Source organism: Cupressus sempervirens, chromosome 7 (assembly GCF_028749045.1).
Source record: "Cupressus sempervirens isolate cs-2001-9-10 chromosome 7, ASM2874904v1, whole genome shotgun sequence".
Classification (NCBI taxonomy): Eukaryota; Viridiplantae; Streptophyta; class Pinopsida; order Cupressales; family Cupressaceae; genus Cupressus; species Cupressus sempervirens.
The window spans coordinates 312,088,813-312,232,991 of record NC_143124.1 but is presented as its reverse complement, the minus strand read 5'-3'; the positions used below and the strand labels follow the sequence as shown (position 1 = coordinate 312,232,991).

At 33.1% G+C, this 144,179-nt stretch overlaps 2 pseudogenes across 1 annotated transcript; both read right to left on the bottom strand.

Annotated features, from left to right (window-relative positions):
* Positions 1-68,344: 68,344 nt before the first annotated feature.
* LOC149546661 (CRAL-TRIO domain-containing protein C23B6.04c-like) lies at positions 68,345-68,869 on the bottom strand (annotated as a pseudogene).
* Positions 68,870-92,439: 23,570 nt separating this feature from the next.
* LOC149546660 (putative disease resistance protein At5g47280) lies at positions 92,440-107,042 on the bottom strand (annotated as a pseudogene). Its single transcript, XR_016353760.1, has 8 exons — positions 106,235-107,042; positions 105,743-105,825; positions 105,297-105,624; positions 104,845-105,201; positions 104,555-104,763; positions 103,028-104,389; positions 101,621-102,856; positions 92,440-92,888 (listed from the first exon to the last, which is right to left on the bottom strand). The product of XR_016353760.1 is annotated as a putative disease resistance protein At5g47280 (transcript).
* Between the last annotated feature and the right edge of the window lie 37,137 nt (positions 107,043-144,179).

Sequence of the window (144,179 nt, the reverse complement as noted above, 5' to 3'; positions counted from 1 at the left end):
TGAGTCCTCAAGATGCAACCATCTCCACACACCATGAAGAAAACCATCTCCACATACCAGGAAGAACCATCTCCACACACCATGAAGATAACCAAGAACTCCATGAGTTCTCAAGATCTAACCATCTTCAAACACCATGAAGATAACAAGTGCACCATGCAAATGTCAAAGACGCTTCTGCAGCAACAGGATCTAAGACAAACCTCCAACATCTGCAAACACTCAATAAATATATCAATGCCAACAAAACTCCCACTCAACCATGGTACCAAGTCACCTATGGCATCATAAAATCCATCCTCTCCAAACCAAGAAGATATAAACCAAACCAGGAACTAATCCTGCACTGTCACCCCATCACTGTCACAAGCTCCCACTAAACCGTGTATCCAAGCTATCCATGACATTATGATGAAAACCCATCCTCTAACCATGAGAATCAACCAAGGCATCAAACCATCAAAGAACTCAAAGTGCACATCATGAGCTCCTCAAAAGAAACCAAATAACCATGATCCTCAACCAAGAAGATATACCACCATAACCAAATCAGAAATCCAAGCTAAAGAACATCAAGGATGTACCTGTATAATCAATCATGTCGTGCCAAAATCCATGACACCATGATCACATCCATGAACTGAGCATCTGGCTCTCAAAGTGTCCAACCTGTCAGCATAGTCAACCACAATCCTCCACCATGACTGTACTTGGTAACAACATCTCATCCCTTCTACATGAAGAAAATAGTAAATCATGTGACTTAGGGCATAGACAACCCAAATCCAAGCCACCAATCTGAATATGCATCAATAATGAAAGATCAATGGGCAAAGACAACCCATAACCAAGCTATAAATGCAACTTGTAAGTATAGACCGCTTACAACACTGCACAACTTGTAGACCCAACAAGTCATCATGCATATCCAAATCAAACACTGATAACCATATCATCATGAGACCAAACTTGAGTATACAATGACATCAAAACTTAAATCTCCAATGCCATAAACTCACAATGTTACCATAGTCAAAATATACCTATAAACTGTTCAGATCAATATATCAACAAATAAATCATGCCAAACCTGCACCAAATCTAAACTAATGTGTAGAGCTCTCCAAGAGCTTTCCGTTGACTACTCGAAGTCCAAAATCCGACTCCGTATGCCCAAGTTATGCCCTAATCCGTGCTCAAAATAAATAACATCTGACTTTAGGGCTCTCAAAACCTGACAAAATCTCAAAATCATAGAACCAAACCTACACCATCTTGTAGTGCTCTAAATTAGCTTTCCAACGCCTATAAGAACTCTAAAATTCGATATTCTGAAAGAAAGTTATGGCCATTTTACTAAGACAGTCTTTTTACCATTTTCAGTACGATTTTTCATTTTTAATTTTTTTCAGTGACGAAAATTCCGACGGGATTAAATTTGACGGCCATCACGGGCTGAAACTAAAAAACTCTTTCATTTCCTCTGAACATGGCCAAACTAGGGCATATTATATATCAAATTTTATGGAAATGTCGACCCGGATCCAATGGTGAGGTCTATTTTTACCCAGGAGGTCATTTCTGCAAGCTACCCCCCAAAAACCCTCATTTAAATGAAACATCCGAAAAAATCTTTTTGTCCAACAATTTTCCATGCCCAAATATTTTAACATCCCATCATAACAGCAAATCCAAAGCCCTCAGATCTGCAATAATTTTTCATATATCTTGCCATTTCTTTTATCCTCTCATGCATTCCCATGGATTCAATCTAGGGTTACAATAATAAAACCATAGCTCTGATACCACTTGTAAGGAAACTTGGCAACAAAGAATGTAACCGTTTCCACATAACCCATAATAGATCTAAAATAAACACAGAATTAATATCCACATGCAAGAGAATAGAAAAACATACCCACAAAATGTGACACAAGATATACCCTGGGAAACCCTCATTGAGGGAAAAACCTAGCCTCCAAAAGCATCCATCATCATGTATTATTCAGCAAAAAAAAAATACCATTGCCATACAACCATGGAAGCCTTCATGGCCATAGCCACAACCGAGCAAACTATGTGAACAAGCATGAATCCACACATCCCATGCCATGCTTCCAACCTTCACAAATGCTCCCTTGGCTAACCTGTCAAGCCTTGTCCCGCTCGACTCTTGCCTTTTGTCTTCTCCTTGTCACTCTCTCTCTCTCTCTCTACAACAACTACCTTTGTGGCTGCTTATATAGTAGCAAGTCCCACAAAACCACCAAGTGGTATTACATAAACCATGTGCTAAAACCATGTGCTACCTAACCCACTAACCCCACATTTAATATTGGGCATTTAATTCTTTTCCCCCAATATTAAATAATTACATAAAATATTTTCACAATGTTACAATACAACTCATCAAGTATATTCCATGGGAATCTTTACATGTTGCACGTCCATCTAGGTACAACATTACATAATAAAAAATAATAATCAAATAACAATATTATGCAATGTGTGCAACACCCATTATCTCAACACCTATGGCACCAATTTTTTAGGTATAGCATTTTCTTACATCTTGCACCATGACAACTTTAGGTGGGATGATGGATAATGCGCCAGCTAGGTCATTTTTGTAGGCAACTTTAGGGATTAGCCTAAATTCAAGTTGTTTTACCTCATTGCTAACTTATTGGACCTCATGACTCTCTTTTCCTTTGGGTTATATGATTTAAATGTATTAAAACTTTAACTTCTATGTAGCTTGGCACTTGATAAATACCTTTGAATCAATGAATTTGCATTGAATTGCTATTGAGATCCATGAAAATGGTTGTTAGGTTGCTGCTTGATCACTTTTTCACTCTTCTCATCTTTGCTCTATGTTTGAATGGTGTGAAAATGAGCAAAATTCAACCTTATACCTATCAAAACCTAGCATTAAATGCTTAGTGCATATAGTTGTAAACTAAACACTTGAAGGCTTAATCATGACTTAGCTCCCATATATTTCATTTACTCGACTTCCACTAGTTCACCACCTCACTTAACTTCCATTAGAAACTCAGCATCCATTGGAGCTTTAGTCGGCATCTGAGGATAGTTTGACAGTATTTGCAAAAACTTTAAATTTTGACCTCGCATCTTTGCTCATGCAAATTTCTTCCTTGTAGTACTTCTTTGTTTTGGAGTTGATGTATGATATAACTTTGTATATTAGTCCCATACACCTTTCTTTTTCTTAGTTGGATGAAGTTTGATCACTTGACCTCATGGGTGAAGTGATCTCTCCATTTATGTGCTACACTCATATTTCTTCTTCCAAGTCTTGATCATTTTCCCTCTTATTTGTTCAACATCAACCTTCTCTTTTCCTTTGTTGACTTTTGTCTTGGGTGCTTTTGACTTTGTTGGGCAATTCCTGTTGATATGACCAGTTTTCAAGCAACTAAAACATGTGGTTTGACTTAACCATCTACTATAATTCCCTCTAAAATGTGTCCTTATGCAATTTTCAGGAATGTGTCCATACTCCTGACAATAGTGGCAGCTATACTTGGCGTTGTAGTCCCAGTTGTAGTGATGTGCATGGTTGGTTCCTCTTGTAGGCTGATTAGGTATCCACATAGGATTTGATCTACACTCAAATGCCCTATGTCCATATTTTTTGTAGTTGTAGCAGTGACCTTCAAATCTTGGTGTCCACATAGTCTTGATTCTACATTAATGTTCTTGATGTTCTTGCTTTTTGTACTTATGAAAAAAGTTTGCATTTGTAGGCTTATCATGCTAATGACTATTCTTGCTCCTGCATACATTAGAGGTATGTCCCTTTTTACCACATAAATGACAAGTAGATTTAGTGTTCTTACCTTTGTTACTCCTTTCTTCTACAGTCTTGGATGATTCTCCTTGCTCAGTGCTAGTGTAACCAAGTCCTCAAGTATGATTACTAGCCCTTGGTGATTTCAATAATTTCTCAAAGTACTTGATACCCTCATTGGATTTTTTGAAGCTTTCTACTATCTCCTTCTCTCTTTTCAATTCATTCTACATCTTCAAGGTGGAAATCTCAATGTCCTTCATGTTTAGCTCATGATGAGCATTCATCATTTGGCTTAAGGTGTCTAGCTGCATGTTTGAGATCCTTTAAAACTCAATTTCCTTCTCCTCCAATCTATTGGTAAGATTTCTCTTGTCATCTTCTATCATGGCCTTGTCTTTAATTGATCTCTTTTTTCATTCAGTCACTTCACAAAGCATTATAGCTTGTGATTCTTGTTCAAGCTTGAGTAATCTAATTTCTTTAGCTTGTGCTCTATTTTTCTCCATCAGTTATACTATTGCTACATCAAATTCCTTAGAATCTCCACTGTAGAACACTTGTGTGGTATCAATCTCCTTGTAGTGTATGTCATTTTTAGCTATGGCTATATCTTTCCTTCTTTCTAAGGATTTTCTCAATTCTTCTCTATCTTCTTCCAATTTGTGTAGAGCAAGGTGCACATCAATCACCTAATTGTCTATGATCTTCCCAAGATTAAAGACTTCCATCTTTAGACCTTTTCTCTAAGCTATTAGGCTTCTCCTTTTGAGAACTTTTGGCTCTGATACCAATTGTTGGAATGTTCGAGGGGGGGTGGCGGGGGGGGGGGGGGGGGGAGGATGGGTGGGTGAATTAGAAGTATCACACTTTTAACCTTTTCTAATTCTTTAAATCAAATAAATAAATAGTAAACTACATTGATGTAAATATATAAATGAACATAAAGTAAACACATGCAATTAAACACATAACACTAGATTTGGTAACCTAGAAACCTTTCAGGACTAAGAAGGTAAAACTGGGGTGGGGATGATATGCAAAAAAAACATTATAGCAATAAATGTTTGACCAGTTCTAATGGTCTACCTTGTTAAAGGCTTTACACTCTGTCAATAGTGACCTAGCTAGAGGATTTACAAACACTTTACATGAAGTTTCATCTAGTTAAAGGATTTAATCACCTCTTCAAAGGATCTACAAAATAGTTGCTAAGCTAACCTATCAACATAGGATTTTCACTATCTAATACAATGGTTACAAAGTATTAGGAATCTTTGATCTGATTTCTTACAATCTTCAATTTCTAATTTTAAGCAATTGATCAATTTGATATGTAATTGTTGCTCTGTTCCTCTAAGTCTTTCTCCCTTCACACTGAATTTTTCTATAGTTTACCCATACACTACTCTCTTTCACATATGCAATGGGGTTTTCAACCTCCTTTTAAAGATTGTGAAATCTTAAGTTCCCACTCATTCCTTGCATTTTTCTCATTGGTTGCATGCCTTCTCCATTTTCTGATTGGCTACATGTTGATTGCATAGGAAATGTAAAAGATTCATCCTTATCCTTTTTCTCCTTCAAAATCTCTCTATGTCAGCTCCAAAAATGGTTTACATTTGAGTTTTTGAGGGCTATTACATTTTTTCTTGCTCAGCACATGTAAGATCCTGGATTGCTCAGCACATGTATAGTTCTGGATTTCTTGGCACATGTATAGTTCGAGATTGCTTGACACATGTATAGTTTTGGATTCCTTGGCACTAATTATGACTCAACAACTATATATCACTGATCACTTATATACTGCTTAGCACCTAAAGTCACTCGGCACCTGTTGGAAATCTAACTCAGCACATGTTGTGGCTCAGCATACATAATGTACTCAGCTTCAATATAAAAAGTGGTTTAAGTGTGTTGACACTCAAATGTCCAAACTATATTAAGACCAACAATAAAATTTAAACTTACAAGGACTGTTGAGGCTTGTATGGTTTAAAAAAATAGCTATTATCTGCAATTCCATGTATATTATCTAAAGAATAGCTATGAACTACAAATCCATGTATTATGTTAATTTCAAAAAATAGAAAAGAATATAAAAAGACATCATTACTTCATACTAAATGTCAATTAGGATAATCATTAAAAATAAGCTATGAGTCATTACTAACACATTAGTTTAGCAACTATAATTTAATTAACCCATTGGAATAATTTGGTATTTCTCCTTATTTTACATTTAGTTGTTGAATGTAAAATTATTTTTTGATTAGTTTATCAAAATCAAGGATGGTAAAAAATATTTATTATAACTTATGATTAACCCCTTTTCCTATTAGAATTTTGCATGAGTTCTATTACTCTTTTGACAGGTTTCTTGTTCCTCCCAAAGGAAAGTCCATTTTTTGGTGCTCATTGATCCTCTCTTTTTAAAGCTTCTCACTACTCTACTTGTCACTTGAGCTTTAAGATATCTTTTGAACTTATATTCTCATTGGGGTATGCCGCTTTTATTATTTGTATTATATTGGACCTCAATCCTGGGCTAGACTAGAGGTTTTCTTTCTTTGCTCTTTCCTACCAGTGCCCATCAGAATGAAAATTTTTGTAATATTTCTTTATCTAATATAATATAAGCTTTAACTATTTACTGATAAAAAAAAATGTATATATATTATGACATGTCTTGAATTTTTCAATTTAATGCCTTAGCCAAATCTTGAGAGGTCAAGACCTATTTTTTAAAATAAAAAATGGGTGCCCAATTTTTCAAAAAATGGGTGCGCATTTTCTAAAATTCGGATTAGGTATCCAAGCCTAATAAAGGTGCCCATTTCTAGAAGAGCATGATCTCAATTTGTGGACTTTTGTGGAATTGAGAAATATATTTATGCACTTACCCATTAGTTAACCAACACCATCAACTTAAGCCATTTCTAAAAATTAGCAACCTAAAACTATTTCCAACATCTCCTACAATAGATTTATCATTGCTACTAGATCCTTCCATCATTTATCTCTTAATTAGAATTATCAATAGTGGTTTAAAATTGATTTCCTTAATATAATAAATTTATAGACATAGAAAATATAACTTAAATAAAACTTTCTATCCATCCTTATCCTTCAATTTCCTTCATTAGATCCTTCTTAATTTTTCTCAGTAATAGATGTTGCAGAAAAAATTGACTCTTACATTAAAATTTCTTGAAATTTCTAAATTTTAATCAAAACTTGGCCTTAGATTCCAATTTCTCAAAATTTTCATCTAAATATCACTTAGTAGATATAATATTTACTTGGGCAAGGTATGACTAAGTTAATACTAACTTTCTTGGGAAATAGTATATTCTTCTTTTTTCTTACCAATTCATTTGAAAAAGTTACTATGGTCACTCATTGAATATGGTCTCCCTTTATTAACCTTGTGTCTTGGTTAAGGTTGTAATATTTAATTTATTACAACAATACAGAATTGTAAAACAATAAAACCAATATTACATAATCATTGTCCAATCATTCAAAAACACATTGAATACCGTACACATCAATCCTATATGAATATCACACTTTCTTCAACTCCTCTTAATCAATCAAATCATCTTCCTTAATGTAATGATATGTTACTTCCCTAAGTTATCATAATGTTTAGCCAGGTGTGACTTTGACATCAATAAAAAAAAAACAACTAATATGACTCTTTTACATAAACTCATAGCATCATCACCTAAAAATTTCCCACTATCATTTACAATAGCAGTTTGGGCTAATAGTTTATCACCTATAAATGTACTTTATAAAGCATTTCAAATTTCGTTAGCAAGTCTTAAACACTTTACCCGACCAAATTTAGTTTCTGGAAGAGTTAATAATAGTCATTCTCGAGCAAGCATTTGTACATAAATGTATCTTTCTCTATTTCTTCACAACACTCAAGATCCTTTTCTTCAATCATAGGCTTTCTATTTTTAGTAGTCAACAATATCCTAGACTCATGCATAGAAGATGTGTCTTCATCGTTTGTTTTAAACTCTCATAGTTAACCCCATAAAAATTTGGACTATCTTTCTTGAACTCACTTTCCATAGATCTCCTTAACTTGTTTTTCTTTACCTTCAAGGACTTGAGTGTGTGATACTAATTGTTAGAAAGTAAATTCCACAAGATACCTAAAATACCCTTATTAATTCTTAAATATGTGAATAGTATATGCAACAACCATACCAAGGTAACCATACATAATAACACTATATTTCTTAACTAACGAAAACCTTGATAGGAATGATGCCCATAAGATGATGTACTAATATAGAATTTCCTTGTGGAAGGATGGGCCCTTTTAGGAGTAAATAAAATAAAATTAGTACATTAGAGTCCCTATTAGGAAACTTTGAATCATTGTTAGGACATTTCAACCTAGTTACAAGTTGTTTGATCCCTCTTAGGAGTTGAATGGTAGACAAATGGACCTACTATCAAAATAGATTTAGTACTATCCTCTCTTAGTGATATAAGTGTACATAGACAATTATCCAACAACTAGTTATCTTTCTAAATAGGGTTCCTTGTAATCTCGCTATGCCTTAGCTACACCAATCTCTTCACTAATTCAAAATATATTTACATTTAGGCTCACATGATTGTATATCATACTAATGACCACATTGATCTACACAATCACACTCTTCCTCTAGAAAACAATCTTTCCTTTATACCACATTCTCAAATAGATTATTGAGTTGACCTTGAGGCTTTCCCAATTTACAATAATCATATAGGATATCCTTAAGATATTACATTACATGTTACATTATAATAATACATCTTTTCATAGATAAAAGAAATTTGTTTTCTCACAATCTTTGAAAAATTCACGTTAATGACCATACAAAATTAACCAATTCATCATCAAAAAGTATTTAACCTCTACCTTAGCTAGCTCAACCAAATTGCATCTTTGTTAGGAGATAAAATCAAAACAACAATGCTCACTTCATAGAAATATTGTCGAAAAGTTTCCTTCACCAAATTCTTCATAACTCTACCTAGTCTTCATATTTATATACATGCTTATAGCTTCAACATCTAGACATACTCAAATAAATCTTTGCAAGCAAACACAAGCTTATCTTCAATCCTAAAACCACATAATGCCAATCTATTTTTGTTGTTCTTCCAGTCTTCATAGATAAACAAGTATGTTGACATCAATGACCAATTTTATCATAAATGTAATACATAGATACTGAATCATGTATCCATAACTTCTAGCATACTCCTAATTGGATTACCATCAGCTTTCACACTGAAATTTTAATTTTCATATTATTTTCTTAGTATTCCCAAACACAAGTCTTTTTATTCTCATCAGCTCCTATGAGGGTTTTAAATCTTCTAGTAAGGGTTTAAGGTCTTGAAATAGGATTTTATCCTCTAATAGGAGAAATTGTACTAACTACATAATATTTTACTCCTAATAGAGTTGCATTATTTAACCAAGAAATTATAAATTAGTAAAATATCTAGTATGTACTTTTTTTTTTTTTTTTTTTAAATCTGTAAGAGGTCAAAGCCAAGATTTGAACCCAAGACCTCTTCAATAAGAGGCTCACAATTTACCATTGTGTTGTAGGCTCTTGCCTATGTAGTATGTACTTGTTGGTTCCCAAAACCAAAAATTTATTAAACCCTAAAGAACTACCAATTCTTATGACAAGGTCAAATAAGGGCTCTTGCAAATGAACATGAGTGATCACTATGATCAAATTCCTATGCTCCTTTTCCTTTGGTACACCAAGCTAGATATACCTCTTCTTCTAATTCTATTTCTAAAAAAAATTAACAATTGACAATTTATATATAGTGTTGGCCGAGGGACAATATTTGACAATTTATGAAGAAATGATGATTTCTAGCTGACATGATTAAATTCTTGCAATATGTAAAGTGTGTGGAAGATAAGGATAGGTGGCTTGGAGCATTTAAATCAAGTGAAACTATGTTCACACATTTCTATGCAAGGATTCAAGGAGAATTTTGGATAAGTTTGTAGAAAAGAAGAGGATGAACAAGAAGATGGATAGATTCATTGTATGTATTGAATATGATCAAGACCCTAAGATATATGGTATTTTTTAAGTGGAAAAAGATTAGAATAACCTATTTAAGGATGTATAAGGGCTAACCCAACTAAGTTGTTGCATTTCTAATGCTATTGATTAGTGAACTTGAATAGGAGGTTGAGAAGAGTTCTGAAGAGGTGAAGAGTGACTATCTAAAGGGTTTCCAAGTGAATTAGATACATAGAGCACAATGAAGGCCAATTGGTGGATCAACATTTGAGTTGAACTATGATCCATATTTTCAAAGTGAGTTGTATTAGTCAAATAAAATAATTTAACAAGGTCACATTTAAAAGCATTTTTTGTATCCTTTAATAGGGGTGGCTCCTAACAAAGCTCACTTTAAAAGAGTTGAAAGATTAGTGGCATATTACCAATAGTTTTTCCTAAATTGGGTCACCATGTTAAATCCTAGTGTCAAACTTGTGTTGACATTATTTCTTATGATTTATTGTTAGTGTTCTACATTATGCAAGTCTACTATTATAATTAACACACTAGATTGCTACTTGATGTTATTAATAATCTACTATAGAGGCCAAGATAACAAATGTTTATATCTGAAAAAGTTTAAGTATTATTTTGTTCCATTGGTACATCTAAACCTTGGATAACTAATTCACCCCCTCCTTCCCCCTTCCTCTTAGTTGATCTAAATATTCTAACACTTAATTTATATTTTATTCAGAATAATTCATTTTAATTTATATTTTATTCACAATAATGCATTTCTCTATACTTTATTTTATCCTTGATTTCTATGTAAATTTTGATATTCATAGTGGATTTCCCAAGATGTCACCCATGCCAATACTTCAACTTGAGCATAATTAACTATAGAGTTTCCTCCATGGTTAAACACACTTTGTTTTCAACCCCATTGATGGGTGAATAGAGAAAGAGGAAGGAAGTACAATTCATTCTATTATTCTACAAGGAATAATATAGAGATCATTTGGATAGTGAGCTCATTGGTCTTTCCCTTGAATCTCTTTGGATAGTGGGTTTATTTGCCTTCCACGATTCCTAACAGGATTGGCGCAACTCCTAATAGGGTTGGAATATCCTAATAGGGATTCAAAGTCTAACAACAAGGACTAATATGTACTAAATATATTTCATAGACTATTAATAGGTTCTATCCTCTAACGAGGAAATTTTATATTACTTCATCATTTTGTGGGTACCATCCCCATTAGGGTTTTGCCTTTGATCAAGGGTTTCCCTAGTTAACATATTTGGTATTATTGTGTATGAGTATCTTGTTGTAGTTTTTTATTACATTTCTTGTATGGTTAAGATTGTAAAAGTTTGATTAATTGTTATATTAGTTTGTTAATTGATTCAGCCCACCCCACCCCACCCCCCCCCCAATTTAAAAAACAATAAAGTTCCTTCCTAATGTTGATAACTTGTTATAAAATTGAAAAATTCTAAAAACAAAATTATTTATAAATAAATAAATAAATTGAATTATATTAATAATTAATATTTTTGGGTAGGTCATGCATTAGTAGTAGGTTTGTTCTTGTAGTCTCAACTTCTGAAAAAAATGAATTCATGGAAAATTATGATGCTCTCCAAAAATCTTTTAAAAACTAGAGCCCTTGATTCATGAAATCAACCTTGCAAGTTACTATGAGGGCTTTGGATTTTCAACTTGTAGAGTGGATAAAGTATACAGGGTTTTCATTTCTAGACCTTTTGGAGCTTCCAAACAAACATTTATCTTTGTTTCCCAACCACTAGCTTTCATTTCATTCAGTCTTTGGTTCGCAAGATGGGTCATATGGTTGTCTAGTTGTGGGTACAATAGCTTTATAGAGCCAGCACATTGAGACCTTGGGTGTGCATGTTGGAAGCTCTCTGAGTGATGTTTAGTGTTTAGAATGGTTGTAGTTATTACTTGGTGATTAAGAGTATGGATGGAACATGGTAACTGTTGTTGTTTCTAATTTTACATGAGGTGTGATTCATGGGTTAGGATGAGATTACTAGAATCTGGTTAGCATAGTAATGTTCAAACTTTAGATACTTTAGTTTTGTGTGATAGACCTGAATGTGTAAAAATGAAGGAGTGATATTTCATGACTTCTAAAATGAGAAATCATCAAAAAAAAAAAAAAAATCTGTTCAAAACCTTCTATATATTTTTAGTTTTAACTTTTTTTACTTGAGGGTTTTACCTTCTTAAGGAAGTTAGATAAAGGAGATATAAGTAGTGCTAAAGTAGAAAAAATTGTTGAACATTTTAAAAATAACAATGAGGAGGTAAGGAAGCACATTATAAAGCTAAAGACATAGTAAAATATTGAGCCAAACCTAACCCTTATATATACGTTTCTAGAATAATACGTACAAGAAAAAATTGTGTTACCTTTTGTTGTTCTAACTTGAAATTCTTGATTAGATGTATCTTATTAGTGAAAATATTTCAAATCATTGAAAATGTTGCTCTAGATTAAAAAATAGTAATTATGTTACTAAAGGCTTTAAGAAATTTATTTCCTTAAGAAAACTTCAAATATTTAATTGAAAAAGACAAAGTGAAATGAATCTCAACAAATATAGGCATCAAGCTCCTTGAAACTTGCTACAAATATAACTCTATTTATTCTATCTTAAGGTTTTAACTTCTTTTATTTGATGGGTTAGATAATATTTTTCAAAAAGAGTGGATGAGATCATACATTATTTAAATTACTTACACTACTTGTAAAGTGGTAGAGGTAAAATATACTCCACTTTACAATGACTCTACTAGTAGCTACTTAAGATAAAATTTTAGCCTGTAAGAATAATGAAAAAGAATGTATGCAATTATTGGTGCTTTATATAAAATGAAGTTGACCAATGTTATTTCATTAAAATAATCCACTTAACTTTGTAAAAATTTGAAATAAATATACAAATAAAATAATAAACATAATTATCGAAGAGGCTAATATTAAAGAACTTCAAAAATGGAATAAATTGAAAATATTACAAGTTACTTTAAGCTCGTTGATAATGCTCTTATTGAAATCAAGGAGCACAAGTTACTACTACTAAGAAATATTTTATGGAGAAAATATGAATGGCCTTAATAGAGAGATAAAGTCTTAAGATCTCAACTATTAAAGAAGATTATAATTTAAATAAGCTTACTAGAGAATAGGCTTTGAACATTTCCACATTTCTATTGAAAAAATTCATATAATATAGGAGTAGGTATGAAATATCCTTCAAAGGCACAAAGAAAAAAGAATATCTATATGATGATACTTAAAATCAGATAGAAGTGAATTTTGCAAGGAAGCTAAAGAAATTTATTAGTGGATACAACGGTATGTTACTATTGGAAATGTATATGATAGGCTAAGTTACTAAGAGGGCAGGGGTAAATCAGTAAGCAATAAAACTTTACCTTTATTTACCAATTAATTCTTTATGTTTATTTTAATCTATTTTCATGAATGAAAAATTGAAAGCATTAAAACATTCATAACAATTTGACACACAATATGGTGACCTAGAAACCTTCCAAATAGAATGTAAATTTGGGGTGGGGATGATACCCACAAGCTTTAGTACTATAGTATAAAGTTGGCTTGTTAAAGCTTACAATGATCACTTTTGATGATTTTCCTTGTTAGGAGCAATAAGGACCACCAGGTCTACCTCAATAAAGAATTTACAAACATACAATGAAGTATGCACTCAGTAAAGAGACTTACAAAAGACTGTTAAATCTACCTTGTGAAAGGATTTAACTAATTTACCTATTAGGATGAAATAGTGGTTGATCTTTGATCTAAAACTTGGTTTGTTGAATGAGATTTCCTTAAGTGTAATGATCACCTTGCTATGATAGATAAATCTTTGTTGCTCCTTATACTTCTTGTAGCCTTTTAGTCTACACTTTTGCTTCTTACTGCTTGTTTTATATATTCTCTTTCTAGATGTGTTATAATACATTACATATATACCATTCCAAATTATAATTCAAAAAAGTTGTCTACAATACAAGTTTACTCAAAATACACAAATTTAGCCCAACTATAGGAACTCAAGTTCTAAAGACTAACTCAGTGAGGTTTTGACACTTGGCATCTACTATGAATACTCATCATCTTCATGCACTTGGTAGACATGGAATCTCAGTCCATACTGATCACTTTCAAGTAGTTTGAGCTTAGTCTGCACTAGTGACTTTATGAATATTGTGAAACTTGACATATAAACTAAATCACTTGATTCATACTACATAGCTTGGTCAATGCTATTACTATGAGCTTGGTATAAAATGAATCACCATGTTCACACTAAGTAGCTTGGACAACAGTGGATTTACATCACTAAAACTATGAACTTAGTAACCATTGTAGAACTTAGCTTGTCTTGAGAAACTTACTAAACACTAAGAGGCTTGATTTACACTGATAATCACCAACCTGGTAGAAATTGCTTGGTGTAAACTGAATATTGTTGCTAAAAATTCATAGTAACTATAGAACTCGGTAGAGATTGAATTACTTGGCTAACACTGTTAACTGTCCAATATTATTAGTAGATACTAACCATTTGAATAGGTGTGTGTGTCACTAATAAATAAACTTGACTAAAATTTCAATAGTTACCTCTTAACTGATTTAGGTATTGCAAGATTGGTAATTGAGCTACTAGGCATATAAACAGAAATACATATATGTGTGTGTGTGTGTGTGTGTGTGTGTATGTACATATATGTATATATATATTATACATATATATACATATATATATATATACATATACATACATATATATATACATACATATATATATATATATATATGTATATATATATGTATGTATATATATATGTATGTATATGTATATATGTGTATATATATATATATATATGTATATATATGTATAATACATATATACACACATATACATTTATAGATATATATATACATATATATACATATATACACACACATATGTATGTGTATAGATAGATGTATATGTATATATATGTGTATATATGTATATGTATATATATGTATATGTATATATGTATATTTATATATATGTATATATATGTATATATATTTATACATGTATATATATCTATACATATATATACATAGATATATGTGTATATATATATATACATATCTATAGATATATATAGCTATACATATATATACATATAGATGTATGTATATACATATATATATATATACATACATATATATATATATATGTATGTATGTATATATATATATATGTATGTATATATATATATATATATATATATATGTATATATACATACATCTATATATATATACATACATCTATGTATATATATGTATAGATACACACACACACACACACACACACACACAAAAGATTGTTTTAAATAGTTTTAACACTTACTTGGAATTTCATGATGATAAAGAGTACATTTCTTATTACAAGAGAAAAAAAATTTAAAAATATTGACATTTTATGGGCAAAAGCACAAACCCATGTCACATTTTATAAAGGAAAAGGATATCTAAACTTAAAGTGTTCAACTTTATTGATAGAAAAGGGACATTTGTGTTTAGAATTTGAAGGTAATGTAAACTAATAAAATATTTTAAATTGGATGAGATTTATCCTTATAATTTCTTTTGAAAATGTTGAGAGAAAATTTTATCATTTAAATTTCGTTTTTAAAGTTTATTTTCTAATTTTAAAAAAATACTAAAAATATAGAGTTTTGTTCCCACCAAACAAATATATGCAAATGATCATACATTGGACTAATTTTGGAATATGTTGTAGCTGACATGTATACCTAGTGGAAAGGAAATAAATTGCTTGTGGACTTATATTTTTCATGTTATAAGTGGTCAAAGACAAACTTATCAAAAACCAACAATTTTTTATTGTCCTACCAAACTTATCCTATGAAATTTAAATATTTTTTTAAACAAGTTAAATTTTCTTGGAAATGACTCTGTACTCTAGAGGTACACATAAACTTTTTATTTTTTGAACATGATTTGCTATGTATTTTTTCTATTTTTTGAACACACATAATCTTGAATCTCAAAATACCTACTTGTAAAATTTTAAAATTATAACATATTATAACTACTCAAAATACTAGAAAATTTATGTGACCATAATCTTGACTCCAAGATCTAGAAAGGGTATTTTTTGGTTTTGAAAAAACTTCATTTTGTATGGAGAAATTAGCCTTCAAATTGAAAAGTTTGGGGAAATTACATTTTTTTCTTGTGTAGTTTCCACTTAGGACACCACATAGATAGTACAATGAATTTGTTCGTAACCCTTATTGGCCTAAAAAAATTGTCAGTGGTTACATTGGTTGTTTCATATTATTATTATTTTGTTTTATAATAAACATAGTACAAATCGTGAAATATAAAGGAGCATATTCAAAAAATAAATAACTTTTGAAGTCATTATTTATTAATTGTTTCATGGATTTCAATGACAGCTACATGTAAGAATTCCATGTAAGAATTTTTCTTAGGGAAAAATCACCCAAGACCAAGAAGCACAATAACTAGCATGGATAGAGTATGATCAGAATAACAATATGATATTCAATGGAATTATATGGTACACTAGAGGTGCATGGATATAAAGGCCTCTATGATGCATCTAGAATGTCTAGGAGTTAACAATATCATAAGCTTCACAACTAAGCACATGTCCACTAGGAATGGGTTATCCTCCATTAAGCATGAGAGTTAGTGCAATGATGAGAGGATAAGCCTACAAACATGTGTCATGTCAAATTATGTTGTAGACACCATGTGCTAAATTGAGAGTGCAAACAATTGTGCTGTCTATTGAATAGTTTATGGTGCTTACCATGCAATTTAGTAGCCACCAAGCTTCACAGTTCTTACCGAAGCACTCCAGTGGCTACCAAGTAAACTCAAGTAGTGTAAAGTCCTATAGTTCTGGATGAGTAGTTAAGTGTTTACCAAGTTTTGTAATTCCTACCTAGCCATCAGTTCATGTGAAACAAAGTTAGTGTTAATCGAGTGATGAGATGATTAGTGTTTACTAAGTTCGAGTATGGTAAATGTTGAATTTAGTTTCTACCAAGTTACACAGTATATACTAAGTTTCCAATATAGATTGAGTTTGAGACTACTCTAAGATGTTTAGTATGGACTAAGCTTCCACTTCTACTGAATGTATGATGATGCCAAGTAATGATAGTGGATATCATGTATCAAAACTTCACCAAGTTAGTCTTTGAAACCTGAGTATCTTCATTTGAGCTAACTCTATAATATTGGTGTTAACTTGTATATTGGCCAACTTTGTTATTTTTTAAATTGAATTGATATGTATGTAATGTATTGTATCATATCCAAGTGTGTAATGCAATAATGTGAAATAATGTGAATGAAATGCAAGCATGCAAAACTGAATTAGTAGTAGAGAAAAGTGTATTGTAAGGCCATATCAGGAGCAGTAGAATTATATCTATCACATAGAGGTGATCAGTACTTCAAAGAATATCTATCAAAAAATTAGTTGTAAGTCAGAGATCTACTATTTCATCCTAATATGTGAATCAGCTCCAAAATCCTCTAATAAGGTAGACTTAACAATCTTTTGTCAAATCTCTTTACTGAGTGCATACTTCATTGAATGTTTGTAAATCCTCTAACAAGGTGTACCTAGCAACTCTAATTGCTCCTAATAGGGTAGATCATTAGAAGTGATCATTGTAAGCCTTAACAGGCCAACTTCATGCTATAGTATTGAACCTTTGTGGGTATCATCCCCACCCCAGAGGTTTTTGGGTCAGTAAATCATTGTGTTCATGTGTCATGAATGTTTATGATTTTAGCTTCTTATGCATGCAATTAGATCTAAGTTAATGATTATTGGGTTATTGCAATTAAGGTTTGAATTTGTTAAAAGATTTTAAGGTTACTAATTCACCCCTCCTCTCTCAGTAACCTAGCATAGTCTTGAATATTTCCAACAATTGGTAATAAAGCTTTGTGGTTCTTAGGATAAAGCTTGATAGCTTGAGAAAAGATCAAGGACAATGGAAATTTTTAGATTTGATAAAGTAATTGACAATGAAAAGCTAGATCTAGAAATCACCATTACACAACTCAACAAAGCTAAGGAGCAACTTTTGCAATCCCTAAAAAGAAGAAAGGAACTTGCAAATTAGATGAATGATCATCAATTGATCATTGATACATTGAAGAAAAGATTAAAGATTTTTTTCCCTTCAAGTAGCTCAGATGAAGCAAATGATATAATCAAAGAACTCCTAAAAAATAATGGTTCACTGCAAGAAGAAGTAAGAATATTGAAAAGAGAACAAGAAATTTAGTCAATAAGGTTGTGTGAAATCTTAGAACAAAGAAATAAGGAAAAGGAAGACTTGGATGCAAGGTACAATGAAATTCAAAATCAATCAAAAAATCTTATTGATCAACTCTCCAATGCAAATGAAGGAATCATGAGTCTGAGATCTGAAAATGAAAGGTTAAGAAATGACTTAAACACTGAAAGGAAAATCAATGAAAGGATGAAAATTGATCTAAATTTTGAAAAGAAAATCAATGAAAGAATAATGAAACCCCAAGCAGAGATGGATCAATTGAATCAGCAAAGTGAGCAAAATATTTACAGACAAAAGGGTAAGCCACGACTTGGATACAAAGAAGTAGGTGAAACCTCCAAACAAGGTGCTCAAAAGAATCAAAGACCTACTTGCAATCACTATATGGTAAGATAGGTCATACATCAAATAAATGTTGGAGTAATGGAAAAGAAAAATTCAATGGTAAATATTACAATTGCAATCAACATGGTCATAAGACTAGTGAATGCAAAGAGAAACCAAAATTTGAAGGAAAATGTCACAAATGCAAGAAACAAGATCACAAGGCATCAAACTATAGAACCAAGTCATTCAATCTAATAGAGAAAATTGTGAAGGCATTATTTGGTTGGGACTATAATACCTAGTGCAAATGTCATTACTATGGAGAGTATGGACACATTGGCATGAACTATGTTAAACATCACACAAGAAAGAGAGATACCACCATAATATGTTACACTTGCACAAAACTCGATCATTTAGCCAAAAATTGGATGAATATAGGTAGAATTGAAGATGAAAAGAAGGAAAAAGAAAATAACATTAGAAATAAAATGAGGCAGCAATAGATTCCTGAATTAACTGAGGAAGCTAGTCCAAGCAATGATGGTCATGTCACTCAAGAAGTGGGTGACTCCATCATTTCCAACTAAGTTCTTAAGGACTAGAACTGCATTATCATGGTCACATCTAAAATAGTTTTAAAATTGAAAAGGAAATAGAGATCCAAATTAGTGTTCAAGATACAAGAGGATCACAAAAAAGTTAGTATCAGTAATCACCAAGTAAGGTTGGGTCATGGACTCTACCGAGCAAGGTTGGGAGTAACTAGTCACACATGTTTAGTTGCCAAGTTATGAATTATTCATCAAGCAATCTGAGTAGTTAGTGGATGAGAGCCTATCGCACATAATGATGTCATCATAGCTACTTTTTTATCAAGCATTAATCAAAATTTTTTATCAAAAGTGCAAGAAATTGAAATCATTTTCCAAGAAAATCTTAAAGTGTTATTGAGATCAATCAAATTGTAGAGGGATTAAGTGATTTTGATTAGAATTTGTAGTAAAATTTCTTGAAGTTTTATGTGTCCCATCGAGTAACCATGGTAGCATCAAGTAGTAGCAGCAAGGCAAAGAAAGGGTAAAAAATGTTGGTCTAAGAAGTTGAATGGAAACTACCAAATTTCAAACTTGTACCAACAATTGTAGAAACCATCAAAATGGACAATACCCTAGGTGAATTATGTGTAAATGGTGTTCTTAAACCTGAGCATAAGCACTTGGAAGATAAGTGTTTAACCCACATTCCCTAACTACCCCAGAGTTTGCAAATCAAATGGATCAGATATATCCTAAGTTGAGTTCATAGTGGTCAGTTATGGCTTGAGCAACAAATTTTGATTACTAAGAAGATGATTTATTGCATGAAGACCAAGCTTGACGATGATTGAGACTATTATTAACTTAAAAAATACTACACTGGTAGTATAATTTGTATATTGTATGCATCTCAAGCTGGGGAGGCCTTTTGGAGTATTTTTTAAAATTTTGCTCTCCAAAGCCAAAGCTAGTAAAACCCTAGGTCAGGTGGAGTGAGAGAAGAAAACTCTAGCTAAGTGGGATGGTAGAATTATGAAGATTAGTAGTGTAACTGATGCAGAACTAAAATTTGGCATACATGTGATAGCACACAAGATTTATAGTTTGAGCCATCTCAATAGTGTGTCATGTGAAGTAGTAGACTTGGCATTCAAAGTCATGAAAAAAAAATCTGTCATATGATCTTGCAAACTTATTATTGAAATAGTTCAACAAACACATGGAAAGTATAAGGACATCCAAGAACAATCCTTGTAAATTCTGTTCATTGTTGACATGTCTATTTTTCTATGTTCAAAATTTTTTCCCTTCAAAAGGTATAGTCGTATGGAGAAAGGATGTGCCAATTTTGTATCAAATTAATGAGTACATAGTAGAAATGGGTGAGAATTTTGACAGCATAATGGATAACTACTTTGATTTTTCAAGGAGAAAATGAATAATAGATTTAGGATTCTCGTGAAATTGGTTGAAGATTACAAAGATGATCTTTGTTTCATGGTAAATAGTGACAAAGTCTACATTCAGGCAGTGATTCCAAGAGTTGTATGGGTAAAACCTCTTCCCTATGAGGTGAACATTGATGAAGCAAAAGATATAATTGAAGCCTTATTAAATGAACCTATTGATCCAAAGGCACCATACTTTGGAACCTATGATGAGGCCAAGTCAAGAATAGAGATTGAAATCAAGCTTACACAAGCGATTAACAAAGGCAAGAGGAGAATAGCAAAACTCAAAACCAGCACACCTCTTTTTTTGATTGAAGGTAAAGAAGATGATGATGATGATGATGTAGAGGATGAAGAGGAGTCAAAAAAGGAAGAAGAGCCAGTGAAGAAGAAAGGTAAGGTAATCATCACCAAGCCATCAAAGCCATCCACTACAGTGTTTACTAGAAGATCCAGGAAGAAAGGTAGTGAAGTCATGTTTAGAAAGCCTCCTCTCACCTTCCAGGAAAGACTAAAACAAATGAAACAAGGTGCAAGCATAACCAAATTCAAATCATTGAAATATGAGACCAAGACATAGGTTGAAAAGAAGTAGATTAAGGAATTGGTGTTAACCAAGATGGGTAAATGGAAGTATTCCCCTGATTAGATAGCTTCTTAGATTTGTAAAGATCTATTAGAGAGATTGAAGCCAAGATGGGACTCAGCCATGTAGATAGCAAGAGATATCTATGAAGAAAACCTATGGCAATTGTATTCGAACACTACAGATGCTGAGGTAAAAGAGTTTATGGAGAAATATAAAGATAGGAAGACTCTTAGATTCAATACTTGTTTAATTTTGTCAAAGGATATAGAACATGTAGTCAAGAATTATATAGGCATGTGGAAGAATATCAATCACTTGTAGAAACCAAATGACTCTCCAATAGAAGTCAAGGATGATGACAGTGATGACGAGGAAAAAGAAACAAATTTTGAAACAATTCAATTTGACAGCGAAGGAGTTGAAGAAGATAAAGAAGAAGAAGATATTGAGGAAGTCAAAGAAGATAATGAGGAGACTAATCCTATGAAGATAGCTATAGTAGTCATTACCTCACTTCCTCATTCTCCAAGAAAATCAACAGCCACATCAAATTCAGAGTCAATTTCAGCAAGTTTGATTGTGACCATAGAAGAAACATCAAATGTCAAATCACTCTCTTCTCCCTCTTAGTTCAACATATCACTAATGGAAGTGTCTACCACTTCATCTACCAATTTTTAGCCTCCCTCTTCTTTAGTTCTTGATTCAAGTTCTTTAGCTGTATGTACAACATGTTCTACAATTTTGTGTTCTTCGGTAGTAAGTATAGTTTTTGAGTTCTATAATTTTTGATTCTATAGTTTTGTTTTCTATAGCTTTAGATACTTTTGTAACTATATTAGTTTTAGATTTAGTAAGCATTCCAGTCACTATTCCATCTGTTAGTGCTATATCAATTTTCACTGCTAGTCCTACTATCTCTACTATTGTTTCCATTCTAGATTCTAAGGCAGTTAGTACTAAGGTAGTTGAACTCAAGGCTCAACCTTGTACAATAATTTTGAGTTTAAAGGAGATACAATAATATATTGATTTAGTTGAGGAAATTGAAATTCCAAAGTGGGATTTTGATAATTCCACTGTAGATCAAATATAGTTAGCTAGTCAACTAATCCAAAAGAAAACCAGGTAGAAGAAATTAAGAGAAGAAAGAGACAGAGAATATAAAATCATAGAGAGTGCAAAGGATGCATTGACTAAGGTAATAGGTATTGAAGTTTATACTTCTCAACACATTCTATTTCAATTAGAAGAAGCAGTCTAAAAGTTTAATGAAAACTCTAGTGGTCAAGAGAAATTGATTGAGAAAGTAGAGAAGACATTTGATAAGAACATTGCTCAACAAATTGCTATTCAGCAAATGGAGCTTTCCTCAATTTGACCAATCTTGAAAATTCTTGCACAAATGTTACATCACTTTTTACAAAGTTATGTGATATCACCAAGCATACTAAGGAGATAAAGAGAAAATTGAATAAGATTGATGAAGATCTGAAGGCTAGTGCATAGTAGTTGCAACTTGACCCTAGTTCAAGCTCTACACATCACATGAGAATCAAATTCTTGTTAGATATTGAGGTAGAATTGTTGAGAGAGGAAGCAAGGATCCAGTCTTCACTAATAGATATCCAAAATATGATCCTTCCCATCATGGATACAATGCAAAAGCACATTGCCTATTCCAAAACATTGATCCATGACAATAATTTCTCAATTATAGATCACATGATCGAGCTTTCTACAGAAGTGCAAGTTGCTCTACAAATGTGCAAATTTTTGCAAGACAACTAGGATAAGACTTTAGCTCTCATACTTAAGTTACATTATGAGTTTCTTTCTTATATTGGTGTATTTTTGTAAATAAGTTTTGAGTAAATCTTTGGCATTATTGTCAAAAAGGGGGAGAAACAGAATATATCTATGTGAGTCTATATGTACATATGAGGAGAAACACATAGTATGTATATTGTATGGGGGAGAATCATTCAAAGAAAGTGAAAGTAAATACTCACAAAGAATTTTTTTGAAAAATATTAAAAATTTATTATTTTAGTATCGAGCTAGTATCACACTATAATGTATATAAGTTTTAGCTAATAAGTGTTTTTGTCACTAATGCCAAAGGGGGAGATTGTTGACATTAAGTCAAGTCTATTATTAGTGGAAACACTTATTCAAATTTTGTATGGTTACCAAGCTCATTAAATAGTCTATAGTGTTTGACATGCAATTCAATAGCTACCATGCTTCATAGTTGTTACCATACCAAGTAAATTCAGGCAGTGTGAAGTCCTACAGTTCCTACCAAGCAATTCAGTGGTTACCAAGCTTTGTAATTTCTACCAAGCCATCAGTTCATGTGAAATAAAGTTAGTGTTAACTGAGTGATGAAATGATTAATTTTTACCAAGTTTTGGTATGGTAAATGTGGAATTTAGTTTCAACCAAGTTGCACATTATCTATCAAGTTGCCAATGTAGACTGAGTTTGAGACTACTCTGAAATGTTTAGTATGGACAAAGCTTCCACTTCTTTTGAATGCATGATGATTTCGAGTAATGATAGTGGACACCATGTATCAAAACTTCACAAAGCCAATCTTTAGGACCCGAGTGTCTTCATTTGAGCTGACTCTGTAATATTGGTGTTAACTTGTATATTGGCTGACTTTGTTATTTTGTAAATTGGATTGATATGTAGTTCATATATTGTATCATATCCAAGTGTGTAATATAATGATGTGAAATGATGTGAATGAAATGCAAGCATGTGAAACTAAATCAATAGCAAAGCAAAGTGTATTGTAATACCATATTAGGTGCAACAGAGTTATATTTATCACATAGAGTTTATCAGTACTTCAAAGAATCTCTACCAACAAATTAGTTGTAAGTTAGAGATCTACTATTTCATCCTAACAGGTGAATCAACTCCAAAATCCTCTAACAAGGTAGACTTAATAATCTTTTGTTAAATCTCTTTACTGAGTACATACTTCATTGTATGTTTGCAAATCCTCCAACAAGGTGGACCTAGTAGTTTTGATTTCTCCTAACAAGGCAGATATTCATAAGTGATTATTGTAAGCCTTAATACGCCAACTTTATGCCATAGTATTGAAGTTTTGTGGGTATCATCCAAACCCTAGTTTTACTTTCTATTTGGAAGGTTTCTGGGTCACCAAATCATTGTGTTCATGTGTCATGAATGTTTATATTTTTAGTTTCCTATGCATTTACTTAGATCTAAGTTAATTATTATTTGATTATTACAATTAAAGTCTGAATTTGTTATAAGATTTTAAGGTTACTAATTCATCCCTCCCCTCTTAGTAACCTAGCATAGTTTTGAATATTTTAAAATTATGTTGTAGACACCATTTGCTAAATTGAAAGTGCAAACAATTGTGTTGTCTACATGACAACTCAGTTGATTATTCGTACTCTATGTTGTAGACACCATGTGTTGAATTAGAGTTGCTTAATCTTGTGTTTTCAACAAGACAACTCATATAAGTAAGCAAAATCCTAGGTGTCTAACCTAATAAATAATAAAATAATGCATTTATCCTAAGTAAAGTTAATCAAAGTGCAAAAAATAATTATTTACACTAACACTACAAATGACCATCAATAAGGTATCTTTTTTTTTTCACTTAGTTATTTTTATACTCTATATTGAAGCATTGAATTATATTTCTAGTACAATCTAAATTAAAATATTTTTCTATAGATCAAAGTAATCAATGGATAATAAAAAGGCTAGATCAAGGAAATACGATAGAATAAGAGATGCCAAAATGAAAGGTCATACAAAATGTAATAAAAAATAACCTATTGAAGTTCATGAACAAGATGCAATTCATGAAGAGGACCAGATTTGTGAAGAGTCTGATATTCAAGAAGATGAATAAATTGGTAGTTCTAATTATAGAAACAACATAGGAAATTTGATGGATTTGGATGAGAACCTACTTTTTAGTCAAATTTCATCTAATCATATTGTAAAAGAGAGCACTAATAAAAAGCATTCCCAATACAAGGTGGGGATGAATATTTCAAAAATAAAAGTATATTTGGAAAGCCATTATTATTTGTCATATTATTTAGGAGAAAATATATGAGTCCTATTTTGAATTTTTTGGGTGTTGATAATAGGAAAAAGCATGCACATAATGTTAATGAAACAATAGTTGAAAATTTGCAAACTTCTTATAACAAAATTGACAACACAACTTGAGGAGGCAACTAGAACACTGCACATAGAGCATTGATGACTACTATCTCTAGTAGAAAGTTGACACATAGAAACCAAGTATGTAAAATTTCTCATTTACTACATATATCTAGAAGAACTATTCAAAGATATATTAGGAGGAGAAATATGCTACAGGTAAAGGCACAAACCTATGTCACCCTTTTGTAAAGAAAAAGGCTAACAAAAGTATAACTTTTCACCTTCAATGACATAAAATTGATATTATTATTTTGAATTTGGAAATGAAGTAAACTAATGAAATGTGTAGAAATGGATGAAGTTTAGGATTATAATTTTTAATAATTATTTAGAATAAGAATTGATATATTTTTTGGAAATATTCAAGATATGACAAGTTACTAAAAGGGGAGGGGTGAATTAGTAACTTTAAAACTTTCATTTAAATTTACCACACATCCATCTATGTTATTCAATACATTAGTTATGAAAGATAAAATATTTATCACAGAAAAGAACACAATGTTTTGGTGACCCAGAAACCTTCCAAATAGAAAGTAAAATTGGGGTGGGGATCATACCTGCAAAACTTCAATACTACAACATAAAGTTGGCCTATTGAGGCTTACATTGACAACTTCTAGTGATCTACCCTATTAGGAGCACAAAGGACTACTAGGTCCACCTTGTTAGAGGATTTACAAACATACAATGAAGTATGAACTCGGTTAAGAGATTTATAGAAAGACTATTAAGTCTGCCCTATTAAAAGATTTAGAAGCTAATTCACTTGTTAAGATGAAGCAGTGGATCTACGTACAACTGACTTCTGATAAGATCCTTTATGCACTGATCACCTCATGTGATGAATATAACTTTTCTGCCTCTGTATTGACCTTGCTATATTCCTTGAACTGCTACTGAAAATCCTTCATAGATACTTTTCAAAATTACTTCACATTACTTTGCTATTCCTTGATATATTTGATATCTTATAATACATCTTACATATATACCTTTCAAATTTACAAAATTGCAAGGTCGGCCAAAACACAAGTGAACAAATACATTACAAAGTTAGCCCAATAGTAAATAACTCGGGTTCACTGAACTGACTTGGTGACCTTCTGATACACGAAATCCATTGCATTACTTGGCATCATCATGCACTTGATAGAAGTGATGGCTCAGTCCATACTAATCACTCAAAGTAGTTCTAAACTCGGCAACCATTGGTGACTTGATAGATGTAGTGTCACTTGATAGTTACTGCACACTGAGTTTACCTTGCTTTAGTCAGTAAATACTGCTTCTTCCAATGCTTGGTTTACACTAAATCTCCATGACACAAACTTACTTCTCGATAGAAACTGTGAAGCATAATAGACACTAAGAAACTCAGTAGCTTCAGGAATGCTTGGTGTAAACTACTTAACTACTAAGCTTACAAGGTAACCACTAAATCCTTTATATAAATTGAAGACTAAGTGATAAGCTCGATAATCATTAAGAATTGAATAAGTGTTGTCATTAATGAAAAATACAACATAATTCCAACAATCTTCCCCTTTGGTATTAGTGACCAAAACACTTATGAACCAAAACTTATGTTAACTAACATTCTGATTTTGATTTACCAAAATTGATCTTTGTAAAGCTGTTGTATATACATATCTTACATGTCTCCCCCATACATATGGCATGCATAGCTTTTATCTGTACATATCTCTGTTTTATCTCATACTCCCCCTTTTTGACAATAATTCCAAAGAGTATATATAATAAATTCAAATAGAGAAACTAAAATGGGAGAGAAATTCAGAGTGTACCTTGAGAATAAGAGACAATGTCTTATCCCAATTATCTTGCAAAATTTTGCAAGTGGAGAGTGCCACTTGAACTTGTGCAGAAAGTTCAATCATGGGATCTATTATAGAAAAATTGTTGTTTTGGATCAATGTTTTTGAATAAGCAATATGTTTTCGCATTTGGTCCATGACTAGATGTCAATCAGTGTAGACTTGATCCTAGCTTCTTCTCTATGTAGCTTTGCCTACATTTTTGACAAAAAATTCACCTTCATGTGATGTGATGAGCTTGAACTATGGTCAAGCTGTAACTTTTGAGCACTAGCCTTTATGTCCACATCTATCATATTTAACTTTTCTTTAAAATCCTTGGTGTACTTGGTAACATCACAAAGTTTGCCAAAAAGTAATGTTATATTTGTAAAAGAATGCTCAAGGTTGCTCAAAATTACAGATAATTCTACCTATTTTATTGTAATGTGCTGAGCAATGTGCTTAAGCACCTTACTGTCAAATTTTTTCTCTGCCTTTTCAATGAGCTTCTCTTGACTAGAAGTGTCCTCATTGAACTTATTTGCAACCTCTTCTAATTGTAACAAAATATGTTGAGATGGATCAACATCAGCACCTATGGCTTCAGTAATTATGTTTTTGGCATTATCAATTATTGTGAATGCTTTGTCCCTCTCTTCTCTTAGCTGCTTCTTGTTGGAAATATTCAGGACTAACAAGGTTACTGAGAGGGGAGGGGTAAATCAGTAAGCTTTAAAATTTAAACCAATTCAACATAATAACAAATTCATCATTCATTCATCTACTTTACTGTATGCATGAAAAACATTAACACACTGATTTGGTGACCCAAAAACCTTTCAAATTGAAAGTAAAACTGGGGTGGGGATGATGCCCACAAAACTTCAATACTGTAGTGTAAAGTTGGCCGGTTAAGGCTTACAGTGATCACTTCTGGTGATCTGCCCTATTAGGAGCAAGTAGGACTGCTAGATCCACCTTGTTAGAGGATTTACAAACATACAATGAAGTATGCACTCTGTTAGGAGATTTACAAAAGACTGTTAAGTCTACCTTGTTAAAGGATTTACAAAACTGATTCACCTGTTAGGATGAAGCAGTCGATCTGGTTGCAACTGGTTTTCTGATTAGATCTTATGTACTGATCACTTGATGTTATGGATATATCTTTGCTGCTCCTTGATAACCTTGTTGAATACTCCGCTGCTGATTCTTTTTCAATTCGCTCTTACTTGCAATTCGCTCTTCATCATCTTGTTTGCAAATGGCATAATACATTACATATATACCATTCCAATATTTACAGCAACAAGGTTGGCCAAACACAAGTGGACAAAACATTACTGAGTCAGCCAGATAGTAGAAAAATTAGGTTCCTCAAACTCACTCAGTGACCTTCTGACACTCGGCATCCACTACATTACTCGGCATCGTCATGCACTCGGTAGAGGTAGGGGCTCAGTCCATACTAATCACTCTGAGTAGCTTGGAACTTGGTAACCACTGGTGACTCAATAAACATTGTGTCACTTGGTAGAAACTAACCCCTTCGATTTACTTGGTAAGCACTAATACTTCTTTTACCTTTCTATCTTGGTAATCACTGAAACCTTCATTTACCTTCCTGACTCGGTAAATACTAAATCCTTTGTTTACCTTTCTGACTCAGTAAACATTAAAACCTTCATTTACCTTCTTGACTCGGTAAACACCAAAAACCTTCATTTACCTTACTGACTCGATAAACACTAAAAACCTTCATTTACCTTACTGACTCGGTAAACACTAAAAACCTTCGTTTACCTTTCTGACTTGGTAAACACTGCTGAACATACTTGGTAACCAATGAATGCTCGGTATAAACTGTAAACTGAGTGATGAACTCGGTAAGCATTCAGAATCAAATAAGTGTTGTAACTAATGACAAGTGTTGTAACTAATGACAAATGTATCATTATCCCAACAATCTCCCCCTTTGGCATTAGTGACAAAAACACTTATGAGCCAAAATTTATATACAAGATCTGACAAAACTGATTTGATTTTGTTGTGCTGAATATACATGGGCTACCTTACATATAACTCCCCCATACAATATACACAAGGTTTTTACATGAGTTATATGACTTTATTCTTTATTACTTTATTACCTTCTCCCCTTTTGTGTTTGATTTTCTTCTAAATATAACTTTCTCCCCCTTTTTTGACAATAATGCCAAAGAATAAAGAATGTATTTACATGGAGACACCAAAATGTGTGATAAACTCAGAATGTACCTAAATAATTAGTTGCAGAGTTTTATCCCAATTATCTTGCAGGATTTTGCATGTGGAGAGAGCGACTTGAACTTCTGCAGAAAGTTCAATCACATGGTTTGCAACAGAGAAATTATTGTCATGGATCAATGTTTTTGAATATGCAATGTGCTTCTGCATTGTGTTCATGACAGGAAGGATCATATTCTGGATGTCAATCAGCGTACACCTGATCCTTGCTTCCTCTCTCAGTAATTCTACCTATTTCTCTGAAAAAAATTTGATTCTCAGATGATGGGATGAACTTGCACTGTGGTCAGATTGTAGCATTTGGACACTGACTTTCATATCCGCATCAATTTTATTCAACTTTTCTTTTACTTCCTTTGTATACTCGGTAACATCACAAAGTTTTGCAAAAAGTGAGGTTACATTATTAAAAGAATTTTCAATGTCAGACAAAATTGAGGTTAATTCAACCTATTTTAATGCAATATGCTGAGCAATGTGCTCAAGCACCTTATTGTCAAATTTCTTCTCTGCCTTTTCAATCAATTTTTCTTGGCTGGAGGTATCCTCATTGAATTTATTCACCACTTCTTCTAGTTGTAACAAAATGTGTTGAGATGAATCCACATCAACACCTATAGCCTCTGTTATTATATTTTTAGCAATTTCAATAATGCTATACTCCTGGTCTCTTTCATGCCTGAGCTATTTTTTCCTGGCCTTCTGCTCTAATAGCTGACTAATCATTCTCATTTCATCAACTGATGCAGTATCTAGATCTATCTTAGGAATGACAATGTCCTTATCTGAATCTATTTCTTCATCTACTACCTTACTGGAAAACATGTATCTCTTTGGTTTTTCTGCAGTGACTGCACCTTTGCCCTTTGAAATTGAAAGAATAGTTGATGATACTGGACTAGCTGTTAAAACTGGAATGGGACCAACTAAAGGTAAACTAAGAGAAGTGTTGGCTGTATCAAAACTTGATGTACTTCCCAAAAATGATGTACATACTGGTATATTTACAGTTGGAGAACTGACTAGAGCAAAAATTGGGGCCAATGTGGCTGAGGAAGATAAAATTGGTAAGGAACTGTAAAGACTTACTGTACAAGCTACAGGTGGAAGAGATATACTCGGTGAACTAGCTACTGCAGTGGATGACTCGGTGGCTGATGATGTGCTTGGAAGCTTGGTAACTAAAGAAGTGACCGCCAGCTCGGTAGATGAAGTGCTTGGCACTTGTATTGCAGAAACCTGGAGCTGAGAGGAGACAGGTGGAGATTGATCAATTGATGAGGCTATTGAGCTCACAATCTCACCAGTAGAGGTGGCGTCTTCCTCCATTTCTCTTTCAACTTCTTCTTCCTCAATTTCTTTTCTAGCTTCTTCTTCAACTTCTAACATTATTGATTGTAGGTCTTCTGGTATTTCTTCAATGTCCTCACCCTCATCATCATCATCATTATCATCACTGTTGTCATTGTCTGTGATTTCAACAGTATCCTCACTGGGTTTGTGTAGATGATAGATGTTTTTCCACATGTTTGTAGCATCATTTACCACATGTTCAATATCTTTGACAAGTATCAAACAAGTGTGGAATCTAATCATCATATTGCCTTCATGATCTTTCAGTGATTTCTTCACTTCAGCATTAGAGAGATTTGGCAGGAGATTCCTCAGGGTCTGCTCATAAATGTCTTTAACAGTTTTGGTTGCAGCTTCCCATCTTGGTTGCAATCTTTCCAATAGCTCTTTGGAGATCTGAGAGGCTATCTAGTCTGGGGAGTATTTCCATTTTCCCATTTTGTTTAGTACTAGATCCTCAATCTGCATTTTCTCTTGTTCTATTCTGGTTTCAAACTTTAATGCTTTGAATTTTGTGAAGATACCTCCTTCATCTAATTTCTTTAGTCTTGCTTCAAAGGTGAGTGGAGGCTTAACAAATACAGGTTCCTTCTTTCCCTGTCTTGTTCTCCTGGAGAATACTGCAGTGGTTTTCTTTGTAGGTTTGGTGATAGTCACCTTACCTTTCTTTTGTTGAGGCTCTTCTTCTTCCTTTTCTTCATCTTCTCCTCTCCCTTTTGTTATCATGAGAGGTCCAATATCAGCTTTTATCTTTTCTATCTTTCTCCTACCTTTAGAGATTGCTTGAGGAAGCTTGATTTCAAGTTCTATTCTAACCTTTGCCTCTTCATAGGTTCCAAATGCAGGCAACTTGGGATCCATTGGTTCATTTACCAGTGCCTCAATGATATCTCTGGCATCATCAATATTTAGCTCATAGGGTAATGGTTTTACCCATGCCACTCGGGGTTTGACTGCCTAGATGTAGACTCTGTCACAGTCAACCATGAAATAGAAATCATCCTTATACTCTTCAACAAGTTTTGGAGGTATCCTAAACCTGTTTTTCATCCTTTCCTTGAAATCTTCAAAATAATTATCCATTACCTTATCAAAATTCATACCCATTTCTGCTATGAATTCATTTATTTGATACAAAATTGGAGTATCTTTCCTCCATACAACTGCACCCTTAGATGGAAAGAATTTATGTACATAGAAAAATAAACAAACTAGCAAAGAACCAAATTTACAAGGGTTTGTCTTTGCAGTCCTTATGCTATCCATATTTTTGTTGAATTGTTTTAATAGCACATCAGCTAGGTCAAACTCCATATTTTTCTTTACAATCTTATATGCCAAATCTACAGCCTCACAGGGTACACTATTCAGCCTACTGGAACTGTACAGTTTGTATGCAATAACACATATACCAAATTTCAGTTCTATATCTGAAACATTGTTGAGCTTTAAACCTCTGCCATCCCATTTAGCTTGGGTTAATTTCTGGAGGTCATCTCGACCTAGGGTTTTGGTGGTTTTGGCTTTGGTCAACATTGGTAAGCCCGTGATCTTGTGGATCATCTTCTTTGTTATGAGGATGGGTTGTTCTAACCACAATTGTCTATTATGCACACGGCTTAAGATATACCTCACCCATTTCACTTGGGAACTCCTTGGTAGATGTGGGATATGGGTTAAGCCTTTGGTTTCCAAATGTTTGAACTCAGGTTTAAGGGTTCCATCCACGCATAACTCAGCTAGGGTACTATCCATATCTAGTGTCCCTATTTCTTGCACAGTATACTTGAAATGAGTACAAATATCATTGATAAGAAGTACCTTTGGAGGGATCTGCGATTGAGCTCCATGCGGGTCGAGTGATTCAGCGATGGTAGGAACAATTTTGAAATTGGGCGCCTTCCATTTGACTCCCTTCACAAGCATTTCAGAACCTTTCTTTGCCTTGCTGGCACTGGTTCTTGCGGATGCCATTGCTACTCGGTGAGAGAACAATTTTGTAACACAATTTCTTTGCTGGAAAATCACTTCAAATCACTTGAACTTGCTTGGGTGCACTTGAAAATATATTTTCTCTGTGAACTCTGAATTCGCGGTGAAAAATGAGATCAAATTCTGCCCTTTTGATCGAAATCCTGTCATTAATGCTCGGGTATGAAGGTAGCTGAGAATTAGGGTTTTATAAATGGTCACCGACTTACTCAGTAAACCTTGCAACTCGGTGAACATACAAAACTTTCTTATCTTCCCGACCAAGCTCGGTAAAGTCTGAAAATCAACCTTACTCGGTAGATGCAACACTGTGAATTATGACTTGTATCTGCAATACTAATTTATCATTTCCACTCCTTCTTTCTGGAACTACTTAGGATATGACTTGAAGATGTAGTCCCTTATCCTTCTTGATAAGTCTAATTAGGAATGGTGGAGTCACCCATTCTTAGAGTGACATTTCCATCATTTGAATTTTCTTGCTCGGTAGACTTAGGAATCCACTGTTGTTTTATTTGCTTTCGAATATTATCAGCTCTAGTTTTCTTTTCATCTTCAACCTTTCCTATATTCATGAAATTCTTGGCTATATGACCAAGTTCAGTACAAGTATAGCATCTTATGGTTGTATCTTTCTTCCTTAGGTGATGCCTTCTACAGTTTGTTCCTATGTGTCCATATTCTCCACAATAGTGACATCTACACCAAGTATTGTAATCCCAACCAAATATTTCTTTGACAATTTGTTCTACTGGATTGAGTTATTTTGATCTACATTTAGATGCCTTATGTCCTTGTTTCTTGCATTTGTGACACTTGCCTTCAAACTTTGGTTTCTTCTTGCATTCATTGGCTTTGTGACCATGCTGATTGCAATTGAAACATTTGCCATTGAATTTACCTTTACCATTACTCCAACATTTGTTAGATGTATGACCTATCTTGCCACAATGATTACAAGTGGGTCTTTGATTCCTTTGGGTACCTTGTTCAGAAGATTCACCTTCTTCCTTGTATCCAAGACCAGCTTTACCCTTTTGCTTATAAAAATTCTGCTCATTTTGTTGATTCAATTGACTCATGTCTACTTGAGATTTCATCATCCTTTTATTGACTTGCTTTTCAATATTTAGATTATTTTCCAAGCTTTCATTGATTTGTCTCTTAGTTCTTAAGTCATTCTATAGACTTTCATTTTGCGCTCTGAGAATCCTGATTTCTTCATTTGCATTGGATAGTTGGTCTGCTAGATCTTCATGTTCAAGGGATTGATTTTGAGTTTCATGACTTCTATCTTCCAATTCTTCTTGTGCTTTGTTTCTTTGTTCCAAAACTTCACATAGCCTGATTGACTATATTTCTTGCTCTCTTTTAAGCTTTCTTACCTCTTCTTGCAGTGATCCATTCTTTTCTAGAAGTTCTTTGATAGCTTTGTCAGCTTCTTCTGTATTATTTGATGGTAACAAATCTTCAATCCTTTCTTCAACATAAAAATGGTCATTTATTTGTCTTGCAAGTTCCTTTCTTTTTTTTAGGGATTGAGAAAGATGTTCCTTTGCTTCTTTGAGTTGAACCATGGCCATCTCCAAATCTAGCTTCTCATTCTCAATAGTTTTGTCAAGTCTGAATATCTCCATTGTCCTTGATCTTTGCTCAAGCTGTCAAGCTCTATCCTGAGAACCACAAAGCTCTAATACCAATTGTTGGAAATATTCAGGACTAACAAGGTTACTGAGAGGGGAGGGGTGAATCAATAAGCTTTAAAATTTAAACCAATTTAGCATAATAACAAATTCATCATTCATTCATCTACTTTACTGTATGCATAAAAAAGATTAACACACTGATTTGGTGACCTAGAAACCTTTCAAATTGAAAGTAAAACTGGGGTGGGGATGATGCCCACGAAACTTCAATACTGCAGTATAAAGTTGGCTGGTTAAGGCTTACAGTGATCACTTCTGGTGATCTGCCCTGTTAGGAGCAAGTAGGACTACTAGATCCACCTTGTTAGAGGATTTACAAACATACAATGAAGTATGCACTCTGTTAGGAGATTTACAAAAGACTATTAAGTCTACCCTGTTAAAGGATTTACAAAACTAATTCACCTGTTAGGATGAAGCAGTGGATCTGGTTGCAACGGGTTTGCTGATTAGATCTTATGTACTGATCACTTGATGTGATGGATATATCTTTTTTGCTCCTTGATAACCTTGTTGAATGCTCTGCTTCTAATTCTTTTTCAATTCGCTCTTCATCATCTTGTTTGCAAATGGCATAATACATTACATATATACCATTCCAATATTTACAGCAACAAGGTCGACCAAACACAAGTGGACAAAACATTACTGAGTCGGCCAGATAGTAGAAAACTTAGGTTCCTCAAACTCACTCGGTGACCTTCTGACACTCGGCATCCACTACATTACTCGGCATCGTCATGCACTCGGTAGAGGTAGGGGCTTGGTCCATACTAATCACTCTGAGTAGCTTGGAACTTGGTAACCACTGGTGACTCGGTAAACATTGTGTCACTTGCTAGAAACTAACTCCTTCAATTTACTTGGTAAGCACTGAATACTTCTTTTACCTTTCTGTCTTGGTAATCACTAAAACCTTCATTTACCTTCCTGACTTGGTAAATACTAAATCCTTTGTTTACCTTTCTGACTCGGTAAACATTAAAACCTTCATTTACCTTCTTGACTCGGTAAACACCAAAAACCTTCATTTACCTTACTGACTCAGTAAATACTAAAAACCTTCATTTACCTTACTGACTCGGTAAACACTAAAAACCTTCGTTTACCTTTCTGACTTGGTAAACACTGCTGAACATACTTGGTAACCAACGAATGCTTGGTATGAACTGTAAACTGAGTGATGAACTCAGTAAGCATTCAGAATCAAATAAGTTTTGCAACTAATGACAAGTGTTGTAACTAATGACAAATGTATCATTATTCCAACACTTCTACCTTACCTTTTTCTCTAAAAGCTAATTGGCCAATCTCATTTTGTTGGCTGAGGTAGTATCCAAATCTATCTTGGGAATAATAACTTCTTTATCCAAGTCTAAATATTCATCAATTTCCTTACCAATAAGCAGAATTTTTAGAGCATTCTTTGGGTTTACTTTAGTGCTTACTTCCTTCAATTTAGAAACATAAACAATAGTTGATATAGATGGACTAGTAGAAAAAACTTGAATTGGTCCAACTGGAGGAAAACCAAGAGAAGTACTAGCTATATCCAAAATTGATGTGCTTCCCAAAAATGATGTACCAATAGGTAATGTATAGGCTAGAATATTTATAATTGAAGTTCTAATAGAGATTGGTGTAGTTAGAGCTGTGGTAGACAAAATTGTAGAATGGGTTGGAAAACTTATTGTAGATGGAGCATAAGAAGTTGGCACAGTTGATGATGTTGTGATTAATTATTGGGGTGTTAATGAAGAGGGTTGTAGCTTGGTAGATGAAGTAACTAATACTTCCATAGGAGATGCTTGGAGCTGTGGGGTGGCAGGAGTAGATGATATTTCTAATGTAGATGCAATCAGTCCTACTAAAGTTGTCTCCAACCCTAATGATTTTTCCGGCTTAGGTGGAGAGTGAGGAAGGGAAGCAATGACTTCTACTATAGTCTTCATTGGGTCATCTTCTTCATCCACTTCTTCCTTTTCTTCCTCTTCAACTTCTTTCCTTTCTCTTCATCATCAAACCTTAGTGCTTGATAATCTTAAATATCAACAATAGCACATGGAGTGTTTTCATCTTCTTCATCATCACTATCACCATCATCATCCTTGATCACAACTAGATCATCACTAGGCTTATGCAAATGATAGATATTCTTCCACATTTTTGTTGAATCTCTTACATCATGCTCAATGTCCTTAATTAGAATCAAAGATGTGTGAAATCTACTCATCATTTTAGCTTCATTATTCTTCATAGCTACCTTTACTTATTTCATAGTGAGATTTGGTAATAGATTCATCAAGGATTGTTTATAGATGTCCTTTGTTGTCTATGTGGCTGACTCCCACCTCAGTTGTAGTCTTACTAATAATTCTTTTGAGATGTAAGGATAAATCTGGTCTAGGGAATACTTCCACTTTCCCATTTTGGTGAGTACCATCTCCTCAATCTACATTAGTTCTAGTTTCAAACTTTAAAGCCCTAAAGTTTGTGATGCCAGCTCCTTCTTCCATATGTCCTTTATTGGAAGGTGAGTTGGGGCTTGTTGGATACTACTTCACCTTTATTTTTGCCTTTGCCTCTCCTGGTGAAAATAGTTGTGGAGGCCTTTGGAGGTTTAGTAATTATAACCATCCCTTTCTTCTTTGCTAGCTCTATCTCTTTTGTTGATTCTTGCTCTTTATCTTCTTGTTCCTGATCCTCTTCTTTGTCCTCTCCTTTTCCCTCAGTAAGCATTAAGGGACCAGTGGTAGTTTTCCTCTTAGCAATCTTCCTCTTACCTTTGCTTATTACTTGAGGTAGCTTAATTTCTAAGACTAGTTTCGTGGGATCACTTGAAATTGCTTGAATGCACTTGGAAATCTCTTTTCTCTGAGGATATGGTGAAAAATAAAGTTGAATTTTGCCCATTTGAATGAAAAATTTTCCATTAATGCTAGGTACAATACTATTGTAGTGCATGATAGACTATCATCCACTAACCTAACCTGGCAAGAGTATTAACTCAACAGATGAACCAAATTCCTTTTACTCCTGACCTCACTCGGTAATGTCTTTAACCAACTTTCCTTGGTTGAGTCTAATGCAACTCAGTGAAAGATAACCTTTCTATGATCCTAGTGTATTTGGAATACTGATTGGATCATTTGCATTCCTCATATTTCTTGAAATTGCTTATGATTTTCTTGCTGAGTACAGCTCCAACACATTCTTAGGAATTTAATTTGAGGGAATGGAGTCACCCACTTCTTGAGTGACTTCACTTCCATGATTTGAGCTTGTACCTTCAGTAGATTTAGTAATCCATTACTACCTCATTTGTTTCCTTATGTTGTCAGTGCTTTCTTTCTTTTCATCTTCAACTTTGCTTATATTCATGCAGTTTTTAGCTATATGACCGAGTTCACTGCATGTGTAACACCTTATAGTAGTGTCCTTCTTTCTTAGGTGATGCCTTGCACAATTTATACCAGTGTATCCATATTCTCCACAATAATGACATCTACACCAAGTATTGTAGTCCCATCCAAATATTACCTTTACAAGTTGTTTAGCAGGATTGAATGATTTGGATCTTCATTGAGATGCCTTGTGACCATGCTTTTTGCATTTGTGACATTTACCTTCAAATTTTGGTTTCTCCTTGAATTCATTAGCTTTGTGACCATGCTAACTACAATTATAGCACTTCCCATTGAGTTTTTCTTTTCCATTACTCTAGCATTTGTTTTATGTTTGACCAATTTTTCCACAATGATTGCATGAGGGTTTTTTATTCCTTTTTGCACCTTTCTTGCAAGATTCACCTTGTTCTTCATTGTACCCAAGTCTTGCTTTACCTTTTTGCTTATGAAGATTCTACTCATTTTGTTGAATCATTTGATTCATGTCTTCTTGTGATTTCAACATTCTCTCATTGATTTGTTTTTTAGTATTCAGGCAATTCTTCAATTTTTCAAGAATTTTCTCTTCACATCTGAGTTCTCTCAATATTCTTTCATTAATTTCCCTTTCATAATTTAGATCACTTCTTATTCTTTCATTCTGTGCTTTGATAATCCTGATTTCTTCATTTACTCCAGTGATTTGATCAATGAGGTCTTCATGCTGATTGGATTGATTTTGTTCTTCATTGTTTCTTGCCTCCGAGTCTTCATTTTCCTTATTCTTTTGTTCCAAAATTTCACATAGCTTGATTGATTTGATTTCTTGTTCTCTTTTGAGTTTTTTTACTTCTTCTTGCAAAGAGCCATTCTTTGTTGGGAGTTCCTTGATTGCCTCATTAGCTTCATTTGAGTTGCTTGATGGTAAAAGGTCTTCAATCTTTTCTTCAACATACTGATGGTCATCCATTTGTCTTGCAAGTTCCTTTCTTCTTTTTAGGGATTGGGAAAGATGCTTCTTTTCTTCTTTCAGTTGAGCTATGGCCATCTCTAGATCTAGCTTTTCATTTTTAATTTCCTTTTCAAGTCTAAATATGTCCATTTGTCTTTAGATCTTTGCTCAAGGTGCCAAACTTTTATCTTGAGAACCATAATGCTTTGATACAAATTTTTGGAAATATTAAAGATATGACAATTTACTAAGAGGGGAGGGGTGAATCATTAACTTAAAAAATTTCCTTTAAATTTACCATGCATCCATCTATGCTACTGCATACATTAGTTTTGAAAGATAAAACATTCATCACACAAAAGAACACAATATTTTGGTGACCCAGAAACCTTCCAAATAGAAAGTAAAACTAGGGTGGGGAGGATACCCACAAAACTTCAATACTACAGCATAAAGTTGGCCTATTGAGGCTTACATTGATGAGTTCTGGTGATTTTCCCTATTAGGAGCACAAAGGACTGCTAGGCCCACCTTGTTAGAGGATTTACAAACATACAATGAAGTATGCACTCAGTTAAGAGATTTATATAAATACTATTAAGTCTACCCTATTAAAGGATTTAGAAGCTAATTCACCTATTAAGATGAAGTGGTGGATCTACTTACAACTGATTGCTGATAAGATCCTTTATGGACTAATCACCTCGTGTGATGAATATAACTTTTCTGCCTCTGTATTGACCTTGTTGTATTCCTTGAACTAATGCTGAAAATCCTTCGTTGATACATTTCAAAATTACTTCACATTACTTCACTATTCCTTGATATATTTGATATCTTACAATACATCTTATATATATACTCTTCAAATTTACAAAATTGCAAAGTCGGCCAAAACATAAGTGAACAAATACATTACAAAGTCAGCCCAACAGTAAATAACTTGGGTTCACTGAACTGACTTGGTGACCTTCTGATACACAACATCCACTACATTACTCAACATCATCATGCACTCGATAGAAGTGAAGGCTCAGTCCATACTAATCACTTGAAGTAGTTCTGAGCTTGGCAACCAATGGTGACTCAGTAGATGTAGTGTCACTCGGTAGATACTACACACTGAGTTTACCTTGCTTTACTCAATAAACACTGCTTCTTCCAACACTTGGTTTACACTGAATCATCATGAAACAAACTTACTACTCGGTAGACACTGAGAAACTTGGTAGCTTCTGGAATGCTCATTGTAAACTGCTTAACTGCTAACCTTACAAGGTAACCATTGAATGCTCGATATAAACTAAAGGTTGAGTGGTAAGCTCGATAAGCATTAAGAATCAAATAAGTGTTGTCACTAATGAAAAATACATCATAATTCCAACAATATTTTCCTAATATTTATAAATGATTTTTTAGGTCCTAAAAATTGCTGAAAATTAGGGGTCTAGTTCCCACCACAAAACTATATAGAAATAAATTTATTTCTCTTTGATTTCAGAATATGTTATAGATAATATATATATCTAGAACAATCAAAAAAAAAAATTGGCTTTAGGCTTATATTTTCTCTTTTATAAGGATTGAAATCTCAGCTCACCTAAAATTGATAGTTTTCATCTCCCACCACATTTTTCAAAACAAATCTATTCTAACTAGGAGAAAATTATACATTATAGAAGAGGACTCTATTTCTAGAATGTCATATAATTTTTTAGATTTTTTTGATATGATATAATATTTTTTTTCTTTCTCAAATTTAACATCTTTTTAACTATGAAAATATGTGGTTGTAGAATTTTTTAATTATGATACACTATATCAAATTAAAACACTATAAAATATATACGAGAATATTCTTGACTCCAAGCTCTATAAAATTTTGTTTACATATTATGAAAAATATATCACAAAAAATAGTAAGAGTTATTGAAATGCCACTTTTCTAAAATAATTTTATTTCTTTAGTAATCAAAAATAAAATAGTATAAAATATTCATTTAATAAGAATTTCTAATTAGAAAAGAGTGAGACCATATATAACTTAACTATAATGAATTGATCTATATCATATTTTTTTTTAAATAGATTTTTAGATAGAAATACTCAATTTTTGTTGTTCTGATAAGTCAGCTAGAAAGGTGACACATCTTTGTACTTTTACCCATACAAAATGTAATAAAAAATAACCTATTGAATTTCATGAAGAGGATGCAATTCATGAAGAGGACGAGATTCATGAAGAGGTTGATATTCAAGAAGATGATTAAATTGGTAGTTCTAATTATAGAAACAATTTATTAGGCATAGAAAATTTGATGGATTTGAATGAGGACCTACTTTTTAGTCAGATTCCATCTAATCATATTGTAAAAGAGAGTACTATTAAAAAGAATTTCTAATACAAGGTGAGGATGAATATTTCAAAAATAAAAGTATATTTGGAAAGCCACTATTATTTGTCATATTATTTAGGAGAAAATATATGAGTCCTATTTTAAATTTTTTGGGTGTTGATAATAGGAAAAAGCATCCACATAATGTTAATAAAACAATAGTTGAAAATTTTCAAACTTCTTATAACAAAATTGACAACACAACTTGAGGAGGCAACTGTAGCACTGCACATAGAGCATTGATGACTACTATCTCTAGTAGAAAGTTGACACATAGAAAACAAGTATGTAAAATTTCTCATTTACTACATATATCTAGAAGAACTGTTCAAAGATATATTAGGAGGAGAAATATGCTACGGGTAAAGGCACAAACCTATGTCATCCTTTTGTAAAGGAAAAGGCTAACAAAAGTATAACTGTTCACCTTCAATGACATAAAATTGATATTATTATTTTGAATTTGTAAATGAAGTAAACTAATGAAATGTGTAGAAATGGATGAAGTTGAGGATTATAATTTTTAATAAATATTTGGAATAAGAATTGATATATTTTCTTAATTTTTATAAATGATTTTTTAGGTCCTAAAAAATGTTGAAAATTAGGGGTCTAGTTCCCACCACAAAACTATATAGAAATAAATTTATTTCTCTTTGATCTTAGAATATGTTATAGATAATATATATATCTAGAGCAATCAAAAATAAAAATTGGCTTTAGGTTTATATTTTCTCTTTTATAAGGATTGAAATCTCAACTCTCCTAAAATCAATAGTTTTCGTCTCCCACCACATTTTTCAAAGCAAATCTATTCTAACTAGGAGAAAATTATACATTATAGAAGAGGACTCTCTTTCTAGAATGTCATATAATTTTTAAGATTTTTTTGATATGATATAATATTTTTTTCTTTCTCAAATTCAACATCTTTTTAACTATTAAAATATGTGGTTTTAGAATTTCTTAATTACGATGAACTGTATCAAATTAAAAAACTATAAAATATATATGAGAATATTCTTGACTCCAAGCTTTCCATTGTAGTTCTCATGATAGAAATAAATTATTAGACATAGGAAATTTGATGGATTTGGATGAGGACCTACTTTTTAGTCAAATTCTATCAAATCATACATGGTAAAAGGGAATAATATTAAAAAGCATATCCAAAACAAGTGCGATGAATATTTCAAAAATAAAAGTATATTTGGAAAGACACAATTATTTGCCAAATTATTTAGGAGAAAATATATGAGGCTTATTTTGAAGTTTTTGAGTGTTGATAACAAAAAGAACCATGCACATAATGTTAATAGAACAATAGTTGAAAATTTGCAAGCTACTTATAAAAAAATTGACAACACAACTCGAGGAGGCAATTAGAGCACTGCACATAGAGCACTGATGATTACTATCTCTAGTAGAAAGTTGACACATGGAAAACAAGTATGTGAAATTTTTTATTTACTACACATATCTAGAAGAATTATTAAAAGATATATTAGGAGAAGAAATATGCTACATTAAAACATTCAGAATAATCAGATGAATATTTGAAGAGTTCCTCAAAAAGAAAGAACTTTTGAAGATTTAAAATGATAGGTTATTGAAATTTGGACCACATCCTCTTATGTTTCTAACAATAGACATGATACTATTCAAATTAAAGATCAAGAGATAGGGGGGAAAATTGAACATCCAAAACATTTTATAGATATAACACAGTAAATTATGTCAAACATTCAAGAAAGAATTTTCAATGTGAAAATATGTTAGAGAATTTTTGAGAGCCCATGTCCTTCCTTCGTATGCATACAAAAGATATGTGAAACTTGTTGTTGTCAAAACCATGTTGAATTTTGTATACACTTGCGATCATATAAAAAGGTCATCATAGTACTTGATTAAAATTTGGTCATCCCTAGCAATATGACACAAATTTTGAACTCTATATTATGTGATAAATTAGAAGATTTAGATGAGTTCAAAGTATAAAGCATCAAAATCAATGTGCAGATTGTGGAGATTTATGTAAATTTCCACTAAAAATTGAGAATTTTAATGAATTGACACCTATTTCATGGATGAGATATGAATATGAGAAATGCAAAAATAAGACATGAGTCAAATCCAAAATAAAATGTATTGAAGGAGAGTGAATTGTAGTATTATGATTTTATGACCAAGTTTCATCCATTGATATATCCACATACCCAACATTATCATGGTGCATGATGGCAAAGCTAAACAATTTCATGATTCAAAAAATCATTTTCCACCTAGTTGTATTCTTTTAGTTGTAGATTTCTTTGAGAACTATATGTTTTCATGTCAAATAAAGCTTCAAAGGCACTATTATTATTGAAAAAAAATTCAATATTAGTGTAAGTGACTTATAAACATGCACAATTTGGTATGGATGAGATAGAAAGTTCAAACATAATTGAACACATTATCATCAAGAAGGTTCATTTCTATATTAGTGATGATAGAGTTCATGATAGTAGTAATGTCACTCATTGTTTTGCAATATTCTCTAAAGATCTTAGAAACCATGGAATAAATGTTTCAAAGGACTAGATCTGATCTGATGGTTGTGTAGGTTAGTGTACACATGTGTACATTTTTATTTCACTTTAAATTTAAAACTTATATTGATTTTTGTACATGTATTTCAATTTAATATATATAATTATTTTTAATCTCATTTCATGTTCACGGGATAATTTAAATCTGTAAAAGAATTTAATTGGTTAGACACGCAACATGCTAGAAGAAATATTAGTTTTTTTGTGGAACTTCTTTTAGAGTGAACATGGAAAATGGAAGCATGATGGAGATGGAGCATCTATAAAGCATATATCTTGACAACATGAACTTGCAGGTATATATATATTGAATAGTGCAAATAAAATTATTGAATAGTGCAAAGATCATTTTGCTACTCAAGATACTGAATACATCAAGTGTTATATATATATATATATATATATATATATATATATATATATATATATATATATATATATATATATATATATATATATATATATATATATATATATATATATATATATATATATATATATATATATATATATATATATATATATATATATATATATAATTAGTTATCTTACACATTGACTAGTGTGGTCCTAATAGGATAAGATCCTTATAAGGTGAGAGATGTTGTATAATTTTCATTCTTAAACATTCAAAATTATCTTTAGTTTCATTTTTCAAAAAAAATAAATGGCTTTGATAAATTCATGATTTTTAAAGCAAGAGTTGAATGAAGTTATTAGAAACATTATATATTTGATATATGAAAAAGGGGAGATTTAACTTCTAATAATTTTAATAACTTCTAGGAGAAACATGGCATTTAAAGGAAATTATAAGTCCATAGGACCCCATAGTAGAATGCAATAGTAGAAAGAATGAATAGGACAATGTAAAAAGCAACAAGAAAAATGATACAAGTAGTATTTTTATCAAAATTTTAGTTGAAAGAAGAAATTTCAGCATATAATAGTACACTCTCTTATCAAACTTGTACAATATTAGAATTGTGGGAACAAATAATATCAATTATTTGACAAAAGAGAACCTAAAGTACAAGTTTTAAAGTAGATTTTATTATACTATGGGAGATGTGTCAAATACCTTTGTATGTTATCATTTTTTTAAAATAGTTTACCACTAGTATTAAGGTTTTATTATTAAAACCTTGTTGAAATTTAGTTTGGAGTCTCATTCAAAGACCATTTCTTTTAGGAATCTAACCTCTCAAGGAAGTAGGTTCTTATTTTCATTAAATAAGGGAGGAAAAGGGTCATGAACCTAGATAATAGAAAAATAAAAGACCTCTTCTCTAGGTCATTACAACCAAGAAATAGAGAAAAAAACTCTGACATTGATGGTCAAAGTCCCATTCAGAACTTAAAGAATCATAAAATATTCGAAACACACCATGTTCTTCGAATAGTTTAAACCAAAAAAATCTAAAAATAACATATGTCTAAATTGTAAACTACTAAACTTGCTAAGCAAAACAAAAGATTTTATACCCCAACAATAGTGTGAATTAATATAGTTAATAGTGATGAGAGACCATCTTGACAACATCGAGGAGATAGTAAAAAAGTTTAAAAAGCCACAAATAAAAGCTATAACCATCAAAGAAAAAACAAGTGCCTAGTTGATGTGCTCCTCATCTTCATTAAGGTACTTCATCTCCTCCATCTATTTCTCTATTTGGGTGGCACTCTTTATCTTGTCCCACTTTTCCTCCTTGGTTTTTATTTTCTTTCTCACTTTACTCTTCCCATTTATCACCCCAAACATGACCTTTCTCACCATTTCCTTCTACACCTTGCAAATCATGGAAATAATCACACCTAGATCAAGTCTAGTGATGGTCATATTTAACTTATTGTTTAGCACATCAATTTTTTCATTAATTCTAGCTAAACATTTTTTACAGTCCTTGATCCTTGTTAATGATTTCTAAAAGTCTTATATCATAGTGATTTTATCCATACTCACCTTTTGGGTATCTCACTATTTATGAGTTCCTCCATTTTATTATCTTTTATATTGAGGCTTTTATATATATATATATATATATATATATATATATATATATATATATATATATATATATATATATATATATATATATAGAGAGAGAGAGAGAGAGAGAGAGTCTAACTCAATTCAAATTTAATCAAATAAATTAAATAGTAAATGAGTACAAATGAAGAAACTCAAAATGAGAAGATATTGTTGGTTATTTAGCTAGGCTAGTCATGCTTATGTTTTCATTTATGGAAATTTATAAGTCATGTGAAGTTGGCATATTATAAGGATGAAGTGTTGGGATGCATACCTAGATAATTGCCTAACTATTATGCAGTTCATCTAATAGAAAAATTAGAGTCTTGATCAACATATTTCATAGAGGAAGAATTAGCATGTGTGCACTTACCTAGAGATACTATAGTATGTGATGATGATGTGTGCAAAAGCATTATTTTTTAGAGATAGTACAGATGTATTTATAATAATTATACTAGTTGTAGTACTTACAAGAAAAATATAACATGATAAGAAAGTTAGTATTTTGGGTTAAAAAGAATTATTTTGTTTACCCAAATGATTACTTAAATAACATGGAAAACATCCTAGATGTTAACCCTAAGATAGAAAAAAATAATTTTATATTTGATGAGTTTCATAAAGGTACAAAGGCTGATAGAGAAGATATTTGTGAAATAGAAAGGTATAAAGGAAAGATTGCACATGAAAAATTAAATGTAATGTTTATGTAATAGATTGAAATTGTGTATGATGCAAATTTTGATATATGATTAAAAGAATATAATTTATATTAAAAAAAATTTGAAGAGAATTAAAGGCAATATCTAATATTGAATATATCATTAGTAGTGCAAAGGTTTTTGTATCTATCTTTTCTATTGAAGAAATTTATTGTATATTGCGTGTCTAGAAAGTGGGCTCATCTTCCATACATTTGTAATTTTTGTATAAAAACTCCTCATATGGTTGAGGATTCTAACAATTCTTAAGCCCTCTAACAAGGACCTGGATGCTATATAGATGTAATTGAATCCTAATAGGGTCAATATCTTTAACAATGTTCTTTTGATTAGTGGATCATTTTGTTGATACCATCCCCATCAAGGTTTTCCCTTGGCTAGGGTTTCCCTAGTTAAAAAATCATGGTGTTATGTGTTAATTTATTTTATGGTTATCCTTACAATTTAGCATAGTTAGCTTACTTTCTTATGCAAGTTATAAAGTTGTTAAAGATATCTAGTTTTGAGAAAAAAATTGTGAAATACTTATTCACCCCCCACCTCACTTTGAGTATATTTAATCTCTAACAATTTCTTTGAGAGGATAGTTACTTAAAGAAGGATTAATAGCTTGAGTTAGATCCCTATGGATATGGAATAGTTATAAAAGAACCTAAAAGAAGCTCTTGATGAGATTGATACTCTTACTGAAGAAAGAGATGCTTTGAAAGAATGATACAAACATGAAAAATACTACATTGGAAAGCTAAAGATAAGATAGATTATCTTAAGTCCAAGAAAAATCCTGAAGATTAGATCTAGGATAGTGATGAAGTTTCAATACTAAAGAAAGAAAATGAGATCTTAAAGCATGAACTTAAGATTACAGGTCTAAAGTTGTGCTTGAAGAAAGATACTAGTAAGTTGAATTAGATTTGAAGTGTCAAAATTTAAATATGAGATCTAACCTTACCAAACTAACATGTGAGCTTGAATCTACAAAGTTGCAGTATGTAGAAATTGAGAAATAAAATTCTATTGTAAAAGGAAATCTAACTCAATTTAAGCTATAACATTTAAAGTTATATTCTAGTACTGAAAAGATTAATGAGAAGATATTTATACAAAGACTCTCCTATGATAGAAAAGTCTTGGATACCTTGGAGAAAAGTCAACTTAGAATTCTAAAGATAGAAAAGAGCTAGATCTTGTTATTTATCACCCTATTTATAGAAGAAATATAATTAGAAAAAGATGGAGGCAACTCAGTCTGGAGTTATATCTATGCAATCTGATGAACCTAAGAAACTTGAGCAAGTTGAATCACCTAAAGAAGTAAGGAATCAATTCAAAGGAAGATGTTATGCTTGTAATTAATTTGGTCATATGAAAAGGGAATACATAGGTATGTCATTTAAACCTATTACTAATTTTTATTGTTATAACCTGTTGGAAATATTCAGTATAAGATAGGTTACTGAGAGGGGAGGGGTAAATCAGTAACTTATAAAACTTTCAAATACTTCAGCATAAAAGCCATTCACCATTCATTCATCTAATCTACTGCATAACTAAAATAACAAACATTCATTGTACATGTACACAGAGATTTGGTGACCCAGAAACCTTCCAAATAGAAAGTAAAACTGGGGTGGGGATGCTACCCACTAAACTTCAATACTGTAGTATAAATTTGGCTGGTTCAGGCTTACAATGATCACTTCTGATGATCTGCCCTATTAGGAGCAAGTAGGACTACTAGATCCACCTTGTTAGAGGATTTACAAACATACACTGAAGTATGCACTCTGTTAGGAGATTTACAGAAGACTATTAAGTCTACCCTATTAAAGGATTTACAAACAGATTCACCTGTTAGGATGAAGCAGTGGATCTGCTTGTAACTATTGATAAGATCCCTTTTGCATTGATCACTTGATGTGATAGATATATCTTTTTTGGTCCTGTGTTGACCTTGTTGAATCCCTTTCTCTCTACTGCTAATTCGCTTTCACTTTTCTCAAAATATAGCAATACCTTTTTACATGTGAACCTTACTCTCATATAATTTTTTTTACACCATATATCTTACAAAGTGATATCATACATTACATATATACCATTCATTATTTACAACTGCAAGGTCGGCCAAAATATAAGTGAAGAAAACATTACTGAGTCAGCCAGATAGTAGAAAACTTGGGTTTACTGAACTGACTTGGTGACCTTCTGATACTCGGCATCCACTACATTACTCGGCATCGTCATGCACTTGGTAGAAGTGAAGGCTCAGTCCATACTAATCACTTGACATAGTTCTGAACTCAGTAACCATAGATGTATTGTTACTTGGTAGAAACTATCTTCTTCATTTACCTTGGTTCATTCGGTAAACACTGCTTTCTTTCGTTTACCTTTTTCACTCGGTAAACACTGCTTTGTTTCATTTACCTTCTTCACTCGGTAAACATTACTTTCTTTTGTTTACCTTCTTCACTCGGTAAACACTACTTTCTTTCATTTACCCTCTTCACTCGGTAAACACTACTTTATTTCATTTACCTTCTTCACCTGGTAAACACTGCTGAATTGCCCATTCACTTAGTATCCTCTGGAATGCTCGGTGTGAACTGTTTACTTGCTAAACTTATAAGGTAACCATTGAATGCTCAGTGTGAACTGTAGACTAAGTGATGAGCTTGGTTAGCATTCAAAATTGAATAAGTGTTTGCACTAATGACAAATATATCATAATTCCAACAATCTCCCCCTTTGGTATTAGTGACAAAAACACTAATGAGTCAAAACTTATGTGCAAAATTTGATGTACTAATTTACATATATCTCCCCCATACAATATGCACATAGTATTTACAAATATCTCTATCCTTACATATGGCTTTCTTTATTGACATCTATCTCTTCTTTGGTACTCTGTCTCCCCCTTTTTGACAATAATGCCAAAGTAAAAAATATGTATTTACACAGAAACACTAAAATGAGAGATAAACTTAGAATGTACCTTGAGAATAAGAGCCAAAGTCTTATCCCAATTATCTTACAAAATTTTGCAGGTGGAGAGTGCTATTTGAACTTCTGCTGAAAGTTCAATCAAATGATCTGCAACTGAAAAATTGTTTTCATGGATTAATGTTTTGGACTAGATAATGTGTTTCTACATTGTGTCCATGATAGGAAGAATCATATTCTGAATTTCAATCAAGGTTGATCTAATTCTTACTTCCTCTCTCAACAATTCTGCCTACTTTTCTGACAAAAATTTGATTTTGAGATGATGGGATGAACTTGAACTAGGGTCAAGTTGCAGCTTTTGGGCATGGACCTTCATATCCTCATCAATTTTATTTAATTTTTCTTTGATCTCCTTGGTATACTCGGTAACATCACAAAGTTTTGCAAAAAGTGAAGTTAGATTATTAAAAGAATTTTCAAGATTGACCAAAATTGTGGTCAAATCTACCTATTTTATTGCAATATGCTGAGCAATGTGCTCAAACACCTTATTATCAAATTTCTTTTCTAGCTTTTCAATTAGTTTGTCCTGACCAGAGGTGTCCTCATTGAATTTATTTACAGCCTCTTCTAACTGAATCAAAATGTGTTGAGTAGAATCTACTTCAACACCTATAGCTCCTGTAATTATATTCTGAGCATTCTCAATTATTCTATATTCCTTTTCCCTTTCAGACCTTAGTTGCTTCTGCGTAGCCTTCATCTCAATTAGTTGAATAGCATACCTCATTTCTTCAATGGTAGCATTTTCATAGTCAATCTTTGGAATTGCTATCTCTGTGTCTAAGTCAATATCTTCAGGAATTTCTTTTCCAGTGATCATAAGTCTTAATGGTTGCTTTTGTTTGACTTCTATGATGAATGGTTTGACCTTAGGAATAGACACAATAGTAGAGATGGAAGGACTAGTAGTGAAAACTGGGATGCTTGAAGATTGACTGCCAATAGGAGTATATACCAGATCAAAAATTGGAGTACTTGCCAAAAAATGGTGATACACTCGGTAATGTAGTATCTGAACTAATTGGGTCTGAAGTAGATGCAAATAATGCTGACCAAATTGTAGAACAAATTGGAATGGACAAAATTGTGGAACTTATTGCTATACCGATTGATGATGATGGAGCTAGCTCGATAGCTAAAGAAGAGGGATGCAGCTTGGTAGATGAAGTGGTAGACACTTCCATTGATGATACATAGAGCTGAGATGTGGCAGGTGCAGATGATAAATCTAATGTAGATGTTATCAAATGTGTTGAAGCTGATTCCAACCTTGATGATGTCACAGTTTTAGGTGGAGAGTGAGGAAGGGATGCAATAACTACTGCTGCAATTTTCACCAAATCATCTTCCACCTTAATTTCCTCTTCAACTTCTTCCTCCTTGTCCTCTTCCTCTTTATCTTCCATCAGTACATGCAGCTCTCCTAGTGAGACTGTGATGGATGGAGTGCTATCAAACTCATCATCGTTTTTGTTGTCATCATCCTTGATTTCCACTGGGTCTTCACTGGGATTATGTAGATGATAGATGTTTTTCCACATATTTGTAGCATCATTTACAATATGCTCAACGTCTTTGATCAAAATCGAACAGGTGTGGTATCTGATCATCATTTTACCTTCATGGCTTTTCATTTCAATTTTTACTTCTACTCCAATGAGACTTGGTCAAAGATTCTTCAGGGATTGCTCATAAATATCTTTTACCATTTGGGTGGCTAACTCCCATCTCAGTTGCAATCTCTCCAGTAGTTCTTTTGAGATTTGAGGGGCAATCTAGTCTAGGGAGTATTTCCATTTACCCATCTTACTAAGTACCAGTTCCTCAATCTACATTTTTTCAACATCTGTTCTAGTTTCAAATTTCAATGCCTTGAAATTTGTGATGTCGGCTCCTTCTTCCAATTGTTTGAGCCTTTGCTCAAATGTGGGTGCAGGCCTGACTAGTATAGGTTCCTGCTTACCTTTTCTTGTTCTTCTGGTAAATACTATAGTAGGCTTCTTCTTAGGTTTGGTAATGATTACCCTACCTTTCTTCTTTGGTTGTTCTTCTGTAGATTCTTCTTCTCCTTCTTGTTCTCCTCCTCCTTCTTCTTCACCTTCTTCACCTTCACCTTTTTCATCTTCACCTTTTCCCTCGGTGAGCATAAGAGGACCGGTTGTAGTTTTCAATTTGGCTATTTTCCTCTTGACCTTGCTTATGGCCTTTGGTAGCTTGATTTCAAGCTGAATTCTAAAAAATTTGTTGCCTTGGGTCTACTAGCTCATTTACCAGTACTTCTATGATATCTCTGGCTTCATCAATATTTACCTCATAGGGAAGAGGTTTCACCCATGCAACTCGGGGTCTAATTGCTTGAATGTATACCTTGTCACAGTCAACCATGAAGCATACATCATCCTTATAATCTTCAACAAGCTTGTGAGGAATTCTCAATCTATTATTCATCCTTTCCTTGAAGTCTTCAAAATAATTATCCATAATACTATCAAAATTTTCACCCATCTCTACTACAAACTCATTTATTTGATACAAAATTGGAATGTCTTTTCTCCATTCTACTGTTCCTTTTGATGGAAAGAATTTTTGTACATAGAAAAATAAACATATTAATAGAGAACCAAATTTATAGGGGTTATTCTTTGAAGTCGTTATGCTATCCATATTTTTATTTAGCTGTCTCAGCATTACTTCCGATAGATCAAATTCAAGCTTTTTCTTTACAATCTTGAGGGCCAAATCCACAACTTCACAAGGTACACTATTTAATCTGCTGGAACTCTATAATTTATATGAAATTATATGAATGCCAAATCTTAATTCCACATCAAGTACAGTGTTGACCTTTAAACCTCTACCATCCCACTCGGCTAGGGTTTATTTCTGTAGCTCTTCCCGACCTAGGGTTTTGGTGGTTTTGGTTTTGCTGAGCATAGGGAGACCCATGATTTTTTGAATCATCTTCTTTGTTATCACTACATGTTGCTTCAACCACAACTGACCATTATGCACCTGACTTAGGATATACCTAATCCATTTGGTTTGAAAGTTTCTAGGCATATGCGAGATATGAGTCAAGCCCTTGGTTTCCAGATGCTTGAATTCGAGTTTCAGAGAGCCATCTATACTCATTTCACCTAGGGCATTATCCATCTCTAGGTTTCTAATTTCTTGAATAGAACATTTGAAATGAGTACAAATATCATTGATAAGAAGTACCTTGGGTGGTATTTGTGATTGAGCTCCATTTGGGTCGAGTGATTTTGCAATGGCAGGAACAATCTTGAAGTTAGGCGCTTTCCATTTTGTATTCTTTACCAACATTTATGAACCTCTTTTCACCTTGTTGCTGGTGCTTGTAGATGCCATTGCTACTCGATAAATATAAGAAAAATCTTGAACAAATTCTTTGTAGGAAATTCGCTTGGAATCGCTTGGGATTTTCTCTAGATTCATTGGAAATATTTTAGCTATGAGTATTCTTAAGTCGCGGTGAAAAATGAAATCAAATTTTTCCCTTTTGATGGAAATACTATCATTAATTCTTGGTACGAAGGTAGATGAGATGACATAGTGCTTGCCAGTCTATCATCGATCTACTCGATAGAACCTTGCAACTAGGTGGTCGAACAAAACTTTAGTTACTCCTGACCTAGTGGGTCTTTGATTCCTTTGAGCACCTTGTTTGGAGGTTTCACCTTCTTCCTTGTATCCAAGACCAACTTTACCTTTTTTTTTATGAAAGTTTTTCTCACTTTACTGATTTAATTGAGTCATGTTTATTTGAGATTTCATCATTCTTTCATTGACTTGCCTTTCAGTGATCAAGTCATTTTCCAAGCTTTCATTGATTTTTCTTTCATATCTTAGATCACTTTGTAAGCTTGTATTGATTTGTCTTTTAGTAATTAAAACATTCCTCAAACTTTCATTCTCAGATCTTAGATTCATAATTTCTTCATTTGCATTAGATAGTTGACCTACAAGATCTTCATGCTGAAGGGATTGATTATTTCTTACCTCTAAGTCTTCATTTGCCTTGTTTCTCTGTTCCAAAACTTCACATAGCCTGATGGATTGGATTTCTTGTTCTATTTTGAACTTTCTTACTTCTTCCTGCAGAGAACCATTCATTGTTGGGAGTTCCTTGATTGCTTCATTAGCTTCATTTGAACTGCTTGATGGTAAAAGATCTTCAATCTTTTCTTCAATATACTGATGATCATTCATTTGTCTTACAAGTTGCTTTCTTCTTTTCAAAGATTGAGAAAGATGCTCCTTTGCTTCTTTGAGTTGAGCCATGGCCATTTCTAGATCTATCTTTTCATTCTCAATAGATTTGTCAAGTCTAAATATCTCAATTGTCCTTGATCTTTGCTCAAGATGTCAACCTTTATCTTGAGAAACACAATGCTCTGATACTAATTGTTGGAAATATTCAATATAAGATAGGTTACTGAGAGGGGAGGGGTGAATCAGTAACTTATAAAACTTTCAAATACTTCAGCATAAAAGCCATTCACCATTCATTCATCTAATCTACTGCATAACTAAAAGAACAAACATTCATTTTACATGTACATAGAGATTTGGTGACCCATAAACCTTCCAAATAGAAAGTAAAATTGGGGTGGGGATGATACCCACTAAACTTCAATACTGCAGTATAAAGTTGGCTGGTTAAGGCTTACAATGATCACTTCTAATGATCTGCCCTATTAGGAGCAAGTATGACTGCTAGATCCACCTAGTTAGAGGATTTACAAACATACACTAAAGTATGCACTCTATTAGGAGATTTACAAAAGACTGTTAAGTCTACCCTGTTAAAGGATTTACAAACTGATTCACCTGTTAGGATGAGGTAGTGGATCTACTTGTAACTGTTAATAAGATCCCTTTTGCATTGATCACCTGATGTGATAGATATATCTTTTCTGCTCCTGTGTTGACCTTGCTGAATCCCTTTCTCTCTGTTACTGATTCACTTTCACTTTTCTCAAAATATAGCACTACCTTTTTACATGTGAACCTTACTCTCATATTTTTTTTTTTACACCATATATCTTAAAAAATGATATCATACATTACATATATACCATTCATTATTTACAAGTACAAGGTCGGCCAAAATATAAGTGAAAAAAATATTATTGAGTCGGCCAGATAGTAGAAAACTTGGGTTCACTGAACTGACTCGGTGACCTTCTGACACTCGGCATCCACTTCATTACTCGGCATCCACTTCATTACTCAGCATCATCATGCACTTGGTAGAATTGAAGGCTCGGTCCATACTAATCACTTGATGTAGTTCTAAACTTGGTAATCATAGGTGACTCGGTAGATGTATTGTTACTTGGTAGAAACTATCTTCTTGATTTACCTTGGTTCATTCGGTAACCACTGCTTTCTTTCGTTTACCTTTTTCACTCAGTAAACATTGCTTTGTTTCATTTACCTTCTTCACTCGGTAAACATTACTTTCTTTTGTTTACCTTCTTCACTCGGTAAACACTACTTTCTTTCATTTACCCTCTTCACTCGGTAAACACTACTTTATTTCATTTACCTTCTTCACCTGGTAAACACTGCTGAATTGCCCATTCACTCGGTATCCTCTAGAATGCTTGGTGTGAACTGTTTACCTGCTGAACTTATAAGGTAACCGTTGAATTCTCAATGTGAACTATAGACTAAGTGATGAGCTCAGTAAGCATTCATAATTGAATAAGTGTTTGCACTAATGACAAATATATCATAATTCCAACAATAACCATCATGGTTTTGGTCATAAAGTAGTTAATTCTAAGAAGCCTAAATTTGATAATAGTAAGAGGAATAGTGTAATGTTTAGAGGTACTAATCCTACAAGTAGAAGATCTAATGAAGGGAAAAATGGAATGATAAGTAACATTGTGTTTTATAAGTACAACAACTTTGGACATATTGCTAGAATTTGAAGAGCACCAGTTAATCATTTTGGACCTAGATTTGTGAACAATGTGATAGTATGTCAGTTATGTAATAATATGCATCACATAGAAAGATTCTATAGAATAGACATGATGGACAACATGATAAATCCTTACCAAAGGAACATGAATAGAAATGTTAGGAGGAATGACAACAACAGTAATAACCAAAATGGCAATATAAGAAAACATATAGAAGAATATAATGAAGTATTTTTCAACACCAAAGATCCAACAAGTTCATAAGTGGTATAGGAAGGCCAGTCAAGTGAAGCACATAGAAGTAGATTGAAATTAGTTGTATTATTAAACTCATCTCAATCAAGTTAAACACATTAATAAAAAATTAGCATCAATAGAGTAAAAATACTATTAAACAATAAGTTGAGACTTACATAATTGATATAAGGTAGATAATAATATGGAGAAGCTATGATTAAGTGCATGGAAGAGGGTGAACCCACAATACTAGATAGCACTTTTGTGACATGAAGGAAATCATGAAATGATGCAAAATTCCTATATTCAATTTTATGTATGTTCACACGAACTTATTAATGATGTTCATGCAAATACAAAAGAATTACATGTTCGCATGAACATATTTAGTTTAAATAAGGGATGTTCGCATGAACATCCCTTAATAATATGTTTGCACAAATGTATTTTTACAATAATTTTTAGATGAAAACCCCATCTTTTCATTTTTCCATTGGGCTTGTATGTTAATGGGAATATATAAAACATGTTCACACGAACATGTTAATTTATAAAAATTTGGTGCTCTTTTTTAAAACTAAATGAAATTGGCTCTTTTGACCCTCAAAATTGAGATTGAATGATCTCCTACTATAAAATAAAAAATACCAATTTGTGTCACTCGGAAAAAGATTTCTAATGACTATAATTGTAATACAAATTATATTCATTAAGACTTTAAAATATGAGTTTAACTCATTATAGGTTCATTACTGATTGAACATCAACTAACCTTAACAATTTGGGAAAATTTGTAAATTAGGTCGATCTTTTTTTGAAAAATATCCAGGAAATAGGCTGTTGAGATAGCTTTCTACTAAAAAAAGAAAATTAGATTTATGATAAATTGAGTTCAAGTTATCAGTGTCAAAATGAATGTATGTCTAGATTATGATTCATGTCACTTCATAAACTATACAATATTCAACCAAATTGAATCAAAACAAATGCATCCTCTAGATATTGATGTTACAAATCCAACACCAAAAGAAAGAACTCATTATAATTTCTAGAAAAAAAGTTATGTGTGTCACGCAGACTGTCACTCTTTAAAAATATTGATTTTTCATATGTACCACTTTTCAAAGGAGAAGAAAAAATTAACTTAAATAAAAAAAATTAAAAATTAAAAAATCTGGTTACAAAGTAGAAATAGAGTACTAGAAATCACTAGTTTATTTCATCTTGAAATTATTTATAATTTTAGAGATGTCACTCAAATGTGAGGTTTTTTTTTCAAAAATATTGATTTAAGTGTTAAAATTGGTCAAAAAGTGGAACCCATTATTGTCGGATCACTAAAGATTTAAATTTCACATGAGAGTGTGCAAATGAAAACAAGTTTTTTGAGACCCAAAAACATTTTTTGTTGACTGTGTGCTTGCATAATTAATGCATACTTAAATTAGATATAATTTAAGAATTGAAATCTAGTAAATGCTAACCATTCAATCATGCAAGAGTTAAAGGAAATCTTTGGAGTGAATTTAAAGTAAATTTGTAGTGTTCTAAGAAACAAATTGGAGCAAGCCCTAGTTCTACAAAATTAAGGTATTTATCATTTGTGTGGTTGTAATTTCAAGTTTCAATTTGGAAAAATGGAAAATCCTACTATATTTGATATCAGTGAGAAGCGTAGGTATAAATTTTAGCACCACTATTGTTCAATGGATGATGATCCGCTAGGAGCATTTTCACAAGTTCCCAACAATGTTTTACATGTAGGGGATTTAAAGACATACATACATTGTAAGTTTTAAAGTTTTGGTGACAATGACATTCAAAAGGGCCCAAGCATAGCTCACAATAATGACCTATCTCTTAAGTAAGGGATTGAGTATTTGGGTGAGCTAAAGACCATTAAGTATATATTCTACTCGTATTTGACAACCACGAATGGACAAGAATCATTCTGAGAATAATTCATGAAGATATGATTTGGGTAGGTGACATACCTATAATGATAGACAATGACATGATTCAAACATTCACTAGACTTAGTAATGAAGGAAACAATCCATTGAATGAGAAAAATGTAAAGAAGATAGCTGAAACAACTCTACAAACTAAGTCTAATGGCAGAAATTTGAAGTTGGACATGCTAAATGAGATTGATGTCAGGTTGATTAGTAAGATAATAGGTTATAAGTTTAAATATAACTCAAGGATTAACTCAATATTTGCTGGAATCATCCTTGTAGCATACCTAATGCCTATAAAGAAGGAGAAAGTTAATATGTGTGAAATATTGAAGTAGTAATTATTGGAGAACATTGAGATAATTAAGAGGACAAAGAATGCAACATTAAGATTTGAATCATTGATAAAAACATATATTCTTCCAAGTTATGAGGAAATTCCCTAGCATGCAAGGTTATGAGAAAAATAAGGGTATGAGAAAATTACAAATAAATAAACTACGAACCTAATAACTCACTACTACAAGAATAATTTAGAGGATAAGATAACACCAAATATCAATAGGATGATGAACACTTCCCAAAAAAAATGAAGAAAATATACTAAATTCATCCATCCCTCATAGAGAAGTATAAAGATGATATATGTTTCATGGCTGAAATTAATGTAACATGCATGGAAACAATGGAACCAGGGGTCAAGTTCATTGATCCTAAAAGATATAGAATGATAGAAGAAATCATTGAAGTTTTATGTAAAGATCATTCTTGACTCGAGGAAAGATATGGAATGTCCTAGATGAGGCACTTATTAGGAGAGAGAAAGGAATTTCACAATGAACTTTATAGAAAAAAAAGAAAAAAAAGTAGATAAGAAAATATATACTATATTGAAAGAAACATACATGAGGTAAGAAGAGTACAAGGAAGCTAAGGGAATTACTTTTGCAATTAGAGCAAGTGGAAAATCAAGGTGTAACAATAGCAAGTCCATCAACACAAATACCTTGTACATCTTATGCAATAGTATCTCAAGTGCAACTACAATTTGTACCACCTATTCAAAAAGATGAAGATATCAATATTGTGAAGGTACAATCAGCCACCCCTCCAAGCACAAGGAAGCCTACATGGTTGACATAAGTTAATTAGGATAAATTGAGCCTCTTAAATTGAAAAGAGTGAAGCAGATGGCTACATGACCGGAGAAGAAGAGAAAGACTCTTCTTTACTATAAAGGCATTCAGAGAAGAATAACTCAAATAGTTTAGTCTAAATCATAAGAATGAGATGAAGAAGAAGCACAGCTAAAGGAGGCCATGAAAAAAGATAGACGTAAAAGTGTTATCATGCGAACCAAAGATTGAAACACTAAATGATGTTATCATAAATAAAGGAAATTTTTGTACATTCAAATAAGTTATATGATTTGTATAGTAGTTTTGAGAAATTTGAAATAGAAAATGTTGTGATTGTTGTAAATGTACAATGGGTTAGTTGACTTTGAGGGGTGGAGGTGTGAATTAGGAACTAATAAAACTTTCACCTTAATTCACCAATTAATCCTTCATAAGCTTTTCTTATCTAATTGCATGCATGAAAGATTGAAATCATTAAAACACTCATAACACTGGATACAATATTTGGTAAACCAAAAACTTTACAAATAGAAAGTAAAACTAGGGTATGGATGATACCCACAAGCTTTATTGAAGTAGTGTAAAGTTAGCCTATTAAATTTTATGCTTGATCACTTCTAGTGATATGCCTCATTAGGAGCAATAAGGACTGTTAGGTCCACCTTATGAAAGGATTTAAACCATACAATGAAGTATGCACTCAGTTAGGGGATTCCACATAAAACTATTAAGTCCACCTTGTTAGAGGATTTGACTAATGCACCTATCAAGATGAGTAGTTGATCTCTCCTCTACAACTTGGTTTGTTGTAAGCAATTCCTTTGATGTAAAAGATCACCTTTATGTGATGGACAAGAATCTAATTTTTCTTCTACTACATGTAGCCTTTTTCTTCTAATTCACATTCATACTTATGTGTCTTCATTACACTCTTTTTATTTGGATCACACAAGATATATTACATATATGTCAATGCAAATAATTATCTTCTAGACTCATCTACAATACCATATTTAACAATCTTCATGAAGTCATCTTACTACTAGTATTCAAGTTTTGAAGACCACTCAGGTGATATTATTACACTCAAAAACATAATGAACTCATAAAGCTCTAGCACTCCATTGACACTAGTGCTTAGTCCACATTGATCACTTGGGAGCAAGCATCAAATCGATTAGCACTAATGACTCAGTAAACACTGCAGAACTCACTTAACACTGATAGGCTCAAGTGACACGACTTCTTGATCAATACTACCATTCTTCTTCTTGGTTAACATGGGTAGCTAAATAGATATTGTAACTCAGTTAACACTACTTTCTGCTTGATTTCTACTGTAAAGCTTGGTTGACTTTGTAAAGCTTGTCTTATTGTACATTCCTTCTTGGTAAATACACTATGAAGCTTAGTAGTAATGTAACCAGTGAAATGATTAAGTGTTTGGTCACTAATTGACAAATGATTTGACAATAAGGTCAACAATCTCTCACTTTGTCATTAGTGAAAAAAAATTATCATACCAAAATTCTAATTCCTCAAAAATATAAGTTAAAACTCCCCCCTATCAACATACTTAGGTCTGTAGCTCATTTTGACTATAGTGTTGATACTTGGCTAACACTGAATCATTTTTTTTATTTTTTAAAATTTCTTATGTAGCTTTGCTATACATATATCTCTTCTTCCTTCTTATAGATATATTCCCCCTTGTGTATGATAATAAATATCTCCATATTTTTATGCAGATTTAGAATGTAACTCTAAAATATGAAAAGAAAGCACTATGTAGCTTCAAAATTTTGGATATTGTTTTATCCCAGTTATCATGTAAAACTTCACAGGTATGCAAAGTTATTTATACTTCAGCTGATAATTCCATCATATTATCAACAATTGAAAAGTTTTTGTCACAGATTAATGTTTTAGCATGAGCAATGTATTTCTACATTACATCCATGTTAGGAATTATCAAACTCTATATATCTACCAGTGTAGCTCAAATTCTAGCTTCTTCTCTAAACAGTTTTGCTTGTAAGTCTATCAAATACCCTATCTTTACAAAATGTGTAGAGCTAGTGCTTGAGTCAAGTGACAACTGAGGTGCACTTGCCTTTAGATTAGTATCATTTTTGACAAATTGTCCTTTATTTTCTTGGTGAAATTTTCAGTATCATTTAACTTTACAAATAAAGAGACAACTTTATTTATAAAAAATTCAAAAGTAACAAGAATAGTGGACAGTTCCACTTGATCTATGGAAATTTTTTGTGCCACATTCTCTAAAACTTTGTTCTCAAATTTCATTTCTACTCTCTATAGAAGTTTCTCTTGACCATTTCAATTTTCATTGAATGTCTATACTATGTCAACAAGTTGGTTCAAAATAGATTTCTTTTCATCAATTTCTATACTAAGTGCATCAAAAATATAGCTTTGATATCTAAGCACTTGATTTCTCTTTTTTCTATCTACTCTCAACTTATATTATTTTTTCCTTTACTTCCAAAGCTCTCCAACGGTATTCATCTCTTTAGGAGCAAGATTTGAGATATCCCAATTTAGAATTACTATATCCTCATCCAGGTTAATTTCATCAATGGAGGCTTCTACCTCTTTACCCTTTTCCTTTGGAATAGTAGAAGGAATAATTTCCTTTTCTTCACTCAAATACTTAGTACTTGGTTGAGGATTAACCTCAAATGTCATTGCTCTCACTATTGAAACACTAGTAGAAGAAACCATATTACTTAATGGAGAAATATAAACAATAGAATGAGTAATTAAAATACCTTATTGTGACTGAGTCTTGCTTGATGTGATGAAGAGTGGAGCTTGTTGCTCAGTTGATACAATGGTGGAAATAGTATTCATCATTGCACTCAGTAAGATAGCTCTAATTGTCAATTGAGTGCTTAGTGGAATAGCATTTAACTCAATCATCTATGACTCAGTATCATCACTCTTTGAGATAGACATGTCTAAGGTTTTTCTTAGAGAATTAGGGAGGGAGGCCATTACCTTTACTCCAGCCTTCTTAGGATCAAAATTTTTAATATTTCAAATCTCAAGTAGGTCCTCATGTCCTTCATGATAATCCAAGTACTCTTAATTATCTTTCTTATCATCAACTTGAAAAACTTCCTCTAAAGGCTTTATCTCATGAAATCCATAAATTGTATTCCATTTAATTGTATTCAATTATGCAATAGATTTAATATCATTTTACAAAATCAAGAATGCATTGAACTTAGGAGTAAACTTTTGTTCATGCTTTTTCAATGCTTTCTTTACTTCAATATCTAAAAGATCTGGTATAACCTTCCTTAAGGTTTGTTCACCAATAACCTTGACAATATTTACTGTATTTTCCCATCTAGGTTCAACTAACTTAAGTATTATATCTAGAACTTGAGAAGTTAATTCACTCAAAGAGTATTTCAATTTAGCCATCTTTTCTACTAGGTATTTTTCTATATGTTTTTTCTCTTCCCTACTTCTTGTTTCTTACTTAAGATATTTGAAATATATCATACATGCACCTTGTATGAGTCTTCTTAGTCTTTCTTCCAAGGTTCAGGTAGACCTTTTGAAAGATATTTGTTGCTCTTATTCATCTTCATCTTCTTCTTGAAGTTTGAGCTTCTTCCTTGACTTTGTGGGTCTTCTACTAAAAAAGGTAGGTGAGGACCTTGCAGGTTTACTTATTATTAATTTCCCCTTTTTCTTGTGAGGTTCTTCTTCTTCTATATCCTCTTCTTCTTCTTCATGTTCATCTTCTCCTTCTTTATCTTCAATATCATCACCCTTAACTTTTGTGAGAAAAAGAAGGGAACCAGATTTCTTTCATTCATTTTTTATCTTCCCAACCTTCTTTCTTCGTCACTTCATGGCTTGAGGAAGCTTTATTTCAAGTATTCCAAAATATTTATTCCAAAATATGGTTCCTTTGGATCCACAGGCTCATTGACAAGAGCCTCAATGATATCTCTAGTGTCATGAATGTTTACTTCATAAGCAAGGTGTTTTATCCATCCAACTCTTGGCCTAAATACCTAAATATGCAGCTTGTCACAATCCGCAATGAAAAATGTGTCTTGTTCATAATCTTTAACTAGTTTCTTTTGAATTTTGAGCCTACTCTAAATTTTCTTATTAGATGCTTCAAAATATGCATCCATCATGACCTCAAAATTATCTCCCATATCAGATATAAAGCCATTGATCTGGTATACAATAGGTATCTCCTTTTTCCATACTATAGTGTCCTTGAAAGGAAAAAAATTTCAAACATAAAAGAATAAGAATGTCAAGAGTGAGCCAAACTTAAATGGATTTGTCTTGGATGCTTGGATTCTCCATATTATTGCTTGGCTAGTTCAGCTGCAACTCAACAAGGTCAAGTGATAGATTGTTTGTTACTATTTTGTATGCTAAGTATACAACTTCACACAAAACACTATTAAGTTTTCTGTAATTGTATATCTTATGCATAGTTACATGCATTCCAAACATAATCTCCATGTCAATGACTCCATTAATCTTCATTCCTCTACCATCCCACTTGGCAAGAGTCTTCTTCGCTAGTTCAAGCCAACAAAGGTCTTTTATTGTCTTTACTTTGCTAGTCATAGGCAACCTAGTAACCCTATGAATCATTTTCTTGATAATATTTATGGGTTGATCAATCCTAAATTTCATGTCATCAACATGAATTAGGATAAACCTTATCCACTTAATTTTGAAATCCTTCGACATATGTAGAATGTGGCTTAAACCCTTTATTTTTAGATGTTCATGGGTGATTTTCAAGTTCCCATCTACACATAACACCTCATATGCTTGATTCAACTCTAGGGTTCCAAATTCTTAAATCAAATAGTTTTAAAATGACCTAATGTCATGAATCAAGAGTACCTTTGGTTGAATTTGAGAATGTACACCAACTGGGTCTAGTTCCTCTATGATTGCATGACAAGGTTTGAACATTGATGTTTTCTGCTCAATGTCTCTAACCAAAATCTTAGATACTTTCTTGACTTTTTTGCTAGATGAAGATGCCATAATTCTTAGTAACTGATGGATAAAAATTTAACTAAATAACTCTAAATTTCTTGTGCGCTCAATAATTCTCTTCCCTTTTCGCCCCAACATTAGTGATGAAAAAGAAAAATCTTTGAATCTTCCTTTTTAATCTAAAATTTTCTTCAAGTTTCCATTAATATATCATATGAAATAAATCTTGGTGAAAATATATTAAATTTGGTAGACATAAGATTCTTGATTAAGTCATCAACTTGGTAGATACCACATCAATACACAGTTAGAACTCCAAATTCACCATCTGCATTCAAGCTTAGTTAGTTCATACAACTTGACCTTTCTTGATAAGGTCTAAGACATTACTTCAATTATCATCCAACTTAGTGATCCCAATGCATCTCAAATGTTGATTTAGATCTTCTTGCTTTCTAACTAGAACTGGTATGAAATGATTCCTTTGAGCCATAGTTCCAGTGATCTCCATGGATAACTAATTGTTAATGGTTGAGTAACCTAACTCATTGACTTTAGTGTCAATACTTTCATCACTTTTACTTACATTATTTCATTGCCCATTGCTACCTCATTTGACTTCTAATATTATTAGCATTTGCTTCCTTTTCATCTTCAACTGTAGCTCAATTTATATATTTCTTGGCTAGATGTCCAAGTTCCTTGCATACAAAACATCTCAAACTTGTAGTGTCTCTTTTCCTCATGTGATTACTTATGTAATTTAGTCCAAAATTTCCATGCTCACCACACAAGTAACATCTACACTATGTGTTATAATCCCAATCAGAGATAGCTTTCACAATCTAGACTACTAGGTTAAATTTCTTGGTCTTGCATTCTAAATATTTTTGCCCTTGGTTGTTGTAATTGAAATATTTTCCTTCAAACTTGGTTTTCTCTATACATCCACTAAATTTTGATTTATCATTACTCCAAAACTTTATTGGTGTATGCCCCATCTTTCCATAATGATTACAAGTAGGCCTTTTCTTCTTCTATTCTCCTTGTTGTAATGATTCACCTTCATATGTACAGCCTAATCTAGATTTTCCTTTGTGTCTAAAATGAGTTTCCTTGTCCAACTAATTCATGATTTGTTGACAATTTTCATCATTTCATTGGTCTACCTTTCTATGTTGAGATCATTCAACGATCTTTCATTTTCTATTCTCAAGTTGATAAGCTCTTGATTTTCTCAACTAAGTTGACTTATAAAATCTTCTTACTAAATAAATAGGTGTTGAATTTCATTGTGTTTTTATTTTATCCTTTTAGTGAGCAATATTTTCTCTTCTTTATATTTTTCCTTTCGTTCCATGTCTTCACACATTCTTACTAACTAAATTTCTTGTTCTCTTTTCATCTTTCTAACTTCTTCATGAAGAGTAAGATTCTTTTCAAGTAGGTTTTGATTGTTTCATTAGCTTCATCTAAAATTTTGTCTTGGAAAATGTCTTAAATTATTTCTTCAATGTAGAAAGTGCCATTCAATTATGTTTCGAGTTCTTCCTTCTTTTCAAGGATTGAGAGAGTTGCTCCTTCATTTTCTTGAATTTTTGTATGGCCATAAGTAGATCTAAATTTTCATTTTCAATGGCTTTATCTAGTTTGTGCACTTCCATTTCCCCTGATCTTTTCTCAAGCTAATAAACTTCTGATGTCACAACTAAACCTCTAATACCAATTATTAGAAATATATAGTGGGCTAGGTGAGGTGGAGGGTGGGGGGGCAAGGGGAAGTGGCTGAACCAAGGACTAATTAAACTTTAAATTTAATTCACTAATTAATTCTTCATAAGATATTCTTAGCTAATTATATTCATGAAAGATTGAATGAAATAAAACACTCACAAAAATTGACACAATATTTGGTAACCCAAAATCCTTCCAAATAGAAAGTAAAACTAGATTGGGGATGATAGCCACAAGATTTATTATTGTAATATAATGCTGGCCTGTTAAGGCTTACAATTGAAAACTTACAGTGATCTATTTAGTTAGGAGCAATAAGGATTGTTAGGTCCACCTTGTGAAAGGATTTAAACTATAAAATGAAGTATGCACATGATTAGGATATTTTGCATAAGACTATTAAGCCCACCTTGTTAGAGGATTTGACTGATGCACATGTAAGGATGAACAAGTAGTTGATCTCCACTCTACAACATAGTTTTTTGTATAAAATTCCTCTGATGTAAAAGATCGCCTTTATGTAATGGATGAGATTCTACTTTTCCTTATACTACTTGTAGACTTTGTCTTCTAATTTACATTCATACTTATGTTTATGCATTACACTCCTTTTATTTGAATCACAAAAGATATATTACATTTATACTAGTCAAAATAATTACCTTCTAAAGGTGCATACAATATCATATTTAATAATCTTTACCAAGTTGGCTTATTATTGATACTTGGGTTCTCAAGATCACATGGGTGATATTCTAACACTCTACAACATAGTAAACTTAGTGAGCTCTGGCACTCAGTTGACACTGGTGGTCTATCAATATTGTTGACTTAGGAGTAGACATGAACTCAATTAGCACTAATGACTCAGTGAACACTATAGAACTTAGTTGACATTGAAGGTCTTAGTTGACACTACAATTCGGTCAACACTACCTTCCTTCTGCTTGGTTAACATGGTTAGCTTAGTAGACATTGTAGCTTGGTTAACACTACTTTCTTCTTAGTTTGTACTATGAAGCTCATTTGACTTTATGAAGCTTGGCTTATACTACTTTCCTTCTTGGTTTATATTATGAAGCTTAGTAGTAATTTAACTGACCAAATGATTAAGTGTTTAGTCACTAATTGACAAATGATATGACCATAATGTCAAAAGTAATAAGACATTTGATACCTGATAATAAGAAATATTCTGAAATACAAGGTTTTATCTCAAAAGACTTGTATGGAAGACTTGTAAATAGAAAGAAGAGGGTAGTAGAGGAGGACAAAAAGATCAAAGAGATTCACATAAGGAAACTTTGCAAAGTGACTAGTATTGAACATTTGCATAGCATATAGAGAAGTCTTGCACCCTACCTTCAAAATAGAATAAGAACCATCCTAATTATGTGTTGGTAAATAGATTGTTCTTCTTATGATTCTCCTCTTAATTTTCCCAATTTGTAATGAAGAACAACTTTATGCAACAGTTGTGAAACTGTTTCTAAGAATATCTAGTTTCCCTCTGAATTGAGGTACAGCTCCCTATGTAAATGGTATTCAATGAATTATGTTTTATCTCTAATTCCTACTGCGAATTATGTTCTTAACTAGATAACAGCTGAGGAAAAACCAAGCTAATCCTATCTAGGACTAACTCAAGTAGATTTAGATTCTAATCCTATCCAATTTCAGGAACTCACACATCCTATGACTTCCCAACATTGGTGATGCAAGAATGCTATTTGTTATGCAAATGCAATGACACAAGATGAAAAATGAAAATGAACATTCAAACCTTTGCAATAGGATCAGTTGACAGTACTCTGATCTATCTCCCAATCACCATTTGACTAAGAATACAAGAAAGTGCTCAAAACTGATCATAACAATACTCCAATTGAAAGTAATTGGAAAAGTGTTGCCCAAATACTCTGATTCATAACAAAACATTTCCTTGTTTTAAACACACAGATATAATACTCTAATCATATTTTCTTGTAGACTCTAGCCAAACCTATTACAAAAACTGAACATTAATCTCAATACATGAATGAAATTAGAGAAATTAAATGTGCTCTCTCCTCCATTCCAGCTCTCTGACTATATGTAAAGTAAAAAGGGAAGCACCTGGACAATAAAGAATTGACAACAAGCATGATTGTCTTTGCAATCTCCCTTCATACCAACAATTTTTTGACCACTTGTTACATCTTTTACAACAACTTATATAGAAAACACCAGCATAAGCCTTCATGAGAATATGAAGTGCTTCAAATTCAGAGACTTGGAAAGACGTTGAATAACATTTTTGAAATTACACATAAGGAGAAGCCCAAAAGACTCTATCTCATCCTTTGATCTGCCTCCAAGAATATGAAATGAAAAGACTCCATCAGTCAACTTGATGCTGGTATATTGAATGACAATTGCATAATGGAGTCAACAAAGAAGCATTGGCACTGCCAACATTCCTACTTCTGCACCTTTGAACATTATAATGTCAATCAAAATTGGATCATCATCCTTGGACATTCGCATCAACTTTGATATCTTCTTGTGAAGTTTGATTACCATTCAAGTCATTGGGCTTGCTATCTGACATCTAATGCTGGGCAGTTTTTATGTCATCTTGTCTCACAAGCTTTGAGAATTCTTCATGGTCATATTGAGAGTTGCTATTTCCTCCAAATTCCTTGTGAAGCTTATCCAGATCAAACTTTTACTGCACAATTCTAGCACTTTCATCGTTCTTTGGGTAAATGAACTTAACTTTCTCAAATGTCTTTGGATCAAGGAAATATTTGACAATCTTCCAAAAGGCTTCAAAAACTCTTGGAGGATTGTATAGAACTGCCAACGCCAGCCTTTCAGGATAATGCTTTTGTAGAATATTTGTAGTTTCTCAAGCTGTTCTAATTGGCATAGAATTTGGCAAGGACCAACCAGTGAAGTCTATGAGCCAAACCATCTGCTCCTAATCAGGAGGTAAATTGATGATGGCATTTTCAATGAGATACATGAGGTGATGCAATTGATTATCTTGAGATGTAGTGTTCTATTTTGCAAGGGTCATCACAACAATAGTTCTTCCATTTTTGTCAAGAAAATTTTCTCTAACTTTCATCATATTGGAAGAAGTCTATGCTACCAGCATCATTGGTGAATGATCAAGCAATACAACTTCGGACTTGTTACTCCACTGGTGTGTAGAATTTGCACCAGCCTATTAAGATTTGACCTAAAAGTCTTTTGCGAGAGGAAGATTGAAGAAATTAACTCCCTCCTTCACTTTTCTTTAAGTGCCAATGACCATATGGTATGTTCATCATATGTGGCAGTGGATCCAAAATGGTGACATTTTATGAAATCGTCATTTATCACCTTTTGAGCTTCCATGCTTAGAATGAAGTCTTTGAACTTGGTGAGAAGATGCACCAACACCATGGGTCGATGATTATGGCTTCAAATTTTCAATGCTTGAAAACATCAGATAACTGAAATTACATTACATGTTTGACATATGTCTAAATGGTCCACATGTTATTCTTTGGCATCAACAGTCTTATTTCATAAACTCGATGATCAATTTCAAGCCATATCTGTCTATTTATCGGGCTCGAGTTCTTCACATCAAATGTAGTTCTATGTTTAACTTAAGTTGGAGTGTGATATACCCATTACCATAGCTCACATACGCACACAATCCAAACTTCTTAGTAATGTATATTGTACCCGAGACATTTTGTTGAACAATTTGGATTTATTCCCAGTTGATATGCACTCAATATTGTCATATATCCAGGTGACTGTGGGTTTTCTCTGCTATTTCTTGATCATCTAAATATTTAGATTGTACTCAAAGTGATATTATATGAGATCTTTGCATATAAACCAAAATGGTTATTGCGAGGGAATTGTTCCTTCATACTAATTTTTCCAATGTCACCATATCTCCATGAAATTGTCATTATGAGCAACATAGAGAAGAGTTATCCCTCGTGAGAGGTTGCAACATTCAAATTTGTTTGCATCAGTCTGATATATTAAAGTTATCCATTTGGCACACAATCTACACAGATTTCCATCACAAAATTCCATTGGAGGCCCATAACATGCCACAATATCGACTACAGTAATAGAAGAAACCTATGGGATAATGAATAATGAATTCATGACTTCAAATCACATCACCCTTGCATACTAGGAGAGTATCCTTGAGTTGTCCTTTCTCATTGTTAACACCTGGACATATAATGTGACTATTAAGCTACTAGCATCATTCTTTAGAATGGTTTCTCCTCACAAGAGATATCACTTTCATTCTTTAAGCATTGGGGTTTATGCACTTTGGACTAGGAGCCCTGTCATTGAATTTAAAGCCTTTATAGTCATAGCTCTAGATTCCTTAAGAAGCACTGAAGCAATAATTCTTTCCATTAGATCTGTGCTTGATTGATCTAGCATAGTTATAAACAATATGAAAATTCCATCATAAAGAGTCCTCTGAAAACCATACAATGGCGTTGTTGTCCTTTCACATTCTAAAGCACGTGCCAGACCTTAAGCTGTATTGAGGCTTCTGATTCGCCCCATCAAGCAGTCTTGACTTTGATTCTTTTCTGGCTTCTTTATAAAACTTAACAATATCAATAATAGGAAGAGATGGCAGCATACTCTCAAGATACTAATTAACAAAAAGACTAAAATCTTTTGTGTTTAGCAATTCATCAACAAAGAATTTAGTAAATCTATTTTTTATAGAAAATGGAAAATTACGCTTGCCAACATCTGTCACTGGATTCATGCAAGCAAATATTTGAAAGTCTAGATGACGAGTAACATACTTAACACCTCCCTTTTCAGTCAGACAAAAAGAACTTTTGTCTCCTTCCAACACACCACTAAGCCTCTGAAGCATCTCAGGAGGAGCTAAATTTACTTCATCCAATAAAATCCAATGACCATTTCTCATGGCCCTCACCAATTCTCCTTCCACAAAAGAAAATGCAAAAGAAGTTTTCGAAGCTTCAACTTGTCTTTGGGCTTTATGCTTTATGAAGAATAAAAGAAAACTCACACCATTTTTCCAAAACTTCCCTATCAATTGACTTCTTCCTTTTTCGGGTAGTCTTTTCTCCGTCACTTCCACTTGTTCCATTAGTAATTCTGATATTGCATGCTTGGATCCAGTTTGAAATTTTTGTTATAGTTGCAAATAACTAAAATCCCTCTGCAGCAGGTATAGCCTTGAAAAGCCACGACTCCTTCATAACCAGAGTTAATTCTTTTGTGACTTGATGAGACTTCAACATAGGACAAAGCACCATTATTTGAGCTTTTCCCAAAGCTATAAACTTGGATGTGATCTAGTCTATGAATGTCCATACTCTACTGTTTAAAATTGAGACATATGCATTTCTTTACAAGGAATAGAATCTAAATCTTCCAATACCACCTTTGTCAATGTGCCATATGAAGAACTTCATAATCTTTGCCAGATTAGGTACTAAAACTTACCGAAACAATGAGACCGTCAAAACATCCCACTCAACTTAGAACAAAAAGGCAAATGAACGGAAATCTGGCAAAGATTGCCTGCCTATAATGACTCAAGACTGACTAGACTGACTTGATATTGAAAAATTATGGGTGACCGATAGTTAGGCAACATTATGGGAAGTAATTATGAAGAAGAAAATAGACATATAGAATCAGAAATTGTGCAAAAGGTTTCAAAAGAAGAGAAGAAAGTCATTGAAATAGAGCTAATGATTTCTACTGATACTATGAAAATAGAAAATACAAAAATTACCTTGGACACTATAGAGGATCCTTTTAGGGATTATGGACCATCTATTATTGGCAATTTTTTGAGCTACACTAGCTCTCAAAATGAGATAAAAAAAGAAGAAGAGAAAAAGAAAGAGGTTGAGGATAGATAGAAGAACAAAGAATAAAACAAGAAAGAAGAAGAAGAAAAGAAGAAAAATGAGATAAAAAAAGAAGAAGAGAAAAAGAAAGAGGTTGAGGATAGATAGAAGAACAAAGAATAAAACAAGAAAGAAGAAGAAGAAAAGAAGAAAAGGAGGAGGGAAAAAGAAGGAAAAAAGAGGAAGAATAAAAGAAGAAGTTGGAAGAAGAAAATAAGAGAAAAGAAGAAGGAAGATGAAGAAAAGAGGATGGAAAAAGAGAAGAAGAATAAAGAGGAAGAAGAAAGGGAGAACAAGAGAAAAGAAGAAAGGGCAAGCAAGAAAGCAAGTGAAGCTAGTTCTAGGTTACCACTTTCATTGAAAGCTTTCATAGGAAATAGATATGATGATGATGATGATGATGATGATGATGATGATGATGACGACGACGACTAAGGATTAATATCATTAATAAGAAAATTACCTGAAAGTTACAAGAAGGTGAGGAATCTAGAGTAATCACTAGAGGATGTATCAAAAAGACACATAGTGTAATCATAGCCAAGGTAATAGAGGTAGATCCATGGCTAAGAGAAAAAGAATTGGTGAAAGAGTTTTGACAAATAATTTACTCAATTATCTTAAGTGGTATTGACACAAGCATACTTACAACATGGCATTCAACTATTTGATACAGTGTTCCTAAATATCAGAAATGATTTGATAATAATTGACTCATACATAAAAGAGTTGAGAAGATGTGAGATAGATGGAAAGACATTATATGGATAATGTTCCTTGTCCTATAAATTCATAAAAGATATAAATGAGAGCTAAGTAAAAAGGAGAAAGAGTTACAAAACTATGTGAATGAACTCTAGCAGCCTTAAAACAAGATTGAAGACCCAAAGTCAATAATTGCAAAGACTTATGATGATATAATTCTAATTGAGATGAAGAGAGAGAAGTAATCATCAAGAGATTGTATTTATTTAGATAATATTTTACATTGAATATTAGCAATGTGCAGAATTAGTTAGGAGAATGCCTTAAGAAAAAGACATCATTTGAGAAGTTTGTGTACTCATATTTGAATGTAGTTGAATTGGCATCCTATGGACTATGCTCCCTGATTTGTGTATTCAATGTAGTCAAGGATACATGGTACAATTAGTTTAAGAATTTAATGGTAAACTTTGTAGATTATATTTCCATAATTTCAACCTAAATATAGAGGTATAATAGTTTTGACATGTATATAGACTTTGACACCTTTGTCATTGATGTCAAAAGGGGATTGTATAGGAAAGTTATATGTATAATGTATATGAAAGGGGAGTACTAGTAAAGTGTATGATTATAACCAAATGGGGAGTAATATTGTAATAAGGAGTTATAAGGAAAAGATGGTATAAAGATTGATCATCCATAGTTTTCTAATTTTGTAAAGGCCACAAATATTGAGGTTTTGTTTTGGGAATTAGCCAATTTTCCCCCATGTTGCCATCAATACCAAAGGTAAAGATTGTTAGAAATTTGAATTTTTAATTCATTAAGATATTTTTATTTAGGGAAATGTATAACTAATGTGAAGTCATCATATTATAAGGATAAAGTTTTGGGATACATACCTTGAAAAAAGAGTAAGTGTTATGGAGTTCATTTGATAGAATAGTTTTAGTTTTGATCAATGAAGTTCACAAAAAAAGAATTTTCATGCGTACACTTACCTTGAGATACTACAATATTTCATGATAATGTGTGCAAGAGTACATATTTTTACAAATAATACACACATAGTTATAATGATTTTACTAGTTGTAGTATTGTACATGCAAAATAGTATATGATCAAAAAATAAGTATTTTGGTTTAAGGAATTATTTCTTTTACTAAAATAATTTCTTAACTAATTAAGGTTAACATCCTAGATGTAAAACCTATGATAGAAAAAAGTAATTTTATATTTTGATAATTGTAAAAAAGGTATGAAGGATGACAAAGAAGATATTTTTGAAAGAACAAGGTATAAAATAAATATTGTGAATGTAAAGTTAAGTGTAATATTTATCTGATCGAATGAAATTGTGTATGATGAAAATTATGATGTATGATCAAAGGAACTTTATCTATGATTAAATTTTGTGAAGAGAGCTAAGGAAATATTAGATATTGAAGATATTAGCAATAGTGCAAATTTTTGTGTATCTATCTTTTGTACTGAAGAACTTTATTGTATATTGCATGTTTGGGCAATGTGTTCATCTTGCATACATTGTGAATTTTAATATAACAATCTTAATACTTTTTAGGATTTTGATAAGGCCTAATTCCTCTAACAATGATCAAGACATTACACAAATATAATGCACTCCTAATAGGGTCAATCTCTTTAACTATATACTTTTGATTAGTCGATCATTTTGTTGGTACCATCCTAACCAGGGCTTTCCCTTAGCCATTGTTTTTCTAGTTAACAAAATATGGTTTTATGAGATACTTTATTACATGGTTATGCTTACTTTTCAACATAGTTATTATAATTTGTTATGTAAGTTATAAAGTTGTTAAAGATATCCAGTTTTGGGAAAAAGTTTATGAAATATTGATTCACCCGCCCTCTCTATATTTCCTATTTCTAAAAAATATATTCATAAATAAATATTATAGAGAAAAAAATAAGGGATTCTTAGAAAATCCAATTTAACAAAAAATTAAAATAAAGTGAAGGATAATATTTTTATCTCCATGAGGAGATAATGAACCCTTTCCTACCTCAAAATTTTGAAGCACTGGCATCATACATTCACCCAAAAAAATTTACCTCTTTAAGTATGGTATTATTTGCAAGATTTAGTGTCATTTTTTGATTATTTCAATATATTCTAAATTGATCAAGCAGATATTACTTTACAAAATTACAACTTTAAATCACAGTTTCTTCAAAAATACAAGAAAACAACATCATACTATCTCTTGGGAGTTTAATGATGATGTGAATTGTTATAAATTTGGTATTTTGTAGTTTAATACCCCATAACATGCTTTATCATTTTGAAAATAGGAACATTATTTTTGTACAGTATAGGGTTTGATCATAGCTACACTGAAGTAAAAAGAGAATTCTCGATTCATGAAAAGCTACTCAAGTATTGTTAATATTCAATTTGATGTGTCAATGTGAGTTTGATATCATAATTTTAACATTGGTTTATGGGTAATGGAATTCTTCTATGATTAGGAACATTAAAAAATCCATTTTAATGGTTATCAATGAATACTTCTTTTTATTTTGACATTGAGTAAAATTTCTTATTGACTATAATTATAGCTATTTTGTCAAGGCCACTAAATAGAATTTATTCTTTATCTAAAAGGATGTTTGTTTTTAAAAAGTCATTCTAATATTACTCTACCTTTAGTTTGTTTATATTCTATTTCTGATGAGGTTAGTAACATAGTAGAATTAAACATTGAAATCATGGCTATTAAATGTGTTTTCTTTTCATTTTAAGATTTTATTGCCTTGATGTAAAATTTCATGGTATGAGTATTTGTTGGAGATTTAGACTATTGATTGTCATTAGGGTTCCTATATTCTAAGGTTGAATAATGAAATTTTATAGTACATGACCACACATGGTTGAATCTGTAAAAAAGAAAACCCCTTTCAAAATATTTGATCAATTTGAATACCTTCCTTCCCAACACAACATATAGAATAGGGGAAGTGAATGGGAAATATTTAAGAGACCTACCAAAATAGTCCAAGAGCTAGTTTACAAATTAGATTTTTATATTGTGGAAGTAAGTTTAGTGTTTTTTTTAGAAGTAACTTTATAATTATTTCTAGGGGGAGGTGACATTTCAATAATGTAGAAATATTTTTTTATTGGAGATAATGTTTGGTTTGAAAAATAAAACTAATTGAAACTAGGAGAGCCCACATGTAAGAGGCCTTTAATAGAAGAGTCATTAAAACCATTTTCCAATACCAAGAGACATGCATTTTCAAATGGAGGATGATTAGAAAAGAAAGAGTCCAAAATAGAATATTTTTCAATATATATTTGTATACCTTAATTACTATATAGGTTTATACTTTTTGAAAATGACTTGTGATATTTTCTATTTGTATAATCTAGAATAGATTTATCATGTACTAAATACCACAAATATATATATATATATATATACCCTACCCTGAAAATATTGGACTTTATAAGAACAAACCACGGTATTACCCATGTATGGTCCACATTTATTTTATACGTAATCATGGTAATAGTTGATTATATAAAGAAGCAATCTCCTATTGAAGTCTTACTATGAAGCTTAACTTTTTTGGTGCTCCTTGTTTTAAGCCTTTTGGTTGAATAAATTGATGAACTTGAACATTGAACTATTTTATAGTTCAATGGTTCATGTTCACTTGGTCATAAAGTTTGACACCTCAAAATGCCATGTATCTTAGGGTACAACTCAACAACATCACAATATTGCTAAATCTATGGAAGAGATTCAGATTAATGTGAAGTTGAGAGCAATAATGAAGAAGTGTGTTGCAAAATGTTTGAAACTTGGGTGAGCTATTAATGATTGTAACTTCTATCTTTTCATCCATCTTGTCATCCATTTGCATTCTTTAAGCTAGGTCTTATGTTTTAAATGAAGCTTGCCTTTTTTTCATTCCCCTACTATCTCTACTTTTGTAAAATTATTTTGCCTCATCTGGTGTATGCGACATTAGCTTAAGTCTTCATTCTACAACCTACATGTGCTCAACTTGGTAAGTCTCTAGACTTTAATTTTGCAAGCATCTTTTCCTTATGCATTTTCTATATCATTTTTGTCTAGTCTTATTTTCGTCATGGCCAAGCCTTTCTACCTAAAACTACTTAACCAGGTTAGAGAATCAGTTACTACTAGTATCCTTCTAAATATGGAGGAGACTTTCCTTTCCATGGATGATATGAACAAGTTGTTGGATAAGTTTAAAAGCCTAAAACATAGTTCCATCTTGTAGGAGGTTGTAGATAGTGATTTGTTGCAGGAGTTCACTTTCATAGAACCTTTCCCCTATCTTGAGTTATTTCTAGCATGCAAGGATAGATAGGATGTGGCTTTAAAATGCATTATTGCCTTTAACAACAATATTTTGGCATATGTGACTCGAGTCAGTATTATGGGTGCTCTAAGAATGGAAAGGTCTAGCCCAATCAGATAGGAAGCTCATGCTTTTACATGACCTCCTACTTGTCCTACATCCTAGCCTATAATAAATAATTGAATGGTTTATCCCTCTCAAACTAGAACCCAGGTATACCCATTTATGAATATTACCCTCTTATAGAAGACCAGGCACTCAAATTGATTCAAAATAGTTCAAGACACATTTTTAGCCAAATTGGTGACTGAATTGCAAGGAATGGAGAACATGAGGTTGAATGAAGAATCCACCTAGTTGATTCATATCTTTAGTAGTTACTTCATAGTTTTCTCAAGGAGAAGGAAGAAGCATCTATATGACCTAAAGTTAGTTCTCCAAAGGTGTAGGAAACATGATATCTACTTGAATCCCAAAAGGCCTATGTTTTACGTTACTAAATGAAATCTCTTAGGCCACTTGGCATCAAGAGATGGAATCTAGATAGACCCTAAGCAAGTTGAAGCTATTCAATAGTTGTGCCTCCTATCCAATCGGAATGGTGTGCACTCTTTCTTTGGCCAAATTAACTTCTTTAGGAGATTAATTATTAATTTCACAAAAATAACTAGGCCCATTGCAAATCTACTTAATGAGAAGTTGGTTTTCAAATGGAGCAAAAATGGCATCAATATATATAAATAAGTTAAAACTATCATATCCAGAGAACCACTCTTGGCCCACCCAAATTATAAGAATGATTTCATTATGCATTCTTATGCTAGTGAACACAACATGTATGTAGTCCTATTACAAGAAGACCCAATTGGATCTAAAGTTCCTATATCCTTCCTGAGTGTGCCCTTGAATAACTATGAGCTATGATATTCACTAGTAGAAAATAAATATTTCTTATTCATAAAGGTAGTAACACATTTTAGGTATTACAATTTGCATTCGCACTCAACTATGTTTTTCCCAAGTTAAGTTATAAAAATTATTCTCACATAACAGGAAGTATGAGTCAATAATAGGTCTACTTGGGTATCAAAAGTTAAAGAATTTGATCTTAAAATAAGATCGAGCAAGCTAGTAAAGGCCAAGGATTGTGTAATCTAATAGAAGATGGTAAAGAAGAGATTGCTAAAGCAAACTTATGTGTGTTACTAGTGGGCCTTAAGGATGACTGATTCTCTAACATCACTTATTTTTTCACCTATGGAGAATTCCCTGAACATCTCAATAGAAAGGAATAAAGAAACCTAAGATTGAAAGCTACCAAATATGCCATCATCAATGATGTGTTATATAAGAAAGATCTTGATGGCACATTATTGAGATGTGTAGACAAAGAGCAATAGGAAAAATTATTCAATTTTCTTCACAATGAACTTTATGGATGACATTTCTTGTCCATAGTGACTACCTTTAAAATACTAAGAAATGGATTCTATTGGCCTAGAATTTTTTTCAATGCATACAAATGGGAAGGGAAGTGCGAGAAGTGTAAACTATTTGTTGGAAAATCCAAATTGGTTGCACTTCTTATGAAGCTAGTGATTATTGAAGAACAATTTAGAAAATGGGGATTGAACTTCATATGACCTCTCAACCCACCCTCAAGTTTGGTACACACCCATATTCTAAGGGACATGGATTACTTCACCAAGTGAGTTGAGGTAATACCCATTAAAAAGACCACATCCAAAGTGTGAGTAAATTCTTGATGGAGAATATTTTGGTCAAACATAGCATCCCTGAGAAACTTGTAACTAAAAATGCCCTAAAATTCTCCTTGAGGGAGCTACAATTATTCTTCTATGATAATGGAATATACCTATCACATTCCTCTAATAGCTTTCCTCAAGGTAATGGTTAGGCAGAATCTTAGAACAAGAATTTGATTTCAATAATGAGGAAATTGGTGACTGATAATGTAAAACATTGGCACAAAAGGTTGTGCAAAGCACTATGGGTTGATCAAACTATTCCTAAGGGAGAAATTAGGATGACACCTTTTGAATTGTTATATAGAGAAGAGGCACAACTGTCTCTCCTACTAGATTTGGCCTCTCTCAAGATATAAAGGGTGATTGAAGATGAAGTTTTTATAGAATTCATTAGTGAAGAGAATCCACTACCTCAAGAATATTGAAGAAGAGAGGGAAAGAGAAGTTGATCATATAACTATTTACCAAGCATGGATTAAGAAAAATTTTGATAGAAAAGCCAAGCCCAAGAATTTCATGGAAAATGATAGGGCATTTCTATGGCACAAGAGAAGAGAGCCAAGAGGTATACATGGAAAATTTGAATCACTTTGGAAAGGGCCATACAAAATCAGCAAAGTTCTTGGACCAAATTCCTTTAGACATAGGTACTTAGATGACACCAATTTATCCTTATCCTATTATGGGTAGGATCTAAAGCTTTTTTAGCTTTAAGTGAGTTTAATTTGCAATTTTTCTATGTTATAGCTTAGTTTCTTTCTGGTTTTCTTGTGATTCTTAGCATAGTTTCTTTCTAGTTTTTCTATGTGTCTTATCTTAGGTTCTTTCTAGTTTTTTTGTGTTTCGTAGTTTAGGATTTTTGTTCCTTCTTGTTTCTTTTAGAGTGAAACTAGAGATAGTTGAATTGCTTTTTAGTCCCTTATAGTTTGAATCCCTAGTCAGAGCCAACTATTACTCATTTATGGTCCATATTTATTGTATACATAATCATGGTAATAGTTGATTATATAAAGAAGTGATCTCTTATTGAAGTCTCATTGTGAAGCTTAACTTTTTTGGCACTCCTAGTTTTAAGCCTCTCAATTGAACAAATCCATAAAATTGAACATTGAACATGTTATTAAATGTTCAAGTTTCATAGGTTCATTAGGTGTCTTAATCAAATTATGAAGGTTATCCTTGATTGGATGCTAATACTCATCATTAAACTTGAACTTGAACATTGAATATGTTGTTTAAGATTGAAGGTTCATGGATCTATTTCCATTTTTAGTCTAGTCATGAGCATAGTCTCCAATATATCATGACTATTGAACTTGAACATTGAACCATTTTATTTTTCAATGGTTCATGTTCACTTGGTCATAAAGTTTGATGCCTTAGAATTCCACGTCTATCTTAGGCGACAACTCAATAGTATCACAATTTTTCTAAATCTATAGAAGGGATTCACATTAATGTGAAGTTAAGAGTAATAATGAAGAAGTATATTGCAACACATTAAAAATTTGGGTAAGTTTTTAATGATTGTAACTCCTATCTTGTCATCCATCTACACACTTTAAGCCAAGTCTTATGTTTTAAATGAAGCTTGCCTTGTTTTTATTCCCCTACTATGTTCACTTTGGTAAAACTCTTTTAACTCATCTAGTGCACACAATGATAGGTTAAGTCTTTGTTCTACAACCTCCATGTGCTCAACTTAATGAGTCACAAAACTATAATTTTGCAAGAATCTTTTACTTTTTCATTTCTTCCAAAGTTTTGCATTCTTCTACATCACTTTTCTCTGGTTTCATTTCCGTCATGGCCACTAGTTCTCACCCAAAACTACTTGACAAGGTTAGAGAGTCAATTATTAACAATATCCTTCCTGATATGGATGACACCTTCCTTGAAAATGTAGATATGAACCATGTTTTGGCTAGGTTTCATAACCAAAACTTAGTACCATCTCACAGAAGGTCATACACAGTGGTTTCTTGCAAGTGTCCACTTTCCTAGAATTTTTCCCCTGTTTTGACTTAGTTCTAGCATGCAAAGATAGATACGATATTGTTGAAAAATGCATTTGTACCTTTATCAAAGATATTCTAGTATATGTAGGCCAACTAACTATTGTGGGTGCTCTAAGAACTCCCCCACATGAAGTATATGAAGATTGGACCATCAGTTCCTCCTGTGCCCAATTCTCTACAATTGTCATAGAGTTTAACAATAATATTGCTAAAAGTTGGCTTTTCAAGTCTAAAAGTGGAGGTTCCCCTCTTGAAAAACCATTGAATAGAGCGAATATGACCCCTAAAATTAATGATATCATCACATTGGTTAACATGGTAAAGGGAAATCTACATGCCTTCCATTGGGAAGACTAGATGTATTTCTTCATTCAAACTATTTTAGGGGAAGACAAATGCATTGATTGGGTTGACATAATAATCACTAGGTTGCAAGAAGAACTATCTTAGGCTTTTCAAACCTATGGCTTTTGCATGACCTCCTACTTGTTTCACATCCTAGCTTATAATAAAGAATTGAAAGGTCTACCCCACTCAAACTGGGACCTGGGTATGCCCATGTATCAATATTACCCTCTCTTGTAGAAGACTAGAAAATAAGATGGATTCAAAATAGTTCAAGATATATTTTTAGCCAAATTGGTATTTGAATTGCAAGGAAAGGAAAATATGAGGTTGGGGAGAGAAGCCACCCAATTGATTGATACTTATGGTAGTTACTTCATCCAGCTTCCCCAATTCACCTATCTTAGGATTGGAGGCTATGAAGGCAAACCCATGAGGCTGTCTTGGCATTGTCTAGATCATTTTGTATTAATTGAAGTATATAGACAATTGGAAGAGGTGAATAAACATTGAAAGGTGAGGAATGGTTCAGAGTACACGTTTCCTATTAAGCTTGGACATTATAAATGCAAAACTATTCAAAATGCCCTCAAGCTCAAAATTGAGATCAAATCCCTAAGCCTATTGACTTATCCTACTAGACCCAATTTTGAAAGTCAAAAATTTGCTATGAAGTACACTAAAGCAACCTCTTCTATCCCACACATTCCCATCTTAGAGGATTTTTGGGAGAATTATTAGGATGACTTCAAAATCGGAAAGAATCTCTAGTCTCAACAAACTCTAGCATAGATTGAAGATTTTAATCTCCCTTTAGATGTCTCAAGGGTGACTAATGAGAAGGATGAAGAGATCATTGACCCTACCTACATTGAGAAGATAGAAGATCATCCCTTATAAGAGATTGACTGGACTAAGATAGAAGAGGATGACCTGTAAACAAGAACTCAACCCATCCTAGTTAGAATAAAGTAATGGCTAATGTGCAAAGGGTAGACAAGATAAATGACCTATAGTGTTCAGAGGACTCATGATAGTTTGAGTTCACTCTTGCTTATTATCAGTTCTTATAAGGTTGTTGATTCCTTTTATGCATGAAAGTGAAATTTTCATGAAATTGAAACTCATGTTCAAGGTCTGGTTCATCTCCCTTCTTTTGTCAAGTGGACAAGATCTCACAGTAGGAGGAAGCAAGAACAACGAAAGAATATAAGTGTACCTCCAAACAAATCTGCAATAATAGAAATCAACATAGTAGAAGAGAGGGAAGAAATAGGGGAATCCATCATTGATGAGATAGAATAGGGGAATCAACAAACTATGGAAGATGCCACTACTTTGAATGTGATGAAACCTAGTTCGTAACCTATATTATAGACACCTCCTCCCAAGGACAACCACTAGGTGCCTAACTAGTTTTAACTATCAGTAAGCAAGAAGAGAAGCCTAGTACCAACAACCCTCCCTATGGGAGACATGGTGTGTAAGTTTCTTGGGAAGACCGCTAAGACCAAAAAGCCAAAGATAGAGAATATGTTGAAAATTGATGATGAAATAGGTTAGTAAGCTGTAGAGGTTATGAAGCCAACAGCTAGGAAAAGCATAGAGGAAATATAGCCTTAGGACTATGTAGTAGAGAAGACCATCCTTGGTCTTACCTCAAGAGCCACCAATATAAAAATATGGAAAGTGGGGAATACTAGGATCTCTTAGCGAATATGGAAGGATCAAAGAGATAAGCAAGAATTAAAGAAATTGATGTGAAAGATGGCTAAATATAATCATGAGCTACAAAACCCACATGTAGAACCCATGCCTAATTATATCTTGTATATCAATGTAGATTTTTCCTTGAATAAAACCTTCCTTGAGAAAATTAAGAGAGACTACTAAATTTTCCAAGCCTATGGCAAATTGTTGAGCACCATTCATACTCAAGCAACCCATTATTATCCCTATTTTTCTAGTATCAATGCTAAAGAAGATAAACTAACAATAGCATTGGAGTTAGAGATGAATGTTTGGGACTTAGAGAAGACAAGGTGGGATGAATACATCATCCATATTTATGAAGTACATACTAAGTAGAAAAATTTAGAGATGAAGTCCTTGCAACCTAGATTAATGTTGATTTCTTGTTCATCACTTGTGCCAATTTGGAGTCAAGAAACATTGTGATGGAACAAGGGTTGGAGGAGTGTTCTGAGTTGCTTAAAGAGGTTGGGTTCCTAAAGGAGACATTGATTGCTGACATAAAATGTATTGATGTCAAAATCATGGGAAATGAGGAAAAAAAATTAAAATCCCACTAAAGAAGTGGAGATGACCTTTTCTTTAAAATCACATTGCTATAGGAAATGAGTGAGGTTTCAGTTCATGGTCTAGCCATTATCACAAGAGAAGAATCAATGATGATCCTTTGTAATGATCACTTGGAGGTTCAAGATAAAAGGTTGGATCATATTTGTTGAATCATAAAGATGTGGAAGCTCAGGCTAAAATAGCTAGGTGTCATGTAGTAAGAGTTGGTCAATTTTCTTGCAACACACAATGTTTAGATAGAAGGTGGTGGTGGTTTTTCTAATGGCCAAGAATCTCATACCAACACTAATAATATAGTTGGAGCCTAAAAGAGAAGTGAGGAATCACTCACATCATTTTTCTCTTATTTCAGTTAATTATGTTTTAAAACTCTATATTTGAAAACATTTGAACTCCCATGTGGGATTTAATTTTTGATGAAATTCAAAAAATCATATGTGGTAATATATATAATATTTGTAGCAATCTTAAGGGTTGGCTCCCTTGACCTAGTATAATACCTTTTTGTTAGCAAGTAGTTATCTACCTTTGTGAATGAAGACAGTAAAGTTAATGATAATGGATATTGATCATATAGTTTTTTCTATTGCATCTATCTGATAGTCATTTGGTTATCTTGTTAGTTAATGGAATTCATTAGAGATTCATGCCTATGCAGATTCTATTTCATTGATTTTGTTGTTGCTATTCTCTTTTCATTTGGTTTAGTGACCTTGATCATAGTTTTGAAATTTTGAAGTAGTATGTTGTGTGGCATGTATTTGATAGTGATTATTGGAATTTACAATGTTTTTTTATAGTTGTAAAGGGATGTTTATATCTTTCTTTAAGTTCTTTTTGGTTAAAAGAATGACAATTATAATTTTTTTGTAATAATATTTGTATTGTAAAATCATTTTAAAAGGGAGATCTGCCTTTGAACATAGAGAGTCTTCATAGCTATCAAGACTCATTTGTTGTGGAAGTTAATTTTTCTTGTGAATTAAACTTAAATTGCTAGGAAGGAAAAACTATTCACTAACACATAGAACCATGGATAGACAATAGATTGTACTAGTAAAAATAAAGAGTTAATCTGGGCATAAGTTTAGAGATGATCCTAATACCCATCATAATCTACCCCCTTGAAAAAGTAGTTGCTATTTTAAATTTTCCTAGTAATCACCCCTAGAGTAAGAAGGTCAGAGAATGCTTGACCCCACATCCCACTATTAATCCTACCAAATATTGCATTGTGGATAACAATAGTGAAGGGGTAGATGCTATCATGCATTCATATGACCCTTTTGAAAAACTCAATGGATTTGTCCTAATAGCGATCCTAGCCAAAATAGACACCTCCTGCAACATACAAATAGAAAATCAAATAGGATGATTATTTTTGAAATCAAAATCCTGAGTAATGAAAAATATGAATTGGGTAGAAAAAGAGAATGATTGTGGATAGGGAAGGCCTGTTATATTCCTGATGACCCATTCAGACAGGGAATGAATTACATTTTGAATGCAAAGAAGATGAAGAAGAAATCTAGAAAAGGATTAATAGAAAATTTAGATGCTCTACAATTAGTTGAAGGAGGATAAATGGAAGGAGATTAGATTGGGAACGAGAAGAGAGGGAGACCTAGGAATTCAAGCATTTCCTCCCACTAGTAGAATTCTGGAAAATCAATAACTATCTCACTAAAAAATTCAGTCACAAGACTAAAATTTCTAGTCACATGACTAAAATTGATCAAATTCTAGTAATATTTTACAATTTATAAGTGACTAAATAAATGACTAATTTGATCATCAACTAAAATTTTAAGGTTAAACAAAGAAAAGTGACTAAATAAATGATAAAATAAATGACTAAATAATTGGTCACTAATAATTGGCCACCCATACGAATGACTAAATGATTAATCAATAGATTTTTTTAATCATATTAATACATTCTTTAACTTTTTTAATAACTTTTATTACTCACTGATGAGGTTTTTCTAATATCAATGCATCATTATTAGTTAACTTCCTTGGATGTCCTCTAAACTGACATTGAATAAGAAATGAACTTAAAATCACCCCAATTTACACTCAAACTCCTCAAAATCTCACTATGAATTGTTGAAGAAAACAAACACCCTCAATGCACTCAAAAGAAAACTTCAAGTCTTATATATGGCATATCAAAAACATTAGTTAACAATATATTCGAAGCATTGATTAATTTATTATTGTTTATTAAAAAAAAATGTTTATTTTTTACTTTGTTAATTATTTTCTACTATACGATTTTATAAAATAATTTTCTAAAAGAATAATAATATTTTTATAAAATAGTTTAGATATTTGAAAGAATGAAATAATTTTGTTTAAATTATATTCTAATAAATGATAGTTAAAAATATTCAGTCAAGAAAAATATATTTTAAAAATAATTAAACAACTCAATATACATATTTTTTAAATGGTATATATGAAATATATACTTGCAATTAATATTAATATTAATACTTAATAAATTCAACTAGTTCTATCATATATAAAAAATAAATTGACCATTGATCTTTTTATAGACAACTTGAATAATATTATACATTAAAAATATAAAAAAATTGCAAGTTGAACTAATTTTGTTTTGATTAGTACATATATTTTTTATTAAGTTTTATTAATTATTATTATATGTTAAATATCCACACACTTGAAAATAGACATTGTTAATTATTAATTATTTTTTATTTACTCACTAGCAAATCTAATACTAAATATAAGTTTTTGATTGGTCAATGATTAAAATTTTATGTTTCTACCAATCAAAATTTACTATTTTTTATATTTTATAATAAACATTTTATTTTCTTTTGTATAACTACCATATTTTTAAATTTAGAATCCCTAAAATTATTTTTTGAATATGTAATTAGTTTACCAAATTAAAACCTTATATATAAATTTTGGGGAAAGTTTTCAAGAGAAGAAGCATATGTATAGAAATTATTTTTATTAAATTATGGTAAATTAGAAGTAATGTTGAAATGGATTCAAAATTTAGAAAAATTCAAGATGGTAAGCTCTCCACCTAATAATCACAATCATTAATGTATTGCTTTTTAATAATTGTTGTTTAAAATATAAAAAATAAAAAATATTTATTTTACTGTTTAAATTATTTCAACATTATTTTTATTTTAGATTAAAGAGTTATAAAATTTATATTTATAATAGTAGAATTGTGGTTTATATTTCTATAATTATAATTATAGAAATAAATAGTAATGAAAAATATAATTATAAAAATATATTTTATTGATTTCAAGTAAGATTTCATTCTATTATTATAATATTTTTTTGAATGATAACAATTAAAATACATGTAATGAAAATAAAATTAAACTTGTATATAATTAAATATATGAACTATAATTATAATTAACTAAGTACTTTCCACAGCGTGAAACTTTTAATATATGTTGTTAATAGACTTGTTGAATCATGAAATTAAATTCCTCCTGGGCTCATTGCTATCATTCTTTGAGTTTAAGAGATGTCCAAAAAAATCACAACCATCCTCAACCAATTTAAAGTAGGACCAAAGTTTTGCATGCAATATAATCTCACAAGAAGTGATGGAACCAATAACAAGATAGTGAAATGCTTCTTTTGTCACTTTGATTTCTCAATGCTTCTTTTCTAACTTTGATTTATGTATTGTAGTGCAACTATTGTTGGCTTTCAAGGTTGGTCTCGAAAGGATCAATGGGGTATTTCAATGCTATAGATATATATTTTTTGATTAGTTCCAAAGAACTCCTCTTTGGCTTACTACTTTAGTAAGTGTTAGTTTAGATACTACTAGTATATTGTGAGTTTAGGATGACTTATTATTTATAGCAGCCACTATTTTTGGCATCCAATTATAGTTTTATTTTCCTCTCATCTTTTGTGTTCAACTGATTAAATTTGAAGACTTGGGTCATTTTTGCCATTTTTTTTAGTAAAAGAATGTTTTTAGTAAACAATTGTTTTGTAACTTGGGTGTAAATACACTCAAAAATGATATTGTACACTTTCTTTGATCCTACTGAAATTTGATACATGAGTTTTAGAGAACTCGAATGAACTATGCTTGTTTTTTAATTAATAGAAGCCAAAACAAGGGGGCTGGCCGATAACAAAAAATTGGTCAACTACTAGTGGATTACCATCAAAACTAAACTAACCCCTATTGCTACTAGAAACAAAAGCAAGGTTCGCTACCATAATTAAGAGAGTATCAATAGATTTAAACAAAATGCCTATGATCAAACTTAAGAGTCTAAAGAAAAATATTAACAAAGGCATAATAGCCTTGCAAACTTATAAGTCTAATAACCAGCAAATTAATAGTATAAAAAAGAAAAAGGAGGGAACCCTTAAGATTTCTTGGCCTCTTTCCTTCCTAGGAGGATGTTTGCCCAGTCATCCGCCAAGAAGTTAAATAGCATTTTAGATTCCTCCTTAGGGAGGTCCCCATCAACATCCTTGAGTAAGGACAGAGTGGTAGCCATTGCATGTGTCACCTTAACTATGAACTTGGTCAGTAGGCACATTCTCTCCTCCAATGCATGAATTCTCTCCCTCACCTCATTACCAGCCTTATGCAGACCACCCAAATGACCATCAGTACTAGTGTTTGTAGTATCCTACACAAATAGGGGCTTAGTAGCATTTTTAGAAACAACCTTAATAGGGGAGGAGATCATTACAAGGGAAGGCATCCTATCCACCATATTAGAGAATTAATCCTTTGTTAGGTCCACACACCCCAGCTCAACCGTGGCTGAAACATGCAACACATCCTTATTATCCTTTCCATCACTTGAATCTAACCTAGAGGAGTCTGAATCCTCCTCCTCCACCTCATCCTTACCTCCCACCCCAAAGTTAACTACCTTTACTTTCTTCCTCTATTTGGGGCAGCCCAAATCCTTTGAATTTGACTCCTCCGGTGAGGCTTCCTCCTTCAAATTCCTCTTAACATGGGATTTAACTAACGTCCTCGACCTCCTCCTACCCTCTCTCCCCTCATCCTTTGACTCCACCACCACCTTCTCCTTCCCTTTATCCTACCTCCTTCTCTTCCCCATGTGGGAGGGATTCACCAAGGACCCACTAAGTGAAAGCTATGGGGTAGGGGCTCTAGGACCCATAATCCTAAGGGGAACAATTTTGGGTCAGGGGTTCAGATGGATAGGAATGTCAATTTTCACAATCTTGGTGGGCTAGGGTCAGGTGGAATTGGTATAACCTAAAAATTAAGCTCATGTAGAACTGTAAAATTAATCCCCTTTTTCATTTTTTCTTTCACATAAACAACAAAATCCTCTAGATCATGAAGCAAGAAGAAAGGAAGTGAATTAAAATCATGGTGTTGAAAATGATTAAAGAGAGGAAAGTGATAGTAGTAGTAGACTCCATACCTTCCTTCCAAGGTAAGATATTTTATCAAAATCAAACAAACCTCGTTCCATGGGTTAGGCAACTTCTCCTACATAAAACCACCTCTATGCCAAATTGGTTCCTCACCCTCCATGAATAAACATTGTAGGCTCATATAATCTGTCACCCTCATAACCTTCTACTATTTCCTACTGCACATTGGCAAGCCCGTCACTAGAGCAATCGCCTCCTCTAAAATATGAACTAAGATACCATTTATGGTAACTCTACGATTCTCCCAGGAGTTAACAAATTGCATAGAGCAATTCTCACCATGCCCATTAAGTGCCTCTGTAAATGAGACAAAACCACCCTCCTTTAGAATATACCACACTAACGGCTTCCTCAAATTTTCATCAATCACAGCCGATTCAATGCACATCAAATCGCCACCCATCTCTGCAATTTTTACCTCTCCTCTCTTTCTCTTTAGAGCCTAAACACAATTTTAAAAAAAGACTTCACTCTTAAGTAGAAAAATCCACAAGAAAAGATGATAATCACAATTAATAACAATAATGAAAACAACCAACATGGTAAGAAAGATTGCATGTCAACCACCACAATCTATTCCCCAATCATTTCCATCATTCGCAACACACATCAAATCTTTAAAAAATAATTCATTTTTCTACATGGTGTATGATGACACATTTCAAGAAATAAATAAAACATCTCCCATTTCAAACTTCCAATTTTTGAACCATGTGTAATTAATATTACTAGTACTTGATTCTTTACACCTTGCCACTTGTACTAAAAGGACATGTCCTCCCCACCGGGTCAACAACATTTTACAAAATAGCCAGCTAGGACTCATCGTTTCTCACTTCATGGCTCACTAACTCCCTTACCAAGTTTGGCAATGCATTCAAATCCCTTCAACGTCTAAGCCCCTTCGCCTTTAATCAGATCATCACCATTTCATCGGCCACACTATTTCCCTCTCGAAAGATGTAATTCAAATCAAACCTATTAAGAGTAGTTAATAGGTACTTAATATCTTCAATCACATGTTTAATGGCCCATCCCTCCCTCATATTATCTTTGATACTCTCAATAATTATTTTAGAATCTCCTTCAATCTACATATCTTCCCAACCCCTACTTATGACCAATTTTAAGCCCCAATATAGAACCATCACCTCTACTATATTGTTAGAAACTTTCCCTAACTCACTAGTATATGCCAACAACATCCTTCCCTTACTGCCTTTGACTATCCCTCCCCCCGCCAAGCCCTCCTTTCTAGTTGCACCATCGAAATTGAGTTTGACCCAATTTACCAATTTCTTTTTTCTAGCCAAAAGATTAGAATTATTGATTTCCATAATCCCTTCTGCCAATGACCAGCACTTGGCCACCCTGACCTCAAGGGTAGTAGGAGGAAACACTGGTTTTCTCCACTTGGTGCAACTAATGTTCTTGACTATCAATTTATAGATCCTTTCCACCACAACTGCCTCCCCTCCCTCCTCATTTTTGAACACCCTATTATTACGCTCTTTCCAAATAACCCAACATACATGGACAGATAAGGAGGGGGTGGATAAAGGGGCCTTGCCAATTCATTAAAATGCTTATGATAAGATCAACTCAAAATATGCTCTCCTGTTTCTTTAATTTTAAAATCCTTTAAAATCCAAGCTTTGCATGTTTCCATGCTTTGAGATAATTTGTTCCATGTTAAAACTCTTTTCCCATATATCACGACTTTCCAAGTGAATACAAAACAATACATCCTTTTTTTGTTAAATCTTTTTCTATGGCTCAAATATTGTATAGAGATTTTGTAGGCTTGACCTTAAGGCAACTTGTGTCATTCCCTTCCTTTTCTTTTTGTAGCATTTAGAATTTGAAATGGATAAAAAACCTGTGATCTCGTGAAATGTGGGCCAAAATGAAAAACTAGTGATACAAACCACATTAATGTAAAAATTGATCGTCATTATTAGAAATCGTTAATCTAAAATGTGAATTATGAAAATCATTAAAATATCATCAATTAAACTGATTATCTATGCTTCTTAGTTCAGGAGACAAATAGTAAACATTATTGTCAGGTTAGATGGTACGATGTGATACATAGGATTGACTCTGCACATTCGGCCACATTCGATGGTTTCGATGATATTTTTATTTTTTTCCATTATAAAACATGCTAAATGCTTCTCGAATCCGCTGTACAGAAATAAATAATGGTTCTGTATGAACCAGTCTTATGTCAGATGGGCCTCTAGGATCAGGTGGAAGAAAACTTAGTTGTCCTCATTATTGCCTTACATTTTTTTTTCCGTCCCAAGAAAGGATCAATTATTTGACCATACTATTAATTGAACCACATCACTCCCAAGATACTTCAGAATTCTAAGAAATTTATACTTGTATTAAATGTATCAAAAATCAAATGATAGACAATATATTTTGCGATTTGATAACATAAATCAAATTGAATCACACAAGATCTTCTTTTACAAATTCAGTGAACAAATATGCACACTAGAAAATAATCCACAAATAGCTTATAACAATGCTTTAAAGATTTTGTTTGTAAAATCTAGCAGTTATATGATATATCATCCACAAATAGCTTATAACAATGCTTTAAAGATTTTGTTTGTAAAATCTAGCAGTTATATGATATATCATCTAACATCCATTTGAGTTCTTTCCATGGATGTTATCCTCTCTTTTCGTTATACTTGGTGAAAAGTTATTTGTTCTCCTTTTCCAATTCATTCGACACTGCAATGAAATATGAAGGTGAGAGTCCTTATCAAATTAATCCAAGAACAATACTAATTTCTTTTTGGATTTTTTTTTGGGTCAAATCATAAATAAATAGAATAGGTCATCAATATAAGCTACAGTTGATTATTCGAACATAGAACATTATCTACTTGCAGAAAGAGTGCAAACATCTTAACCAATATATTGATAATAATAAGGTTTGTAAAAGATATTACAAGTTCATCTAATCAAGCCCGGATGACCAAAAATAAGAATCTGATCTGCGTTGAAATTTTTGTGCACAATATTCTATTTTGGCTGAACTGTTACAAATCCTGTAATTCTTGTTGCACTACTATGTAAAGTCTCCTGAACTGATCTTTAGCTAAATGGGTTTGTGAGAATGTGGGAGGAGGACATGCAAAGTTGATGCTTTGTTTGGAAAAGCTTTTGCTGTCGACATGCGTTGGTCAGATTACAGGACTGAATTATTGATCAGTAGGATATCATGACTACTACATGGAGAGGTAGGATATCATGACTACTACATGGAGAGGACTACTACATGGAGAGGAGAGGGGTTTAAAGACATGTTTTTTTCTGACACAAATCCTTAATCAATTGTCTTAATATGACAGTTTAAAAATTATTTATCATCTCAAATATTGTCTTTAACCGAGTGTCTTTAAAAATGTCTTAAAATATTGTCTCTATAAGACAATATGAAACAAAAGTCATTTTGTCTCTTTAGAAACAATTTCACTTTTGTCTCTTTGGAGACAGTACTCTTTAATCCCAATTGTGGAGACAATATTGGAAACAATACATGTTTAAATTCAACTATTCTTCAACTGTTGTCTATCTATTTCAATGTTATTTAAAAAATTAAAAATAAATTTAAATTAATATTATTATTTTCCTATGATTTTTTACATCTAATGTGTGAATACAATAATACAATATATTCACTGTAATTATTTGCAATATTTTTTTCCTTACAAAACATTCAATAATGTAGCATAACCAACAAACTTGGCCAGAAAAAATATATTGATTATTTTATTTCCAATACTTTCTTTGTTACAACATGATGTGGGAGTTTATCCACTACAACCAATAAAATATATCGTAGAAATGGCATAGCCATCACTGAATAATAACATTGATTTTTTTATATTCTATAACCTCATAATGAAGTACTTAAACTGAACCTAACACCTTAATACTACACTTGTCCACATGTCCACCAAGTCTAATGGTGTAGTACAAAAGATGTTTGATTTAAATATATATTCTTATGAAGAGTTGTAATGCTCTCAACATGCCATGTCTAGAATGCCCACATCTAGGTGCAATTGCCCAACAATGGTTATGAAACAAACCAGAAGCATCTCAATTTTCTTGGTGTCTTTTGTAGCTGAAGGATAGAAATATTTAGCCAAACAAGAAGCATCTCATATTCTTGAAGGTTTTCCAATAGCCTGAAAGAGAAAAGAAATGTAAGCATATAAGAGAACTAATCAAATGATGATGCTCATATATGCAAAATTCATCAACAAAGAAAATATGTACAGAATGTTGTGAATCATAGAGATCACTCAAATTGAAGTATGCATGAATCTATTGCCTATTTTTTGTTGTGGGGGGTAAAAATAGACTTTCTTATAACAATTAGTAGGTCCTTTTATAAAGGTTGTAGATGTTATCTAAAGTAATTGAAAGCAATCGTAACTCTTGTCTTTTAGACACAAATGATGGAGGGAAGTTTGAACTGATTAAAGTACATGTAATTTTCAAGCTTGTTCCCAAAAGTATATTGATAGGAAGAAATAACACCAAGAAGTTTGAACTGCTTAAAGTATGTAGTTTTCAAGCTTGTCTCCAAAAGAATGCTATTATTTTAACTCGATCAATAGGAAAAAGAGGTTTAAAGCTCTTGTGGTTGTACTTGAAACTTCATTCAAAACAAGTTAAAAAATAAATTAATAAAGAAAATATTGATTTTAAGTGAGAACCATAAATCAGTGGATTAATGACATTTTATTTCTTTACTATTCAGAGCACAATGTCTATATCATGTTTAGAGCACATTCATGGCTGCAATGAATGATATCATTCTTTTGGGATCAATGTTATTGATTGCTTCACTCATTTAGGGTAGTTCTATCAATAGTCACTTACAACTTAATAGTTTGTGATCATAATATGAAAGTGCTACTACAAGAACAGATCATTACAAACATCAAAGAGTGTTAAGGATGCTACAGAAAAAATTATTGTGCCATGAGACAACTAGGATGGCAAAGAATTAGACCATTATGTCAAGACCATATGCATAGAGCAATTGTAAGAGGTGGAGAAAAACAACGTTAGAAATAGGACAACCAATAAGTGATGCATGTTTACTCTTTTGACGATTCTACATGGTTTCATCCTTATAGACATCTGAGGAAATATTAACAAAGTGTTCAAAGAAGATTAAAATGCTAGCATACATGCTTCAGAGAAGATATAACATTATCAGTTATATGAATGTGTCGAAGATAGATTATGAAAGGAGCATAGAAGAAAATGCATGCCCCTATACAAGGGGTACAAGGCCAAAAAGGTGACAAAGCATAGTTCATCAAAATAGTGGACTTCACAATTCTCTTGATGATTGTGTAGGGTTTCGGCCCTAAAGATATCTGGGAAAATATAAAACAAGGTGTTCAAAGATGATCAAAATGCTAGTTCACATGCGAGAAGATCTAACATTGTCAGTGATACGAATATGCTGAAGATAGCAGCATGAAAGAAGCATACTACGGTTACAAGGCCACAAAGATGACAGAGCATAGTTCACCAAAATAGTGGACTTTGAAACTATAAAATGATGAAGAAGATCTCATCATTATGGTAACAAAGCACCAAGGTTAATTCATAATATACACAATACAGTTATGCATATGACTGTCGACGATATTCTGCAAAAGATGTTGTGACTGTGGAACCATCACCAAATAATGACATTGAACATCAAATTCAAATACATATACAGTCACGCAGTATGAGAAAAAAATAATATAACCATCAACACTAATGGCATAGCAAAGATAATATGTGAAAATAATGGCCAAAGCAATCGACGAGGCATGTTGTTGTAGATTTCTTAAAAGTAGAGATGCATGATCATTTACTAAGTAATAGAATACAGATCAATTATGTCATGTGGTACATAATGTCTTCTAGAAGACAATCAATGATAGGAATCAAGCTACTATTATTAAAAAGTGCAGGGGCAAAAAATGTTGATCAAATATTTTAAGATTAATGAGGTAAATGTGACATTAGCTGCATCAAGAGATCCATGGCACGCTCAATGTTTTTGTAGTGCCTCTCCCATTTGACTTTTGTAAGTCGTCCTAATGGATGCAACCTTGATGAACTTTTGTTGTGATGGGATCTTGATTGTGACCCTAAGTGGTCTACACCGTTGAAGTGCTTGGATTTATGCTTCTTTATCAGTTGCTTTATTTATGCTTTTGACTGATCTTTGAGATTATGATGTGATTTTTGGTTCACTGAGGTTTGTGCCAGTGATTACCAGGATCGATGTGGTATCATGAGGTTGTTCCGAGATTACCTTGAGATGTGTACAAAGATTGCACTATGTTCTTTTACCATGCTGCACTGGACTAGGTTCCTGTAGCAGTGGTTAGTCATGTGTATGACTATGGTTGTTTTTGTATTTTAAATGCCTTTTTAATGCAAAGTAATAAATCATTATTAAATGCTTAAGTAATTAGAATGGATTGTTCATGTTGGATTCTTTGGTTATGTGCTGTAGGCATTTACCTTGTTATATTTTTGATTAGAGAGATATTTGTTACTCATGTTATGTTTACATTTGAGAGGACCCGAGGGTCAGATGTTACACTTTGATTCCAGTATCATGGATTTTAGACTACTATGTTGTTCAGTTAATCATATTGCATGATGATGCCATTTTGAGATGACAGTGTGTTTTGTGATGTTATCTGGTATTTGGACATATCTCTTATTATGTTGTGTGATGGATTTAATGCTATGGTTATTTACTTCATTCTTGCGTTGTTATGCTTTATGCGAATGTGAGTGATGTAAATAGATTATTTTAATATAATTAAATAAATGGTTAAATTAGGTGATTTAACGCATTATTGCTTCGGCTATGTTATTATATGCAATTGCACTTGATCGTGTTGTTTAGTGTGCAGGATTATATCCCTGGCAGTGGCACATGGAGTCAGTGATTCAGCCTTTCATATTTTACCAATGTCGTCCTTGTATGGTCGACGTATCCGTTATTAAAATGTTTAAATTAAACCTTTCGGTGATTATTAAATCCGAACTCATTTGCATTATGTGATTAGACCAGTAAGCGTGTCTGTGCATTTAGAGGTTCGCATTGTCGCGAAAGTTGTTAAAGTGATTTATGTGTTTTTGGGTTTTCGGGCTTTTTAATTGATTTATTTTAATTTCTGGCAGCTTTGCCATAGATGAATTCTTATTTATAGGAATAGCCTGTTTTCGTTTGGGTCGATTCGGAGTTTAACTAGATTGGTTGGTTAAATGCCCTAATCGATTATTCACCCGAAAAGTGAATAATTATCCAATGAGGAATTTAATTCCTCACTTCTCACTTTCAAATTGGAAAGTTGGAGAGTAAAACCCAAAATCCTCTTCATGAGGATTTACTGTTTTGTTCGTTGTGGGAGCTACGGGTGTGGGATTGTCGCGAGGTTGGGCTCGTTGGATCTAGCTCGGGGAAACCTTGGATTGCCGTGATTTTCAGCTACTTCTGCGGGATATTTATTTTATGGTTCAGATTCCCGTTTTGTCCTTTTGGCTGTGAGGTAGGGCTTTCCCGTTTTATTGTTTCTGCTCCGTTTCAGCTTCTGTTTTTGGTAGCCGTTTGCTTGGAGGCTGAGAACTAGTGTTCCCATCTGTTTCTGTATGCTAGTTCTACCCAGTTGGGCGAGTATGAACATTTCTCTGTTTTTTGAGACGAGGGTTTGGGATTTTGCACCGTTATGCTGGCCGTTTTTGCATACGGTGTCCGATTCCATTTATTTTTGGATTTTTGGAGTTTTTGAACCCAAAGGCCAAATAAGTTTTAATGTTGAAATTTTTTCAAAATTTGAGATTTTTACCTCGTTTTCCGTGCTGCCCTGTTTTCTCGAATTTTCTTGGCACAATGTGGGTCGTAGATCTTGATGATCTGTTTGGATATCAGTCAGACCACTTTTGTACCTTTTTGTTGCATTGGTATGCGTGTTGCATCCGTACTCCCGACGTGTTCGGTTGAGCGATTTTATACCTGTTATGGTTTCTTTTGGACCTTTGCTTTTGTCTCATGAGCACTAGGATTCGTGTAGAATCCATACTCTCGGATTGAGGCCGATTGAGTAAGTTCATGACTGTTGGTCTTATTGCATCATTGGGATTCGTGTAGAATCCATACTCTCGGATTGAGGCTGATTGAGTGATTTTATGATGTATGGTTTTATTGGCTTTGGGATTCGTGTAGAATCCATCCTTCCTGTGTTGCTTTCAGTTGGGTGTTTTCTTTGCATTGTGTTCTCATTCCTATCCTTGTGTTATGATCTTCGTGATGGTGGTGCGCCACACACGAGTACGTGCGCGTACATTTGTTGGGTGACTTGCGAGGCCCAATCTTCCGTGAATTTTCCGGAAGTTATGATCATTGGGGTTGGGATGGGAGTATGCATGCCCACGGGCACTTGTTGTAGGATGAGCATGGGTAGGGTAGGCTAGCATCTGGAGGGGGCTTCTATCTCGCAGCCCGACGATCATGGCGTCATGGGTTGGTAGAGGAAGCTTTATATTAGTGATAACTAAATAAAATGTGTGATTGTTAATAAAACTTAAGATAAATAAAATGTGTGAGCACCCGATTAAGTTCGAGGACACAACGTGTGAGCACCCGTTTAAGTTTGAGGACACACGATCCGAGCTTGGGCTTTTTGATGCCAAGCGACTCTCCAGGATGTCAGCCCCTACATAGTAGCCTATTGAGTGTCTGACCAGGACCTTTACTCCTTGCATTGTCTTAGGTTCTTGGTTCAGCCATCATACTGTCTGGCGTGAGTGTTAGCCTTGGATGTTGTGCTTTATGTGTGTTTGTGGTTGGATCATTATCTCCATCAGCACGGCGAGTGTGGACCTATGGGTGCCACGTGGTTGGGAGGCGTAGCTACCTTCACCACTGCTAGGGATCGGTGTACAGAGACGATCTTTGTCCTAGTGCGACCGTTGCTGGATGTTTTCACTTGGTACTTCGGGTCCTGGAGTATGCTTTCTTGTGATTTATGCTTTCATTGGGATGCTTGTATATCATGTTTAGATGATGTTATTTTATTTGGTGCATTCCCTTATTATGATGTTTAGCATATGATTAGATGATGTGATTTTCTTTAGTAGTATATATGTTGCTTACTACTGTTTAGCATGTGATAGGTGATGTTATCTACTGTAGGATTATCTTATGCGTTATCACTAGCATGTTAGATTTTCTTATGTTGTTGTTATGCATGTTTTAGTAGTGACGTCCCTATTACGACAGTACTGACGATTTGGTCGGTGGCTTCGGATGTTACGCGCGGGGGATGGCTAGGACCCACGATGGTCTTATGATGCTATTGACGGTTGGGAGGAACCGCGTACTTAGTTTGGTTGTTCAGTTCATTGCGACGTTGCTTTTGTTCTCTGCGATGTTTAATTCAGTGTGTTCTTTGCTGCTGTAGTTTAGATGGTTTGATTTTCTTCATTCCGTTTTGTTCTTGCACTCGAGTGTTCATTCCTCGAGCCTTTGTGGATCCAGTACTCCCCGGTGTGGAGGTTCTTTTGTTCGTTTTTCCCCGTTTTTGAGTTCTGGAGGTGTTTTTACTTTCTATGGGCGACATTTGTTCAGCATTGTGCGACACTGATAAAGTATCGCATGGCCATAGAAAGAATGCCGTACGATACTATAAAATGTCGCACGCATCACTGAAGAAGTGTCGTACGACACTGGAAGAGTGTCGCACGGCTTTATAAGAAATGTCGTGCGATACTTTTCCAGTATCGCACGCCTTCTTGAGAAGTGTCGCACGCAGTAAGGGAGAAGTGTCGCCCTCCCTTAGTAAAAAGTGTCACACGATTTTTGTGAAAAACCTGCGCGTGCCATCAGCGGGCACTTTTCTTCGTGATCCGATCTTTTTGAGAGTGGTTTTGGATACCCTTTTGGGCGTTCTTCGACCCTATGCTGTTGCATTTTGAATTCTGTCAGTTTCTCTTGAAATCGAGTTTTCGTGTTTCTGGTTTAGTCTCTTGGGGTTTAAAATATATCGTTTAAGTATAAGTTGACGTATATAACTTATACTTAAGATATATTTTAATATATGCGACAAATCGTTTGAGATAGGTTTCAGACCTCTCAGAGATAAGTTATGGATTCTAAGAAATTTCAGGGCTTCAGAAATCCAGACTTAGCCAATTTTCAGGGCTTCAGAAATCCAGACTTAGCCAATTTTCAGGGCTTCAGGATTTTAGGCTTAGCCAAATTTCGGGATTCTGCATATTACTCCAGCTTGGTGTTTTGTTGATGAGTGGTTGTTTCTTGTGCCCTCATCATGTGTGTTGTCTTTGTTGGCTTTGTTTGTGTGTGTCAGTTTGGAAGTGGCGTTCGGAGATTAGTTGGTTGTCGGGATTGTGTTGAAGTGTTCCGTTTCGATCTTTGTGATCCCTGTATGATGTTGTCTTGTGCATTCATACTTGTAAAAAAAAAATATCTTGGCTTGATTTGAATCCTTGTTTCCAAGGATCTTCGGGCGGGGCATTACAGTTTTCCATTTGAAAAGGAAAGAAATAGAGGTGTCCTAGTATTAGAAAAATACTATGAACTTTGATGAATAGGAATCATCCATTTCAAAATGATAAAAAGAAGACAATGAGAAAGGGAATTGTGCTAGAGATGAAATAAACCTCTAGACAGTCATATGCAGTCAATCAGAAGGACAGTTACTCTGATGCTATTGGCAACAATAGTCATGAAAAGTACAACACAAACAAGTTTAAAAATAGAGCATTAGAAATTTAGATAGACAAAATACCATTGTCATATATTTCAACTGCTTATTGCAGCACATAGAAGCAAAATTGAGAAGTTTTGTAATACAAAGTGGAAGATATATGAATGCAGAAGATAGTAAATTGGCTAAAAATTAAAATAGGGGTCATGACTATAATAACAAGTAACAAATTCAAGGAAACCAATATGAGTCAATCAAAAAGGACAACAATGATATCAATGTAACATGCATCTAGAAGTGTATATAGAGCTATTCTAGAAGCATAAAGCTCACATGAAGTTGTTGACTGATGCTACGGTTTGAGATTTGAAACCAATATTTCAAAATGTGGAACTTGAGAATGGAAAAATAGTTTTGTAACCCTCATTTCAATCAAGGAGATGGAGCCCTAGCTATAGAAATATTCCAAGAACACAAAGTCACACAAAGCCATAGATAAATCTTAGACCCTAATTAAAATGAGAAATTTATTACCTATTTGCAATGGTGCAGATTTAGAATTCTCTTGAAGATTTTCAAGTAGAATCATTGATGCAGCTTAGGGAAATTCTGATGCAACATTCACCCAGATGTGACCCTTTTCCCTCATTGCATTTCAATGATTTCACATTGTGAAATGGAGGACAGGAAGAGTTAAGAGAGAGGAGGGATTAAATTAAAAGTTAACTCTAAAACAATTACTTTTTATATGGCAATGGATGATAGAAAAGAAAAAAAAAACTTAAAATAAAAAATATTGTATTAAGAGTAACTCTTGACCTTTACCATATTTATTTCTCAAGTGCTACTCAAGTTAAAAAAATTTAGACTTGTTTCTTTGACTTTACACTAGGTAGATTCCTTGCTCTTTATCAAGCGGAAATATTAGCACAATATTCTGCAGACATATTAAAAGCAATTAAACCTATTTTCATGTCTATGCCAACATTTTCTTGAGCAATGCTAGTGAAGAGATTCAAAGAAAAGGGGGACTATTGAAACATTATCATACAGATCAACTAGATTATTCAAGATTCTAACCTGGAGAAATGAAGACTTGATAAAGGGCCTCATCTTCTTCTTATAGTTTTATTTCCTGTCAAAACAATAGCAATTCCAAGACAATAATTAGATTTGGTAGAACTTACAGTTTTCAAATCTGAATTGAATGTTAGTACATAATCATAGAAACATTATACATAAAAGACATACATCTCTGCAACGCCAAGGACTTTCAGAAATATGACAGTACAGAGAGAGCGTCAGACAAAAAAGCATGACACATGTATTAGGAATATGCAGCAAGAACAAACACAGAAATATTTCTTAGAATGAATTCTCAATCATGCAAAGATGACTAATAAACCCCGATGGAGTCTAGACAACAAGATATCTTGATACATAATGGCATTATATAAATACATGAAGACCATGTGAAAATGAAACCAAGCGCTTCCAGGTAATAATCCTGTTTCCAAACATCACGGGAATGAGATCTATATTCTTCAAAAGACAGACTCTCAAAAGAAAAGAAACTATTTTTATTCAAACACCCTTCAACACTCTTCTTGTCTGCTAGATGACAAAAAATATTCGCCCTTCAACACTCTTCTTGTCTGCTAGATGACAAATATATTCAATTTATAGCAAGTCAATGTATGAAGTGAACCACAACAAAAGTGTACTACTCTTTGAATGTTTTAAAGTCAATCACTCACATCCCGATATGATGGTATTGATTAATTTCAAGATTACAGAGGTCCTCGGGCCATATGATTAGCTTCAATTTAAGTCTAAAATTCTCTAACTTCATGTTGCTGGAGTCCACAGACAAAACAATTTTCGATGCCAAAGTAAGATGAGATTTGAGTGAAGGCACATTCATTAGCAATTCCTCACAGAATCAGATTTTGGACATAGATAAAGCAGTAATAGTGCCTGTTGACTGTTCTTGCGCAGGGAATTTCTCACAGGCCAACGCAAGCTATAGCATCCAAGCAGATGCTAACTATTTCAAAATAGCTAATAATACTTACCAGGGTCTCTCACCTGCCCGGCTCTATAAAATTACAAAGAATACATTGGGAATAAATGAGGGCTTTAGGATAGTACTAACTTACAATATCAAGCTCAATAACCTCCAGCTTGGTGTGCACCTCATCCATAGTTGCTTGACTTGTATGTAATACAAACAGTGTGTCTTGCTGCGATGTAGAACCCTGCTTCAGCCCGCACAAATTGTGGGTGTCCAGTGTCCAAATCGTGCACAGCTAAGAGAACTAACGGGAATTAAATGCTCAAACCTTACACTGATCATCAGATAGATGCAAATTTCAAACAACTAAATCACATATTAAAAGGCCTTCAATTTAGATCGACAAAAAGTGTCCAGTGGGGGACAATGTTTGATAAACAAGATCTGAGGCCGAACCATTGTTTACACCACAAACTATTGATTCTAACAACAAAACCCCAAGAGACAAATGTTGTTTCATTTGATTGGAGATCATGTGGTGATCATAGAAGCAATGTGACATCAAGAATAGACTAGGTGTCAATGGTTACCCTGAATACATCAAGATAAATAGTTAAGTAGAAATTAAACATGCCTCAGCTCACATTGAGAGGCATAAGCCTGGCCAGTGCCTTGAGAGTCATTGACTTCTTCTCCTTCACCCCCTTCCTCATTGAGCTTGACAAATACAATGTTTTCTTTACACAAATTGGTTTCTGGATTTGGTTGTGTATATTTATTTATTTTATCATCAACGTTTTGGATTATGCTCTCTGATCCATCATCAGGATGAGAGGAAAGGATATGAAAGAAATAACTAGCACTTGTACACTGGAGGTTCAAGAGTTACGCCAATTCATCATGTCACATTTAATTTACAACTTACAGGCTTACATAAATGATTTATTTTCATAAATTCGCTTTCTTTGTAGACAATAAATTTAACAAAGACATAAGAACTTTCCAAGAACATTTACCAAGTTAACTCTCAAGCCACTGCTAATTTCAACAAAAATCACATTGATGTTTTAGTTCAAAAATAATAATGTCCGTGAAAAATAGCACCTCATACAAGAATACAATCATAAATGTGCAGTAAGCTACAAAATATATCAGATAATATGAACATTTTATGCAGAGCACCTTTCTACTCCTTTTCCCATGGCTGCTTTAATCTTAATAAAGCACACTTTCAAAAAAAATTGTAACAGCTAATCTTCACAATAATACACCTTGCTACTCCTTTTTTCATGGCTCCATTAATCTTAAAAAGCTGAGTTTTAACAAAATTTATGTAACAATTTTAGCTCATCATCTTCTGGATTTTATTATTCTCCAGTTTCTGAAATAATAAATAAAATATGGATTACTTGTATGCAGCTCATGCGAAGTAAAAGAAAATTTTGTATACACCAAACGACACCCAAATTCACTATCAAACGAAATGTGTACATTTAATCAAAACAAAACTGTCTACTTACTCAAGAAAAGCTGCAGTTTGCTGAATACATACTTGCTTTTGCAATCAGCACACTCCCTATTGTCAGGCAGCCTTAGAAGACTTTCCAATATCTGCATGACAGACATCTCCATTGACAATTTGAGACACGGTGACAAAAAAATACACGTCAATTTGTAAGTATAAAAGTGATATAAGAGAGAACAGGAAATGTTTATTACTTGCAGATTAGATTAAAAGAAAACCATACTGATCGTTCATTTACAAAACATCACACAATCATTTTTATTGAGTTGAACTTAGAGAGAAAACAAAATTAATCTAGTGGCTTAATTTAGCAACAGGAAACTTGATGTACACTGTATTAGATTTAAGAGCTATGAACATGGTTTACAACTGTCTCGGTTGATTACCATGGGGAGGAAGATAAAACCCACTAATATAACACTAACTGTTTATTTTTTTTTAGCGAAGTTGGATGCCAGAGTTTCCATGAGACTGAAATCAAGGAAACCAGTCTCACAGGGCAATCCTCACTGCACTTTAAGACCACACTATCCAATTCCCTCCAATGTACAGTACTTGTCAACAAGAGAAATCAGTCATCTAGCCAACCCAAATGTGAATGAGCTTCCACAATTTCATCTCTAAGATCAGGGATAGAAAATGTCATTGCTCGAAGCCACTGATGCCCCACCTTCTCATAGCAGATAACATGTTTCAGTGAGACAAGTCCACAAACACTTCTGGGCAACATCCTTAATCGAGAACACTCTCTCATGTTAATCTCTTTCAGTTTCTTCAGTTGACCTATTTCCTCTGGAAGTTCCTTCAAGCCCTCACACAGTGAAATGTCTAGAAATTCAAGCGGCCCAAGTTTCCCATTTGATGTTGGAAGCTCTTTCAGGCCTCGTAATGCTGATAATCTCAGCATTCTTAAAGACCTCAGATTTCCGAGATCATATGGCAACTTTTCAACAAGATGGGAGTTTGTAACAGACCATATTTGAGCAGAGGACATTTGAAAGATAGTAGGGGGCAATTCCTCCAAGTTGCTACAGTGCTCCAGATGAAATTCTTGTATGTTGGCACCATTCAATGTGGAAATATTTGCAAACCCTTCGTTTAAGCTCAATGAGAGTCTATCCAAGTTTTGCATTATTTTGCTCTGTTTCACATTGGTGGTTGCAACCAGATTCTGCAACCGAATGCTCCCGAGTGGAGGGAGTGAAGATAAAACACCAAGACCTCTTATTGTGGCCTTTTTAGAGCTCAAATTACATACAATTAAAAATTTCAGTCTTCTCATGGTTCTGAGAAATGGAGGAAGAAAGTACTCGCTTGCAGAGAAGAGCAACACTAGAACCTCTGTTTCCAGAAAATTCATCTCATACCACTGTTTCTCGGCCATTGAACCTGCATGATGATAAGATGAGTCGCACATGCAATCAAATTATAACATCTAAGGTAGAATTTTGATATCAAAGGTATTGCTGTTCTAATCCTATCATTATGTAGCAGGGAAAAACCACAAAAACTAAAGGTTTTTGCCACTATACATGTAAAGAGTGTAAATCCCACCTGTGTGAATAGAGACAATATGTGCATTGAAGGGCTTATGATTAAGCACTTCCCATTTCCCCGGCAAGCTCTGGTCCTTCAAGGTCACGAGTAGCCTCTTATTATCGACTAGAATGTCCTGGCTTCTCAAATACATTGCCAAATCTTGTAGTACCCGGTGCTGAGAAAAGTACAGCTCAGAGGCATTTCCATAAGAGATTGTTTCTTGGCTTGTAGTGATTACCAGCACCATGTCAGCTCAATGTTTGAAAAGAATAATAGCAAAATGTTTAAAAAGGAAATGAATTTACCCTGGATTGGTTATTAAATTCAAGAGATCTCTTTTTGCAAATTCCAATAGCATGAGAAAGGCATCTCGCCACTCCATCTTCCTAACATAAACCCAAATGTCCAGCAGTGCATCAGCACAAACTTTCTGGCCCTCTGCAAATGAGGCCAAATCTAAGAAACATTTCCTCCCAACATCATCCAAGAAACCAATACTGATCTCCAAACATCTACAAAGCCCTTTTTGTTGATAGTGAGATATTGGTTCCCCATTAAAAAGCTTTTTTGAGTGCAATCTCCCAGCTAATATGAGGTTCCCATTGCAATGAGCTTCCTATCACCTTGAGAGCAAGGGGCAAGCCCTTACAGTCAGCTTGGACCTGCCATTCATCATATTCATAATTTTAATGATAATCAACAGAGAGGAACTCTCAATGGTTTATGCAAGTATCTATTTGTTAAGAAAAGACAATACCTTCATGACTAGATTTGAATCTGCAAAACTTGGAATTGATGTCTGTCCGAAAGCAGAGAAGTAGAAAAGTGCGAGAGCATCCATGTGGCCCAGCAAAGGCAATTGGTACAGTCGAGTAGAAAGGTTTCTGGGTATTGTAGAACTGTCTCTGCTTGTGATAAGGGTCTTATATCCTGGTGCTTCAAATAGTAACTTCTCTGAATTAGCCCTAACACCAGACATCATGCAATATTACCAGTGTTCTATTAGATTGTTTCTTAAGCTGCTTCTGTAGCTGTATACGTGCATTTTCAACATTCTTGAAGTCAGGGGCATCCCTTCCAACAATCTTCTCCCTTATCGTCTCCAAAATCTGTTTCACGTTTGGGGATTGTGAGACAGTGATGCTGCTGTAGCTGTATACGTGCATTTTCAACATTCTTGAAGTCAGGGGTGTCCCTTCCAACAATCTTCTCCCATATTGTCTCCAAAATCTGTTTCAGGTGTGGGGATTGTGAGACAGTGATGAAAATCACATTTTCAAAATAACCTAATTTCCACACATCAATTTGGGCTTTTAGTTTACTGCAATAGAAATGCACAACCTTTAACCAGAGAAACCCCTCAGCTGATAATTAACAATACAAAACAATTATAAAAACTATGATGGTAATCTTAGAAGTCTTTGAATTCGAAATCTAAAATTCTGGACACAAACCCACGAAAAAAACACACCTAAGTATTGTAGAATATAAAGGGATGTAACCTGACAAACAATCAAAACACACATTGAAGTAACAACGAGGGACAAGAAGAATATCAAGCATGATTTTAGCTTTAAATCAAGCCCTGATGTCTGGAGGACCAAAACCCCTTCGCCAAAATCTTCAAACACTGATGAGAAAATCCAGAGTGGTTTCTTAATAAAGCACTAAAACAAGAGTAAAAACAGGACTCACATTTGATATGGGGATCATCACAAAGAGCCAAGGCCAAACTTGTTTTCCCACAACCCTCCATAGAGTGCACCCCAACAACCGAAATCTCGCTCTTCAACAAAAGCTCCTTCATATTCCAAACAGAGTTTTCCAAGCCGACATAAAACTGAGATTTCACAGCAGTAGTATTATGATAAGAGAGGGTATCAGCTCTTCAATTTCAACACTTTCACACAAATTATCTAGACGAATTTGCCCAACTATACTCGTGGTATTTTGGCAAGCGTCATTGCCAAGCATGAAAGCTTGTTTACAGATGGTCTCATTCAGAGTGCTACATATAACTGGAGGTTTTAATTCTGTATATACATCTTTCAATTCTGCCATAAGCTTTCTCGCATTCAGTAGTAAGTCAACTGGGATAGAACCCACGAAAGCAGAGATCTCCTTCTCTAGGTTCAGTATCTGTGAGGCATGTCTACACTTACAAAATACGTTTAAAGGGCTTATTTTCCCATAGTATTTCACCAACTCTACGCCAGAGTTCCTCCTATCCATCTATCTTCGCGGCGTGCCCTCAGCTGCATCAGAAACTAACTCCTGTGTGCCACGACACCAAGGCACTAACAGGTTCGTGGCAGAATGCACCGCAGAAACAGCTTGGTGTCCATTTCCACTATTCAAGCACTATTCCGAGGCCGAACATATTTGCTCGGCACCTGAACAGGGGATTCTGACATGGACGGGACAATTCCCGCTCGAGAATCCCGTAGTAAATAGCCTAATCCGCTAAAAATATGCAGATTAGCCTCCCAAAAGAGAGAAAATGAGAGAGGAGAAAAAGAAACACACAACACGAAGAAGAAAAGAAAATGAAGAATTAAAAGAAAATGAATAAAAATCAAATAAGTAAATATGCAAACAATAACCTGCAACTTAATGAACATAAATAAAAACAAAACACCCCAAATATATGCACTAAATGAGCAAACAGGTAGAAGAATAGATCTAAATAAAAATAATTAATTTTATATATATATATATATATATATATATATATATATATATATATATATATATATATATATATATATATATAATGTTTTCTCTCTCTAAAGCGTGTTGACATGTGTCTTTAAGCACAAATTTTATTGTCTAATATTTTTTGGTGTCAAAGAAAGAAAGAAGACATCAGAGGATTAATAATGGCAATGATTTGGGCTTTAAACTCTTTGGTTTAATTGAGATTTGGTGTAAGGGGATGCAAAAAGTTTGGCCCAATAAGTGTGGGGAGCTCAGAATTGCCAATTGTGCAATTGCCTCAAATTGTTGCAGTTCATAAACAAAATTCCCACTTAAAAAACCACTACGCAGGGCATAAGAAGAGCTATTTTTCTTTCAAAATGTTAAGCAACGCCCAAATTTAGAAAGAATGTGACACATTTGATTTGCGTATTCATAAATATAAGCAGCATCCCTGCCTCTGCTCACAAACATGCACTGTCCTCTAAGCTTCCTTCTTTGGACAGTGTTCCAGAAATAGGTAATGAGCTATGCAAAAATGAGGCATAGCTAAAAATGACAATCTGCTTCCTTCCAATAATTGGAATATAATAAAATAAAGCTTGATAAATTTGTGTACTGGCAGTACGTACAGATTCTAAAATAATGATAGAATGAAAAAAGCTCGCACACAGTATACAATATTTTACCTGGGAAAATCCTTACAATTAGAAAACCTAGCAGAGCAACCTTGTTTATTGCTGAAAAAAATTCAACTATTCACGATACAATAGTATAACTCTATTTCAACTCTTGTTCACATGGAAACAATAATGAGCACACTGAAAAGCAGTTTTATAATTGACATAACTATCCAAGAGTAAATGCTTCAGCATAACTATCCTGACTGTTTAAAGGCACTAATCTGGATTTTGCTATATTATATTCTGCTGTTAGATAATCTGCAACAAAAGATCCTATTTGATATCCTATTGGTGAATTGCTTGACGCCAAGCTCTCAATTCCTTAAATTGTTGGTGAAAGCTTCTGCACTGTGACGATTGATGTTAAGCTTGCAGTGTAACTTGAATTAGTGATTAAACCAACAAATAGCCAAATGAGTAGTAATGCCCATCCAAGGCTGCTCTTGGTATTTTCCTCTGCATAAACCACATAGGTCATAAATTTTCTACACAAATTATTTTAGATATTTGAAAGGAGCAAGGTATTCTGAAACTACTGTGATAGAAACCTTTACATTACTGCATATCAGGTGAATCTTTGCTACATTTTGTACATCTTCATAATATTTAAATAGTTTAGGATCAATCATATGAAAGCCAAACAACTGTATTTCTAACAGAAGTAACTAAAATAGATCACAGGAGGCAAGGTACTTACTGTGGGAAAAGAACATTGTAGAAAATGTGAACCTGCCAAAAATGATGTTTATAAGACATTTTATCTTTGCATGTCTGAAAGCAAAGTTCTCATATGCAAGTATAGAATTATCATGTAATCTGTTGCTAAAACAAATCATGCTATAAAATTTGAATTCATAAATCTTTCTGATATTCTCATAATGTTTTATTCTCAAGGTTTTTTTTCTCTACAATCTTAGAGACACTTAGTAAGTCAAATATACATAAATTGATTCAGCATCAACAAAATTAATCACATATTTAAAATGAGATACACCTGAGTCGATCATTCCAAGAACTTTCTTTGGTCTGAAGAACGCCTCCACATAACATAGCTCATGCTGGTCCGAACAACAACTTTGCCCTTTTTGAATGCAATCTAAAGCCTGCACAACATTTCAAATTTTTTGGATAACATTAGTCCTTATGTAATCACCTTTAAAATGTGAGCTGATACATTAATTGTATATTTAGAAATATTTAATTTTCCCTTCTCCATTTTTTTGTAGGAAAGGACCTAATAGAGAATTTGAGCCATTAAGTAAGGGTTTCAAGGGAATAAATGAAAACTTGAAAAAATAGTTTTGCATTTTGTATGTGTACAATATTGAGAAGAGTAGTTTATAGTCGTTTGCACAGATGCTAAAAAAGAACATGTCCAATATGAAGGAAGAAAAAACTCTTGTAGAAAATAATGTCATGGAGGTCAATAGAAGGGAATACAATTTCTTAGATTGGATATTCATTTTATGACATCAGAAAGTTTTAAGTTTAGAAAATGAGCATGCTCATTCATAAGGGAATGCATTTAACCCTTCTATGTCACAACTTTTTGTGTTAAAGCATTTTGTAAGGCACCTCGAATACTAATGAATTGTCATAATTTCTTAAACAAATCTTAAATGATTTATGATAATGGTTAATGGATCATTCAAACCCACATAAGCGTATGTGCAATACATTGCTTTGGAAAATATTGAAATATATGTTATTAACATATGTAGAGATAGGAGATAATGTGATCATAGTCAGGAAAGTGGGAAGAACCATTGGAAGTCGGGCGCCAGGAAGTAACAAAGGATGATCTACTGAATGTGAAGTGCAGTCTATGTTTGAAACACATTTACATATTGAATGCAGGATTGGATAGTGTGAAGATTGGGCATTGAGGAAGCCCTATGTCAAATTGGGTTTGGAGTCCAAAATTGGAGTCAATAGGATATCATTGGTTTATACTTCCTTGTTAACTTAACCATTTTTATACAGACAAAACAGAGCATTGGTCTTAGATAGAAACATTGGTTCAAAACAGTCATAACAAGGTTTTTGTTATGTTATCATACTTTGGGAAAGGGTGTTCATGGATGACCTTAGGTTGCCAAGTAGTTTGAGAGGAGACTAAATCATTGACATTCTAAGTATGCAGCAGGCAGAATATTGGGTTTTTCTGAGTTTAATCTAAGAAAGCTTTGTGAAATAGGAGTATGGCATCATGATAGTCTTAAAGGCCCTTGTATCCAAGTTAGTTGGGTGTCTATGAAACCAAATTAGCATCTAGGGATATTGTGATAGACCTAAACAAACTAGATCCTTGAAGTATTGACATGGTTGATAGGCTAGAGTGCCTAAACCTCTTAAATTTATAACTCTCGTTGTGTTTTGAATAGCTTTTACCATACCTGCTACATCACAAGTAGCTAGTTTTTGTGCTAATATTCAAAGACTAATGCAGTCATCCATCAACATCTGATATTGCTTCTCCCTATAAGCCAAATACACAGATGGATATTCTGACTAAGACATCATATAAATTTAAAAACACCCTTGGAAGTAATGCATGAATTGTACTCAATTAGTATTTGATGATAGAAAATAAAGTACGGTCATAAACACTAAATATTGGCAACTAAGATTATCAGCATTGGAACCAAGAAGAATAACAAAACTTGAATTAAGAAATAAAGTCAAAAAATATAGATCTATTGTGAAAATATATGATCAGCAACTGCAATACAACATGAAATCCAATGTAGATAGCTATGTGTTGTAAGAAATGAATACAATCCAAGAAAATCTTATAAAGTTCTTTCAAAATTTGTAATTGTAAAGTGCAGATTTCATGTCCTTAAAAATTAGCTTTTAGAATCATTATCAATACCAATGTACTTAACTATGGCTTCCAAAAACTTCATAAATAACTCATATAGATCACAATTAACAAATATAAAATAACATATAACTACCTGAAATGGTTTGTTGGGGTCTGTATCAATCTGAATATGCTACCTAATTCACATAACCCATTTGCATTTTACCCATCATCTCACAGGAAGACCTGTAGTAAATACAAGTCAGAGTTCATCGATTTGAGATCAAACAATGAATGAGAGGATGGAAGAGGAGAAGAAACCATATCTACTTGGAAGAGGATGATGGCAGAGATAATGTCAACTTACCTCCCATACTGAAAACTGCAAGTGGTACCCAACACTACATAATAACCCAAAAGAATAATAGAAAAGAATAACAATATTACCAAGTGATCTCTTGATCTTATGCGTTAACCTCAACAATTTAATGAAAAAATGTGTATAAAATAACTGAATTGGATATGTTATATGAAAATAGTGCAAAGACACTATTACCTATTGGATGATATTTATTAAAGTTCTTTGAAACCCTAAGAACACAATGTAGCACAACATGCACAAATAACACTAGCGGAAACAAAGCCCAGAAATAATGCATGCATTATTTTTATATGTAAAAGGCAAAGTCATATAAAATTTAATCTATTTTTATGTTATCTTCTACGAAATATGTGTATCCATCTGTTTATTTTTTCTTCTCTTTCTACTAGGCACTAGACGAATTATCATTTCAGATTTCTCATTGCATTGAACATCTTCGTCATTATTCTTCTCTCCCATATATTGAGATGCAATGATGGTTGACTTTTGAGTTTCAGGAACATTTATTGCATCATGTGAATGCATCTCATCTTCATGCTCACTACTAGATGCTTGAGTTGACGAGTTTGACTTTTGAGCTTCCTATACACGACACATTTTTACTATTAAAACATAATTTATCCAATTAAATTAATCCATGTCATAAAATATATTAATTACATACATCAAATTGATCACTATTGATTAATTTTCCCCTTGATCAATCATATATTGTCAAAGGCCTTGTGAACCATGTAGGACAACATACTTCAAGTCCTCCTCTACTGCTTCCTTTTCAAAATGGTGAACCTATATTAACAAAGAGAAACAAACTTATAAGGTTCAATGACTAACACAATAGAAATAACTTAAAAACTTATTATTGAGATTGTGAATATAATAGATTAAATAATCACTTACCATGCTAGCACGAATTCTATTATATCCACCAAATCCCAATTTATGAGATTCGATCCTTGACATTCAAGCTTTGGTTGCATTCATTGTATCACAAAGATGTCTTTTACTTCCTTCTATAGATGGCTTGTAGTTTGGATTGTCATTGACCTTCCTCTTAAGCTTCCTCTTAAACTTGGTATCTTTCACAAGTTCATCCCATGTCACTTGATTTGTGATCTAAGATGGACGTGGATACTTCAAGTTTTTGACCAATTTTAACCTTAAATTATCTCTTTTTGAGTCTATGTACTTGCATGCAATATCTAGAATAACATCTTTATTAAAATCGAGATTGCCAAATGTTGTAATGACATCATTAAAGAGTTCTTCCTTTTTATCTTGATGTTGATTCCTCCAATCCTTTTGGATGGTACCTCCAGATAAATTTTCTTCATGTTGATATATAAAGTGAAATTATTTTAGGCTTGTTTCATCCTTCAATACATTTCCTTCAGAGGTGAGCAAGATTGTGAGTTCTTGCAATCCATTTGTAGTTACCAATGATACTTTTGTAGTCTTGGGGGTTGAGGTAAATCCTCTTATAGGGACATCAGTCACTTGGTCATTTACTTCCTATATTTATAATGAAATTATGAAATCAGTTAAAGCCCAACCAAGAAATTAGACTATTGTCAAATTTAAAACAAGTGCAAAGACATTATTCATAAATGAGTAATGAAAGAAAAGACAATGCTAACAAATAGAATATACGAAGGATAAGAAATTAATTTTCAGAAAATCATGTGCCAAAAAATGAATACTTGTTAGTCTATTATATCATTTATGTCAACATTGACACACATGCAAAATAAATATTACTACTGCACTAAGAGCTATAGAAAGTTTTCAATTTTTTGTTTACATCTCAAAAATATATATAATACATAGAGTTATGCAAGTCATGTCTATCCACAAGTAAAATAATATAAATAAGAAACACCCACACACAACTACATATATTTGGAGCATACAAAATTATACTCTCAATTACAGAAATAAAGAAAAACAATTAGAAGTCAATAAATATCTGAAGTGATATTACTAATCTGAAATATATATATATATATATATATATATATATATCGATATCTTCAATCAGGCAATAATTCCCTTTCACTGGTTCAACAAATATATATCATTGAATACAATAGAACTAATTTAATCAACAAGTGACTATCTATTTTCCTATATATTTCTATACTAACATGATGTTGGTGTGAGAAGTCATTGATAGGGACACACTATTATTTCAGTTCATTGATATCAATAGAAAACAAAAGAAAGAACAATCATCACTTGAAACATATCTCTTACACTACAAGTTAACAGTGATAAATAAAATCTAAGAATCCATAATGCACAAACCAATCCTTTCGATTTCTAAAAATTTAAAAACTTAACAACAATTGAAATCTATATTGCTGAAAAATTATATGAACTTCACACGAACAAGAATGTATAATATCTCTAGGCAATTTTACCTATTCGTCTGAGGTAGCCCCTGTAGTCTCCAATAATACCCTTTCCCATAGCTGAATTCGTTTAGTCATTTCTTGCCTGATTTCATTTTTTTCATGAGTGTCTGGTAAGATCCTTAGCAATCTTGATTGTGAATCTATATTACTCCTTAAGGAAACTTGTTCCAATGTAGGTGGAAAAATTCATACAGAACCCACATTTGGTGTGCTCCTAATAGGGGCATTCATTTGTGACTCAACAGGTCCATTAGGAACACTAGTGTTTGATGTAGATGGTCTTCTATGAAGTTTTTTACTTGATCCCAGTCTTGTCATATGTGTTTTTGTTCTAGACATAGAGGGTATACCATTAGCCTCTACAATAGTAGATTGCATGCTTGTTGGAGTTGTCCTTGAAATATTTTGCAAGTACAAATATACATATTTTGATGGTATAATGAGTTAAAATAATGTAATCAAGCTTAATCAAAAATTTCATGCGATTCTACCTTTGACATACCAATAGATGTATTGGTGGGCATAGTTGGATACTACATACCAACACAATACATGCTCAATTGAGTTACTTTCCAAATTTTTTGTGTATAAAAAAGTCCAAAAAACAGTAACAATATAAATTGAAATGCGGATATTAAATGCATGATAATCTTGATCAGATTTTACCACTAGTATAGTAGTAGATGTAGTAACTGATGTAGTAGGGGTTGGAATGTCTTTCAAAATAGTTTGCATTCCATAGATATAAAATAGTATTATATAAAATGTGGAATTGTGAGTCTATATTACTCAAGAAAACCTGTTCCAATGTAGGTGGAAGAATACTTACAGAACCCACATTTGATGTGCTCTTGATAGGGGCATTCATTTGTGATTGAACAGGTTCATTAGGAACATAAGTGTTTGATGTAGATGGTCTGTTATGTGGTTTTGCACTTGATCCAACTATTCTCATAGGTGTTTTGGTTCTACATATAGAGGGTATACCATGAGCCTCTACACTAGTAGATGGCATGGTTGTTGGAGTTGTCCTTGAAATATTTTGCAAGTACAAATATAAATATTTTGATTATATAATAAGTTAAAATAGTGTAATCAAGCTTACTCAAAAAATTCATGCGATCCTACCTTTGGCATACCAATAGATGTATTGGCAGGCATAGTTGAAGCCTACATACCTGCAAAATACATGCTCAATTGAGTTAGTTTCCAAACTTCTTGTATATAAAAAATCACAAAAAATAGTAACTAGATAAACTAAAATGTGGTTATTAAATGCAAAATACATGCTCAATTGAGTTAGTTTCCAAACTTCTTATATATAAAAAATCACAAAAATTAGTAACTAGATAAACTAAAATGTGGTTATTAAACACATAATAATCTTGATCATATTTTACCACTAGTATAGTAGTAGATGTACTACCTTATGTAATAGGGGTTGGAATGACTTTTAAAATAGCCTGCATTCCACAAACGTAAAACAACAATTGTATAAAAGGTAACATTTAAAAATTGATATTATAAAAAACATTTTTCAAGTTTACCTCTTGCACCATCATTGTTATTTGTTGCCCTTGTCCATTTTTTAACATTTCAACTAAAGCATTTAAAATCAATGGATCCCCCACAAAAGAATTTGTAGCACTCTAGGCCACATTCTTGAAGAACATATATATTAGAGAACATATACAAACAATATTAGCAATAAATTCAAATTTAGTTCCCTTTAACAATAATATATACAAATTTCATTAATCTTCAACACAAGCAGTTGTCAACATGCATTTTTTTGAGTTTTTCATACTACATTTATCTTGAGGAGGTGTTGATTGCATAAAGTTCCTAAGTTTTGATTGTGTAAAGATTCCCAAAAAATCAATTCAGAATTTGGGGCATGGTATATCTTTTGCCTCCACCAAATAGAAAACTATTTTTTAAATAAATGCTTGAAGAAATAAGGACTCATTGCATCTAGTTCCTACCATAAGTTTTTTATTGTTTTTTTATAGACAGGTGTTGTAGCAATTAGTTTTTTATTTTTTTTATAGGGAGGTTTTGTAGCAATAATATTGAATATAGTTGAGTAATGTGCTTGTGCATGGATATTCATTGTATTATATGGACATATAATTGTAACAATACATAATTTAATTTGTCAAAAAATAAAAACGATTTTGAAGAAAATGAGGGCACAGAGAAAGACCATGTGTTCACATTAGCATCTATTGCACCAACAATCAATTTCACTAAAATTAAACTTTGAGCAAAAGATTGTGAATATAATGATTAGGTAAATGACTCAAGAAAGATCTACAACTTCCTTCGCAAACTTTGGAAAATAAATATGGAGCAGTATTACTTCAAACAACTAAACTGATTAGCAGTCACATGGTACTTAAATATGAAACTGATAGGCTATTATAATCAGAGAGTTTCTAATTTGTCATTCATAAAGCAGAATAGTACCCTCGCACTTTAATTGTAACTATTATGCATGTAAAATAAAATTTCTTCCATAAATAAGAATTGTAGCCAATTCCTAGCAAGATCTATTACTTCCTTCACAAATGTTTGAAGTAAATATGGAGCGGTATTACATCAAACAACTAAATTGATTTGTAGTGTTGAAATTGTAATCTGAGAGTTTCTGATTTGTAATTTGTAAAGCAAAGAAGAGTACCCTTGCACTATAAAGGTAACTATTATAGAAGTAAAATTTTAAAAATTCCTAAAATAAAAATTAGAGCTGACGAAGATTTGCAACTTCCTTCACAAATTTTAGGAAATAAACATGGAGCAGTATTACCTCAAACAACCAAACTGATTAGTAGTCACATATTTCTTGATATTTGAAGTTAAAAGGTTATTTTGATATAAGACATTCTAATTTTAAATTTTGATCACAAATTTTAGAAATTAAAGATAAAGCTGTATTAATTAAAACAACTAAATGAATTTGCAACCACACAGGACCTGAAATTTGAAATTGAAAGTTCTATTTTGATCTGATTGCTTTTGGTTTAAATTTGATGACAAAATAAATGCACAGTTTAAATTAGCACACAGATCAATAACCATGGACTATATTGGAAAATCATATGTCTAATTTAAAGATTTCTCTAAAAGAAAGCAAAATTGACACCCGTACTTCAATTTCTAGGGTTAACAACTTTCAAGTTAATCAAAGCTCAATTTCGCCAGAAGACACTTGTATTGCCTTTGATCACAAAACCAAATAGATTGCATATCTCTTTAGCAAAAACACAGTAAAAAATAAGATGCTTCACAGTCCCCGGAACTCTACAGATAAAACAAGCATTTAATTCTCAATTGCGCTACTTAAGGGGGAGTCCATGGAGAAGGAAGTCTCCTTAAGAAACACTTATTCTTGGGCTTGATAGGTCCGCCCCACAAGGTATATAAGAGTTTCTACCAAGAAGGAAGATCCATGTTTTTATCCTAGCAATAGTTCAAAAGTATTAATGATTCCCTTATTATTAGTTAGAAGGGAGCAAATGTATTTAGCCTTCACACTGGATAAAGGAGAGCCATCAGGGCAAGTGTAAGAAAGGTCATCAGAATTAGAGATACACTGTTTGGGGAGGGAAAGATGAGTGTTATCATTTCTAGGGATGGAAAATGTTCTCCATAGAGATTAAGGAAGGCCTGCTCACTGAGACAGATCTTTCCATTCAATCAATCAACCGTTGCAAATAATGTCTTACATTTTAGAGACCCTCTTAGCTGCCCAGATTTTAGCAGAGCAACCTTGAAGCAAAGCAAGTGGTTTTCCTTTGTGCACAAGGTTCCACAAAATAGATCTGTTGCTATAGATTTTGTTGCAATTTGAAACCACACTATTATGTGAAATGAATTGTCTAACCTATTCCTATCCTTTTCATAAAGATTATAAACATTTGAGCCAAGCCCTTTAACAGGGAAAAGGCACATAACAAGGTATGATAATTGAAGGCCTTTCCAAGATGGTCCCTTGCAAAGATCTTTAAGACCCAACCCCCCATGATGCTAGCTTATTGAGCTCTGTTGCCCCATGGCCTCATGCTTCTTTATCCCTCTTTTCCCATCCAACTAGAGATAATATCTGATCTGCTTCCATAGATCATTGAATTGGTATTGGGTGAATAACCAAGTAAACATATAATAAATATTATAGGTAGATAGCATTTTTTAAGAGAGAAACTTTACTTCCAGAAGCTTTGCAGAAGATATTAAGTTTAAAATTTTAAACATCAAATTGTCAACATTGCTTTCAGTGAACTCTACCATTATGCAGATAAAACCCTATTCAATCCTATCATTTTCCTTTTCAAAATGTATCAGTGCATGCTCAACTTTTCCTACAATTCCTTGGCCTAATTGAGTGACTCCCAACAAGTAAGAAGATATTCAAGAATGTATATCCCCTTTACAAGCCGAGTCTATGAAGGATTAATATATCTTAAAAATGACGTTTTCAAGTCTTTTGGCCAAAAAGTTTGCCAAGATCTTAGAAAATATTAGATGAAGAATTTTCTAGCACGTATTTAGATTTTTCTAGACTAAGATTTTTCTAGAAGAAGCTGAGATTTTTCCAAAAATTTCTATTGTGAAAAAGGAAAAAGCCTAAAATTAAGGAGAGAAAGATAGGATATGTCAGAATATGAGAAGATATTGTCACATATTGTCACACAAATTTATTTGAGTTGTCTAATCATATCATATTAATAGTAGCTGTAAAGTTTGGGAAAAAAATTAATTTTAACTAGAAAATTTAAAGGCAACTCATGACTGTAGCAAGGCTACAACCAATAAGATTGGAAATAAATAATTTGTTTGAAATCCATAAAATATCAAAATATATAATAACTATATAAAATAGAAAGTTTTTGAAAAATAGAAGATTCTAATTGGACAAATTAATTAAAAAGTAGCATTGCACTGAATGCTATAGTATACGGCCTATGACAGGAACTAATAAAACATGAGTACAATAGAACATAAACTTATTCAATTGAAAAAAATTGAAGTTATATGCATTGAAATTACAAACATCCACTAAAAAAAAATCAAATTACTAAATGTTAATTAAAATTTGTGTATAATTTTTTAATTATATAAGAATTCTAAAAAATGGCGAGGAGAAAGTGAACAACAAAAATAGTGAATAGCGGAATCTCGACAAAAAACCCTAAACCCATCCATTCAAACAAAGCAATTAAAAACTCAGGGCTCCACCAGCAGAATACAGCTTGGTCTGGCTCAGCTCCGTGTTTCCCTCATGACCAGAGCAAGGAAGGAGTCCTCCACATTAATAATGTAGAGACGATCCCCACTTCTAACATCTATTCACCTCTGGCAGAAAGGCAATTGGAGAAGACAGAAATCTCGACAGGGAAATCATGTCCTATTCAGAACAAAATCTTCTCTGTTACACGTCTAGACAAGCAAATCAAAATGTTCAACTCTACAAAATATGCCAGGGCAAACTGCTTCTTGCCTTGCCGAGGGATTGAGGATCCACCCCTCCCTCATATTACAACTTGGCAATCTCCATTACCGCCCAACTCCTCTTCAGCCATGTCTCCACCTTACATTCTGCCGCACCGAAGAGCAAAGGATAACCACCATCCTAATCCTAAGTTTTCCTCTCTTGTCCTTCAACCCACAACTGACCTTAACGATAGGGTTCTCATCATCAGTGATCAAATCAATGAAGAAAAATGGATGGAATGCCAAGAGGTAAGACTATTCGCCTATTGGAATGGCCCTACTTCGAATTTACATAAATTGATTGACTGGCTTGATGATTATTGTGGCACCCAGGTATGTATCTCTAAATTTTCTGATAATATGCTCTTCCTTAGCTATTATGATGATTTAATTAAGAAAGATTTTATTAACAGTCCTAAATGTATGTTCAAAGGCCATGTGATTCATTTTTTTGACTGGATCCCTAACTGTAATGAAAATAATCTAGATTTCATAATACCTTCATGGTATGTTGTTTATTCATTACCCCCAGAATTAAAAAATATCAATACTTTAAAAAAAAGGACAGATCTATAGGAAATCTAATAGGTGTGGATTTAGCATATGAAACTAGTAATAATGTGAAACTTCTAATTAGTGGCAAGGTCAATGACTCTAAGACAAAATAGTTAAAAATTATCACAAACAGATCTAAATACAATTTAGAGTTTACTAAATATGAAGGGAAAATCTTGGATATCATCAAATTGGATGATGAGAGATGTCAATCTTTCAACATGATGGATGCAACAACGAATCTCAGTTAGACCCTTCCTTTACTTAGAAGAAGAAAATAGAAAATGCTCCAAGAAGATCAAACAAATGAGGAATGCTTTACAAGAGTTGGATCAGACTGGCTTGATTCGTCTCCCTTCAAGGAAAATCACAGGGCAAAGTAGAGGGAAAAGTGTCACAAAGACAGAGTAAAGAGTTTAAAATATATAGAAGACAACTTCCCTTCTTCAGATAAGAATTTAATCAGCAACAAGGATGAATTCATCCAAGAGATGGCTGTTAAAGAAAAAAATAGCAAAAGCAATCAGAATGTCAATTCTTTCAACAAGCCCAGGTTATTGAGCACCATTGTGGACAACTGGGGAAAAAATAAGAAAAGAGGGTCAAGCAAGAGTAAGAAATACAAAGACAAATCATTAGTGACACCTTGGGGTCAGGAACACTCTGAAAATAGGATAGATATGTTAGAGGACAATCCCATAGACCAAAAGAGGATTATAGACTCTGCCCATGAAAAGAGCCCAGAGTGCTTAAAAAGTAAAGATCCTAATCTAGTCGTGCAACAAATGGACTCCCCAAAGGATAATCAAGGAAGTCAATTAGAGGAGCTTGAAAATTTGATGTTATTCACCACATGTGGGATAAATAGCAATATAGAGCTGCATAAGGATCCATCATCTCCAGAATCAAATCTGCATTGGGAAACAGATAATAAGGTAGAGTCCCCTGGTAAATTTAAAAAATTTTGGCAGTCACCAGTAGTTCTCCATTCAGTCTAGGCAATAGTCTTCACCAGGAAGACACAGCCAGTGTATTAGCAACTGAACCCCCAGTCAAGGAATTTCAAGAATTTTTGAACAAGGACTACTTTACAGAACCTTCAAATGCCGAACTAGTTACAGAAGAAATAGAAAATCTGAAATTGGAACAACTTGCTAAGGAACTAGCCCAAGTATTTAGTCCTGACAATATTGAGGAATCCTCAATAATGATTCAGAAGGAAGAACTCATAAAGAGGGTTATCCAATTAGGAGGGGAAAACTACTTAGGTGAAGATCTTCGAAGAGATATATTAAAAATTCAAAGTGAAGATATAGCTTCAGCACTCTCTTATCAATCAGAGCTACCTAAATAGATTCTATCAGAAGTTGAGCTAAAGGACCAGAAACAGTCTCAAACAGGAAAAAATGATAGTGTGAACATAGCGGAAGATAACCTAGATCGGTTAGGTATATACATGTCTCAAGAAGGACCAAAATCTCCAAATTGTGACAAAATAAAAGGCAAAAGAGGGAGGAAATCTCTAAAGATACTCAAAGAAGTAGAGGACCTCAGCAAGGATCAGCAGAAGATTGACCAAATCTTCCACAATGGGAAGGGGAAGTGCCTTCTTGATCAGGTATGAAGATCACTACTTGGAATGCTAGGGGTCTTAACGCCCCTAGCAAAAAAAGATTATTAAAAAATAATCTAAATGCTTTTAACTCTAATATTGTCCTAATTCAAGAATCTAAATTAAACTTTATAGAAATAGACAAGTTAAGTAGGATGCTTGGAGTATGGCGATCCATGTTTCAGGAATCTTTAGGGGCATTAGGGGGATTGGGAATCCTCTTGGACCCAAGAAAGGTTAGTTTCAGTACCCTCAATAGTTCTTATAATTGGATGAGCGGTAAGGTTCAAAGTTTAAAATCAAACCTCAATTTCATTATCATTAATGTGTATGGTCCGATTAATAATACTGAGAAAAAACTAATCTGGGAAGAATCAGGTCAATTTTTGAATAGTTATGATAATGAATTTTTCCTATTAGGAGGAGACTTTAATACCATCCTTAACTTCAACAAAAAAATCAGTGGTATTCAGATGTTATCGCAAGCATCTAAACATTTAGAGAATGGTGTGCCATTCATAATCTAATTGACATTCCCACTAATAATAGCACTTATACATGGAACAATAGAAGAAAAGACTTTTCCTACATAGTAGAGAAACTCGATAGGTTTATGATTAAAGGGGAGCTAGATTCCATCAATCTTGACATTCAGTCCTCAATTTTACCCATAGCTGGATCAGATCATTTCCCAGTTAATTTTGAATTCATAGAGCCCCTTAAACTAGCTAGAAACCCATTCAAGTGTGAGAAAATGTAGTTCCTAGATCCAAATTTTCTCAGCAATATAAGATCCTGGTGGGACCAAGAGAGCTTTGCAGGGTCTAAAATGTTTTTCTTCGTTAAAAAATTAAAAATGCTTAAGGATCATATCCTTAGGTGGAATAAAGAACATTTTAACAACATTTTTAGAGAAAATTTGGAAATAGAAAACCAACTTAAAGATCTTAACTCGGAAGTAATCAGCAAAGGTATGGATAATAAGAGCTATCTCCTTGAAAAAGAACTGCTAGCCAAAAAAGAAGATATTCTATCGAAAGAAGAGATATTCTGGAGGCAGAAATCAAGAGAAAGATGGTTGGCAGAAGGTGACCATAATACTAAACTCTTTCATTACTCCACCATATATAATAGAGCAAAGAACAGAATCACAAGGGTCAAAGATCAACAAGGAATCTCAACAGAAAAACTAGGAGAAATCGCAGACATCTTTGTTAGTCATTTCAAAAATTTATTAAATAATCATAAAGGTTCAAATTACTCAGCGCAGACGAGTCTTTTGAAAGTCATTCCTAAAATTGTGGATCAACAGGATAACATTAATCTGATCAAACCTATAACCTTAGAAGAAGTCAAGAATGTGGTTTTCAATATGAACCCAGATAAATCCCCAGATCTTGATGGATTCGAGGCATTCTTTTTCCAAAAATGTTGGGATATCATAGGTTTTGACCTTTGGAAACCAATAGAGGCATCTAGAAATGGAGGCTCTCTCCTTGCTGAAATTAATTACTCCTTCATTACATTGATCCCTAAGAAGTCTGATCCTAATTCTCCAGGAGATTATAGACCAATCACTTTATGCAACATAGTCTATAAAATTTTCTCCAAGATTATAGCAAATAGACTCAAAAAGATCCTCCCTAAGATTATTTCAGAAGAACAAACAGGTTTCATTCTAGGTAGATCCATTCTAGATGGTATCATCACTATTCAAGAAACTATTCACTCTGCAAGGCTCAATAAGGAAGCGTTTATGCTCATGAAACTAGATATTCAGAAAGCATATGATATGGTAGACTGGAGGTTTCTATGTAAAACATTAGAAGCCTTTGGGTTCTCACACTAGTGGATTAATCTAATATTCAAGTTTATTTCAACTCCTAAAATTTCGGTGCTCATCAACGAAACTCCAGAAGGTTTTTTTGATATATCTAGAGGAATTAGACAAGGGGACCCTCTATCCCCCTCATTGTTCATTATTATGGCGGAAGCATTTGGAAGAGTGGTTCAGGATGGATACAACAATCAGCGGATCTCAAGCATCACAGTCTCTAAAAATTTACCTAACATAACTCACCAACAATTTGCTGATGACTCTATTCTACTCGAGAAAAGTACAATTACAGAAGCTCAATCTCTTAAAAGCATTATTAACCTATATATGGATGCCTCGGGATAGAAGGTCAACAATCTCAAATCCAAAATTTTCTTTATAAATACCAAGATAGAAATTGAGGAATAAATTTGTAGGTTCATGGGTTTTAAAAAAGGAACCTTCCCTTACAAATATCTAGGTATAGCCTTAGAGAAAGGTACTAAGTTGGGCAAGGTTTGGGATGATACTCTAGGGAAGTTAGATTCCAAGTTAGGTTCGTGGAAGGATAGATGGCTAACTAAGGCAGGAAAATGTACTAAAATTAGTGCAGTACTATCAGCCATCCCTACCTATCCGCTTTCTTGCCTCCCTCTTTCTAAGGAGAATCTTAAGAAATTTGAAACTAAGATGAGAAATTTTCTATGGAGCGATATGGATGGAGATAACAAGTGGGATCTCATCAAGTGGAAGCATATTAGTAAACCTAAAGAATTAGGGGGATTAGGGGTCAAGAATCTTCAATGGCAAAATGAAGCCTTAGGGGTGAAACTTATTTGGCATCTCTACAATGAATATAACCATAAATGGGCAAAGATACTCTATAATAAATATCTCATCGCAGAGGATCAACTTTCAATTTTTAGAATTATTTCTCCTCCCAAAGGATCAGAATGTTGGAACTTCATAATCAAATGTCGTAGTCTAATTTGTAAATTTCTAACTTGGGATGTAGGCTTGGGTGATAAAGCCCTATTCTAGGAGGATTTTTGGGATGGTAATCCACTTCTCTCTCTCCATTTTGATAACCCAACCCTCATAAACAAATTAACGAACCTTTGGGGCAATAAGGTTAAAGATTACAAGATTCTATCAGATAGAGAAGGTTCACCAAAATGGTCTTGGAAATCGCTCAATGGTCTAGGTTTTGAAAAAGAGATAATTGAAAGCTTTGATAAGCTATTGGATGGTAGAAAAATTAAACAAACTAATAGAGAGGATACTCTAATTTGGGTGGCTTCCAATGATGGGTGATATTCAGTCAACAATGGCTATAGGGCTATTGTCAAAGCTCAGCAAACAGAGTTTGTGGATATCCCATCACAACTATGTTGGGATTCCTCTTGTCTCCCAAAAGCTGGCTTCTTTCTTTGGCTAGCTATTCAAAAAAGGAACCTAACTATGGATAGACTATACATCCTTTGCTTTTAGGGTCCCTCCAAGTGTACCCTATGCCATTGCAATATTGAAAATGTTGATCATCTTTTGTTTAACTGTTCCTATTCTCAAAGTTGTTGGGAATGGCTCAGGTGGATGCTAGGCTGGTCTACACCTTTTCTAAAATCATTGGTTGAGCTACTTTTTGGCTGGCCTACAAAAATAGTAAAGGGTGTCTATAGTAAGCTATGGAACATCTCCCCTTCTATCATTATTTGGGAAATCTGGAAAGAAAGGAATTGATGTATATTCTAGAGCTTGGAATTCGAACCGACAGAGAGCTTCTTGGTCAAAATTGAAGCTAGTATTGTAGAACTGGTCAACTCCCACTTAAGTAAATTAAGGTTAGAACAAGGTTCTTTTTCAAATTGGGATGGCCTTATGAAGAAACGCTGGTCTAACTTGATTAACCCTTCTCTTATCTATATGAAGAAAAATATAGAGGCTAGGAAAATCTGCAAATGGGAGCCATTGCCAATTGGATGGGTCAAATTGAATTTCGATGGAGCCATGTGTGGTAAATCAGGTGTAGCTGGTATTGGTTGTATCATAAACAATGAGGTAGGATCTTGGATAGCTGAAAAAGAAATGTTTATCCAACCTACCTCAAATAACATAGCAAAATTGGTGGCCCTTCATCAAGGGATTCAGTTATGCCTTAAGCTTAATTTATCCAAAGTTATCATTGAAGGCAGCTCTCAAATTATCCTAAACGCTATTAGAAAAAGATCCACCCCCAGCTGGGTCCTAAATTCACATTTAGAAGAAATTCTCTCCCTTTTGGATAAGCTAGAAAAGTATAGGATCTATCATATATTCAGGGAAGGTAATACACTGGCGGATAAACTAGCAAATTTAGGAGCAAACAGAGTCAACTCTCTCCTCATTAATAATAATTCTCTAACTCATTCTAATATTTGACTAACCTGAATATATCCTTTTAGTCTATAGAGTTTAATTATATTGTCCAAGTAGGACATAATTTTCTTCTTATTTAGTGACTTCACTAAAAAAGAAGTTATGTCATCTTTGTCCTTTAATAATAATTTGTAGAAAGATTGCAATCTTGATTAATGATTTCCCTCTTAGATGATATTTTTTGCCTTAAGTACTTAGCTTAGGCCAACTTTGGAAATTTCATTTAGGTATCCCAAGTTTGTGTCTAGAAGTCTCCCCTCAATATCTATAAGAGAACTCATCTGAGATATCCATCCCCAATTTCTCCGTTTAAACATGGAATCCAACATTTATCTGTTCCATGCCTATGAAAGTCGAACTATGGCATTTTGTGGGTTAGTGAAACCAAAAAGGTGGAACCATATTTTATATCTGGTGGACGACATGATGCATTTTGCTATCTGCAAAGCTCTGGGAGAGGGAGTGTTTGACTATCAATATACCTAGAGGACCAATAGTGACATTATCGGGTCCTTTATTGGATGTTTGGTAAGAGCTAAAGTAGAGGCAAATGACATTGTCAGGCTCTGTCGTGACTTATTTGTCCTGTCATGGAGAAAGGGTCTAGAAGAAGCCATGTTTAGCATCGATGAAAAATGGAGGATTCCCCTCCCGGAAAGGTATATGAGTCTTCTTGTACGGCATCAGGACTTAATTACCGCTCCTCCTCGTCAGTCCCTGATCATTCGGGATAACCTAGCCTTCTATAGAGAATGGCTCAAAATGGAGGCCAGTCTACATTTTCTCCTTTGATGGCAAGGGATTATTATACTAGAAAACAAAGAATGGCTCCTCAACTATCTTCACCGATTCAATTCCTATATCAAGTCAGGGGTGTCTTTCGACAATCTGGATGATCTCGTATTCAGTACCCCAAATGCAGAGAAATCAAGCAGGGTGAAGCATGACTACGTGTTTCCTCCCAATTTTCGGGTGGAGCATCCAAATGACATGGCAGATGTGATTAATGTTTTTTGGAAGGAAGGAAAGGGCTCGGTTAGTTAGATTCCAGCTTTTTTGGTTAAATTTAGCCCTATAGATATCTTTAGCATGTAGTATGGCAGCGATTTTGTTACTACGCTTAATATAGCTAAGATGAGTGTCCTTTGATTTTTAGCAGAAATGTTTAGTCTGTAAATCGGTGTGTTACATATATATGTGGGTTTGTATATTGGTGATAAGTTCTCTGCTGTAAATAGTGTGATAATACATTATGAAATATGATATAAGGATAATTAGATGAAGTTCTGCGTATTTATTAATCTTTAATGCTTTTAGGATCCTATCTAATTTGAGATGGATTTAATTCCTTACTTGTGATTCAAGTTAATATAGGGTAGTGCGAGGCCCAATGTTCTCTGTTTCAATTTAGTTAATAGCTTTCTCAGTTGTATATGCGATATTGCTAAGGTACAAATAATCCATGAAATTCTCAGAAATTAAACACTCCGAGCTCTTATAAATGCTTAATATCAACTTTAGATTTAGCTATAGTTTGTGACATTTCTTATGAGGATATCATGAATCAAATAGTGATTTGAATTTAGAGATTACATAGATTTGGTACTTGGTAATCATTTAGCTTGCTTGGAATTGCTTATTGATTTCCATCCTTAGGAAATTCTTTGAATTTTGCATTCTGGGTGTAGTATCATTGCTTGGGATACTATGTAATTCAGAATTAAGTAGTAAACCTGCAATGTGGATCGGACTCTATTTCCCAAAATAAGATTATTTTTTTAAAAATAAACCGGTCGGATTTGCCACTGGTTCAAACTCCATTAATGATTGGTAGGCATGTAGCCTCTTGTTATGGGCTCTTTAAATCTATTAATTAATTAATCCTTTAAGTAAACCTCCTCTATCAGTTATAGTTGGGAGATCTCTTAGAAAAGACTCTTCTTCGCTATAGTTGGTTAAGTCAGGCTTTTTATTATGAGTTTAGTAATGATTTTAGTAAAGCAATCATGGCTCAGGACTCCATTTTTAATCTTTATTTATGATGTGAAATTTTGGCTAATATTGTTGATGATTATGCATACATTCAGATTATTTCATAGTGGTCATCTACCAGAGTTACCCACTATTCCTTTCCATGTAGATTAGTTCGTTGCCATTGTCTCTCTTCTTTCCTTCTTAAACTAATTTTAGTTAGTGTTCGTGATTAGCTCTTTATCTTGATAGGTATCTATGTGTTTTGCTCTTTTTCTCATAAATGACTAACCCTTTGTTTGAATATCTAGCATAAAAAATGGCTGGATGCAGGAAGAAAAATTGAAAGATTATAATCAATCCCTTGTTTGCTATCCTAGCATCACTCGACAGAGATTATGGATTTCTTAAGTTGTAAATTATCAGGGGTATCCCCTAGATTACATGTAATAATTAGGTAAACAATTCCACTGGGGTATGCCCCTTTTAAAGTTGTAATAATATAGGACATTTTGTCTCGGGCAAGACTGGAGGTTTTCTTCTCTGTTCTTTCCTACCAGTGCCTATTTGAATGGAGATATGTTCTGTAATTTCTTTTAAATTAATAATATAGATCAAGGCCTTGGCCATTTACCGATCAAAAAAAAAATTGTGTATAATTTTAAACTGAATACCCATAAATATTTAAAATTAATTATTTAGTACCCACAATAATCTTAAAGTGAGCAAACCATTTCATCCTCACATGAAACTTATCCAATTGAAAAAAAATGAAGTTATATGTATTGACATTACAAACATCCACTAAAAAATAATTCAAATTAATAAATGTTCATTACATTTTGTGTATGATTCTAAACTCAATTCTCGTATAGAAGTGGCTATTAATGTATTTAATACCTACAATAATCATAAAGTAAGCATGGTTATCAAACCATTTCATCCTCACATACAATGTCCTCATCTAATGTCATAAATACCCCATCATTAATAGGCCCTAAATCCACAAATAAATTAATACTACAACTTGCATTGTCTCCATCACCTTCAGCTATAGGTAAATCTAAATCAATGAAATCATCTTCATGGACTTGATGTCCATGTGGTTCCTCATTTGCTTCAGCCACTTCATTGAAATCATCATGATCTTCATCGTGGTCATATGTATCATTGACAATAAAATTTTCATCATCACCATCGTGGTCATCTATGTCTTCAAGTGGGACTTCTACATCTCCAAGTAAATCATGGTCCTCTACTTCAACAAATGTTACTCTTCACCCTCTTGGATCATAATCAATAACAAATGACCAACCAAGTTGTTCTAAATTTGAAATGAGAAATATTTGGTCACATTGATTTGGAAACACATAAGGTTCAGAAGTGGCTTCAAATCTAGAAGTATTGATCATATAGACACCATTATCGTGCAAAAAGATTGTTTTTTCATCGCCCACTTTGATTAGCCTGTACAATTCAACACAAAAAATAACTTTTGTGAAAGATGTAAAATCAAGTTCTATAATATCCTCCAACACTCCATAATACTGAAGTGTTCTTGTGATTGGTTGTCTATCATTTGCATGTGAACAATATTCCACCTCAAATGATGCTAAAACACCACAATCATAAGTTTGTCTCTTTTTATCAACTTTTCTAATGCAAAAATGATGACCAAGATTCCACATTGCTTTGTAATATTTTACCTGAAATCATTTAAATAATAACTAATTAGATTCAATTAAACAAAAAATAAAATAAAACATAGTAAACCTATCTAATATGCTTATATATGAATCACCTCGCCATTCATTGATCCTTTAACAAAATTCAATTGTTGTGGTGTCACTCTATACGTCTTTTTTGTTGCCTCATGTTCAATATTAGTCTTTAGCCGATTCCATGAGCATCTATCCATCCATCTTCTTTTATGGCTTGTAGGTAGCCCTTGAGTATTGTTTAGACCATGTTTATTATATATATCAGCCCATGCCTTTTCATCATCTAATTTATTTTGTTCAGCATACTTCTCCATCCATTCCAACATAAAGTTAGAATTGTATACAATATACAAATGCAATACTTCCCACTCCTTAGCATCTACAATGAAAAAATAGAATTGATCAATAAATTAATAAATATGTAAATTCTTTCATTGTTAAATTTAACATAGAATGATTGCTTCAACATTATTGCATACCTTTTATCCTCTTTGATGTCCCCTGACCCTCTAATTTTTCTCCTTCAAATGATAGAGGTTGGTTATAATTCCATAATTGTGGAGCATCAAGGTGCAATTGAGGAAAATACTCACTCAAATGAACCATTGCTTGGAAAACCACATACCCCTCAACCATGGATCCTTCTAGTCATGCCCTTTCCTAACAAATTGTTTTAAAACCTTCATATATCTCTCCACTAGCCACATTGTCTGAATATGTATAGGACCACACAACTCAATCTCTTCTACTAAGTGTACAAGGTAATGCTCTTCAGAATTAAAAAATCTTGTAGGGAAGCACATTTGAATATCACACATGAAAAGTGAAATATTCCTTTTCTAGTAATTCAAGTCATCTTGATGTATCTCTTTAGATGAGACCCACCTACAAACATTAGCAATTATTAGATAAAGAGTTTTGATAATTTCAGAACTGAAATGATTAGCTTCTATGTAGGCACAAGTAATGATGCAGTCAAAATGATAAGATAAATATATTATTATGCATTATTGATTCAAAATACCTCAAATATTTGGACAATTTGTATATTGTTAATGTGACATCAGGATCAAAACTGCTTGGTATTGTTGTAGGCAACACATACTGCACAACCATTGATGAATAACCATTTTAAAATATGCATGAGCTGATATTATCACTTGGATATGTAAATTTTTTATTAGGTTTCCAATAATTGTAACATACTACAAAGTTACCTTTATCCAATTATACCAATCGTGTGTTTTTAGCCCTGATAAATCTGATCCATCTCTTGTGAATAATTTTTTTGATGACACACCAAATCCAAAAGGAAATCTAATCACGTTCATTGTTTCAATGATGTTTTCTTTTTCTTTTGATAGAAGAGTCCATGGAGCATTAGCATATGAGTTGTCTTCATGTAACCACGTGTTCTGCATGATATTAGCAACTTGCAAGTCCTTCTGCAACTTAATTTGTGCTTCATGATTGGTTCCATTTAGATGTTTCCATAAGCATTCTACCACATTTTTTTCCAATGTGCATAGTATCAAATAGGTGGGCTATTGGCAAGTTCTCACAATATTCTAATTTATAGAAAATTGAGAGTCTTTTCATTCCTAGTGAAAATCTTGCCCCTTCCTTTTTGTCATACATCGCTTTCCACCTATCAAGGTTCATTCTTCTTGGCTTTCTCATTTCCACTTCTTTTCCATTGAACTTATTTTTCTCATGCACTGGATAGCAATGATTTTATGGTAAGAAATGTTTATACTCATCATACACAGTTTTATTGAGATCTTTTGATCGCCTATGTAAGGTTTTTGGCCCACATGTTGGACAACCATGTTTCCCCTTTGTTTGTAGCCCTAAAATAAGAATGGAAACTAGAGTTAGTAAATGACACATGGAAATAATAATTAGAAAATGTAATTTTTTGTATATTACCACAACAAATGGAGAGCTTAGGGGCATCATGAATTGTCCAGATCAATATTGCATGAAAGAGGAAGTTTCTATCATTGATTGATCTTGATACATCATACATATTTACACCATTACATAGTTCACAAAGCTCATCGATGAGGAGCTCCATGTATACATCCATATCCTTTACCTAATACTTCCCTAACAAAAACAACAAAATTATTAGGTTTACACAAAATTGAACTATTTGTATAAAATCTTCAAGAAAATATTAAATTTATATGTTCTAATACCTGATATGATAAGAGTTAACATTGCATGCTCCTTTTTCATTGTCATCCATGGGGTAACATTATTGTTAATAATTAAAATTGGCCAAACAAAATATGTTGTTCTAAGATCTCCAAAAGGATTGACACCATCCATTGCTAGAGAGATCCTTGCATTCCTTGGCTCATTTCTTAAATGTGGCCATTTTTCCTCAATCTCTTTCCAATATTTTCTATCTATAGCCATATGCATGACACCATCTTTACTTCTCCCATGTGCATGATAATTCATATATTTTGCCAACTCCTTGCATTTGAAAATTCTCTCAAACCTTGGCTTTAGTGGAATGTGTCATAATACTTTATGTGGAACCTTCTTGGACACTTGATCTTGGTGATACCTACTCGTGTGACACACTGGACATTGCTTCAAATTTGCATTCTTTCCATAGTACAATATATGGTCATTTGGACATGCATCATATATATTGTACTCCATTCCAATGTCTTTCATCATTGAAGATACTTCTCTGTGAGAATGAGGCAACTTATTTTCCTTTGGAAGTATTTTGTTTGCCAAAAGCCTACATGATAAATAATAATGTTATTAACTATAAAAAATACTTTAAAAATGAAGACACCAAAGAGAATTGATTTATAGAAATGTATATCCTACCTTAATATGTCACTAAAGCATGTATTTGTCAATCCATGTGTAACCTTCAAGTTCGACAACATAAGTGTCGCTAGTATAGAAGTGTTTGCATTGAGAAATAGAGGCATCCTAGCCAACTGAGCTATGGGTGATTCATTAACTTCCTCACAAGATGTGTAGAAGTCTTGGATAAATTCATTAACTCTAGCCTCATTTATTTGTGAAGTGGTTTCATCCATAAATGCATCTTTCTCTTCATCTTGGGATTGGCTATCATCAGTATCATTCACTAGTTCTTCAAAAATGTTCAGAATTGGAAGTGGCTTTTCATTAATTTAAAAAATCAATTCAAATGATCAAAAATAAATTATTAAACAATATGCATATTAATTATTAATATAAGATATGTTAATTACAATGTCCCTCTTCTATATAAACTTTGTATTTCATTCTATGGATACCAACAAGTCATCGCTTCTTTAGTTTTCTATTTTTGCACCTTTTGCAAGTACAATATATCATTTCATTGAAGTATGCATTTGTAACTAGAGTAGGTCTTGGTGTTCCTTCATATGAATATTCAGATGATGATGATGTCCTATTTTCTTGAATCCACCATGTACTATCAACAATAAGTGTGCTAAGTTTTTAACATGCATACTATATATTCTTCAAGAGCTTGTGATTGCAACTTGAGAAATTCAAAATTTAAGAAACCCAATGTTTATATTTGTATGTCTTTAGCTAACTTGAGATAATATCGTATAATGATTTGTATTTTTGTTTAACACAATTCTATAGCAAAAAGGAATGTGACCATACGTAAGAACCATCTCATCATACAATCATGCCTAAGCACCATCTCATCATACAATTGTACCTAAGTACCATCTAAGTAACATTGTCTTCTTCAAAAATCTCTCTCATAAAACTTATGATTTTCTTGGTTCAATATTCCAAAGGTAAGATTAATTTATTTGTCTCACTTATTACACATAGTACCATTGTATGGTAAGATTTTTAAAGGTGTTTTCTAATTTCAAGGGTTTTATCATAGTCATAAAGACATTTATAAAATAGTGTAAATTTCTCTAAATAATATTAAATTAACCAGTTTAGTATTTTAATCATATTAATTATGAAATGAAATGTTATGCTGTGTGCTAAATAGCAAATTGTATGTAGTGTTTCATTTAAATAAAATGATATGAAGAGTACAAAAAATAACATAAATGCTAATTCTACCATTTTGTGTGGACACCAAGAAGATATCAGAATAGCAAGCTACAAAAGAAAATTGTCAATGTTAGTTATGATCATTACATATGAAGTTCTTAAAATATAGGAAAGCATGTATCCCAAGAAAATTAAAATTCACCCTAAATAGAAGAAAATAGAGCTTTTGTATGTTAAGTAAGAAGCTATTTCAGTAGGTGCAACTCTAAACTAGTGTAGAAAAATAATAGTCATCAGAATTTCAAACTATTAGAATTGCAAGAATATAAATCCTATATTTCCTTCTAATAAGCCTACAATATGTATAAATTCCTTGTATGAGAAAAAACTACCAACCATTTCTCTTTTTCTTAAATAGATCTTATTACTTATAATAAATCAAGCTATAAATGCTAGTCTTTCTCATCTGTAAAATTGTGTATTAACCTAAATATCCAATAGGATCCAAAAGTGGGCTTGAATTTTCACCAATCTCACAGATGATAGTTTCTCTCTAGTCTTTGTGTTTTAAGAACATACAAAAATAAGTTATAAAATTATTCTATCACTAAGGCTCCTCATTTTTTCATGAGATCTATAAAATTGTGTATTAACCTGAATATCCAACAGGATCTAGCTCAAAGTTGCAAATATTTAATTTCTCCAATTTTTTCTCTAGCAAACTTCACAAATTGCTCATTTGCACTATTTTTTAATAATGAAACCTGATAGGTTGGTAGAATACACTGCTCTGATGCCATTGAAATATCACCGTAGGATATTTGCTTCATTTAAAAAAAATTTCCATAGAAATTTATGCAAATATTTTGCAATAAAATTGATTTCTTCATTCAACAGATTATATTGAAAAACCATATAATATCAGCCTGAAATAGAGGTCTGAAATTAAATATGGATATTGCCTTCAAATTACAATCTTATTCACCAAACATATATGAAATAATCTTATAATACCTCTACTTTGGACTAGTAGGTATGTTATGTTCACCCTCACCTATCATCATAGATCCTCTACACTACAAATCTATCTTGGAAGATCATTGTTGTGCGATATGATTATTCTTTACTGTGCTCTGTTTGTGTCAATTACCAACTTTGTCTGGATCCCAATTTGTTGGATAGTTCAAATTAATTTGATTTGGTCTGGACCTTTCAAATCCTAATTAAATATTTTGAACTCTCAAACAAATCAATTTTTTTGGAATCTGGTATCTTAGGTTTGTGTTATGAAGTACAATGATTTTTAGGATTATGATATCTCCTTATATTTATTTGTTTGGTCTTAATTTTTTTTATGTGTGAACTTAATTTGGGCCCTTTAGTATAGAATACTATTAAATGTTGACATTGTAGACTGTTAATTTAATGAGCTTTCATAGTTGTAGTCCTTAGATGTTTTGAACTCCCCTAACACTATTTATAATAGCTACTCTCTAAATTCACTATCCCATAACTTGAGTTTCGAAAGGATGGCCAAGCCAACTTCATGGAAGTATATGCTTTGCCTAGTGTAGAATGGCTGCTAACCAGAATTATAAAGCATACATTAAAATGTACTAGAATCAACAAATCATTTAATATCAATATTAGACTTACCAAGGTAGGTGAGGGAAACCAGTATGTTATATTGAATCATTGATGTGGAACATACAATCTTTTAAAAACAAATTTGTAGAAAAGTTGAGTCTTTGAAGAGGCTCTAAGTATTCTCCATTTAAAGTAATTGAAATGGTATGATGAAAATAGATTTTTCAATGGAAAGATCTTTGAATAGGGAATATGCTAAAGTTTTAAGGCAGGAAGGAGATTATTGGCAACAAAAGTCAAGGGAAACATGGCTAGTGGAAGAAGGCAAGAATACCAAGCTTTTCCACTACTCTATTAAAGTCATAAGAAGCTTCAACATGATTTATTCAATCACAAATTTAGAAGGAAACATATTAATGGATGAAAAGAAAATTAATAATGATTCTATTCAATTCTTTAAAGATAGTGGCAACTTGATGCAAGCCAAGGAGCAAGATCAAAGTGTATGGGGTGTTTTTTGAGCATGTATAACTGAGGCTCAAATGAAATGCTTATATAATTGGTCTCGATTGATGATGGGAAAAATCTCTTTTTTCTTTAGAAAATCATGAGGCTTTTTGCCTGGATGGGTTCCCAACTAGTTTCTTTCAGTAGTTGTGGGATATTTTTCCTTTCGATCTATGGGAAGTGGTGGAGTCATAGTCAATTGGGTTTGTTTTAAAGGATTTCAATAACACTTTTATCATCTACATTCCAAAGAAAGAAGAGGTGACTTCTTTTAGTGATTTATACTTTTCTATTTATGCATTACAATCTATAAGTCATTTCTAAAGTTATTGCAAATAGACTAAAAGCAGCCCTCTAAGCCTACATAGGTCTATTATGGAAGGTTTCATTATAGCTCAAGAAACAATATGTTCAATTACAAAACCAAAAATAGAAAAGATGTTGATCAAATTAGATATAAGGAATTCCTATGATGAGGTGAATAGGGAAATTTTGTTGAAGATGCTTTGTAATTATGGTTTTTCTAGAGCATTCGTAGTGCAGGACACCCTAGGCCTGATTTGTTCCTCATTGGCTTCATTTGATGAAATGTGGATTTTTGGGTTTATTTTGTTACAATAAGGTATTTAAGGGCCATTTTAGCCTTCCCCCCCCCCCCCCAAATTGTAAGCCTTTTGGCAAAAATGTGAAAACGTTGCAAGAAAATCTTTAAAATGTTGTCATACTACTTTTTGGAAAGTTATCAAAATTAGAAAAAATACAAATTAAGGTAAAAAGATGAATATTTGGCATGGTTTAGTTGTATTCTAAGATTGAGGGCATTTTTCACGCCAATATTGGCCCTATTGTATGGACTCTTGGAGTTGGAATGAGTTTCAATACAATTTTTCTTTGTTTTTCCTGCTTTTCTGAGTTTTTCCCAGTCTATTCTAACTTGTTTTTGAATCATTTTTTCTTCATCCTTGTGATTTCTCAATGATTGAGATTAAAAGATCTTCAAATATACTTTCACATGTGACTGGTTTCACAAACTTGCATTGAGTTTATACTGAGATATTGTTGTTTTTGTGAGTAAAGGTTAAATCTACCTAGGATGTAGAACTCTTTATTTCCATGGTAGATTGAGCTAGTTTTTTAATATGTTATCTACTTTCATGTATACTTTATTCTCTCAGAAGTGCAGGAGAAATGAAGATAGTCTGATATGGATTTTAATAAAAAATTATTAATTGGCCAACAAATCTAATCCAAAAAATGATGATTATTATTTTGTGAAAAGATCTGTTAACCATGGACAAAGTAGGAATAGTACCAAAAGATATAAATGATGGACTCCAAGACCAAATATGTAATAGTTGACACCAAAAACTATAGGATAAAATGAGGGAATGTGGATTGTTAATAGTAGTAAAGTAAAATTTCCTACTATTCTACTTTGGAGTATAATACAAACTTCAGAACAACACTATGCCACTAAGGAGATGGTGAGAGCATGTTAAAATGACAAGAATACAAGTATCTTCCCATTTGCAATGTAAAATGGGGGAGGAGTTGGCACTACATTGAGAATATTGGAGGTGGCATCCATCTATTAGGCACTCAGAAAAGGAGGCACAGACATCAATAAGGCCCTCTTTTCCCTTTCCATCATACAACTTGACCATCACGTAGTTCTAGGTGTCATAAAAGCCAAGCATTTAGAGGTTGAAAAACTCTACATTTCTTTTAGTGGGTAGGCCTACAGAAGGGCTTCAAACACCACTCCAAAACATACATCTCCATGAATCTTTTATTACAAAAAGAAGATATTCGAAATCAAATCTTTATTTGTGTGAATATCTGTACAGATAAACTAGAACAAAATCTTTTGAAATCATTCATGTCATTATTATGAACCAAATTTAAATGAATGCATTGCTTGTGTAATTATATCTAGAATACAATCTTTTTAAAAGGTACCCATATATCTCTCTGTAATTATTATGAAGATATTAGCAATGAAGGCTTTGTTTGTGTGAAAACCCACATATATAAACTAGATTACAATCATTTTTAAAGCTGATTTTCAGGTACCCATTCTGAAATATTCTATTTGGATAGCAATTATCATGTGTGGAAACTTGTTCACTTAACTATGTGTGAGAGAGTTTAATGAAAAAACATAACACATTTAAAGAACTATGTGCAAACTTTAACAAATAATAGTTTTTGAAATAAAAAAGGAAGAAAACACTTCAACATCCAATACTTCATTCAATCAAAGGAAAGACTCTGTCTAATAGATACCAAATATCTTCAAAGGAAAAAAAAGCTATCAATTCTCAGAGAAAGTTTAATAACTATGATTCTGACCTATTCTCAATATGGATGTTTATTCACCCTTTTCCAGCCTAGGGTAACTATTACCTGTCTTCCAATGAATGCAACTATCACATCGATTTCCAAATGTCAGTATCAAAGCAAAACTATAGATTCCCAAACTAGTAATCAATAGTTTGCAACTTATAAACATATGGTAGTTGGTTCCCACAGAGCAGACTATCTGATAATCTGAACTATTTTTTTCCATGATATCATGTGTATCCGATGGTGAATAGATCTTCTTTTTTGGCTAACCTACCATAAAATGAATATAAAGGGTTTCACCCAAATATTGAAATTAATATTTGCATAATACCAACATTGCAAATAGTAAAACACATGAGATCTAGTATAGGTCCATAAGAAAATTCATTACCTATGTGCATATCTAGATATAAGAACAATAGGAAAACCCAGCTTCTTACAAAGAAACTAAACCCTAACATTTCTTTTTCTTTCCTAGCATCAAATCAAGTGCATCATTGCCAAGGCAATATGAGCTAGGTCACATCTCTAAGACATCAATTGGTGCAACCTTCTAGTTATGATGGGTGGGCAGACAAAGGCATTTGATTTGCCTAATTTATCTCATTCACAATATGTAGACTAAATAGGGGTCACCTTTCTCGTGCTACATAGAGAAAAGGTCTTATTACCCCTATGCCCCTCACTTAGCCTCATCTGATTACCCTGTGAATCCTTTACTCTACCTCATCTAATTACCTTTGAATCCCTCACTCTACCTCTTTGTGAATCAGGCATAGAACCATAGAAGAAAAGAATCAGGGCATATGAAATAAAAATTGGGAGTCTAACACAAATAGCCAGATCAAGGCCTTGCATGATGATCCTTCCCACCACTTTAATAATTTCAGCAGATCAAGCCTTGGTCCTTGCCTTTGGAGAAGTATCAGACATTGAGTTCTTGCATTAGAACCACAAGTTTAAAGTGGTCGTGAAGTAAGGATTATAATAATGAAAGCTTTGTTACACTCAAAAACTGCTTTTTCTTTACTCGAGAACAATTATAAATTAAAATATATAATTTAATTAATTAAAATTTGTTTAAGAAGAAAATAATATTTTGTGTTTATTTATCATCATAAATAGCTATGGTGCATAGTAGTGTCATATTGATCGATCAGATGTAGGGCATTTCATGCCTGAAATAATTCAGAATGGCTTAATCATCTTCTTTCCCTACCTAGGATGCTTGATGTTTTTCTTTCTATATAACTAGTGAGTCGATATACCAATTCTTCATTCCATATACCATTTTTTGGTCCATATACTGATTCTTCCATGAGTGCATTGAAATTTGAATTTGTTCTCATTTTGAAGCCTCAACATGGTGTTTACAGAGTCTATAGTTTAGAACCATGGAAGCTTCCAAGTTGTTAGTGTTTTCCATGATCACATCTATGTTGAATGTGATGGTATTGGGGAACTCTGATATGGATTGCCTTGTGGCATTCAGGGGATCTCTTGAAAACTATGATGGACTTCAAAAGTGCAAAATGGAGAGTTCATCTTCTTGTGAGTGTATTGGTGCAAACTGCAAGGGTGGCCTTATGATATCTCTTGTTCTACCAGATATGAATCGGTAAGGTGACATTTCTTCAAAGCTTTGGAATCTTAAGGCCTTGGATGTTTTGAATCTTACTAATAATCTTCTAGTTGGTAGCATTTTGAAGAAAATCTGGGGGCTTGATAAGCTTATAGTCTTGGACTTCAACATCAATTGTTCATCTGGTGAGATTGATGGTAGCATAGGAGGTCTTGCTGAGCTTAGAGATCTTTCTCTAGGAAACAAATCTATTTCAAGAACATTACAGCAAAAAGTGGTTTCAGCCTGCTCTAATAGATTGGTACTATGGAGTAAAGTAGAGAAGGCACACAACTTAATACATAGGAAACACATCTCAAGTAATTGTAAGGAAGCTAAGGTGTGCAAAATTGCTTTCTACACTAATCTCTAATAGGATGATTATACAAATTCAACTAACTATCTAGTGATATCAAGAAATGCATTATAACATAATAAAAATAACAATGAATGCATAAGACAATGATTACCATGGGGAAACCCTTTTGGGAGAAAAATCCCACTATCCAAAACTAAGACAATGTATTCTCCATATCTAGAAGATTACAATACACATGCAATGCAAGTTCTTACAGGACCACATCACCACAACTTGAACTTGGACTCGAACTTAGAGAGACTCCTTCTAGCATGAGTCTTGCAAACTAAACTCGATGATTCAAACACCTCCCTAAACCCTCCTTTTATAGTGATTTGCCGCTTGGAAACCGTTTGTGGTTTTACAAAATCGTGGGCCAAAACCATGGATAAAACAACTATGCAACATGTTACCCACTTGTACTTTGTAACTCCAAGAATACCATTTTCCTCCATAATTTTGTCTTCTAGTTTAGACCCAAATAAAAGCCATATAATGAGTTGTTTACACTCAAAAAATAGCCCTTCTAAATTGTTCTAGAGACTAGACACATTTTTAATAACTCATACACATTTTTTCAACTCATTAACATGTGGAAAATTACCACAAACAAATTCTAGAAATTTCAAAACTTTCTAGAGTTTTCCAGTTAAAATTTTCTAGACTTTTCCATAAAAGGCTTCCAAGGTTGAGACACAATTCTCAGCACGCTCCCACTTGTTGAGCACTTTGCAAGAGTTAGGAGATCCACAGTGTCATGGACTTAATTGCTAAGGGCCGAGAGGCCCATAGACTCTGAACACCATCTGAACTTCCCTGTGCTCATGGGCTTAGTTAATGCATCAGCAACATTCACCAAAGTCTCCACCTTTTCCAGCTTCACCTTGTCATCCTCGAACATATCTCTCACAAAATAATATTGTATATCAATGTGCTTGGTCCTAGCATGAAATGTGGGGTTCTTTTCTAGGAAAATTGCACTCTAACTGTCACTACAAATTGTCATTTTACCCTATTTGAACTCTATATCTGCACACAGCCGCTTAAGCTAGATGGCTTCCTTGCAAGCATGTGTTGCTATCATATACTCTATCTCTATAGTGGAAAAAGTGACCATAGCTTGTTGCTTACTCATCCAATTAATTGCACCACCAAATAATGTAAACACATATGCATCAGTGGATCGTCTTCTATCAACATCTGCAACCTAGCTTGAATCCACATAGCCTTGAATATCTGTGGAATGCTCATATCCCGTTCTATGAAAATATATAGAGTACTCTAAGTTACCCCACAAGTATTTGAAAACTCTTTTTACTGTATCAAAATGTGCTCTTCCTAGATTAGACATATAACAAGAAAGTACTCTAATTACTTGGGCAATGTTTGATCTTGTATAGAATATAGCATACATCAAACTTCCAATAACACTTTGATATGGTACTCAACTCATCTTTTCCATCTCCTATGGGGATGAAAGACACTGCGAGCTAGAAATCTTTGTTCCCATAGTAACAGGAACACTCAATGGTTTGGAATCCTACATATTATATCTTCTTAGAATATTACCAACATACTTACTCTGGCCTAGCCAAAGCTTTTTGTTTTGTATATCTCTTATAATCTCCATTCCTAGAATGCACCTTGTTGCACCACGATCTTTCATTTCAAACTTTACTAAGAGCTAAGATTTTAATTCTGTAATTAAACCTTTTCCTTTGCTAATAAAAAACATGTCATCAATATATAAGGCAATAAATAGGAAATAATCAGCATCAAACTTGTAGTATATATAGTGATCATATTTGGATTGTACAAATCCCAAACTCAATACATATGTATCAAACTTCTGGTTTCACATCCTAGGACTTTGTTTCAAACCATACAAGGATTTCTTCAATTTATAGACCAAATAACTTTTACCTTTCACCACAAAGTGCTCTAGCTATGTCATATAAATTTCTTCCTCCAAATCTCCATAAAGGAAAGATGTCTTCACATCCATCTACTCAACTTCTAGATCATAAGCTGCTGCAATAGAAAGTAGAAATTGAATGGATGTCTTTTCTGATATAGGAGAAAAAATTTCACCATAATCAATTCTTCTAACTTGGGAGTAACCTTTTGGAACCAATTGTGTTTTGCACTTCTCAATGCTTCCATCTGAACCCATCTTCCTTTTGAACACCCATTTATAAGCAATAGGCTTCCATCCTTCAAGCAATGGTATAAGGTCCCATGTGTCATTCCTCTTAAGAGCTACCATCTCTTCTTACATGGCTATCTTCTAGGAGTCTAAATCATTCATAGAAAAATCCTCTTCTATAGATTTTGGTTCATCAATATTAGCGTTCGAAGAAAATATACACCTCCAATCATCAAGAGAATATCCATACCTTTCTAGTCATTTTCTCTATCTACTAGACCTTCGAACAAGATCTATTTTAGATTTAGCTTTAGGTTCGTGATTAGGTTCTCCCTCTTCCTCTAATGATTTAGAACTCATAGAGCCCTCTTCAACAGCTTGTCTTTCTAAGGGCCTCAATTCAACTTTTTTAGGTGTAGTAGGAAGTTGAATCACATCTTTCTTTTCTTTTATCTATTTTGACTGCATTGTAATAGAAGAAGGCTTAGTTTCTCTAAATATAACACTTCTAGAATAAAATGCCTTTTTTGGAATAGGATCCCAAAGCTTGTATCCTTTCACACCATAACTATATTCGATGAAGATACATTTGAAAGCTTTATTGTTCAATTTTATTTGCATCTCCTTTAGCACATGATCATATGCCTCACAACCAAAAACTCTTAGATGTCTAAGTGAAGGCTTGTGGCTTGACCATGTATCCATTTGTGTCTTATCAATATGAGTTGATGTAGGAGACCTATTTATCAAGAAGCAGAGAGTGGCTACAACATCTTCCCAAAACTTTTGTTTCACTCTAGGTCCACTTAGCATACTCCTATCCTTCTCCATCAAGGTCCTATTCACTCTTTCTACAACTCCATTCTACTATGAAGAATACAGAGTTTTCTTCTCTCTTTTAATACCACAATCTTTACAAAATGTGTCAAAATCATTGGAAAAATATTCACTACCATTATCAATTCTCAAATTCTTTATCTTCGTTCTAGTTTGCAACTCAACCATTGCTTTAAATTCCTTGAAATGAGTAAAAACTATAGCTTTGCTTCTAAGAAAATAATCCCATGTTCTTCTACTATAATCATCAATGAAAGACATATAATATATTGATCTACCAATAGAAGGAACATCAACTAGACATAATACATCCAAGTGGATTAGGTCTAAAATATATTAGGACTTATGAGAACTTGAGTAAAATTGAACGCAATTTTGTTTACCATAGATACAATGCTCACAAAAATAAAAATCAAGATTGCAATCATTCAACCCATTTAAAAAGTTTTTATTCTTTAAGGTTCATAGATCTTTCCCACCTATGTTCCTGATTCTCTAATGCCATAAAATAGTCTTCTCTATAGGTAACTTTGATTCAGTAGATAGAGCACCCTTGGGTACCCAAAAACCACAACCATCTATTGAAAGAGAAACCCTCTCCTTCTCTAGCAAAGTAGTCCTCTTCACAATCTTATCAAAAGTACTATTGCACTCAACTGTGCATGCATCAAGCTGATACAATGTACCCAAACTACTTCCTCTTGCTATTACTATAGCACCTCTCACCATTTTTACACCTGCTTTAGAAAACTCTACATGCACACCTGCATTGATTAGTTTACTAATAGATAACAAATTTCTCGCTAGTGTTGGGATATGCTAGACACCGTTAGATCTTCAAGTTCTACCATCATAAATTTTTACATGAATACTTCCATGACCAACAATATCAAGAATTGAATTATCATCCAAATAAACCTTACCACCATCAAACTTTTCATATTTACTAAACCAATTTCTATTCGGAGTCATGTGAAAAGATGCATTTGATTCTATCAACCATGTATTATCACCTATAGGAGTGGCCAATGCATCAATAAAAGCATCTCCATCTTCCTTCTCGGACATAGAATAAGAATCTTGCTTCTTCTTCTTCTTATTTTCCTCTTGTAGTCCTTTCGAAAGTGTCCAGGTTTGCCACAATTCCAATAGATCACCTTGGACTTTCCACAAGATTTTGATCTCCTTTTATTCTTGGACTTAGAATCTCCATGTTGCTTCTTGTTCTTTCCTCTTTCTTTTGGTCTTCCTTGAACTCTCAAAGTCTCTTTGGCATTCAGAGAGACCTTCCTTCTCATCTCTTTAGAAAGTAGAGAATCAACAACATCCTCAATCTTCAAGACAACTAAACTGCTCCCTATGGCCATGACAAGGTTGTCCCATGAGTCTGGTAACAAACATAGCAATATTTGTCACCTTTCTTCTTCATCCATCAACACCCCAACTAAGGTCAACTAAGTCACCAATATATTAAAACTTTTAAGATGCTCTAAAATTTGTCCACCTTCCTCTATTCTCAAGGAATACAACTTCCTCAAGAAAATATTGTTCATAAGTGATTTCACTTGATAGATCTCACTTAGCTTCTTGCAAAGCTTCTTCGTAGTAGGTTCTTCATGGACATTAATCAATATAGAGTTTGCAAGACACAAGCTGATGAGGCTT